The following is a 133,775-nucleotide window of genomic DNA, read 5'->3' as shown; positions in this document are numbered from 1 at the left end:
CACACACCCCTCCCACCCTCCCACACACACACACACACACACACCCTACCCACCCCCCCACACACACACACCCTACCCCCCCCACACACACACACACACACACACACACCCCCACTCCCACACATGCACACATACAGACACACACCACACACACCCCATCCCCCCCGCACCCCTCACTGTCAGATACAGAGAGAGAGAGACACTACAGAGAGAGACACTGTCAGAGACATCTTCCCTTCACATAAAGGTAGGACTTCTATTTTTTATTGATTGATTACTTATTACTTTCGCCTTGGTGCTTTAGGTGCAGGGTTCCTTCTATTTTTTATTACTTAATTGCTTATTACTTTTTGTGCTTCGTTTAGTGCTTGGTGCTTTAAATGTACTTTGCTTCTTTAATGTTGTTGTGAAGGTGTTTATGGAAAATCCTCTAACTTCCCTTACCCCCCGCTGTTGTGATGTTGATGTGTCCTTTGTGTTTAATGCTTCCCACCCCCCGTCTCTGGCTGTGCCTTAACTCTAGGTAAGGTTTTTCAGAACTTACAAAAGTGGACACTTACTCCATCCTAAGTTAGTTTGTAGTAAGTTTTCACTGCCGAAACTTGCAAAACAGGCCTGAGTGGCTGGACACACCCCCTTTTGAAAAAAAAGTACCTTACCTAAAGCCAACCTCAACTAACTCACTAGAACTGGAGCAAACTAATATCCGAGAATTGCAATTTCTAACATACTCCAAACTAAACTAGTTGCTCCAAAAAACTAGGAGCAACTCCACCCAAAATTTGGGCCCTTAGTTTCAGAATAAGGGACCACCCATTTAAAACTGAGATGAGGAGAAATTTCTTCTCTCAGAGGGTTGTAAATCTGTGGAATTCTCTGCCCCAGAGAGCTGTGGAGGCTGGGTCATTGAATATATTTAAGACGGTGATAGATAGATTTTTGAGCGATAAGGGAGTAAAGGGTTACGGGGAGCGGGCGGGGAAGTGGAGCTGAGTCCATGATCAGATCAGCCATGATCTTATTAAATGGCGGAGCAGGCTCGAGGGGCTAATTTTTTTTTTTTTTTTTTTGAAATTCGTAGCCAATCGTTCCAATTCTTTGTCAAATCACAAACGCCAGAGGTCACCTTGCACATGCCCAAGGATCACTCTGCGCCAATGCTCTTAGCCAAAAGGCCTAGAGCCACTGCACCGTTCCTGGAAGTACTGCAATACCAGGTTCGTGCCATGGAGGTGGATGGGTCAGGTCCCCCACACACCTCCATGGAGGTGGATGGGTCAAGCCACCCCACCCACCTCCTGTTTCCAAAAAAGCATAGGAGAACCACCTTCCTGATCCAGGGAGAACCACCCGGAGGTCATGGTGGCTACTCCCCTGTCAGGTCAGTTACATCTTAGCCAAAAGGCCGAGAGGCTAAATGGCCTACTCCTGCTCCTATTTCTTATGTTCTTAATTTGCATTTGAATCAATCAACTAAATTGTACACTTTTAAAGGGCTGCAAGAACACAGAGACCCAGACAAGTTGAGATGGCTGTTAAAAATTATGGGATACTTGGCTTTATTAACAGAGGAACAGAGTACAAAAACAAGGTTATGCTAAACCTTTATAAATGGCTGGTCCGGCCTTAGCTGGAATATTTTGTCCAATTCTGGGCACCACACTTTAGGAAGGATATCAAGGCCTTGGAGAGGTGCAGAGGAGATTTACCAGAATGGTTCCAGCGATGAGGAATTTCAGTTATACGGAAAGACTGGAGTAGCTGGGGTTGTTCTCCTAAGAGCAGAGATTTAAAGTAGTTGGTAGGAGGATTAGAGGGGAGATGAGGAAAATATTTTTCACCCAGAGGGTGGTGGGGGATCTGGAACTCTCTGCCTGAAAGGGTGGTAGAGGCAGAAACCCTCTTCACATTTAAAAAGGACTTGGATGTGCATTTAAAGAGCCGTAACCTACAGGGCTACGGACTTAGTGCCTGCGGAAGATGAGATTAGACTGGACCCACACCAACACGATGGGCCGAATGGCCTCCTTCTGTGTCATCATTTTCTATGATTCTAAGGTTAAGGGGAGATTTGATAGGGGCGTTCAAAATCACGAAGGGTGTTGATAGAGTAAATAAGGAGGAATTGTTTCCAGTGGCAGAAGGGTCGGTAACCAGAGGATGCAGATTTAAAGTAATTGGCAAAGGAACCAAAGGTTATGATGATCTGGAATGCGCTGCTTGAAAGGGCGGTGGAAGCAGATTCAATAAGTAACTTTCAAAAGGGAATTGGATAAATACTTGAGAAGGAAAAATTGTCAGTGCTCTGGGGAAAGAGCAGAGGGGAGACGGACTAATGGGATAGCTCTGTCAAAGAGCTGGTACAGGGACGATGGGTCAAATGGCCTCCTTCTTTGCTGTAAGCTTCTGTGGGGCCGAAATTGATGGTCCTACCGACGGCTACCGCCAAGTTTTCTCGCCGGTTTCCCCGTTTTTTCGGCACTCTCCCCTCCATGGTAGATTGGTGAGGTCCTCACGCCAGCGGTTTGGAAGGACCGCTGGGGAGCATCCGCTGGCGTGCAACGCTGAAAAAGTCCTCACGCCCGTTCCTGCCCGAGCTACATCTGCGTGGTTCTCCGCTCCTGCCGGAGAAAAGTCCGTTGAGTGGGAGCAGGTCTTACCTGGACGGTAGGTGTGAAGATCTGCAAGAAAGGGTAAGTGAGATTTTCTTTTTAAACTTCTTTTGCAGCAATTTTGTGTTAAAGGGTTCTCTGAAGGTTTTGTGATTTTTTGTTTTTTATGCTTTGAACATTTTTTTAATTTTGCGTTCCCCCCCTCCCCTCCCCGGGCCCGACTCCAGCCTCGATGTAACTTTCTCCAGGATTGCATTTGCCACCAAGAATCGCTCCTACCTCCCGCTACCGCCCAGAATCCCTCCTACCGCCCAGAATCCCCCCTACCGCCCAGAATCCCCCCCTACCGCCCAGAATCCCCCCCTACCGCCCAGAATCCCCCCTGCCGCCCAGAATCCCCCCTACCGCCCAGAATCCCCCCGACCGCCCAGAATCCCCCACTACCGCCCAGAATCCCCCCTACTGCCCAGAATCCCCCCTACCACCCAATATCCGCCCCCTGCCGCCCAATATCCCCCCTACCGCCCAGAATCCTCCCTGCCGCCCAGAATCCCCCGACCGCCCAGAATCCTCCCTGCCGCCCAGAATCCCCCCTGCCGCCCAGAATCCCCCCTACCGCCCAATATCCCCCCCTGCCACCCAGAATCCCCCCTACCGCCCAGAATCCCCCCCTACCGCCCAATATCCCCCCCTGCCACCCAGAATCCCCCCCTACCGTCCAGAATCCTCCCTACCGCCCAGAATCCCCCCTACCGCCCAGAATCCCCCCCTACCGCCCAGAATCCCCCCCTACCGCCCAGAATCCCCCCTGCCGCCCAGAATCCTCCCTGCCGCCCAGAATCCCCACTGCCGCCCAGAATCCCCCCCTACCGCCCAGAATCCTCCCTGCCGCCCAGAATCCCCCCTACTGCCCAGAATCCCCCCACCGCCCAATATCCCCCCCTGCCGCCCAGAATCCCCCCTGCCGCCCAGAATCCCCCCTGCCGCCCAGAATCCACCCTGCCGCCCAGAATCCTCCCTGCCGCCCAGAATCCCCCCTGCCGCCCAGAATCCCCCCTGCCGCCCAGAATCCCCCCTACCGCCCAGAATCCCCCCTACGCCCAGAATCCTCCCTGCCGCCCAGAATCCCCCCTACCGCCCAGAATCCCCCCTACCGCCCAGAATCCCCCCTGCCGCCCAGAATCCCCCCTACCGCCCAGAATCCCCCCCTACCGCCCAGAATCCCCCCTGCCGCCCAGAATCCCCCCTGCCACCCAATATCCCCCCCTGCCGCCCAGAATCCCCCTGCCGCCCAGAATCCCCCCCTACCACCCAGAATCCTCCCTGCCGCCCAGAATCCCCCCCTACCGCCCAGAATCCTCCCTGCCGCCCAGAATCCTCCCTGCCGCCCAGAATCCCCCCCTACCGCCCAGAATCCCGCCTACCGCCCAATATCCCCCCCTACCGCCCAGAATCCCGCCTACCGCCCAATATCCCCCCCTACCGCCCAGAATCCCCCCTACCGCCCAATATCCCCCCTACCGCCCAGAATCCCGCCTACCGCCCAATATCCCCCCTACTGCCCAGAATCCCCCCTACCGCCCAGAATCCCCCCACCGCCCAATATCCCCCCCTGCCGCCCAGAATCCCCCCTGCCGCCCAGAATCCCCCCTGCCGCCCAGAATCCACCCTGCCGCCCAGAATCCTCCCTGCCGCCCAGAATCCCCCCTGCCGCCCAGAATCCCCCCTGCCGCCCAGAATCCCCCCTACCGCCCAGAATACCCCCTACCGCCCAGAATCCCCCCTGCCGCCCAGAATCCCCCCTACCGCCCAGAATCCCCCCCTACCGCCCAGAATCCCCCCTGCCACCCAATATCCCCCCCTGCCGCCCAGAATCCCCCTGCCGCCCAGAATCCCCCCCTACCACCCAGAATCCTCCCTGCCGCCCAGAATCCCCCCCTACCGCCCAGAATCCTCCCTGCCGCCCAGAATCCTCCCTGCCGCCCAGAATCCCCCCCTACCGCCCAGAATCCCGCCTACCGCCCAATATCCCCCCCTACCGCCCAGAATCCCGCCTACCGCCCAATATCCCCCCCTACCGCCCAGAATCCCCCCTACCGCCCAATATCCCCCCTACCGCCCAGAATCCCGCCTACCGCCCAATATCCCCCCTACCGCCCAGAATCCCCCCTACCGCCCAGAATCCCCCCTACCGCCCAATATCCCCCCTACCGCCCAATATACCCCCCCTGCCGCCCAGAATCCCCCCTACCGCCCAGAATCCCCCCTGCCGCCCAGAATCCCCCCTGCCGCCCAGAATCCCCCCTACCGCCCAGAATCCCCCCTACCGCCCAGAATCCCCCCTACCTCCCAGAATCCCCCCCTACCGCCCAGAATCCCCCCTACTGCCCAGAATCCTCCCTACCGCCCAATATCCGCCCCCTGCCGCCCAATATCCCCCCCCTGCCGCCCAGAATCCCCCGACCGCCCAGAATCCTCCCTGCCGCCCAGAATCCCCCCTGCCGCCCAGAATCCCCCCCACCGCCCAGAATCCCCCCTGCCGCCCAGAATCCTCCCCTACCGCCCAATATCCCCCCCTGCCACCCAGAATCCCCCCCTACCGCCCAGAATCCCCCCTGCCGCCCAGAATCCCCCCCTAACGCCCAATATCCCCCCCTGCCACCCAGAATCCCCCCTACCGCCCAGAATCCCCCCTACCGCCCAGAATCCCCCCCTACCGCCCAGAATCCCCCCTGCCGCCCAGAATCCTCCCTGCCGCCCAGAATCCCCCCCTACCGCCCAGAATCCCCCCTGCCGCCCAGAATGCTCCCTGCCGCCCAGAATCCCCACTGCCGCCCAGCATCCCCCCCTACCGCCCAGAATCCTCCCTGCCGCCCAGAATCCCCCCTGCCGCCCAGAATCCCCCCCTGCCGCCCAGAATCCTCCCTGCCGCCCAGAATCCCCCCTACTGCCCAGAATCCCCCCACCGCCCAATATCCCCCCCTGCCACCCAGAATCCCCCCTGCCGCCCAGAATCCCCCCTGCCGCCCAGAATCCACCCTGCCGCCCAGAATCCTCCCTGCCGCCCAGAATCCCCCCTGCCGCCCAGAATCCCCCCTGCCGCCCAGAATCCCCCCTACCGCCCAGAATCCCCCCTACGCCCAGAATCCCCCCTACCACCCAGAATCCCCCCTGCCGCCCAGAATCCCCCCTACCACCCAGAATCCCCCCCTACCGCCCAGAATCCCCCCTGCCGCCCAGAATCCCCCCTACCACCCAATATCCCCCCCTGCCGCCCAGAATACCCCTGCCGCCCAGAATCCCCCCCTACCACCCAGAATCCTCCCTGCCGCCCAGAATCCCCCCCTACCGCCCAGAATCCTCCCTGCCGCCCAGAATCCTCCCTGCCGCCCAGAATCCCCCCTGCCGCCCAGAATCCCCCCTGCCGCCCAGAATCCCCCCTGCCGCCCAGAATCCCCCCTGCCGCCCAGAATCCTCCCTGCCGCCCAGAATCCCCCCCTACCACCCAGAATCCTCCCTGCCGCCCAGAATCCCCCCCCTACCGCCCAGAATCCCCCCTGCCGCCCAGAATCCCCCCCACCGCCCAGAATCCCCCCCTACCGCCCAGAATCCCCCCTACCACCCAATATCCCCCCTGCCGCCCAGAATCCCCCCTGCCGCCTAGAATCCCCCCTACCGCCCAGAATCCCCCCTGCCGCCCAGAATCCCCCCTGCCGTCCAGAATCCCCCCCTACCGCCCAGAATCCTCCCTGCCGCCCAGAATCCCCCCTACCGCCCAGAATCCCCCCCTGCCGCCCAGAATCCCCCCTGCCGCCCAGAATCCCCCCTACCGCCCAGAATCCTCCCTGCCGTCCAGAATCCACCCTGCCGCCTAGAATCCCCCCTGCCGCCCAGAATCCCCCCTACCGCCCAGAATCCTCCCTGCCGCCCAGAATCCCCCCCTGCCGCCCAGAATCCCCCCTACCGCCCAGAATCCCCCCCTGCCGTCCAGAATCCCCCCTACCGCCCAGAATCCCCCCCTACCGCCCAGAATCCCCCCCTACCGCCCAGAATCCCCCCCTGCCGCCCAGAATCCCCTCCTGCCGCCCAGAATCCCCCCTACCGCCCAGAATCCTCCCTGCCGCCCAGAATCCCCCCTGCCGCCTAGAATCCCCCCCCTGCCGCCCAGAATCCCCCCTACCGCCCAGAATCCTCCCTGCCGCCCAGAATCCCCCCTGCCGCCTAGAATCCCCCCCTGCCGCCCAGAATCCCCCCTACCGCCCAGAATCCTCCCTGCCGCCCAGAATACCCCCTGCCGCCCAGAATCCCCCCTACCGCCCAGAATCCTCCCTGCCGCCCAGAATCCCCCCCTGCCGCCCAGAATCCCCCCTACCGCCCAGAATCCCCCCTGCCGTCCAGAATCCCCCCTGCCGCCCAGAATCCCCCCTACCGCCCAGAATCCTCCCTGCCGCCCAGAATCCCCCCTGCCGCCTAGAATCCCCCCCTGCCGCCCAGAATCCCCCCTACCGCCCAGAATCCTCCCTGCCGCCCAGAATACCCCCTGCCGCCCAGAATCCCCCCTACCGCCCAGAATCCTCCCTGCCGCCCAGAATCCCCCCTTGCCGCCCAGAATCCCCCCTACCGCCCAGAATCCCCCCTGCCGTCCAGAATCCCCCCTGCCGCCCAGAATCCCCCCTACCGCCCAGAATCCCCCCTACTGCCCAGAATCCTCCCTACCGCCCAATATCCCCCCCCTGCCGCCCAATATCCCCCCCCTGCCGCCCAGAATCCCCCGACCGCCCAGAATCCTCCCTGCCGCCCAGAATCCCCCCTGCCACCCAGAATCCCCCCCAGAATCCCCCCTGCCGCCCAGAATCCCCCCCTGCCGCCCAGAATCCCCCCTACCGCCCAGAATCCCCCCTGCCACCCAGAATCCCCCCCAGAATCCCCCCTGCCGCCCAGAATCCCCCCCTGCCGCCCAGAATCCCCCCTACCGCCCAGAATCCTCCCTGCCGCCCAGAATCCCCCCTGCCGCCTAGAATCCCCCCTGCCGCCCAGAATCCCCCCTACCGCCCAGAATCCTCCCTGCCGCCCAGAATCCCCCCTACCGCCCAGAATCCCCCCCTACCGCCCAGAATCCCCCCTACCGCCCAGAATCCTCCCCTACCGCCCAGAATCCCCCCTACCGCCCAGAATCCCCCCTACCGCCCAGAATCTCCCCCTACCGCCCAGAATCCCCCCGACTGCCCAGAATCCCCCCTACCGCCCAGAATCCCCCCCTACCGCCCAGAATCCTCCCCTACCGCCCAGAATCCCCCCCTACCGCCCAGAATCCCGCCTACCGCCCAATATACCCCCTACCGCCCAGAATCCCCCCTACCGCCCAATATCCCCCCTACCGCCCAGAATCCCCCCTACCGCCCAATATCCCCCCTACCGCCCAGAATCCCCCCTGCCGCCCAGAATCCCCCCTACCGCCCAGAATCCCCCCTGCCGCCCAGAATCCCCCCTACCGCCCAGAATCCCCCCCTACCGCCCAATATACCCCCCCTGCCGCCCAGAATCCCCCCTACCGCCCAGAATCCCCCCTACCGCCCAGAATCCCCCCTACCGCCCAGAATCCCCCCCTACCACCCAATATCCCCCCCCTGCTACCCAATATCCCCCCCCGCCGCCCAGAATCCCCCGACCGCCCAGAATCCCCCCTACCGCCCAGAATCCCCCCTACCGCCCAATATCCCCCCCCTGCCGCCCAGAATCCCCCCTACCGCCCAGAATCCCCCCTACCGCCCAGAATCCCCCCTACCGCCCAGAATCCCCCCCTACCACCCAATATCCCCCCCCTGCTGCCCAATATCCCCCCCCTGCCGCCCAGAATCCCCCCTGCCGCCCAGAATCCCCCCCTACCGCCCAGAATCCCCCCCTACCGCCCAATATCCCCCCCTGCCACCCAGAATCCCCCCTACCGCCCAGAATCCCCCCTGCCACCCAGAATCCCCCCCTACCGTCCAGAATCCCCCCTACCGCCCAATATCCCCCATGCCACCCAGAATCCTCCCTACCGCCCAATATCCCCCCCTGCCGCCCAGAATCCCCACTGCCGCCCAGAATCCCCCCCTACCACCCAGAATCCTCCCTGCCGCCCAGAATCCCCCCTGCCGCCCAGAATCCCCCCCTTCCGCCCAGAATCCTCCCTGCCGCCCAGAATCCCCCCTACTGCCCAGAATCCCCCCACCGCCCAATATCCCCCCCCTGCCGCCCAGAATCCCCCCTGCCGCCCAGAATCCCCCCCTACCACCCAGAATCCTCCCTGCCGCCCAGAATCCACCCTGCCGCCCAGAATCCTCCCTGCCGCCCAGAATCCCCCCCTACCGCCCAGAATCCCCCCCTACCGCCCAGAATCCCCCCCTACCACCCAATATCCCCCCCTGCCGCCCAGAATTCCCCTGCCGCCCAGAATCCCCCCCTACTACCCAGAATCCTCCCTGCCGCCCAGAATCCCCCCCTACCGCCCAGAATCCCCCCTGCCGCCCAGAATCCCCCCCTACCGCCCAGAATCCCCCCCTACCGCCCAAAATCCCCCCTACCACCCAGAATCCCCCCCTACCACCCAGAATCCCCCCTGCCGCCCAGAATCCCCCCTGCCGCCCAGAATCCCCCCTGCCGCCCAGAATCCCCCCTACCGCCCAGAATCCCCCCTGCCGCCCAGAATCCCCCCTGCCGTCCAGAATCCCCCCCTACCGCCCAGAATCCTCCCTGCCGCCCAGAATCCCCCCCTACCGCCCAGAATCCCCCCCTGCTGCCCAGAATCCCCCCCTGCCGCCCAGAATCCCCCCTGCCGCCTAGAATCCCCCCTGCCGCCCAGAATCCCCCCTGCCGCCCAGAATCCCCCCTGCCGCCCAGAATCCCCCCTGCCGCCCAGAATCCCCCCTGCCGCCCAGAATCCCCCCTGCCGCCCAGAATCCCCCCTGCCGCCCAGAATCCCCCCTGCCGCCCAGAATCCCCCCTGCCGCCCAGAATCCCCCCTACCGCCCAGAATCCCCCCCTGCCGCCCAGAATCCCCCCTGCCACCCAGAATCCCCCCCTGCCGCCCAGAATCTCCCCCTGCCGCCCAGAATCCCCCCTACCGCCCAGAATCCCCCCCTGCCGCCCAGAATCCCCCCTGCCACCCAGAATCCCCCCCAGAATCCCCCCTGCTGCCCAGAATCCCCCCTGCCGCACAGAATCCCCCCCTACCGCCCAGAATCCCCCCTACCGCCCAGAATACCCCCCTACCGCCCAGAATCCTCCCCTACCGCCCAGAATCCCCCCTACCGCCCAGAATCCCCCCTACCGCCCAGAATCTCCCCCTACCGCCCAGAATCCCCCCGACTGCCCAGAATCCCCCCTACCGCCCAGAATCCCCCCCTACCGCCCAGAATCCTCCCCTACCGCCCAGAATCCCCCCCTACCGCCCAGAATCCCGCCTACCGCCCAATATACCCCCTACCGCCCAGAATCCCCCCTACCGCCCAATATCCCCCCTACCGCCCAGAATCCCCCCTACCGCCCAATATCCCCCCTACCGCCCAGAATCCCCCCTGCCGCCCAGAATCCCCCCTACCGCCCAGAATCCCCCCTGCCGCCCAGAATCCCCCCTACCGCCCAGAATCCCCCCCTACCGCCCAATATACCCCCCCTGCCGCCCAGAATCCCCCCTACCGCCCAGAATCCCCCCTACCGCCCAATATCCCCCCCCTGCCACCCAGAATCCCCCCTACCGCCCAGAATCCCCCCTACCGCCCAGAATCCCCCCTACCGCCCAGAATCCCCCCCTACCACCCAATATCCCCCCCCTGCTGCCCAATATCCCCCCCCGCCGCCCAGAATCCCCCGACCGCCCAGAATCCCCCCTACCACCCAGAATCCCCCCTACCGCCCAATATCCCCCCCCTGCCGCCCAGAATCCCCCCTACCGCCCAGAATCCCCCCTACCGCCCAGAATCCCCCCTACCGCCCAGAATCCCCCCCTACCACCCAATATCCCCCCCCTGCTGCCCAATATCCCCCCCCTGCCGCCCAGAATCCCCCCTGCCGCCCAGAATCCCCCCCTACCGCCCAGAATCCCCCCCTACCGCCCAATATCCCCCCCTGCCACCCAGAATCCCCCCTACCGCCCAGAATCCCCCCTGCCACCCAGAATCCCCCCCTACCGTCCAGAATCCCCCCTACCGCCCAATATCCCCCCTGCCACCCAGAATCCTCCCTACCGCCCAATATCCCCCCCTGCCGCCCAGAATCCCCACTGCCGCCCAGAATCCCCCCCTACCACCCAGAATCCTCCCTGCCGCCCAGAATCCCCCCTGCCGCCCAGAATCCCCCCCTTCCGCCCAGAATCCTCCCTGCCGCCCAGAATCCCCCCTACTGCCCAGAATCCCCCCACCGCCCAATATCCCCCCCTGCCGCCCAGAATCCCCCCTGCCGCCCAGAATCCCCCCTGCCGCCCAGAATCCACCCTGCCGCCCAGAATCCTCCCTGCCGCCCAGAATCCCCCCTGCCGCCCAGAATCCCCCCTGCCGCCCAGAATCCACCCTGCCGCCCAGAATCCTCCCTGCCGCCCAGAATCCCCCCCTACCGCCCAGAATCCCCCCCTACCACCCAATATCCCCCCCTGCCGCCCAGAATTCCCCTGCCGCCCAGAATCCCCCCCTACCACCCAGAATCCTCCCTGCCGCCCAGAATCCCCCCCTACCGCCCAGAATCCCCCCTGCCGCCCAGAATCCCCCCCTACCGCCCAGAATCCCCCCCTACCGCCCAAAATTCCCCCTACCACCCAGAATCCCCCCCCTACCACCCAGAATCCCCCCTGCCGCCCAGAATCCCCCCTGCCGCCCAGAATCCCCCCTACCGCCCAGAATCCCCCCTGCCACCCAGAATCCCCCCTGCCGTCCAGAATCCCCCCCTACCGCCCAGAATCCTCCCTGCCGCCCAGAATCCCCCCCTACCACCCAGAATCCCCCCCTGCTGCCCAGAATCCCCCCCTGCCGCCCAGAATCCCCCCTGCCGCCCAGAATCCCCCCTACCGCCCAATATCCCCCCTACCGCCCAGAATCCCCCCTGCCGCCCAGAATCCCCCCTACCGCCCAGAATCCCCCCTGCCGCCCAGAATCCCCCCTACCGCCCAGAATCCCCCCCTACCGCCCAATATACCCCCCCTGCCGCCCAGAATCCCCCCTACCGCCCAGAATCCCCCCTACCGCCCAATATCCCCCCCCTGCCGCCCAGAATCCCCCCTACCGCCCAGAATCCCCCCTACCGCCCAGAATCCCCCCTACCGCCCAGAATCCCCCCCTACCACCCAATATCCCCCCCCTGCTGCCCAATATCCCCCCCCGCCGCCCAGAATCCCCCGACCGCCCAGAATCCCCCCTACCACCCAGAATCCCCCCTACCGCCCAATATCCCCCCCCTGCCGCCCAGAATCCCCCCTACCGCCCAGAATCCCCCCTACCGCCCAGAATCCCCCCTACCGCCCAGAATCCCCCCCTACCACCCAATATCCCCCCCCTGCTGCCCAATATCCCCCCCCTGCCGCCCAGAATCCCCCCTGCCGCCCAGAATCCCCCCCTACCGCCCAGAATCCCCCCCTACCGCCCAATATCCCCCCCTGCCACCCAGAATCCCCCCTACCGCCCAGAATCCCCCCTGCCACCCAGAATCCCCCCCTACCGTCCAGAATCCCCCCTACCGCCCAATATCCCCCCTGCCACCCAGAATCCTCCCTACCGCCCAATATCCCCCCCTGCCGCCCAGAATCCCCACTGCCGCCCAGAATCCCCCCCTACCACCCAGAATCCTCCCTGCCGCCCAGAATCCCCCCTGCCGCCCAGAATCCCCCCCTTCCGCCCAGAATCCTCCCTGCCGCCCAGAATCCCCCCTACTGCCCAGAATCCCCCCACCGCCCAATATCCCCCCCTGCCGCCCAGAATCCCCCCTGCCGCCCAGAATCCCCCCTGCCGCCCAGAATCCACCCTGCCGCCCAGAATCCTCCCTGCCGCCCAGAATCCCCCCTGCCGCCCAGAATCCCCCCTGCCGCCCAGAATCCACCCTGCCGCCCAGAATCCTCCCTGCCGCCCAGAATCCCCCCCTACCGCCCAGAATCCCCCCCTACCACCCAATATCCCCCCCTGCCGCCCAGAATTCCCCTGCCGCCCAGAATCCCCCCCTACCACCCAGAATCCTCCCTGCCGCCCAGAATCCCCCCCTACCGCCCAGAATCCCCCATGCCGCCCAGAATCCCCCCCTACCGCCCAGAATCCCCCCCTACCGCCCAAAATTCCCCCTACCACCCAGAATCCCCCCCTACCACCCAGAATCCCCCCTGCCGCCCAGAATCCCCCCTGCCGCCCAGAATCCCCCCTACCGCCCAGAATCCCCCCTGCCACCCAGAATCCCCCCTGCCGTCCAGAATCCCCCCCTACCGCCCAGAATCCTCCCTGCCGCCCAGAATCCCCCCCTACCACCCAGAATCCCCCCCTGCTGCCCAGAATCCCCCCCTGCCGCCCAGAATCCCCCCTGCCGCCTAGAATCCCCCCTGCCGCCCAGAATCCCCCCTGCCGCCCAGAATCCCCCCTGCCGCCCAGAATCCCCCCTGCCGCCCAGAATCCCCCCTGCCGCCCAGAATCCCCCCTGCCGCCCAGAATCCCCCCTGCCGCCCAGAATCCCCCCCTGCCGCCCAGAATCCCCCCTGCCGCCCAGAATCCCCCCTACCGCCCAGAATCCCCCCCTGCCGCCCAGAATCCCCCTGCCACCCAGAATCCCCCCGACTGCCCAGAATCCCCCCTACCGCCCAGAATCCCCCCCTACCGCCCAGAATCCTCCCCTACCGCCCAGAATCCCCCCCTACCGCCCAGAATCCCGCCTACCGCCCAATATACCCCCTACCGCCCAGAATCCCCCCTACCGCCCAATATCCCCCCTACCGCCCAGAATCCCCCCTACCGCCCAATATCCCCCCTACCGCCCAGAATCCCCCCTGCCGCCCAGAATCCCCCCTACCGCCCAGAATCCCCCTGCCGCCCAGAATCCCCCCTACCGCCCAGAATCCCCCCCTACCGCCCAATATACCCCCCCTGCCGCCCAGAATCCCCCCTACCGCCCAGAATCCCCCCTACCGCCCAGAATCCCCCCTACCGCCCAGAATCCCCCCCTACCACCCAATATCCCCCCCCTGCTACCCAATATCCCCCCCCGCCGCCCAGAATCCCCCGACCGCCCAGAATCCCCCCTACCGCCCAGAATCCCCCCTACCGCCCAATATCCCCCCCCTGCCGCCCAGAATCCCCCCTACCGCCCAGAATCCCCCCTACCGCCCAGAATCCCCCCTACCGCCCAGAATCCCCCCCTACCACCCAATATCCCCCCCCTGCTGCCCAATATCCCCCCCCTGCCGCCCAGAATCCCCCCTGCCGCCCAGAATCCCCCCCTACCGCCCAATATACCCCCCTGCCGCCCAGAATCCCCCCTACCGCCCAGAATCCCCCCTACCGCCCAATATCCCCCCCCTGCCGCCCAGAATCCCCCCTACCGCCCAGAATCCCCCCTACCGCCCAGAATCCCCCCTACCGCCCAGAATCCCCCCCTACCACCCAATATCCCCCCCCTGCTGCCCAATATCCCCCCCCGCCGCCCAGAATCCCCCGACCGCCCAGAATCCCCCCTACCACCCAGAATCCCCCCTACCGCCCAATATCCCCCCCCTGCCGCCCAGAATCCCCCCTACCGCCCAGAATCCCCCCTACCGCCCAGAATCCCCCCTACCGCCCAGAATCCCCCCCTACCACCCAATATCCCCCCCCTGCTGCCCAATATCCCCCCCCTGCCGCCCAGAATCCCCCCTGCCGCCCAGAATCCCCCCCTACCGCCCAGAATCCCCCCCTACCGCCCAATATACCCCCCCTGCCGCCCAGAATCCCCCCTACCGCCCAGAATCCCCCCTACCGCCCAGAATCCCCCCTACCGCCCAGAATCCCCCCCTACCACCCAATATCCCCCCCTGCTACCCAATATCCCCCCCCGCCGCCCAGAATCCCCCCCTACCACCCAGAATCCTCCCTGCCGCCCAGAATCCCCCCTGCCGCCCAGAATCCCCCCCTTCCGCCCAGAATCCTCCCTGCCGCCCAGAATCCCCCCTACTGCCCAGAATCCCCCCACCGCCCAATATCCCCCCCTGCCGCCCAGAATCCCCCCTGCCGCCCAGAATCCCCCCTGCCGCCCAGAATCCACCCTGCCGCCCAGAATCCTCCCTGCCGCCCAGAATCCCCCCTGCCGCCCAGAATCCCCCCTGCCGCCCAGAATCCACCCTGCCGCCCAGAATCCTCCCTGCCGCCCAGAATCCCCCCCTACCGCCCAGAATCCCCCCCTACCGCCCAGAATCCCCCCCTACCACCCAATATCCCCCCCTGCCGCCCAGAATTCCCCTGCCGCCCAGAATCCCCCCCTACTACCCAGAATCCTCCCTGCCGCCCAGAATCCCCCCCTACCGCCCAGAATCCCCCCTGCCGCCCAGAATCCCCCCCTACCGCCCAGAATCCCCCCCTACCGCCCAAAATCCCCCCTACCACCCAGAATCCCCCCCTACCACCCAGAATCCCCCCTGCCGCCCAGAATCCCCCCTGCCGCCCAGAATCCCCCCTACCGCCCAGAATCCCCCCCTGCCGCCCAGAATCCCCCCTGCCACCCAGAATCCCCCCGACTGCCCAGAATCCCCCCTACCGCCCAGAATTCCCCTGCCGCCCAGAATCCCCCCCTACTACCCAGAATCCTCCCTGCCGCCCAGAATCCCCCCCTACCGCCCAGAATCCCCCCTGCCGCCCAGAATCCCCCCCTACCGCCCAGAATCCCCCCCTACCGCCCAAAATCCCCCCTACCACCCAGAATCCCCCCCTACCACCCAGAATCCCCCCTGCCGCCCAGAATCCCCCCTGCCGCCCAGAATCCCCCCTACCGCCCAGAATCCCCCCCTGCCGCCCAGAATCCCCCCTGCCACCCAGAATCCCCCCGACTGCCCAGAATCCCCCCTACCGCCCAGAATCCCCCCCTACCGCCCAGAATCCTCCCCTACCGCCCAGAATCCCCCCCTACCGCCCAGAATCCCGCCTACCGCCCAATATACCCCCTACCGCCCAGAATCCCCCCTACCGCCCAATATCCCCCCTACCGCCCAGAATCCCCCCTACCGCCCAATATCCCCCCTACCGCCCAGAATCCCCCCTGCCGCCCAGAATCCCCCCTACCGCCCAGAATCCCCCCTGCCGCCCAGAATCCCCCCTACCGCCCAGAATCCCCCCCTACCGCCCAATATACCCCCCCTGCCGCCCAGAATCCCCCCTACCGCCCAGAATCCCCCCTACCGCCCAGAATCCCCCCTACCGCCCAGAATCCCCCCCTACCACCCAATATCCCCCCCCTGCTACCCAATATCCCCCCCCGCCGCCCAGAATCCCCCGACCGCCCAGAATCCCCCCTACCGCCCAGAATCCCCCCTACCGCCCAATATCCCCCCCCTGCCGCCCAGAATCCCCCCTACCGCCCAGAATCCCCCCTACCGCCCAGAATCCCCCCTACCGCCCAGAATCCCCCCCTACCACCCAATATCCCCCCCCTGCTGCCCAATATCCCCCCCCTGCCGCCCAGAATCCCCCCTGCCGCCCAGAATCCCCCCCTACCGCCCAGAATCCCCCCCTACCGCCCAATATCCCCCCCTGCCACCCAGAATCCCCCCTACCGCCCAGAATCCCCCCTGCCACCCAGAATCCCCCCCTACCGTCCAGAATCCCCCCTACCGCCCAATATCCCCCCTGCCACCCAGAATCCTCCCTACCGCCCAATATCCCCCCCTGCCGCCCAGAATCCCCACTGCCGCCCAGAATCCCCCCCTACCACCCAGAATCCTCCCTGCCGCCCAGAATCCCCCCTGCCGCCCAGAATCCCCCCCTTCCGCCCAGAATCCTCCCTGCCGCCCAGAATCCCCCCTACTGCCCAGAATCCCCCCACCGCCCAATATCCCCCCCTGCCGCCCAGAATCCCCCCTGCCGCCCAGAATCCCCCCTGCCGCCCAGAATCCACCCTGCCGCCCAGAATCCTCCCTGCCGCCCAGAATCCCCCCTGCCGCCCAGAATCCCCCCTGCCGCCCAGAATCCACCCTGCCGCCCAGAATCCTCCCTGCCGCCCAGAATCCCCCCCTACCGCCCAGAATCCCCCCCTACCGCCCAGAATCCCCCCCTACCACCCAATATCCCCCCCTGCCGCCCAGAATTCCCCTGCCGCCCAGAATCCCCCCCTACTACCCAGAATCCTCCCTGCCGCCCAGAATCCCCCCCTACCGCCCAGAATCCCCCCTGCCGCCCAGAATCCCCCCCTACCGCCCAGAATCCCCCCCTACCGCCCAAAATCCCCCCTACCACCCAGAATCCCCCCCTACCACCCAGAATCCCCCCTGCCGCCCAGAATCCCCCCTGCCGCCCAGAATCCCCCTGCCGCCCAGAATCCCCCCTACCGCCCAGAATCCCCCCTGCCGCCCAGAATCCCCCCTGCCGTCCAGAATCCCCCCCTACCGCCCAGAATCCTCCCTGCCGCCCAGAATCCCCCCCTACCGCCCAGAATCCCCCCCTGCTGCCCAGAATCCCCCCCTGCCGCCCAGAATCCCCCCTGCCGCCCAGAATCCCCCCTGCCGCCCAGAATCCCCCCTGCCGCCCAGAATCCCCCCTGCCGCCCAGAATCCCCCCTGCCGCCCAGAATCCCCCCTGCCGCCCAGAATCCCCCCTGCCGCCCAGAATCCCCCCCTGCCGCCCAGAATCCCCCCTGCCGCCCAGAATCCCCCCTACCGCCCAGAATCCCCCCCTGCCGCCCAGAATCCCCCCTGCCACCCAGAATCCCCCCCTGCCGCCCAGAATCTCCCCCTGCCGCCCAGAATCCCCCCTACCGCCCAGAATCCCCCCCTGCCGCCCAGAATCCCCCCTGCCACCCAGAATCCCCCCCAGAATCCCCCCTGCTGCCCAGAATCCCCCCTGCCGCACAGAATCCCCCCCTACCGCCCAGAATCCTCCCTGCCACCCAGAATCCCCCCCGCCGCCCAGAATCCTCCCCGCCGCCCAGAATCCTCCCTACCGCCCAGAATCCCCCTTGCCGCCCAGAATCCCCCTTGCCACCCAGAATCCCCCCTGCCGCCCAGAATCCCCCCTACCGCCCAGAATCCCCTACTGCCGCCCAGAATCCCCCCTACCGCCCAGAATCCTCCCTGCTGCCCAGAATCCCCTCTACCACCCAGAATCGCTGTGTAACGCCCATTTTGCCGGTGGGTGCTTTATTCATCCTGTTTTTTTACCAATTTTCCGCCCAAAGTACCGTCAGGATCTTAGCGGTCTTTTCAACGGTAAATGGATGGAACTTGCCTTTGATCGATTTCAATAGATTGACCATCCGCTGACTGAAATATTGGGGGTAATGTTAGAATCATCGGAAGTTTACAGCACGGAAGGAGGCAATTTCGGCCAATTGTGTCCGCGCTGGCCAACAAGAGGCTGTCCGGCCTAATCCCACTTTCCAGCTCAGGGTCCGTAGCCCTGTAGGTTACAGCACTTCAGGTGCACGTCCAAGTACTTTTGAAATGTGGTGAGGGTTTCTGCCTCTACCGCCCTTTCAGGCAGTGGGTTCCAGACTCCCTAATCCTCTGCGTCAAGAAATTTCTCCTCAAATCCCCTCGAAACCTTCTACCAATTACTTTAAATTTATGCCCCCTGGTGGTTGACCCCTCTGCTAAGGGAAATAGGCCCTTCCTATCCACTATATCTAGGCCCCTCATAATTTTATACACCTCAATGAGGTCTCCCCTCAGCCTCCTCTGTTCAAAGAAAAAACAAACCCAGCCTATCCAATCTGTCCTCATAGCTTAGATTCTCCATTCCTGGCAACATACAGTTCAAGCATAACCCACCTGCTCTTATATTATATGCCTCTGCTAATAAAAGCAAGTATGCCTTCTTAACCACCTAATCTACCTGGCCAGCTACCTTCAGGGATCTGTGGACCTGCACTCCAAGGTCCCTTTGTTCCTCTACACTTATCAAAGTCTTACCATTTAATGTGTATTCCCTTTCCTTGTTAGCCCTCCCCAAGTGCATTACCTCACACTTCTCCGGATTAAATCCATTTGCCACTGTTCTGCCCACCTGTCCAGTTGATTGATATCTTCCTGCAGTCCGCAGCTTTTTTCTTCATTAACAACCACACAGTCTAATTGTTAACTTAATTCGCCGGGCGGGAAAGCCACGGGATCGAGTGGAACGGCGGGTTTATACACCGCCCAATGACTTTAATGGAGAGTGAAGTGGGGCTGGGTGTAAAACCGCATCACACCCGATACTGTCAGACGTAGAGTAGGGCAAAGTAGCCCCCCAGAGTGTCAGAGCAGCCTCAGAGTGAGGCCAAGGGGCACTATGATCAATGGTGTGAAGACTGCTCAGCACATTCGCGATGCTGGAGTCGTGCCTGCAGCCCGAACGCAATAGTTTCGTACAATAAAATAATGAGCCTTTTACAACCTGTGTTGTAAAAGAAATACGACTGTGTTTTACAGATGATAAAAGCCCCATGGAATGTGTGTGCTACATTGCAGAACAGTGGCACTGCGTTAACGCATCGTTACAGTGTCGAACACCTCCCAGCACCCGCAGTGCGTGCGGAGTTGGAGGCAGGCACCATTTCACCAAGGGAAACACTGTTTGTTTCGCATCTTTACACACATCTGGAATCGGCGGGCTGGAGAAGACCAGCTGCTCCATCAAACCTGCCCCCAACACCATGGTGGTCGGAGCACCGTGACTAAACACTTTCACTCCCCACCTCCGCACCATTGTAATCTCCTGGGAGAGGCAAAATACAGAGAAATAACCCGAGACCAACAAGATAAAACAAATACTTGGGAAAATTCCTCTCCCACCCCCACAGGCGATGGAAACCGGTCTAGAAGATCACACGGACTGAGTGTTACCGATAAAGCCACTTACCTAAGATGCAATCTCTGCCCCCAGTCAGGAACCAATCCAGCCCCTTCCACACCAGCCGGCAACACATTCCAGGGACGCACTGCTCTCTGGAAAAAGAGGATCAATATCCCGCCTATTCCTACTCTTCAATACAGTAGGCGGTGAAGAAGGCAAATGGTATGTTGGTCTTCATAGCGAGGGGATTTGAGTACAGGAGCAGGGAGGTCTTACTGTAGTTATACAGAGCCTTGGTGAGGCCACACCTGGAATATTGTGTTCAGTTTTGGTCTCCTAATCTGAGGAAGGACATTCTTGCTATTGAGGGAGTGCAGCGAAGGTTCACCAGACTGATTCCCGGGATGGCAGGACTGACATATGAGGAGAGACTGGATCAACTGAGCCTTTATTCACTGGAGTTTAGAAGGATGAGAGGGTATCTCACAGAAACATGTAAAATTCTGATGGGGCTGGACAGGTTAGATGCAGGAAGACTGTTCCCGATGTTGGGGAAGTCCAGAACCAGGGAACACAATGTAAGGATAAGGGGTAAGCCATTTAGGACCGAGATGAGGAGAAACTTCTTCACTCAGAGAGTTGTTAACCTGTGGAATTCCCTGCCGCAGAGAGTTATTGATGCCAATTCGTTGGATATATTCAAGAGGGAGTTAGATATGGCCCTTATGGCTAAAGGGATCAAGGGGTATGGAGAGAAAGCAGGAAAGGGGTACTGAGGGAATGATCAGTCATGATCTTATTGAATGGTGGTGCAGGCTCCAAGGGCGGAATGGCCTACTCCTGCACCTATTTTCTATGTTTCTATGTTTAAACTTGCTTCCTGCGGTGGCTCAGTGGGTCACATGCCCAGCTCTGAATCTAGATGGTCGTGGGTTCAAGCCTTGCTCCAGGACCTCAGCACATATTACAGGTGTTGAGGGAGCACTGCACTGTTAGGGGTGCTGTGTATCAGTGAGACATTAAACCGAGGCCCGCCTGCTCTCTCAGATCGACAAAGGATTCTGCAGCACTATTTCGAAGAAGAGCAGGGGAGCTCTCCCCGGTGTCCTGGGCAATATTTATCCCTCAACCAACACCACTTACAAAAATTATCTGGTCATGATCAAATTGCTGTTTGTGGGAGCTTGCTGAGCACAAATTACAACAGTGACTACGCTTCAAAAGCTGTAAAGCGCTTTGGGATGTCCTGAGACACTACAGAAATTCAAGAATTTTTTTTTTAGTACTGTGTGGATAGACTATTCAGTGACCAGGAGCCAGAATGCATAAATAGGCCAAATTATTCTTTCCTTATCCATGCTCACAGAAAGCGATGTTTTCTCACCAACAGTGTGCAATTAATCTCGCCCTGAGTCACGTGTTCTAATTTTCCCACACTTGATGTGTACTTGCGGGGGAGTCGTTCAGTCCCCGGCTTTCTCATCCTCGGGAAAGTCCCTCCTTCTCATCATTTCCTTCGGGAGAAACTTGTTTGGCAACGAGTGAGATTACAAAGATCTGTGACCATCACAACATCAGAAAGGACAGCGGTACTATCCGGCCTAAACCATTGGAATGTGCAGGGAGATGTGGTGGACACCCTCCTGTTACTGATCACGGAGGTGAGGTGCGGCAAATGAGGGTGCGGGACCCAGAAGAGTCGAGGGCCCAGGGGCAGCACGGGCCAGCCCACACTGCGATATGTGTGTGCACTAGGTCCGTGAAGCAGAGCAGGTCTCCAGTCGTCCTGGTTAATTCTTGCCACTGTCAAGCCCGTGTGGTGGCTGATGTGTAACGGTCACCACATGTTAAGAAAATCCATGCACAGGCATCTTCCACCCCCTCAATTGGAGTTCAGGCCTGGAATATCGGGTCCTTCATTGAAACATTGAAACATCTGCGAACCCATGTGGAAGCAAGTCATCCTCGTTTGAGGGACCGCCTATGGTATGATGATGATACCGGTCACGAGCAACTAATGCAGACAAAGATCGGAAGACTTGCACAATACACAGTACCAACAGTTCATCATCATAGGTGTTATGCTCATAATAAAGGATGAAACTGAGTACTGTGTACAATGAGCAAGTGTGACCTTAGCTCATTTAATAAGACTCCAGAGTGCAGGTACCTCGTGGGTGACCTTATTATATACCGTGCTCCCAAGGGATGCTGGGATTCCTTGGGACTCCAGCAGGTAGTGTAATACAGGTTACAAGGGGTTAAATACATAACATCACTCCCCCGTGACGTGAACAGTACACTTATTTACAAGGTGAGATGATCTGGGGCTTTTTGCTCCCTTGTCGATCGTCTCGGTACAAATGTGGGTGTGGGTGAGTTGGTTAGTTCTTCACTGGCTGTTGGGCAGCCGGCCTTGCTGGGGATGGTGAGTTCAGCTTCATGGTGAAACATGATGTCAGTTGCCACTTGTGTGTGTTGGAGGGTCAAAGTTGGTGGTGTCTTCTTCGGGTTGTTCGTAGCTGTTGGTGAACCGCAATTTGATTTGGTCCAAATGTTTTATGTACGTTTGTCCATTGGCCAATTTGACCTGAAACAACCTACTCCCCTCTTTGGCTGTGACTGTGCCACTGAGCCATTTGGGACCATGTCCATAATTGAGCACAAACACAGGATTATTGATCTCAATATCACGTGACAAATTTGCGCGGTCATGGTACACACTTTGTTGATGCCGCTTGCTCTCCACGTGATCATGTAGATCAGGTGGACAAGAGAGAGCCTTGTTTTTAGTACCCTTTTCATGAGCATCTCGGCTGGGGGAACTCCGGTGAGTGAGGTCTGGTATGGTAGCTGAGCAGCACTCGGGACAGCCGGGTCGCCAGGGAGCCTTCCGACATGCGTTTCAAGCTTTGCTTGATGGTCTGAACTGCCAGTTCTGTCTGGCTGTTGGATGCGGGCATGAACGGGACAGATGTGACGTGTTTGATCCCATTGCGGGTCATGAATTCTTTGAATTCAGCACTGGTGAAGCACGGCCCATTGTCACTGACTAGGACACTGACAGGCAAGCTGTGCATGGCAAACATGCTTGTAGGCTTTCAATAGTGGCTGTGGACATGCTTACAGACATTATCGCATATTCAATCCACTTTGAGTAAGCGTCCATGACAACCAAAAACATTTTGCCTAGAAATGGGCCCACATAATACACGTGGATCCTTGACCACAGTTTGGAAGGTCATGACCAAAAACTTAGCCTCTTTGGGTGCATTGCTCAACTGAGAGCAAGTGTTGCACTGGCGCATGTATGACTCTCAATCTAAGTCGATGCCGGGCCACCACACATGGGATCTGGCTATTGCTTTCATCATTACAGTGAGTGCTGTGCAGTTCACAAATGAACGTATCTCTGCCTTTCTTGGGCAAGACCACGGCATTGCCCCACAACAGACAGTCCGCCTGCAGGGACATTTCGTCTTTGCGCCTGTGGAACGGCTTAATCGCCTCCTGCATCTCCGCTGGGACACTGGACCAGCTCCCATGGAGGACACAGTTTTTTTTACCAAGGACAGTAAGGGATCCTGGCTGGTCCAGGTCCTGATCTGGCGGGCCGTAATGGGGTACTTTTCGTTCTCGAATGCCTCCATGACCATGAGCAAGTCCGCTGGCTGTGCCATTTCCACCCCGGTGGTGGGCAATGGCAGCCTACTGAGAGCATCTGCGCAGTTCACTGTGCCCAGTCAGTGGTGGATTACATAGTTGTATGCCGACAGCGTGTGCGCCCATCTTTGGATGCGGGCAGAGGTATTGGCGTTAATCTCTTTGCTCTCAGAGAACAACGATACGAGCGGCTTGTGGTCAGTTTCAAGCTCAAACTTGAGGCCAAATAAGTACTGGTGCATATTTTTTACCCCATAAACGCATGCCAGAGCCTCTTTTTCAATCATGCTGTAGGCCATTTCGGCCTTGGACAAACTCCTGGACGCATAAGCGACCGGTTGCAAAATCCCCGATTCATTAGCCTGTTGTAACACACACCCGACTCCGTATGACGACACATCACAAGCCAGCACTAATCGTTTACAAGGGTTATACAGGACAAGCAGTTTGTTTGAACACAACAGATTTCTGACTTTCTTAAAGGCAGCCTCTTGTGAATTCCCCCATACCCAGTCATCTCCCTTGCGCAGTAGCGCATGTAGGGGTTCTAGCAGGGTGCTTAACCCAGGTAGGACATTACCGAAATAGTTAAGGAGTCCCAGGAACGACCGCAGCTCCGTCACGTTCTGTGGTCTCGGCGCGTTCTTGACGGCCTCCATCTTGGCGTCGGTGGGTCTGATGCTGTCTGCTGCGATTCTTCTTCCCAAGAACTCGACCCCCTGCACCAGGAAAACACACTATAAGCGTTTCAACCTGAGCCCCAAGCGATCCAACCGACTAAGAACCTCTTTCAGATTGATCTAGTGCTCAATGGTGTCCCGACCTGTAACCAGTATGTCGTCCTGGAAAACCATGGTGTGAGGAACCGACTTTAGCAGGCTCTCCATGTTCCGTTGGATAATTGCCACGGCCGACCGAATCCCGAACGGGCACCGGTTATAGATGAACAGACCTTTGTGTGTGTTGATGCAGGTGAGGCCTTTCGAAGACTCCTCCAGCTCCTGCGTCATGTAGGCCGAGGTCAGGTCCAGCTTGGTGAACATCTTCCCTTCAGCCAGGGTCGCAAATAGGTTGTCTGCCTTGGGTAGCGGTTACTGGTCCTGCAGCGAAAAGCGGTTAATCGTTACTTTATAGTCCCCACAAATTCTAACCGTGCCGTCCTCTTTAAGTGCCGGGACAATCGGACTGGCCCAGTTGTTGAATTCCATCGGCGCGATGATGCCTTCTCGCTGCAGTCTGTCCAACTCAATTTATACTTTCTCACACATCATATATGGTACCGCCCGTGCCTTGTGGTGGATGGGTCGCGTACCAGGAAGCAAATTGATCTGCACTTTCATCCCCGAGAAGCTTCCAATGCCTGGCTTGAACAACGATGGGAACTTGCTCAGAACCTGGGCACATGAGGCATCATTGTCGGACGAAAGCGCTTGGATGTCGTCCCAGTTCCGACGGATTTTTCCCAGCCAGTTTCTGCCAAACAATGTGGGGCCATCCCCTGGCACAATCCACAGCGGGAGTTTGTGTACTGCTCTGTCATAGGAGAATTTGACTTTTGCACTGCCAATTACAGGGATCAGTTCCTTGGTGTAAGTCCTTAGTTTGTTGTGAATGGGGCTGAGCTTGGGCCTGTGTGCCTTTTTTGCCCCACAGCCTGTCGAAGGCCTTTTTACTCATTATGGACTGACTTGCCTCCGTGTCCAGCTCCATAGATACTGGAACACTGTTCAGTTCAACTTTCAACATTATTGGTGGACATTTCGTAGTGAATGTGTGTACCCACGTACACCTCTGTCTCCTCGGTACGAGTCTCCAATTCAGCGTGATCCAGCGTGGACCGATTTTCCTCTGCAACGTAGTGGTTTGCAGGGTTTGCAGCTCGCCTGCACATTCGCTGGAGGTGTCCCATTGTTTTGCAACAGTTGCACGCATAGTGCTTGAAGCGGCATTGATGGGGCCGATGATCACCTCCACAACACCAACAAGGTGTCAACTGCCTCACATTAACGATTGATGGCGGACTCTGGGTCATCTGAGGTCGGGCAGCAGCAGACGGCATGTACATTCTGCCATGTATAGTTTTGCTCGAAACCGACGTTACTCTATGCACGGTACTGGCTGAAACTTCTTTACTCTGCGAAATCTGTTTGGTGTTGTCGCTGGTGGACATAAATGCCTGGGCTATCGTAAAGGCTTTACTTAGATTCAGAGTTTCTACAGTCAACAGTTTATGAACAGGATTGTCTCATGGCCAATGCCCAGTACAAAAAAGTCTCTGAGCATTTGTTCTAGGACTCCCTCAAATTCACAATGTCCTGCTAGGCTCCTTAGATCGGCGATATAGCTCGTCACTTCCTGGTCCTCCGATCGTTGACACGTGTGGAACTGATATCTCCCCATCAAAATGCGTTCCTTAGGATTTAGGTGCTCCCGGACCAGCGTACAAGATTCTTCATAGGATTTCTCTGTTGGTTTTGCCAGAGCCAGTAGATTCTTCATGAGTCCATAGGTTGTTGCCCCACAGACAGTTAGGAGGATCGCCCTTCGTTTGGCAGTGTTCTCGTCCCCTTCCAGCTCATTGGCCACAAAGTATTGGTCGAGTCTCTTCACAAAGGCCTCCCAATCGTCCCCTTCTGAGAACTTCTCAAGGATACCAACTGTTCTTTGCATTTTCACGCGGTTGTTCGATACCTCGTCGCCAATTGTTATGCTCATAATAAAGGATGAAACTGAGTACTGTGTACAATGAGCAAGTGTGACCTTAGCTCCTTTAATAAGACTCCAGAGTGCAGGTACCTCGTGGGTGACTTGCTTATATACCGTGCTCCCAAGGGATGCTGAGATCCCTTGGGACTCCAACAGGTAGGCCCTCTGATGGTAGTATAATACAGGTTACAAGGGGTTAAATACATAACAATAGGCAGTCCCTCGGAATCGAGGAAGACTTGCTTCCACTCTTAAAACAAGTCCTTAGGTGGCTGAACAGTCCAATATGAAAACTAAAGTCCCTGTCACAGGAGGAACAGATAGAAGTTGATGGAAGGGGTTGGTGGGACTGGTTTGCCACATGCTCTTTCCGCTGCCTGCGCTTGATTTCTGCATGCTCTCAGCGATGAGACTCGAGGTACTCAGCGCCCTCCCGGATGCACTTCCTCCACTTAGGGCGGTCTTTGGCCAGGGACTCCCAGATGTCAGTGGGGATGTTGCACTTTATCAGGGAGGCTTTGAGGGTGTCCATGTAACGTTGCCTCTGCCCACCTTTGGCTCGTTTGCCATGAAGAAGTTCCGAGTAGAGCGCTTACTTTGGGAGTCTCGTGTCTGGCATGCAAACAATGTGTCCTGCCTAGTGGAGCTGATCGAGTGTGGTCAATGCTTCAATGCTGGGTATGTTGGCCTGGTCGAGGATGCTAATGTTGGTGCATCTATCCTCCCGGGGGATTTGTAGGATCTTGCGGAGACATCATTGGTGGTATTTCTCCAGCAACTCGAGGTGTCTACTGTACATGGTCCATGATCATACAGGAAGGCGGGTATTACGAAAGCCCTGCAGACCATGTGCTTGATGGCAGATTTGAGGGGCTGGTCCTCAAACACACTTTTCCTCAGGTGGCCAAAGGCTGCACTGGCGCATTGGAGGCGGTGTTGAATCTCGTCGTCAATGTCTGCTCTTGTTGATAAGAGGCTCCCGAGGTATGGGAAATGGCTCACATTGTCCAGGGCCATGCCGTGGATCTTAATGACTGCGGGGCCGTGCTGTGCGGTGAGGACAGGCTGGTGGAGGATCTTTGTCTTACGGATGTTTAACGTAAGGCTCATGCTTTCGTACGCCTCAGTAAATAGACTGACTATGTCCTGGAGTTCAGCCTCTGTATGTGCGGAAGACTTGCAAAATACACAATATCAACAGTTAGCACCACACTAACCTTCGATAATTACACCCAGTAATGCTAAACCTATCTCGGATCACATGTTTCAACAACTGCCTGCATTTAGATAGCGCCTTTAGCAATGGAAAATATCCCAAGGCACTTTCGAGAAGTGTTATGAGACAGGAATTGACACAGAGCTAAAGAAGAAAATATCAAGAGGTAATTATTAAATGTTGTACCTCTCTGCCCCAGAGGACTGTGGATGCTGAAACATTTAGTACATTCAAGGCTGAGGTAGATAGATTTTTAGACTCTATAAAAATCAAGGCATGTGGAGATAGGGACGGGGGTGGGGGGGGGGGGGGGAAGTGGACTTGAGGCTAAGTTCATAGCCATGATCTTACTGAATGACGGAGCAGGCTCGAGGAGCCGTATGGCCCACTCCTGCTCCTAATTCTCATGCTCTTATGTTATGTTTGGTCAAAGAGGTAGGTTTTAAGGAGAGCTTTAAAGGAGGAGTGTGGTAGCGAGGCGGAAAGGTTTAGGGAGGGAATTACAGCAAGGAGTCAGTGCCCATGGAGGTGTATCTCAGCAAGGAGTCAGTACCAAATGAATCCTGTTGTTCAACACTTTCGCTGGAGTACTTGCACATAATGGAAGACAGGTAATGTTGAAACATCACGTCAGTGCTGAGGTAGAGACCATTACATTGTAGGTATACAGGAGATAAAAATTTGAACAAGAGGGGAGGGAGGCAGGATTAGTTTGGGATTGCTCCAGCAAAGAACTGGCACAGACACGCGGGCTCAATGCACGTCCAAGAGAGCCTTCAAATGTTTGCTTCAGTCAGAAGACAAGGCAAACAGATTTTATTGATGAATAGAGACTCATTAAAAAAAATGAACAAGTTTCAGGTGGTTTTTACTGGCAGGTATGTCAGGTGAGGGGAGGTGATGTACCTGGTCAGCTGCTGAACGAGAGCCTGAAGGTGAACTGGAACACTCCAGCTCTCAGTCAGCCCAGGAAACCGAATGAACTCGACGCAAAGTTCAGAGCGCAGAACCCGGGCCCAAAATACAGAGGGCCCAAGTTTCGAGCCGCGCCTAGAATGGCGCAGAGCCGACCTGGACGCCCGTTTTTCACGCCACAAAGTGCGCCTAAAAAACACTTCCAGATTCTCCGGCTCCCTGCAGGTCGTTTGCCGCTCGGCGCAGCGCAGCAGGAGCTGTAGGGGGCGGAGCCAGGTCCCTGCGCTGAAAACAGTGCCGGGACCTCTGCACATGCGCGCTACAGTGGGCACACGTGTTCAGTAGCTCCAGGCGCCCAAAACTGGGTGGGAGGGGCTGAAGCACGCAGCCCCTAGCCCTGGCCCAATGGCCTCACTGGGGCTGCGTGGATAAGGCTCCTCCCACGGCCAGCTCCTGCTTCCTCCCGACCCGACTCGACTCCCGCTTCCTGCCTCCGGACCGGACCCGACACCGACCCGACTCCCGCTCCCGCCACCCCCCACCCCCACCTCTGGACCGGACCCGACACTGACCCGACTCCCGCTCCCACCACCCCTGGACCGGACCCGACACTGACGCCCTGGACTGGACCCGACACGACTCCCGCTTCCCCCCCTCCCCCCGCCTCCGGACCGGACCCGACCCCGACTCCCACTTCCCACCCCCCCGACTGGACCCAACCTGACCTCCCTCCCCCCGACCTGACCTCCCTCTCCCTCCCTTCCCCCGACCCGAACCAAACCGACCTCCCTTCCACCACCCACCCCACCGACCCGCGCTCCCCCCGACCCGACCCAACGCCACCTACCTGTAAATCTGGTGCTGGGGACGGGCCCTGCCCGAAGTCTCGGGCCCAGCCCGTTCAGCCTCCCTCCCCCTTCTCCTTTCCCCACCCCATCTCCTTTTCCCCCTCCCATCTCCTTCTTACCCCCCCCATCTCCTTCCTCCCCCATCTCTTTCCCTCCCCCCCATCTCTTTTCCCCCCTCCCCTTCCCTCCTCCCCCTTCCTCTCTTCTCCCCCCTCCCCCTCCCCCTCCCTCCACTCGCTGTCAGAAACACAGACACTGACAGACAGAGAATGAGAGACACACACACAGACAGACAGAGACACACTGGGGGGGGGGGGGGGGGGCATCCCAGCACACTGTTGGAGGGCTCCCGGTGCTGCAGTCGGTAAGTAGAAAATGTTTTATTTATTGATTTAAAAAAAAAATTATTTCTTATTAATTTTTTTGATTGATTTATTGGTTGATTTATTGATGTTTTTATCATTTATTATTGAAGATGGCTCTTTATTTGTAAAACTGAAGTGTTTAATGTTTGTAAACTTCCCTTTAAACCCCCCCCCCCCCCCCACCATTCCCTACGCCTGATTTTCTAAAGTGTAGACAAGGTTTTTTCGAGCGTACAAAAATCTTCATTTACTCCATTCTAAGTTAGTTTGGAGTAAGTTTTCACTGACGAAACTTTGAAAACAGGCGTAAGTGGCCGGACACGCCCCCTTTTGAAAAAAAAAATTTGTTCCAAAGTGAAACTGTTCTAACTGACTAGAACTGGAGCAAACTAAATGGCGAGAATTCCGATTTCTAAGATATTCCGTTCTACACCAGTTGCTCCTAAAAATCAGGAGCAAATCATTTGGAAACTTGGGGCCAGAATGTGGGTCTGACAACAACAATAATAACTTATATTTACATAGTGCTTTTAACCCAGTAAAATGTCCCAAGGCGTTTCACAGGAGCTTTATCAGATAACATTTGACCCCGAGCCGCATAAGGTGATATGGCAGGCAACCAAAAGTTTGGTCAAAGAGGTAGGTTTTATGGAGCGTCTTAAAGGAGGAAAAAGAGGTAGAGAGGCGGAGAGGTTTAGGGAGAGAATTCCAGAGCTCGGCAGCTGAAGGCACGGCCACCTATGGTGGAGCAATTAAAATTGGGATGCGCCAGAGGCCAGAATTGGAGGAGCGCAGAGATCTCGGAGGATTGTAGGGCTGGACGAGGTGACAAAGATAGTGAGGGGCGAGGCTATGGATGGAAACAAGAATGAGAATTTTAAAATCACGGCGTTGCCGGACTGGGAGCCAATGTAGGTCAACCAGCACAGGGATTGTAAAGTCCTTACTGTAACAACACTGTATTACTGTATACACTCAACCTAGATGCACACCTTGACCACAAGGGGTGAACTTGTGGGAGACACTCCTTACCTGATCACTCAGGTAAGGAGTGTCTCCCATAAGTTCACCCCTTGTGGTCAAGGTGTGCTTCTAGGTTGAGTGTATACAGTAATACAGTGGTGTTACATTGTGGTTACATACATGACAGGGATGATGGGTGAACAGGACTTGGTGCGAGTTAGGGCATGGGCAGCAGAGTTTTGGATGAGCTCAATTTTATAGAGGGTGCAAGGTGGGAAGCCGGCCAGGAGAGCATTTAAATGGTTGAGTCTAAAGGTAACAAAGGCACGACATCACCAAAGTCCACTAAACTAAAGTCCACTTGTGATCACTTCTGCCATTTTGAAATATTGAGGTAAGATTTTCAATTTGCCGTCCGGGCACGAAGCTGGTGTTGCCGACCAGCCGATCGTTATCAAAACCACCCCGGGAAAATTAATTTCAACATAGATATGTATGAGGTGGTAGTAAGATCAAGGAGGCCATATACTGCTTTGAAAATAATGGAGGGAGGGGGGGATTGGGTTACGCTGCGTTTGGTGGTAACCGAGGTGAGGCGGGACTTCAGCCTCACGGAAACCCCGGTAGCCCCCCCCCACCACCCCCCCAACCTCCGCTCCATAACAACATAAGACATAGGAGCAGGAGTAGGCCATCTGGCCCCTCGAGCCTTTTCCACCATTCAATAAGATCGTGGCTGATCTGATCCTGACCTCAACTCCACTTCTCCGGCCGTTCCCCATAACCCTTGACTCCCTTATCACTCAAAAATCTGCCTATCTCCACCTTAAATACATTCAATGACCCAGCCTCCACAGCTCTCGGAGGTCGAAAATTCCAAAGATTCACGATCCTCTGAGAGAAGAAATTCCTCCTCATCATAGTTTTAAATGGGTGACAACCTTATTCTGAAACTATGTCCCCCAGTTCTAGATTCCCCCATGAGGGGAAACATTCTCTCCTCATCTACCCTCTCAAGCCCCCTCAGAATCTTATATGTTTCAATTCTTCTAAACTCCAATGAGTATAGGCCCAACCTGCTCAATCTTTCTTCATATGACAACCCCCTCTTCTCAGGAATCAACCTAGTGAACCTTCTCTGAACTGCCTCCAATGCAAGTATATCCTTCCTTAAATATGAAGACCAAAATGCAGTACTCCAGGTGTGGTCTTATCAACGCCCTGTACAGTTGTAGCAGGACTTCCCTACTTTTATACTCCATCCCCTTGCAATAAAGGCCAGCATTCCATTTACCTTCCTGATTGCTTGCTGTACCTGCATACTAACTTTTTGCATTTCATGCACAAGCACCTCCAGATCCCTCTGTACTACAGTATTTTGTAATCGCTCCCCATTTAAATAATAATTTGCTTTTTTATTCCAACCTGGGCGAAATGTGTCTTGCGCCCCATTAGCACCCCCCAGAGGTACTAACGGGCCTCTGAAAAAGAGGCAATTTCACCCCCTAAGTGACCGAAATGTGGAGAGGAACAAAGGGATCTCCGGGTTGTGACCAGATTGCTGATTGTGCCCAAAGCGGAAACTCCATTCCTCTGGTCTCCATGTTACAAAAAGGATACTGAGGCACTAGAGAAGGTGCAAAAAAGATTTACAAAGATGATACCAGAACTGACAGGCTATACCAAAAAGGAAAAACGGAACAGATTGGACCTTTTTCTCTCGAAAAGAGAAGGCCGAGGGATGACCTGATGGAGGTCTTCGCGATTATGGAAGGATTTGGTTGGTAGAGGTCGATGTTTCTGTTATGTCTCAACTAAAGTTATGTAACTGAGTACTGTAGACGTAAATGTGACCTTAGTCTCTTTATTCTAACTCCAGAGTGCTGGTACAGCATGGGAGGCCTATTTATATACAGCGCTCCCAAGGGATGCTGGGATCCCTTGGGACTCCAACAGGTACGCCCTCTGGTGGCAGTATGATACTGGTTACTTAGGGTTGCATACATAATATCTTCCACTTGTGGGCGAGTCAAAAACTAGGGCCCATAAATATTAGATAGTCACAGTGGCTGGGTATCCAATCGGGAATTCAGGAGAAACTTCTTTACCCAGGGAGTGGTTAGAATGTGGAATGTGGCACCTTTCACAACCATCGGACGTCTCAAAGTGCTTTGCAGCCAATGAAGTACTTTTGGAGCATAGTCACTGTTGTAATGTGGGAAACGCGGCAGCAAATTTGCTCACAGCAAGCTCCCATAAACAGAAATGTGATAATGACCAGTTAATCTGTTTTTGTTATGTTTGAGGGCTAAATATTATCCAGGACACCAGGGATAGCTCCCCTGCTCTTCGTCGAAATAGTGCCATGGGATCTTTTACAGCCACCTGAGAGAGCAGAAGGGACCTCAATTTAAACATCTCATCCAACAGTACAGAACTCCCTCGGCACTGTACTAGATTTATGTGCTCAAGTTCCTGGAGTGGTTGGAGCGACTAGTATCGATGCCTTTCAGGGGAAGCTGGATAAACACACAAGAGAGAAAGGAATAGAAGTAAATGGTGATGGGATGAGATGGAGTCGGGTGGCAGGAGGCTTGTGTGGAACATAAACACCGCATGGACCAGTTGGGCAGAATGCCCTGTTTCTGTGCTGTAAATACAATGTGAGATTAATTTCCATTGGTTTCAAATCGAAGATCGGGCGGTTTGTGTAAGAGGGGTGGGTGATCAGTAAAAGCCAGGTTTACACCCTGGCAGCAAGTCCAAAGTCTGCCCCGGTGTATCCCATCAACTTTTTAAACTTCACCTCTTTCAGGCCCTGCCGGCAAAAGTGGCTTAAAAATAAAACCCCAGGAATGAAATGTTGTGTATCCTGTTGACTGGTCGGCCCGGCAGCAAAAGGGTTCAGGGGGCTGGCTGTGGGCGGAGTTTTAACCTTGGCTGCAGGGCTGGGAAGGAAGGGCTTCGGGCTCAGTGTTAGGACCGCCAGCAGTGGGACTGAGGGACTGACGGAGGACCATGCTGGCCGCATTGCTCGGGACCATCGCCCAGGTTATCTGCGCTGGAGGTGCGTATCTCACAACGTGAAGCAGCAACTAATCTTCCTTGCTGTTTAAGTGTTGCGGTACACGGGGCCGGAGATTGTCACTCTCGCTCCGGAGAAAGTGTCAGCGTGTTAAGTTAGGTGTGTGCCAGTGCCCACGGCGCAGCGCTCTCTCACCTCGGCACTCCTCAGGTTAAATACATCCCTGCCGAAGGTAACGGACTTGCTAAGTATCTCGCCACCCTGATCAATTCTTTACCATAACTTGAGAGAAAGTAAGGGTTCAGCGTTGAGTTTCGGAAGCTGTCTGTCCTTCGATCTTCCGACCGCAGCACTTTGGTTTAATAACAAACCAGAGAAAAATATGCCGTGGGTCAGTTATTAGAAACATAGGTGCAGGAGCAGGCCATTCGGCCCTTTGAGCCTGCACCACCATTCAATAAGATCAATTCCCTCAGTACCCCTTTCCTGCTTTCTCTCCATACCCCTTGATCCCTTTAGCCGTAAGGGCCGTATCTAACTCCCTTTTGAATATATCTAACGAACTGGCCTCAACAACTCTCTGTGGTAGAGAATTCCACAGGTTCACAACTCTCAGAGTGAAGAAGTTTCTCCTCATCTCGGTCCTAAATGGCTTACCCCTTACCCTTGACCCCTGGTTCTGGACTTCCCCAACATCGGGAACATTCTTCCTGCATCTAACCTGTCCAGTCCCGTCAGAATGTTATATGTTTCTATGAGATCCCCTCTCACCCTTATTGACAGTACGCGACCAGCAGCTCACTGAGCTTGACCAGTGACTGGCTGAGCCGGACAGTCTCGAGTCCGATCCCTGATCTTACATTAAAGGTACAGCGCCAAGGTGGGTGTACAACATCGGTGTTTATGCCCCGCACCAGCCTCCACGCACCCCTCTTCATCTCACCCAGTCAGCACTGACTTCTATTCCTTTCTTCCCCATGTACTTATCTAGCCTCCCCTTAAATGCATCTATACATACTACTTACCTCAACCACTCCCTGTGATAGTGAGCTCCACATTCTCACCACTCTGTGAGTAAAGATGTTAGCTGATATCTGATGGTAAGAACTGTTGTGTAGGCATGCCTGTTCACTGTGTGATGTCTGTAACACTGTCATGCAACTTTGAATGTACCCTTGTACTGTACACACCTTACCGGTACACTAGAGGGTGCTGTTGCTGGAGACCCAGGGGTTGCCTGCACACGGTAGGTAACCCAGAATAAAAAGGAACACACAGCTTGTTGTCGGCACTCAGGAGCTGCTAATAAAGGACTGCAGGTCTGCATAGTTTAAGTACCATACCCTGCCTCGTGGAATCATTACTAAAGGTGCCTACATACACTACAAGAACAGGACAGCTGTCCTCTTTGGCAACACCTCCCAAACCCACGATCTCTACCACCTCGAAGGACAAGGGCACCAGGCGCATGGGAACACCACCACCTCTATGATCCCCTCCAATTCATGCACCAGCCTGACTTGGAAATATATCGCCGTTCCTTCATCGTCGCTGGGTCAATCTCTCGGAACTCCCTCCCTAACAGCACTGTGGGAGTACCTTCACCACACGGACTGCAGCAGTTCAAGAAGGCGGCTCACCACCACCTTCTCAAGGGCAATTAGGGATGGGCAATGCGACGCCCAGATCCCGAGAATGAATGAATAAAATTTAAGGTGCTCTCTGATCTGTGGAGGAGAGTGCTGATTACTATTCAGGGATACTTGCTGGAAATGAGTAAGTGTGGACAATGGATGAGAGCAGGACAATCTGGTGTAACTGGCCTCCATCGCAGAAAAGCTCACTCTCAATGACCATGGCCAATAATGACCACCCATGCAAGGAGCTGCCAGCACCGGCAAAATTGTACCACAGATAGGAGACACTGCCCTTGGATGAAATGAGAAGAGGAGGGGGAGGGGGGAGTGAAAGATATAGGAGGGGAAGGGAGAGAATGGAGAGGAGAGGGGAGGGGAAAAGAAAGGAGGGAAGGGGCAGTGAGTAAAGGGAAGAAGAAAGGAGGGGAGGAGAGGGGAAGGGAGGAAAGTGGAAGGTATGGGAGGGATCCCAATGAGCTTTACAGTCAATAAAGTGTAATCACTGTTGTAATGTGGGAAACGCGGCATCCAATTTGTGCACAGCAAGCTCCCACAAACATCAATGAGATAATGACCAGTTAATATGCTTTAGTGATGATTGATGGCTAAATATTGGCCCCAGGACATCGGTAATAATTCCCCTGCTCTTCTTCAAAATAGTGCCATTTTACGTCCACCTGAGAGCAGACGGAGCCTCGGTTTAACATCTCATCCGAAAGGTGGCATCTTCATCAATGCAGCACTCCCTCAGCACTGCACTGAGTGTCGGCCTAGGTTACGTGCACAAATCCCTGATACCCACAACATTCTGACTCAGAGGTGAGAGTGCTACGCACTGAGCCATGTCTGACACTTAATTAACGCTAAATCAAGTGAGGGAAGGGTTAAGGATTGCACTGTTGGGTACAGTAGTCTAGTGGTTATGTTACTGGACTAATAATCTCGAGACCTGGACTAATGATCTGGGGCTGAGAGTTCAAATCCCACCACGGCAGCTGGGGAATTTAAGTTCAGTTAATTAAAATAGAAGAATCTGGAATTTAATGCTAGTATCAGTAATGTTGACCATGACACTATCAGATTGTTGTAAAAACCCATCTGGTTCACCAAGGTGCTTTAGGGAAGAAAATCTGCTGTCCTTACCTGGTCTGACCTCTATGTGACTCCAGACTCAAGCAAAGTGGTTGACTCTTAACTGCCCTCTGAAATAGCCTAGCAAGCTACTCAATTGTATATGATGGCTCACCACCACCTTCTCAAGGGTAATTACGGATGGGCAATAAATGCTGGCCTTGCCAGCGATGCCCACATCCAATGAATACATTTTCAAAAACTGTAACAGCATTTGGAATGCTAGCTGTGAAGGTGACATTGGATTGAATTGTTTAATTGCGAGGGAGCAGTCTTAACTCACACATCAAAGGGAAAGAGGCCAGATCTGACGACACAGAGTCATAAAATGCTGAACGAAATAGAATGGTCCAATTTCCCCTGTTAAAATTGGGGGGAGGGGAGGGGCAGTGTTGACACTCGATTATTGTAATTATAGGTTGTCAAGAGAAGTAGCAAACAATCTTAAAGATAAAATTGATAAGAAACCATCCTGGATTCATTCTGATTTTTGGATTTCACGCTAAGCCAAATAAGGCAAAACCGCTTATTTTTGCGATTTAAAAATGATTGTGATGTGGGCGTCACTGGCAAGGCCGGCATTTATTGCCCATCCCTAATTGCCCACGAGAAGGTGGTGGTGAGCTGCTTTTTGCACCGCTGCAGTCCGTGTGGTGAAGGTGCTCCCACAGTGCTGTTAGGGAGGGAGTTCCGGGATTTTGACCCAGCAACGATGAAGGAAGGGTGATATTTGTCCAAGTCGAGATGGGGCATGTGACTTGGAGGGGAAGTTGTAGACGGTGCTGGTGCTCTCATGTACCTGCTATCCTTGTGCTTCTTGGTGGTAGAGAGGGTGTAAGGGGTGGGAGGAGATGTCAAAGAAGCCTTGGCGAGTTGCTGCAGTGCATCCTGAAGATAGTACACACTGCAGCCAGAGCGTTGGAGCTTAGAGAGACTTGAGACAGGGGGTTTATTTTTTTTGTTATATTCCTGTACTGACTACCTCTCAATTGAGGATCACGAACTGGGAGACAGGACAAACTGTAAGGGATCGTACTGTACAGAGTAATGGAGGAGTGCTACACATCATCCATTAGTAATGCTAGTGATATTCATCATCATCATAGGCAGTTCCTCGAAGCGAGGATGACTTGCTTCCACGCCAAAAAAGGATAAGTTCACAGGTGTTCCAATGAAGGACCTAATATTCCAGGTCCTGAACTACATCCTGAAGGGTGCAAGATACCTGTGTATTGATTTTTTTAATGTGTAGTGGCCACCACATGGACTTGGCAGAGCTAGGTCTTGGTCCAGTGACAAGGATTACCCAAGACGACTGGAGACCTGCTCTGCCGCATGGACCTAGTGCGCACACACACGTCCGCAGAGTGGGCTGGCCGTGATATTAGCAGGCAAACAACACCCTCGTATTCCATTCTTCTGTCCGCTGTCTTAGGGGAGCTGTTAACCCATTTAAAATAACAGCTCGATTCCTGTGCTAAAACAGCAGACTTACAAATGTTCACAGATTCTTACAGCACAGAAGGAAACAATTCGGCCCATCGTGCTTGTGCGGGCTCTTTCAAAGAGCGATCCAATTAGTCCCACTCCCCTTTGCTCTTTCTCCATAGCCTTGCATATTTTCCTTTTCAAGTATTTATCCAATTTTCTTTTGAAAGTTACTATAGAATCTGCATCCACCACCCTTTCAGGCGCCTCCTGTTCTAGGACCACTGCTTTTCCTGATATATATTGATGACTTGGACGTGGGTGTACAGGGCACAATTTCAAAATCTGCAGATGACACAAAACTTGGAAGTATAGTGAACAGTGGGGAGGAGAGTGTTAGATTTCAGGAAGATATAGACAGGGTGGTGAAATGGGCAGACACGTGGCAGATTAAATTTAAATGCAAAAAAATGCAAAGTGATACATTTTGGTAGAACTAAATGGTCCAATCCTAAAGTGGGTGCATGAACAGAGAGACCCGGGGGTATGTGTGCACAAATCGTTGAAGGTGGCAGGGCAGGTTGAGAAAGCGGTTAAAAAGGCTTACGGGATTCCGGGCTTCATAAACAGAGGTAAATAAAAAAAAGTGTGGAAATGATGATGAACCTTTAGAAAACATTGGTTCGGCCTTAACTGGAGTATTGTGTCCAATTCTGGCCACTACACTTTAGGAAGGATGTGAAGGCCTTAGAGAGGGTGCAGAAAAGATTTATGAGAATGATTCCAGGAATGAGGGACTTCAGCTATGTGGATAGACTGGAGAAGCTGAAGTTGCTCTCAGAGCAGAGACAATTGAGAAGAGATTTGATAGAGGTGTTCAAAAGCATGAGGGGGAAGAGTAGATAGAGAGAAACTGTTCCCATTGGCAGAGGACACAGATTTAAGGTGATTAACAAAAGAACCAAAGGCGACGCAAGAAAAAACATTTTTACGCAGCGAGTGGTTGAGATCTGGAATGCACGGCCTGAAAGGGTGGTGCAGGCAGACTCAATTTTATCTTTCAAAAAGGGAGCTGGGTAAGTATCTGAAGGAAAAGAATTTGCAGGGCTATGGGGAACGGGCAGGGGAGTGGGACTAGCTGAGAGTCGGCATGGTCTCAGCATGGTCTCGACAGGCCGAATGGCCTTCTGTGGTGCTGTAACAATTCTATAATTCTATGTTTTTTTTAAAAACAGCCTTCACAACTTGTTCTGCCACGTTCAAGGATTTGCTTACACATACCCCCAGGTCTCTGTTCCTGCACCCCCTTTAAAATTATACAATTTAGTTTATATTGTGTCTTCTCATTCTTTCTACCAAAATGAATCACTTCTAAAACTGAGACCCATTTGGCTGGCCTGGGTTGGGTTGGGGAGGGGGCAGGTCTGGGTGCTTTGGATGGGCATAGTATCCAACTGTGAGGGGTGGTACAGTGGCAGGGGCTCTGGGTGACGCTACCCCCTGCCTGATGCCATGCATTGCCCACCCCACTCCCTGAAGCAAAGCTGCCCTTGTTTAACCTTGCCTATTCACTAGCAGCAGAGGTGCCAGTGAAGGCACACCAGGGCGACGAGTTGCAGGATGAGCTTCACCACCAAGCAGGGTCCTGGAAGTTCTGTCACATGTCCTCCAACAGCCTCCTCCCCACCCCCCCCCTCTACATTGGTCGCCCTACACCCCATCCCATAAACTGCTGAAACTCTGATGGTCATTGGAGAAAGGATCGAGAGAGGCAGCGATGGAGACACAGAGGGGCACTGACACGGTCAATATAAACAGGCCAGTGAACGTGGACTGGGAGAATGGAACAAACAGGGGAAGCCGTATAATTCAACAAGACTCAGGGCAGAAATGATTTCCCAGAGTAATGGACATGGGCAATGGGCACACAAGAAAAATAACACAAGCTGGCCCATTCATTCCTCCAAAAAGAAAAGAACTGGGTCAGTAGCTGATGAGGAATGGGACTGAAGGTTACAGGGTCATGCAATGCTCCAGAAAGTTAAAGCATTGTAGATTCAACCCGAGGAGCGTGGGATGGTTGTAAAATTAGAAGCAGCTCGATTTGCATCTGAATGGGTTTTGTGATCGACTGTAATGAATACAAACTCGAAGGTTTTCGCAAGATCACGAGAGAAGCTCAGATAAAGGAGGTACTTTGTTCTGTCCAATCCCACGCTACCAGAGTACCAGCCGTGCCAATCGAGGCATTCCATTGGACAAAACCCGAATTACCTTTGTTACAGGGACCAACCCCAGCGTCACATTTACAACCGCCCTGTAAATCTGTAGAAATGCAGCTGGTCTCGCTCGTCCCTTATTCTTTGTCCTTTGGCTTTCTTCCCTGTTCCCATTCTTCTCTCTTGTTTTCTCCATCTCTCTCTGTCTCATCTCTTTCTCTCCCCTTTTGTCTGTCTGTCTCTCTCTCACATTAACGACTTGGAGGAAGGGACCGAGTGTACCGTAGCCAAATTTGCTGACGATACCAAGATGGGAGGAAAAGCAATGTGTGAGGAGGACACATAAAATCTGCAAAAGGACATAGATAGGTTAAGTGAGTGGGCAAAAGTTTGGCAGATGGATTATAATGTTGGAAAGCGAGAGGTCATGCACTTTGGCAGAAAATATCAAAGAGCAAGGTATTATTTAAATGGAGAAAGATTGCAAAGTGCTGCATAACAGCAGGACCTGGGGGTACTTGCGCATGAAACACAAAAGGTTATTGTTGTGTATGGAGAAAGAGTCAGACTGAACACTGTGAGCTCAAAGTAAAGTGTGACCTTGGTCTTTTATTACAGGTCGCCAGAGTGCCTCTCCAACCTGTGAAGCCTGCTTAAATACCTGTGCTCCCGAGGGATTATGGGATCCCTTAGGACTCCAGGGGATGAGCTCTCTGGTGGCTGTACAGAGTAAATTCAAGTATGCATATATAACAGTTAGTATGCAGGTACAGCAAGTGATCAGGAAGGCAATGGAATCCTTGCTTTTATTGTAAAGGGGATGGAGTATAAAAGCACGGAAGTCTTGCTACAGTTGTACAGGGTATTGGTGAGGCCCGGAATACTGCGTGCAGTTTTGGTTTCCATATTTACGAAAGGATATACTTGCTTTGGAGGCAGTTCAGAGAAGGTTCCCTAGGTTGATTCCGGAGATGAGGGGATTGACTTATGAGGAAAGGTTGAGTAGGTTGGGTCTCTACTCATTGGAATTCAGAAGAATGAGAGGTGATCTTATCGAAACGTATAAGATTATGAGGGGTCTTGACAAGGTGGATGCAGAGAGGATGTTTCCACCGATAGGGGAGACTAGAACTAGAGGGCATGATCTTAGAATAAGGGGCCACCCATTTAAAACAGAGATGAGGAGAAATTTCTTCTCTAAGAAGGTTGTAAATCTGTGGAATTCGCAGCCTCAGAGAGCTGTGGAAGCTGGGACATTGAATAAATTTAAGACAGAAATAGACAATTTCTTAAATGATAAGGGAATAAGGGGTTATGGGGAGCGGGCGGGGAAGTGGAGCCGAGTCCATGATCAGATCAGCCATGATCGTATTAAATGGCGGAGCAGGCTCGAGGGGCCGTATGGTCTACTCCTGCTCCTATTTCTTATGTTCTAATCTCTCCTTCTGTCTAGCTCTCCCTCTCTTTCTACGCCTCTGTTTCTCTCTCTCTCTCTCTCTCTATCTCTCGTTCTCTGGGGGAGAAAATCGGTCGCGCCTCTGTTGCAGTGCTAATCCAGGCGGAATAGTACTTCTAGCGCCTTGAAAAAGTTTGTGCCTCCCGCCCCAAAATTCATTAGAATCGGTCGAAGAGCTGACAGGGCGATAAATCAGCCATTGCACACCAGAGGGGTGGGGGGCGGGGGAGGGGGGGGGGGGGGGCGATAACGGAAGTTAGGTCGGTACATTTTGCAGACCAATTGCGCAAGCGGGGAACTCCGAATCCAAACCCAGGCAAAGCCGAGTCTTAAAGGCACGGCATTGTAATGCACCCATTAAAGTTTTCGAAATCACTTGTTTTCGACCGGTACTGTTATGTCTGTCAGTTGCTGGAAACTCGGAGACTCCCGCACCGTGCTGTGTGTAAACGTTGCACTGACTGTGACCTCCGAGGGAAGCGCTTCCTCATCCTTTTAAGTAGCCACCAGTTAACGACTCTACAAGCCTGCACCCACTGTTTTTCCAGACATTGTTATTGGCGGGCGCATGCACCAAATTTACCGACCGGTGTGCAAGCAAGAGCATTGCACCAGGAATACGTCATGATCGGAGTGATCATCAGCATCCAGGCCCGCGAATGGTTTTCGGCCCGGTGAGCCTCTAATCTCTAACGCTCCCATTAACACCCCCTCTGGCCGCTAACTGAGGCTATAGACAACCGAAAATCCAGCCCTGTCTGTCTGTCTCTCTATCTGTCTGCTTCTCTCTATCTGTCTGTCTCTCACTATCACTTTCTTTTTCTTTCTTGCTCATTCTCAATCTCTCTTTGCTCCAGTCCCTTTCTCGCTCATCTCCTTTCTTTTTCATTCTCCTTTTTCTCTCTTTTCCCTCCTTGCCTCTCTCTCACTCCTTTACTCATCTTCTCCCCTGCCTTCCGTTTTCTCTCCTCCCCCTCTGTCTTCCCTTGCTCTCCTTTAGTTTTCCCTTGTTTCTCGCTCTCCCTCTCCCTCTCCTTTTACTTTACCTTTTCTCTCTACCCTCAGCCGAGTCCATGATCAGATCAGCCATGATCGTATTAAATGGCGGAGCAGGCTCGAGGGGCCGTATGGTCTACTCCTGCTCCTATTTCTTATGTTCTAATCTCTCCCTCTCTTTCTACGGGTCTCGGTCTCGGTCTCCCCAGTTTTCTTTCATTCTGACTACACAGACAGATAAAATGAGTAAACCTATACTGTAAGGACGTATTGTTACGAGTAGTGTTTGGGCATAAGATGGTGTAACTTCGGGACATGGGGCCGATTTTCAGCAACCCACCACCCGCTGCCACCGACAGCCGACATTCCTCCTGCAGATCCGCCCAGGGTCACTTTGGGGATGGCCTGGAGCGGAGAACAGCCGTGAACCGCCCGCTGATGTCAGCGGACGGCCGAGTGGCATAGCCGAGCTCCCATATTTCTGTGGGCGGGAGTCGGCAGGACTCAGCGGCAGAACAGGGGTGAACCGTTAGCTGCCGGCTGGTCTGTCCCCGACGGCAAGTGTGAAGAGCCTGAAAAAAGATAAGCGAACATTTAAAAAAAATAAATAAATAAATTTCAACACCGACTTACCAGGCTGGGGTCCCTGAAGGTCTTTGGATAGTTTTTGTATTTTTTTTATTTTTATATTTATGATTTTTATTTTCAGGTCTTCGACCCTCCGTGGGCCCGACTCCAGCCTCGGCGGCAAGCACCTCTGCCGCCGAGAATGCCTGCCGCCCAGTTTGGGGGCGTATGTCTTCCATTTGCCGCCCGCTGACCTTCGAGGGACCTTCATGAATATCCCGCCCAAAGTACCATCCAGTACCTCGACAGCCATCGGCGGGACTTTGGGCGGCAATTGGGCGGGTGGAGGCCTTGCTGAAAATCAGCCCCATAGTAACACGAGGAGGCCATTCAGCCCTTCGAGCCTGTCCTCCCATTAAAGGATAGTATGCAGGTACAGCGAGTGATCAGGAAGGCCAATGGAATCTTGGTCTTTATTGCGAAGGGGATGGAGTATAAAAGCAGGGAAGTCTTGCTACAGCTATACAGGATATTGGTGAGGCCACACCTGGAATATTGCGTGCAGTTTTGGCTTCCATATTTATGAAAGAATATACTTGCTTTGGAGGCAGTTCAGAGAAGGTTCACTAGGTTGATTCCGGAGATGAGGGGGTTGACTTATGAGGAAAGGTTGAGGAGGTTGGGCCTCTACTCATTGGAATTCAGAAAAATGAGAGGTGATCTTATCGAAACATATAAGATTATGAGGGGGCTTGGCAGGGTGGATGCAGAGAGGATGTTTTCATTGACGGTCCCGAGATGGGAACATGCTCCGAGCCAGAAGCAAGATCTTCCTCTTGGCTCTCATTTGTCATTGGCAATGGGGTTGCGGCATCTTGGGGTCCAGTGCTGCGTTTCAGGACCACTGGGAGGCCTCTGCCACCAGCGTGTTCCTGGCTATCACCTCCAGGGCCTCCGCCATCCACGGCACGTACTCAGTCATGGTGGCAGACATGCTGGCCATCTGTTGGGATATGCTCCCCAATGTCTGTAGGATCTGCTGACCTATGTCAACCCTCCTCCTGGACAAGTGTACCATGTCCCTGCTCAGATCTGCCGCTCGTGGAGCAGACCTGCTGTGTCGAACCAACCTCCGCGTGGTCGGAGCCATCTTGGAGACACCTCAGGTGCCCTGCGACTAGGTGCTTGGGCCCGGTACCGCCACGGTGAAGGAGGGAATGGCCGCAGGAGCACTGCATTATGGAGCTTGGCGATGCAGGCTCCTCGAAGTCCGCACTCCCATCCATGGAGAAGGCACCCAGCAGCTCCACGGGCGAGAATCGGGGCTCCTTAGCACCAGATGCACGAGCGTCCGGCGACTCCAGCCCCGCACCCAGAGCTTCTGGGCTCGGTGGTGTTGCATGGGGCCATGCTGCGTCTGAGCTACAAAACATAAATGAGGTTATTAGAGGAGAAGTGGGTGCTAGGGTCACAAGGTGATTCCAACGCTGCACACAGCACGTCAAAAGCACCACTGCTGTCAAAATCATCAGACATCACATTTCATGACCGTGACCAAATTCTGCATTGCAATGATTCTCATGAGGCCTTCATTATTTAGAGAACACTTTTATCAATCATCTATCATATTATTGGTCAGATATGAATGGGTGTGGCATCTATTGACTTTACATTACTCAATGGGTACACTTTACTCACGTGGCATCACATCAGGTTCTGCTGCTGCTTGCGTGGCCGATCAGGGGTGGCTCCCCACTTGTGCCAGCATCCGATCCTTGATGTTGGTAAGCTCAATGATGACTGGTGACCCGTCACCCGTTCACTTCTGCTTGGCCCTATTCTTTGAAAGCTTCTTCTGTATAAGGTAACACCAGCACGACATGGCATGAGATCATTGCTAGGCACTGCCACAGAGACTGATCCAACACATAACCGACAGATGTAATCATGATTATTATGATAATTATCATTTACACCATAACGTACACCATAAACGCAGGCTGTGAGTAAAACATTCCGGTATAAGTGCAAGACATCACATCTGATTTTAATTAATCATTACAGTTACAAATCACATCATATAAATATATAAGCAAATGTAATACTTACTCTGGCGGATCCGACAAGGTCGTTCCAGCACTTGCGGCACTGGTTGCCCTCACGCACCTCGTTGGTCTCCGCGAGACCACCTCAGCTATGTTGGCCCATATCCTCTGGTAGACCTTTGGGGTGGGCTTCCCACGCCCACCCTGGGTCAATTGACCCCAGTGTTACTCCACCTCCTGCAGGAGGGAAGCATTTGCCTCGTCGGAGAATCTCCTTGCTTATTTGCGTCCTCCCACCTCACTGCTTTCGCCAGCATCCTCAGTCTTCACAGCGTGCTGGGTCACCACCTCCATCCCTTCTATTTTCAAATTTATTTTTGCGACAAAAACTCTGGGAACAACGTTCTTTGTGCTCAGCAGTCTTTTTGCTGCTGCTAAATTTCCCCCCTACCTCCCAAAATCACCAAACAAGCACACACCACACCTACACATGCTTTCAGTTCCTCTCTGCTCCCTCTCTCTCTCTTCTGCACATTTATTGATGACCCCTGACCTTCTGAAACATGGGAACGACTGTTGCCATGTCGTTGCTATGGATGCCGACACTTAACAGCAGAAGGTCAAAAAATTTAACGCTAATGCCCATTTTATAAAATGAAAAGTTGGGGTTTTGAAAATGGGCGATAATCCGCCGATCTCAAAACCCATATTTATCGCCAACACTGGAAATAATGCCCATTTTTGGGCGAGCTGTATAAAAGTGGAAATTCTAGCCCCATAACCCTTAACACCCTTCCAATCAAAAATCAATCAATCTCAGTTCAGAAATTTTCAATTGAGCCCCGGCCTCGACAGCTTTTGGGGAAAGAGAGTTCCAGATTCCCACTGCCCTTCGTGTGAAGAAATTCTTCCTGACACCACCACTGAACGACCCAACACTAATTTTAAGGTTATCCCCCGTGTTCTGGCCTCTCCCACCTGAGGAAATAGATTCTCTCTATCTGCCCTATCAACTCCGTAAACACCTCAATCGGGTCACCCCTTGATCTTCTATACTCGTTGGAACACAAGCCTAGTATATGCAACTGGTTCTCGTAATTTAATCCCTTTAGTCCCGGAATCATTCTGGTGAATCTGGCCAATATGTCCTTCCAATATGAGGTGCGATGCCCAGAACTGAATGCGGTGCTCCAGATGGGATATAACGCAATATTACAGTTGACATTCGTGAGAGCGGCGCTTTGTGGCTGCAGGCTAAAGTTCTTGTGCTGTGCCGTGTTACCTGGATTTCTGCGGCAATAAATCTTTCCTCTCATCAGAACCACACCCAGTGCTTTCGATGATAATAATGAGCACACGGCCCAACAGTGTCTCAGGAGACCAAGGGCCGTGTAAAGGTATGTACAGCACACAACTTTTTGACCATCGGTGGCTCCCAACCAGCAGCCGGAAATCGGAAAATTGACCCTACACTGTCTGCCATATTGGCCCAGAAATTCCGGCCTCCCGGGTCAGTATGGGGCCCGGCCCAGAAATCGGCGCGGTCCCAGCCTGCAAGACCATCAGCAGGCCAGGGCCATTACAGGGAGCAGCGTGCGGCGGCATACCACTGCAGGGAGCAGCGCGTGCTGCCCGACTGCAGTGCGGGCAGGTACAGCAGGAGCAGCGGGGGCGAAGGTGCAGCGAGAGTTCATGTGATCGGGGCACAGGAGAGGTGCGAGTTTGGGGGCCAGAAGAGCCGAGGGCCCAGGGACAGCACCGGCCGGCCCACACTGCGATATGTGTGCGCACTAGGTCCATGCAGCAGAGCTGGTCTCCAGTCGTCCTGGTTAATCCTTGCCACTGGACCAAGACCTAGCTCTGTCAAGCCCGTGTGGTGCCTGGTGTGCAACGGCCACCACACGTTAAAAAAAATCCACGCACAGGCATCTTCCACCCGTCAACATGTAGTTCGGTACCTGCAATATTAGGTCCTTCATTGAAACACCTGCGAACTCATCCCTTTTCGGTGTGGAAGCAAGTCATCCTCGTTTCGAGGGACTGTCTGTGATGATGATGTACGGCCCCGGGAAGGCATCGCAAAAGACGGTTTTCAGCACACAATGCCCATGTGCTGAAGACCGGTGTTTCTGATCTGTCAGGTTGGTGCTGCATCTCCACATCCAGGACATTTACATGGGCAAGATTGCGGTATTTACCCATATCTTGCCCAAGAAATGTCCTGAAAACTCTTGTGCCTAATAAAAGCAGGCACATAGCTTTCTTTTAAGAGTTTTAAAATACATAAAAACATTTTAAAATAAAATTATAAAAACACGTTCTCGTTTCAAAACCCTCCCCACTATGGAAATTTATTTTAAACCATAATTTTAAAAACCTCAAAAAAAAAAGCAGAATATATATTTAATACATAAATAACTAATTTAAATTAATAAAAATTTGTAGTGTAGTTTTTTAATTTTTTTAGAGTTGTGTGTGTTTGGGGACGGTTTCTCATTCATAATAATGGGAACTCCAACTTACGGAGTTCCCATTATTATGAATGAGAACATACTTTACTGATTGGCTGCCCAGAGCCATGTGACTGCCGCTCCAGTCCTGTGCACGCCCTGACGTGCACGCACTGCAACACGCAGTCAGTGGAGGCCTCGGGACTGGGAACTCGCGTGGGCGCAGAGGAACAGGTAAGTGCGCTTCTTTGTAAGTTTTTTTACCTGATCGCCCCCAGGAAACAGCCGACTGGGATTTAGAAACATAGAAACATAGAAACATAGAAAATAGGTGCAGGAGCCATTGTCATCTGAAATGTGTTGAATGACTAAATGGATCTCCCACATAGTAAATGATTCTCATCCACTGTTGTAATGGATCATTTCCCGGCATATTCATCTTACACTGGAATTCCCAAACTGGCGTTTTCATTCCTCAAAGTAACTTTACCACCTGGGCTGCTTGTAGGGGAGAGATGGAACAAATACTGGCGGATCAATGTAGTTGGTCAGCCTTGTCTCAGTGGGCAGCACGCCCACCTTTGAGCCAGAACATTATGGGTTCAAGCCCCCACTCGAGTCTGGAGCACATAATCGATTACAGACCAGGGAGCTGACTTACAAAACATGGGATAGAGTCCTTTGGAAGGAAAGAGTTTTTTTTAAATTAATTTTTGCGATGTGGGTGTCGCTGGCAAGGCCGGCATTTATTGCCCATCCCTAATTGCCCTTGAGAAGGTGGTGGTGAGCCGCCTTCTTGAACCGCTGCAGTCCGTGTGGTGAAGGTGCTCCCACAGTGCTGTTAGGGAAGGTGTTTGACCCAGCGACAGTGAAGGAACGGCGATATATTTCCAAGTTAGTATTATGCTCATAATAAAAGGATGAAACTGAGTACTGTATGCAATGAGTAAGTGTGACCTTAGCTTCTTTAATTGAACTCCAGAGTGCTGGTACAGCATGGGAGACCTGCTTATATACCATGCTCCTAAGGGATGCTGGGATGTCTTGGGACTCCAACAGGTAGGCCCTCTGGTGGTGGTGTAGAAACATAGAAAATAGGTTCAGGAGTAGGCCATTCGGCCCTTCTAGCCTGCTCCGCCATTCAATAAGATCATGGCTGATCATTCCCTCAGTACCCCTTTCCTGCTTTCTCTCAGTACCCCTTTCCTGCTTTCTCTCCATACCCCTTGATCCCCTTAGCCGTAAGGGCCATATCTAATTTCTTCTTGAATATATCCAATGAACTGGCATCAACAACTCTCTGCGGCAGGGAATTCCACAGGTTAACAACTCTCAGTGAAGAAGTTTCTCCTCATCTCAGTCCTATCCCTTATCCTAAGACTATGTCCCCTGGTTCTGGACTTCCCCAACATCGGGAACATTCTTCCTGCATCTAACCTGTTCAGTCCCATCAGAATCTTATACGTTCAGCCATGAACTCATTGACTGGCGGTGCAGGCTAGAAGGCCTGCTCTGACACCTGTTTTCTGTGTTTCTATGTTTCTGAGATCCCCCCTCATCCTTCTAAACTCCAGGCCCAGTTGATCCAGACTCTCCTCATATGACAGTCTAGTCATCCCTGGAATTAGTCTGGTGAACCTTCGCTGCACTCCCTCAATAGCAAGAATGTCCTTCCTTAGATCAGGAGACCACAACTGAACACAATATTCCAGGTGAGGATTCACCAAGGCCCTGTACAACTGCAGTAAGACCTCCCTGCTCCTATACTCAAATCCCCTCGCTATGAAGGCCAACATACCATTTGCCTTCTTCACCGCCTGTTGTACCTGCATGCCAACTTTCAATGACTGATGTACTATGACACCCAGGTCTCGTTGCACCTCCCCTTTTCCTAATCTGCCGCCATTCAGATAATATTTTGCCTTCACGTTTTTGCCCCCAAAATGTATAACCTCACATTTATCCACATTATACTGCATCTGCCATGCATTTCCCCACTCACCTAACCTGTCCAAGTCACCCTGCAGCCTCTTTGCATCCCCCTCACAGCTCACACTGTCACCCAGTTTAGTGTCATCTGCAAACTTGGAGATATTACACTCAATTCCTTCATCCAAATCATTAATGTATATTGTAAATAGCTGGGGTCCCAGCACTGAGCCCTGCGGCACTCCACTAGTCACTGCCTGCCATTCTGAAAAGGACCCGTTCCTATGGAGTGGAGGGTAGCCAATGTAACCCCACTTTTTAAAAAAAGGAGGGAGAGAGAAAACAGGGAATTACAGACCGGTCAGCCTGACATCGGTAGTGGGTAAAATGATGGAATCAATTATTAAGGATGTCATAGCAGTGCATTTGGAAAGAGGTAATATGATAGGTCCAAGTCAGCATGGATTTGTGAAAGGGAAATCATACTTGACAAATCTTCTGGAATTTTTTGAGGATGTTTCCAGTAGAGTGGACAAGGGAGAACCAGTTGATGTGGTATATTTGGACTTTCAGAAGGCTTTCGACAAGGTCCCACACAAGAGATTAATGTGCAAAGTTAAAGCACATGGGATTGGGGGTAGTGTGCTGACATGGATTGAGAACTGGTTGTCAGACAGGAAGCAAAGAGTAGGAGTAAATGGGGACTTTTCAGAATGGCAGGCAGTGACGAGTGGGGTACCGCAAGGTTCTGTGCTGGGGCCCCAGCGGTTTACACTGTACATTAATGATTTAGACGAGGGGATTAAATGTAGTATCTCCAAATTTGCGGATGACACTAAGTTGGGTGGCAGTGTGAGCTGCAAGGAGGATTCTATGAGGCTGCAGAGCGACTTGGATAGGTTAGGTGAGTGGGCAAATGCATGGCAGATGAAGTATAATGTGGATAAATGTGAGGTTATCCACTTTGGTGGTAAAAACAGAGAGACAGACTATTATCTGAATGGTGACAGATTAGGAAAAGGGGAGGTGCAAAGAGACCTGGGTGTCATGGTACATCAGTCATTGAAGGTTGGCATGCAGGTACAGCAGGCGGTTAAGAAAGCAAATGGCATGTTGGCCTTCATAGCGAGGGGATTTGAGTACAAGGGCAGGGAGGTGTTGCTACAATTGTACAGGGCCTTGGTGAGGCCACACCTGGAGTATTGTGTACAGTTTTGGTCTCCTAACCTGAGGAAGGACATTCTTGCTATTGAGGGAGTGCAGCGAAGGTTCACCAGACTGATTCCCGGGATGGCGGGACTGACCCATCAAGAAAGACTGGATCAACTGGACTTGTATTCACTGGAGTTCAGAAGAATGAGAGGGGACCTCATAGAAACGTTTAAAATTCTGACAGGGTTAGACAGGTTAGATGCAGGAAGAATGTTCCCAATGTTGGGGAAGTCCAGAACCAGGGGACACAGTCTAAGGATAAGGGGGAAGCCATTTAGGACCAAGATGAGGAGGAATTTCTTCACCCAGAGAGTGGTGAACCTGTGGAATTCTCTACCACAGAAAGTTGTTGAGGCCAATTCACTAAATATATTCAAAAAGGAGTTAGATGAAGTCCTTACTACTAGGGGAATCAAGGGGTATGGTGAGAAAGCAGGAATGGGGTACTGAAGTTGCATGTTCAGCCATGAACTCATTGAATGGCGGTGCAGGCTAGAAGGGCCGAATGGCCTACTCCTGCACCTATTTTCTATGTTTCTATGTATTTGTTCAATTGGTCTGCCATTTCTTTGTTCCCCATTATAAATTCACCTGAATCCGACTGCAAGGGACCTACATTTCTCTTCACTAATCTTTTTCTCTTCAAATATTTATAGAAGCTTTTTGTAATGTCTGTAGCTCCACTCTGTGGATGTGGACGTATTGTTGACTGCAATTGTACAGTTAATAATTAAACAGAACCAGGCAGATTTCTGAGGCTTCCGAGAGAGCTGCCTGCCATGTAGGGAGCTGTGTGTGCTGTGCGCTGTGAAGATATCACACTTTTGTAGTCAGTTTTTATGTTCCCTGCAAGCTTCCTCTCACTCTATTTTACCCTTCTTAATTAAACCCTTATTCCTCCCCTGTTGAATTCTAAATTTCTCCCAGTCCTCAGGTTTGTTACTTTTTCTAGCCAATTTATATGCCTCTTCCTTGGTTAGCCACAGAAATCCTCAATTTCTCATTAGCCACGGTTGAGCCACCTTCCCCATTTTATTTTTATTCCAGACAGGGATGTACAATTGCTGAAGTTCATCCATGTGATCTTTAAATGTTCGCCATTGTTTATCCACCATCAACCCTTTAAGTATCCTTTGCCAGTCTATTCTAGCCAATTCATGTCTCATACTGTCGAAGTTATCTTTCCTTAAGTTCAGGACCCTAGTTTCTGAATTAACTGTGGCATTCTCCATCTTAATAAATAATTCTACCATATTATGGTCACTCTTCCCCAAGGGGCCTCGCACAACAAGATTGCGAATTAGTTCCTTCTCATTGCACATCACCCAGTCTAGGATGGCCAGCTCTCTAGTTGGTTCCTCGACATATTGGTCGAGAAAACCATCCCTAGTACACTCCAGGAAATCCTCCTCCACCGCATTACTACCAGTTTGGTTAGCCCAATCAATATGTAGATTAAAGTCACCCATGATAACTGCTGTACCTTTATTGCACGCATCCCTATTTCTTGTTTGATGCTGTCCCCAACCTCACTACTACTGTTTGGTGATCTGTACACAACTCCCACTAGCATTTTCTGCCCTTTGGTATTCCGCAGCTCCACCCATACCGATTCCACATCATCCAGGCTACTGTCCCTCCTTACTATTGCATTAATTTCCTCTTTAACCAGCAACGCCACCCCGCCTCCTTTTCCTCTCTGCCTATCCTTCCTAAATGTTGAATACCCCTGGATATCGAGTTCCTAGCCTTGGTCACCCTGGAGCCATTTCTCCGTGATGCCAATTACATCATATCCGTTAACTGCTGTCTGCGCAGTTAATTTGTCCACCTTATTCCGAATACTCCTCGCATTGAGGCACAGAGCCTACAGGCTTGTCTTTTTAACACACTTTGCCCCTTTAGAATTTTGCTGTAATGTGGCCCTTTTTGTTTTTTTGCCTTGGGTTTCTCTGCCCTCCACTTTTACTATTCTCCTTTCTATCATTTGCTTCTGCCTCCATTTTATTTCCCTCTGTCTCCCTGCATAGGTTCCCATCCCCCTGCCATGTTAGTTTAACTCCTCCCCAACAGCACTAGCAAATACTCCCCCTAGGACATTGGTTCCGGTCCTGCCCAGGTGCAGACTGTCCGGTTTGTACTGATCCCACCTCCCCCAGAACCGTTTCCAATGTCCCAGGAATTTGAATCCCTCTCTTTTGCACCACTCCTCAAGCCAGGTATTCATCCGAGCTATCCTGCGATTCCTATTCTGACTAGCCCCGTGGCACTGGTAGCAATCCTGAGATTACTACTTTTGAGGTCCTACTTTTTAAATTTAACTCCTGGCTCCCTAACTTCGTCTCGTAGGACCTCATCCTGTTTTTTTACCTATATCGTTGGTACCTATGTGCAGCACGACAACTGGCTGTTCACCCTCCCTTTTTAGAATATCCTGCACCTGCTCCGAGACATCCTTGACCCTTGCACCAGGGAGGCAACATATCATCCTGGAGTCTCGGTTGCAGCCACAGAAACGCCTATCTATTCCCCTTACAATCGAATCCCCTATCACTATCGCTCTCCCACTCTTTTTCCTGCCCTCCTGTGCAGCAGAACCACCCATGGTGCCATGAACTTGGCTGCTGCTGCTCTCCCCCGATGAGTCGTCCCCCTTAATAGTACTCAAAACGGTGTATCTGTTTTGCAGGGGGATGAACGCAGGGGACTACCTTCCTTGCACTGCTCTTCCTGTTGGTCACCTATTTACTATCTGGCTGTGTACCCTTTGCCTGCGGTGAGACCAACTCACTAAACGTGCTATTCACGACATCCTCAGCATCGTGCATGCTCCAGAGTGAATCCACCCGCAGCTCCAGTGCTGCAATACGGTCCGTCAGGAGCTGGAGTCGGATACACTTCCCACACACGTAGTCGTCAGGGACAGTGGGAGCGTCCCCGAGTTCCCACATCGTACAGGAGGAGCATAACACGTGTCCGAGCTCTCCTGCCATGTCTTAACCCCTAGATTAACTTAAATTGGCAACAACAATGCTAAAGGTTACTTACTGATATAAGAAAAGAAAAAAGAAAAACTACTCACCAATCACCAGCCAATCATTTACCCCCTTGGCTGCGATGTCACCTTTCGATTTCTTTCTACGTCTTTTTTGCCTCCCTGATGCAGCTGCACCGGCTGGCCTCAGACACTGCTGGTGGTGGGCCTCTTGTAGGCCGCTCGCCTGGCACTCTGCCTCCGACTCGCCGCTCGCCTCTCCGACACTGCTGGTGGGCCTCTTGTAGGCCGCTCCGCCTCCCGGCAGGTTGATACAGGTTGCCAAGGGTTAATCCACAAGAGTTAGGATGGGGTGTAACTTGGAGAGGAGCTTGGAGGTGATGGTGTTCCCATGCGCCTGCTGCCTTTGTCCTTCTAGGTGGTAGAGGTCGCGGGGTTGGGATGTGTTACCCAAGAAGCCTCGGTGAGTTGCTGCAGTGTCTCCTGTTACAAGCGCACACCACATGAAGCTTGATGAGAGAGTTGGAAGGTCTTTTACTAATTCTGTGCTTTTTACGATTCGCTCTTATGCCTCACAGGCTTCAGTGCCAATAGCTGGAGCATGGAGACTCCGGATAGGGTGACGGCGAGCGAAGGGAAGGCTACTGTTCTGTTCTGCAAGTTCACTCACCCTCACCCTGGATATAAAGGCAACATCACCGTCACGTGGAAGAAAAAGTGGACCAATGTGGCACTTTTCAGTTGCACAAATTATCCGTCGCTAAACCCGCAGAGCAGTGGGTTTGAGAATCTGATCCACCAGAATATAGGCGAGCGCTATCGCGTGATGGGGAACCCGAGAGAGAACGACGCTTCCATAATCATCAAACAGCTGACTCTACGCGATAACTATCAGCAATATATTTGTCTTGTGGATCTCCAGGAATATTCGAATGAAACATCCCAGAGCTTGTTTCAAACAATTTTTGTGGTAGCAGGTAAGGAACTGTTTAAAGATGCAACATCAGAATTGTGGATTATTGGGTCATAGAATTCTGCAACACAGGAGGACATCGGCCCATCCTGCCTTTGCTGCTCTTCGAAAGAGCGATCCCACTACCCCTGCTCTTTCCCCACAGTCCTGGTCATGTTTATTTACCCCTGAACTCTGCCCACCCAAAACCCTCCCCTCCCGCCAAACCCCTTCCCTCTCCTCCCGTCAAACCCCTCTCCCTCCGTTCAAACCCCTCTCCCTCCCCGAAACCACTTTACGCCCCCGAACCCCCTCCCCGAACACCTATCCGCCCCCGAACCCCTCCCTGCCCCCTAATCCCCTCCCCACCCCGAACCCCTTCTCTCCCCCAAACCCCTCCCCGCCCCCTAATCCCACTCAAACCCCTACGTCCCCCCGAGCCCCCTCCCTGCCCCCCAATCCCCTTCCTACCTCCTAAACCCCTTCCCTCCCCCCAAACTCCTCCCCGAGCTCCGTCCCTCACCCCGAATCCCGTCCCCGCACCCAGTCTTTCCCCCGAACTACTTCCTCCCCCGAAGCCCTTCCCCCACTGAACCCCGTCCCTTCCCCCAAACACCTCGCCTACCCCGGTCCCTCCCCCAGAACCCCTTCTCTCCCCCTGAACCCTATCACCCCTGCCCTCCCTCACCCCGAACCCCTTCCTGTCCCCTCTCCCTCACCCCCGAACCCCTTCCCTCACCCCCGAACTCCTTCCCGTCCACCCTACCTCACACCCGCACCCCTTCCTGCCCCCTGAACTCCTTCCCTCACCCCGAATTCCTTTCTGCCCCCAAACCCCATCCCTTCCCTGAACCCCAAACCGTTCCGCCGAACCCATTCCCTCACCCTCGAATCCCTTCCCACCCACTCCGATCCCTTCTCTCCCCCCAAACCCCTTCCCATCCTCCTGAATCCCTTCCCTCGCCCCGAACCCAGTCCTTTGAACCTCCTCCCTGCCCCACAAACCCCTCCCTCCCCCCTGAACCCCTTTCCACCCCCCGAACCCCATTATGTGAATCGCATTCTTTGACCAAGATTACCTGTCAGAATATTTCCTTATTCGGATAAGACGTAAAGCCGAGGTTCCTTAGTCCCCTCAGGTGGACGTACAAAATCCCATGGTCACTATTCGAAAAGATTCAGTAGAACGGGTCTATATTCTCTGGCGTTTAGAAGAATGAGAGGTGATCTCATTGAAACATATAAAATTCTTAGAGGGCTTGACAGGGTAGATGCAGGGAGGATGTTTCCCCCGGCTGGAGAGTATAGAACTAGGGATAAGACGTCGGCCAGTCAGGGCAGAGATGAGGAGAAATGTCTTCATTCAGAGGGCTGTGACTCTTTGGAATTCTCTGCCCCAGAGGGCTGTGGATGCTCTTGAGTATATTCAAGGCTGAGATCGATAAAATCTTGGGCACTAAGGGAATCAAGGGATATGGGGATTAGGCGGGAAAGTGGAGTTGGTGTAAAAATTTGCCATGGTCTTATTGAATGGTGAAGCAGGCTCGAGGGGCCATACGGCCTACTCCTCCTCCTATTTCTTATATTATGTTCTATCAAAACGCTTTATAATTTAATAAAAACCTCCATCGAATCTTCTCAGCCTTCTCTATGCCAGCCATGGCTCTGCACTCGTGCCACTGAGTCGCAAGATTGTGGGTTCAAGTCCCACTTCAGAGAGCCCATAATCCAGGGTCACACTCCCAGTGCAGTACTGAGGGAGTGCAGCACTGTTGGAGGTACCCTCTTTCAGATGAGACCTTAAACTGAGGCTGCATCTGGCCTCTGAAGTGGATGTATTTCAAAGAAGAGCAGGGGAGTTATCCCCGGTGTTCTGGCCAATTTTTAATCCCTCAATCAACTAAAAAACAGATGATCTGGTCATTATTACATTGCTACTTGTGAGGGCTTGCTGTGTGCAAATTGGCTGTCGCGTTTGCTACATTACAACAGTGACTAAAATTGAAAAGTGCTTCATTGGCTGTACCACTTTGAGATGTCCCGAGGCCATGAAAGGTGCTATAGAAAGTCTTTCTATTTATTGGAGGGGAAGCAGTCCTTTTCATTTGTTGTAAAGATGCCTCACTTTCTGTTTCAGTGAATATCGCCGCACACACAGAGTGTAAACTCTCTCCGTACATTGTGCTGCTATATAATATACATTTTTTAAAACCCTTCTCTATCTCAGCTGATGAGAACAATACCCGGCCAGTGACTGGGAAGAAGGGAGATTCTGCCACACTGCCCTGCACATTCAGTACTCCTGGCCGGTATCCGAGCTCCATCACTGTCCTCTGGATGAAGGAGATTCCATGCGAAGAGTCTGCTGTTTTTACACTCACACGTTCCCTCGCCGCTGGTTCTCACTATACTGACTCACTTACTGTAAATCAAGGAGATCGTTATGAGCTGATCGGAAACCTAACCCAAGGAGACGCCTCCATAAGGATGAGGGACCTGGGGCTGAACGACACCAGCGACTACTTCTGTCACGTACACGTCAAAAATGGGAAAAGGGAAAATGTGAATCAGGATGTGATGAGACTACAGGTTGTCGGTAAGGAAACACCCATGTCAATTATAACAGGAAAACATGACTTTTGGCCATTTATATATTTTCTCATCCGGTCATTGAATGTTTTTAATGCCGATTTTCAAAATTCATTCTCGGAATGTGGGCATCATTGGCAAGGCTGGAAATTATAGCCAATCCCTAATTTCCCTCGAGAAGGTGGAGGTGAGCCACCGCCTTGAAACGCTGCAGTCCATGCGGTAAAGTTACTCCCACGGTGCAGTTAGGGAGGGAGCTCTGGGATTTTGACCCAGTGACGATGAAGGAACGGCAATTATATCTGTCCAAGTTGGTATGGTAGAAATATAGAAACATAGAAATTTACAGCGCAGGAGGCCGCCATTTCGGCCCATTGTGTCTACACCGGCCGACAAAGAGCCGCACGGCCCTCGGTCAGCAGCCCTAAAGGTTACAATTAAACCTATGAACAATGGCGGAAAGGCAAAGAGCACCCAGCCCAACCAGTCCGCCTCACACAACTGCAACACCCCTTATACTGAAACATTCTACACTCCACCCCAACCCGAGCCATGTGATCACATGGGAGAGGCAAAAACTAGATAAAAAGCCAGGCCAATTTAGGGATAAAAAAATCTGGGAAAATTCCTCTCCGACCCATCCAGGTGATCGAAACCAGTCCAGGAGATCACCCTGGCCGTATTCTATTCCCTGCAGTACTTACCATTATATCTGCACCGACCAACAAAAGGTCATCTAGTCTAATCCCAATTACCAGCTCTAGGTCCATAACCCTGCAGGTTACTGCACTTTAAGTGCCCATCCAACCATCTGTTAAAAGTGGTGAGGGTGTCTGCATCCACCACTCTTCCAGACAGCGAGTTCCAGATCCCCACAACCCTCTGCGTAAAGAAGCCCCCCACAAATCCCCTCTAAACCTTCCAACCACCTTAAAACTATGCCCCCTCATAATAGCCCCCTTCACCAATGGAAATAGACCCTTACTATCCACTATGTCCAGGCCCCTCAATATTTTGTACACCTCGATGAGGTCTCCTCTCAACCTTCTCTGTTCCAATGAGAACAAACCCAGCCTATCCAATCTGTCCTCATAACTAAGATTCTCTATTCCAGGCAGAATCCTAGTAAGTCTCCTCAGCACCCTCTCTAGTGCAATCACGTCCTTCCTATTATATGGCGACCAGAACTGCACGCAGTTCTCTAGCTGTGGCCTAACCAAAGTATTTTATCATTTAACCTCCCTGCTCTTATATTCTATGCCTTGGCCAATAAAGGCAAGCATTCCATATGCCTTCTTAACCATCTTATCCACCTGGCCTGCTATGGACTTATGGACAAACACTCCAAGGTCCCTTTGTTCATCTACACTATTAAATGGCCTACCGCTTAATGTGTATACCCTTTCCTTATTAGCCCTCCCAAAGTGAATCACACTTCTCTGAATTAAATTCCATTTGCCACTGCTCTGCCCACCTGACCAGTAGATTGATATCCTCCTGCAGCCCATGACTTTCCTCTTCATTATCAACCACACAGACAATTTTAGTGTCGTTTGCAAACTTCTTAATCATACTCCCTATATTCAAATCTAAATCGTTGATATATACACACCACAAAAAGCTAGGGACCCAGCACTGAGCCCTGCAGAACCCCACTGGATACAGCCTTCCAGTCACAAAAACAACCATCAACCATTACCCTTTGCTTCCTGCCTCTGAGCCAATTTTGGATCCAACTTGCCACTTTGCCCTGGATCCCATGGACTTTTATTTTTGCGACCAGTCTGCCATGTGGGACCTCATCAAAAGCTTTGCTAAAATCCATATACACTGCCCTCATCGACCCTCCTGGATACCTTCTCAAAAAATTCAATCAAGTTAGTCAGACACGACCTTCCCTTAACAAATCCCTGCTGACTGTCAGAGTATAAAAGCAGGGAAGTCTTGCTGCAGCTATACAGGGTATTGGTGAGGCCACCCCTGGAATACTGCGTGCCGTTTTGGTTTCCATATTTACAAAAGGATATACTTGTTTTGGAGGCAGTTCAGAGAAGGTTCACTAGGTTGATTCCAGGGATGAGGGGGTTGACTTTTGAGGAAAGGTTGAGTAGGTTGGGCCTCTACTCATTGGAATTCAGAAGAATGAGGGATGATCTTATTGAAATGTGTAAGATTATGAGGGTGTTTGACAAGGTGGATGCAGAGAGGATGTTTCCACTGATAGGGGAGACTGGAACTAGAGGGCATGATCTTAGAATAAGGGACCGCCCATTTAAAACTGAGATGAGGAGAAATTGCTTCTCTGAAGGTTGTAAATCTGTGGAATTTGCTGCCTCAGAGAACTGTGGAAGCTGGGACATTGAATAAATTTAAGACAGAAATAGACAGTTTCTTAAACGATAAGGGGACAAGGGGTTATGGGGAGCGGGCAGGGAAGTGGAGCTGAGTCCATGATAGGATCACCCATGATCGTATTAAATGGCGGAGCAAGCTCGAGGGGCCGTATGGCCTACTCCTGCTCCTATTTCTTATGTTCTTATTAGTCCACGTCTTTCCAAATTAAAATTTATCCTGTCCCTCAGGATTTTTCCCAATAATTTTCCCACCACTGAGGTTAGACTGACTGGCCTGTAATTACTCGCTCTATCCCTTTCTAAACAAAGCTACAACATTAGCAGTCCTCCAGTTCTCTGGCACCACGCCTGCAGCCAGAGAGAACTGGAACATGATGGTCAGAGCCTCTGCTATTTCCTCTTTTGCTTCTCTTAACAGCCTGGGATACATTACATCCGGGCCTGAGGGTTTATCCCCTTTCAAAGCTGCTAAACCCTTAATACTACTTCTTTCACTATGTTTATCTCATCTAATATTTCACATTCCTCCTCCTTCATTGCAAAGTCTGCATTGCCCCTCTCTTGTGAGAACAACTGCAAAGTTTTCATTAAGACTCATACACACATCTGCCTCCACACACAGATTTCCTTTATGGTCTCAAATAGGCCCTACTCTCTCTAGTTATCCTCTTGCTCTTAATGTATTTGTAAATTATTTTTCTTGCCAGTATTCTTTCATGCTCTCTCTTTGCTTTCCTGATATCTTTTATTAATTGCACCCCTGCACTTCTTATACTCCTCCAGAGTCTCTGCAGTGTTGAGCTCTCGGTATCTGTCATAAGCTTCCCTTTTTTTCTTTATCTTTCCCTGTATGTCCCTCGACATCCACGGGCCTCTAGATGTGTTAGCCCCACCCTTTTTTTAAAAAAAAGGGAACATACTTGCTCTGTACCCTCAGGATCTCCTCCTTGAATGCCTCCCACTGCTCTGACACTGATTTACCATCAAGTAGCCATTTCCAGTCCACTTTGGCCAAATCCCATCTCAGCTCAGCAAAATTGGCTTTACCCCAATTGAGAACTTTTTTTCCTGGTCCACCTTTGTCCTTTTTCATAACTACCCTAAATCTTACTGAATTATGATCACTAGCACCAAAATGCTCTCCCACTGATATCCCTTCGACCTACCCCTCTTCATTCCCCAAAACCAAGTCCAGAACCGCCCCTCCCTTGTTGGGCTTGTTACATACTGGCTAAAGTAGTTCTCCTGAATGCATTTTATGAATTCTGCACCCTCTGTACTATTCACACTACTTTTTCTCCAGTTAATATTAGGGTAGCTGAAATCCCCCACTATTACAGCTTTATAGTTTTTGCACTTCACAGCAATTTGCCCACAATTGCCCCTTTTTTGTTCTTCAGTTGAACCCATATGGTCTTGTTTGATGACCCTCTAACATATCATCCCTTCTCACATCTGTAAATGTTTCTTTAATTAATACTGCGATCCCCCCTCCATTTTTACCCCCCTCTCTATCCCGTCTGAAAATCCTGTAACCAGGAGTGTTGAGCTGCCAGACCTGCCCTTCCTTCAGCCATGTCTCAGTGATAGCTATAATGCCATACTCCCAAGTGTCAATCTGTGCTCTCACCTCATCTGCCTTATTTCCCATACTCCTTGCATTGAAGTATATACCATTTAGTGGTGCCAAACTCCTTTGCTGTTTATTTTCCAGCCCTTGTTTCCTGTCTTCCAAATTCATTTTCTACTTTTCTGCTGCCCAATTCCAGCTTTGCTTCTCTCCCCACTGAATCTATTCTCCTGTTCCCATCCCCCTGCCAAGCTAGTTTCAACCCTCCCCAACAGCACTAGCAAAACCTCCCGTGAGGATACTGGTCCCGGCTCTGTTGAGCTGCAACCCGTCCGGCTTGTACAGGTCCCACTTCCCCCAGAAACAATCCCAATGCCTCAGGAATCTAAAGCCCTCCCTCCTACACCATCTCTCCAGCCACACATTCATCTGCTCTAGCCTCCTATTTCTGTACTCTCTAGCACGTGGCACCGGCAGTAACCTGGAGATTACTACCTTTGAGGTCCTGCTTTTTAATCTCTCTCCTAGCTCCCTAAACTCTGCCTGCAGGACCTCATCCCCCTTTCTACCAATGTAATTGGTACCGATATGGGCCACAGCCTCTGGCTGTTCACCCTCTCCCCCCAGAATGCCCTGCAGCCACTCAGTGACATCCTTGACCCTGGTACCAGGGAGGTAACATCCCATCCTGGCGTTACATCTGCGGTGCAGAAACACCTGTCTGCTCCCCTGACTATTGAAACCCCTACCACTATTGGCCTGCCATTGTTCTTCCTCACCTCTGTGCTGTTGGGTCACCCGTGGTGCCTTGGATTTGGCTCTGGCCGCACGCCCCAGAGGCACCATCGCCCTCACCAGTACTCAGAACAGAATACTGGTCGGAGAGCGAGAAGCGCTCAAGGGACTCCTGCCCCACCTGCCTGGTCCTCCTCTTCTGTCTGGTGGTCACCCACTCCCTCTCTGCCTGCACCCTCTTTAGCTGCGGGGTGACTGCCTCTAGAAGCGTGCTATCCACGTAGCTCCCAGCCTCGTGGATGCACCGCAGTGACCCCAAACGCTGCTCAAGCTCCGAAACACGGAGCTCAATTTGCTGTAGCTGGAGACACCGCTGCACAAGTGATCGTCCAGACTGCGCGAAGCATCCAAGACTTCCCCTATGCCGCAGGATGTGCACTCCATGGGATTGGGCTGCCCTGCCACGCCACTAGTTAATAGACTATAAACTAAACTGTGAAATAAACTTTAACATTCGAAGACAAAATAAAAACTCACCGGCTACTCACCAATCAGCTCCTTCCCTTGTGCTGACGTTACCCTTGGTTTCCAGCATCACTCCTGTGTTGAGTTGCTCCCGGCTCTCGGCCCACTCCCTGCTGCTGTTCCAGACTGCGCTATGTCTGGGCTTCCTACTCAATTTATACTCCGCCTGCTCACTGCCGCCGCTGCTCCGGTCTGCCCCTCTTCTCCAAATTCCCAAATAAACCACTCTGTTTAAGTCCACTCCCTTTAAGACTGCTCTGTACAGACCACATTAAACGTGTTTCTTACATTACAACAGCTCAAAAATGTAGAGCGCTTTGGGAATTCCTGAACTGGTGAAAGACATAATATAAATGCAAGTCTTTCTTTCTTATGGCCTATTCTGAATCCAGGTCTTATGTCCCTTACATTTTAACAAGTTACAAAGGACTTGCCTGCGTCTTTACTTCCTCCCCCAGCCCCGGCCACCATCCTGGAGCTGTCGGTTGTGTCCGATAATATAACTGGAGACACCATCGTGTGCAAGGTTGAATGGGAGCCACCTGCAAACATCACGTGGATCGGCCCTGAAAACAGAGCACTGCCCGTGGACAGCAGTAGCACGACAGTCACACGAGAGCTGGACAAACATCACACTGTGGGAGAGATTAACCCAACGCTGAGAGGGGACTACAGCTGTGTGGCTGTAAATGAACACGGGACAGACATCCGTCAGATCCACTTACCCGCTGATGACATGAATTACTCGAATTTCATTATCGGGATGCTATGCCTGATCCCACTCGCTAAATTTCTCCTCCTTCTGATAACGGGGATCATTCTCTTCATTAAAATAAAAGGTACGTCAATCTTTGGCTGTTTTGTAAATTAAACCAGGCGCGAGGAAATAATCAGAGAGGTAATTACCGCTCATAATTGGTAAAAGTGGACCCCAAATGTCACCAAAAACTATAAACCTGCTTCTTCAGATCTTGATTGATACTCTGAACTTTTAAAGTGCGACAACAACTCATATCTGATATCAAAATAAATATTTTAATAAGTAACTATCAGATCTCAGATAGACAGATCGTTGAAGGATAAGGGAATCAAGGGATATGGGGAGTGGGCAGGGAAGTGGACCTGATTCCATGATCGGATCAGCCATGATCGTATTAAATGGCAGAGCAGGCTCGAGGAGTCAAGTGGCCTACTCCTGCTCCTATTTCTTATATTCTTATCGCCTGTTGCATTGCTCCTAGTAAATCAGAGAATATGTTAAAGTCTGACATCTGAAGTGTGATAGGAAGTAATTGTGACAGATAATTTTAATTCATAAGAGTTTTATTATTTCAGATATATTCGTAGCTCTCTTGTCAGAGGTTTTATAAGATTGGGAGAGTTAGGCAAAGTAGGGACATTGATTTATGCTGCGGTGGTGGCCCTGGAGTCTGTGCGGTTTTAGGGTCATTTCATTCCACTTGAGGAAGGCTTCATTTCCCTTTTACCAATAGCCCCATTGATAAATATGTTGGAACTAAAACCATATCTTCCCAGAATATAGATTCAGGACTGTATGTATTGTTGTAGTGCCACCTAGTGGGCCACTAAGAACATAAGAACGTAAGAAATAGGATCAGGAGTAAGCCATACGGCCCCTTGAGCCTGCTCCGGCATTTAATGGATCATGGCTGATCCGATCATTGACTCAGCTCTACTTCCCTGCCTGCTCCCCATAACTCCTTATTCCCTTATCGGTTAAGAAACTGTCTATCTCTGTTTTTAATTTATTCAATGACCCAGCAGCCACAGCTCTCTGAGGCAGCGAATTCCACAGATTTACAACCCTCAGAGAATAAATTCCTCCTCTTCTCAGTTTTAAATCGGCGGCTCCTTATTCTAAGATTATGCCCCCTAGTTCTAGTCTCCCCTATCAGTGGAAACATCCTGTCTGCATCCACCTTGTCAAGCCCCCTCATAATCTTATACGTTTCGATAAGATCACCTCTCATTCTTCTGAATTCCAATGAGTAGAGGCCCAACCTACTCAACCTTTCCTCATAAGTCAACCCCATTATCTCCGGAATCAACCTAGTGAACCTTCTCTGAACTGCCTCCAAAGCAAGTATATCCTTTCTTAAATATGGAAACCAAAACTGCACGCAGTATTCCAGGTGTGGCCTCACCAATACCCTGTATAACTGTAGCAAGACTTCCCTGCTTTTATACTCCATCCTGTTTGCAATAAAGGCCAAGATTCCATTCCTGATCACTTGCTGTACCTGCATACTAACCTTTTGTGTTTTATGCACAAGTACCCCCAGGTCCCGCTGTACTGCGGCACTTTGCAATTTTTCTCCATTTAAATAATAACTTGTTCTTTGATTTTTTTTCTGCCAAAGTGCATAACCTCACACTTTCCAACATTATATTCCATCTGCCAAATTTTTGCCCACTCACTTAGCCTGTCGATGTCTTTGTGCAGCTTTTTGTGTCCTCACACATTGCTTTCCCTCCCATCTTTGTTCCATCAGCAAACTTGGCTATATTACACTCAGTCCCTTCATCCAAGTCGTTAATATAGATTGTAAATAGTTGGGGTCCCAGCACTGATCCCTGCGGCACCTCACGAGTTACTGGTTGCTAACTAGAGAATGAACCATTATCCCGATTCTCTGTTTTCTATTAGCCAATCCTCTGTCCAAGCTAATATATTACCCCCAACCCCATGAACTTTTATCTTGTGCAGTAACCTTTTATGTGGCACCTTGTCAAATGCCTTCTGGAAGTCCAAATACACCACATCCACTTTATCCACTGGTTCCCCTTTATCCACCCTGTTCGTTACATCCTCAAAGAATTCCAGGAGATTTGTCAAACATGACTTCCCCTTCATAAATCCATGCTGACTCTGCCTGACTGAATTATGCTTTTCCAAATGTCCTGCTACTGCTTTTTAATAATTTTCCCAACCACAAATGTTAGACTAACTGGTCTATAGTTTCTTGCTTTTTGTCTGCCTCTTTTTTTAAATAGGGGCGTTACATTTGCAGTTTTCCAATCTGCTGGGATCTCCCCAGAATCCAGGGAATTTTGGTAAATTACAACCAATGCATCCACTATCCCTGCCGCTATTTCTCTTAAGACCCTAGGATGCAAGCCATCAGGGGATTTATCCGCCTTTAGTCCCGTGATCTTACTGAGTACCACCTCCTCAGTGATTGTGACAATGTTAAGTTCCCTCCCCCCTATAGCCCCTCGACTATCCACTGTTGGGATATTTTTAGTGTCCTCTACCGTAAAGACTGATACAAAATATTTGTTCAGAGTTTCTTCCATCTCCCACTGATGTAATAACAATAAAGTCATGTGCTGAGCACAGTTCTAGTCGAGGGCCATGTTTGTGAAGATGTGTGTATTTACTGTGTCTTAAGATATCACATGTGTGAATAACAGTTCTCAACTGAAGCCTCTCCAACCTTCAATGTCCTTACAAATCTTTGGTACATTCCTCAACATTGAGCTTGGATATCTGGCTTTGCAATTCATAGTTTAATTCCAATTTCTATTATCTTACATATTAGTGACTCTTGTGTATGGTAAGTTTAAAATACTGAATGTCTATTGGACTAAGTACAGTCAAATATTTACTCTTCTATTTTCCCCCACAGATTAAGTGACCCTACAGCCTGAGGGTAAGCAAACAGCTGTGACCCTTACCTGACCCTCTATGGTTATGGTCTCCTGTCTCTCCTGCAATAGGCTAAATCCTGAATGCGATTCACAAAAGGGCATTCACAGTATTAGTTTGTCTTCCTCTTTTTTTCTGTTTTTACCTCTTCCCTCTCGAGTGACATTCCCAGTGCAGTGCTGAGGGAGTGCTACAGTGTTGGAGGTGCTGTCTTTCAGATGAAATGTTAACTGAAGCCCGATCTGCCCTCTCCGTTGTAAAAGATCCCATGGCACTGAAGAAGAGCAGGGGAGTTCTCCCTGGTGTTCTGACCAATATTTAGCCCTCAACTAACAATTGTCTGGACATTATCACATTGCTATTTGTGGGAGCTTGCTGTGCGTAAATTGGCTGCCACGTTTCCTACATTGCAACAGTGACTACACTCTCTCAAAATAATTTATTGGCTGTAAAGCGCTTTGGGACATTCTGAGGTCGTGAAAGACACTATATAAATGCAAGTCTTTATATGACAATTATTTATAGGCTATCAAACTCAGCCGTAATCCCAAGCCTCAATAAAACTCTTAAAACACAAAGCTTTAATATACCACCAGTGGCAACAAGAATACAGTTTGGCATCATTTTTTTAAAAAGATTCCATCTCCACAATGGAGTTAAGGAGCCCAGTAATCTACAATGGTAACACTCTGTACATTATAAACTGACTGAAAGAAATAAGGTTTTGTCCATATGTTTGTATTTATTTTGGCTCCCGATCCAACATCTCAATCTTAAAATTCTCATCCTCGTCTACAGCTCCCTCCATGGCCTCGTCCCTCTCAATCTCTGTAGCCACCTCTAGCCCTACAATCCTCCGATCTCCGAGTTCCTCCAATTCTGGCCTCTTTCGCATCCCCTACTTCCTTCGCCCCACCATTGCCAACTGTGCCTAGAGCTGTCTAGGCTCAATGCTCTGGAATTCCCTCCCCAGACCCCTCCACCTCTCTCCCTCTTGCTTCTCCTTTAAGACCCTCCTTAAAACCTACATCTTCCTGTCCTAATATTTCCTCCTTTGGCGCAAAGTCAGTTTCTTTTCTGATTGCGCTCCTGTGAAGCGCCTTGGGGCGTTTTTCTACTCTAAAGGCGCTATATGGTAGCACAGTGGTAATGTTGCAGGACCAGTAATCCAGAGGCCTGGACTAATGATCCGGAGACGTGAGTTCAAATCCCAGCACGTCAGCTGGGGAATTTTAATTCAGTTAATTAAATAAATCTGGAATGAAAAAGCTCGTGTCAGTAATGATGACCTTGAAACTACTGGATTGTCATAAAAACCCACCTGGTTCACTAATGTCCTTTGGGGAAGGAAATCTGCCGTCCTTGCCCAGTCTGGCCTATATGTGACTCCAGACCCACAGCCATGTGGTTGACTCTTAACTGCTCTCAGAAATGGCCTCACGAGTCACTCAGTTGTACCAAACCGCTACAACAAAGTCAGCACTGTGGAAGCACCTTCACCACCACAGCCATTCAAGAAGGTGGCTCCCTACCACTTTCTTAAAGGCAATTCGGGATGGGCCATAAATGCCGGCCTTGCCAGCGATGTCCACATCCCGTGAACGAATAAATTAAAAAAAAATTATATGAAAGCAAGTTGTTGTTGTAGCCTGTAAAATGTTTCTTCTATGAGGCCTGCCCAATCCTATCATCACGAGTCATTTGATGGTGGAAGAACTATTTACTGTAAAAACAGCCGTGTGGTTTGTGGAGGTTAATGTTTCTTGGCAATGTCGGCGGCAGAACCAATGCTGGGGATTGGCAGTTTTAGCTGTTGGACAAGACTAGGTCACACAGCTTCTCCTCCACGCCATGTTGCCCCATGACCAGGTACATTATATGACAGGTGCTCCTTCCGAACACTCCTCACAGCCCTGCAACAAGCAACCTACACCATGACATTTTGCTTCTAGTTTTGTTTGTTACGGAGAAGCTATCTCCTCTGACACGAGGGAATCTTGACCAAGGGGGGCACAACCCTAAAATTAAAGCCAGGTTGTTTAGGGGTGATGTCAGGAAGCACTTCTTCACAGGAAGGGCAGTGGAAATCTGGAACTCTCTTCTCCCACTGCCCCCCCCCACCAAAAGGTTGTGGTAACTGGGAGTCAATTGGAGCTTTCAAGACTGAGATCGATATATTTTTGCTGGGCAAGAGTATCAAAGGTTAAGGAACCAAGGTGGGTAAATGGAACTGAGGTCGCAGATCAGCCAAGATCTGATTGAATGGTGGAGCAGTCCCAAGGACTGAATGGCCTCCTCCAGCTCCTAATGTTCCTATGTTAGTGTTGAAAGTTATTTTTATGTCTTATTGTAGATGACTCAGCTTGTATTTAGTTTAATGACTGGCCCTCGCTCTCCTCGTTCTTGTTTTCTTGTCAGGCAGCTGAAGGATTCCTCCATTTACAACAAAGCCCCTGTTCTCTGTCAGCCTGCAGTCTCGGGGAGCTCACCTCTGATTTCATTTCTGAATATTGACGGGATGGTCCTGTTTATCGAGAGGACTTTAGTTAGGCTCAGTCCCTGGAAGACCGAGAAAGATAACACCGCGTTGGTTGCCATGTCAATTCCGCACTGTGGAAGACACAGTATCGACGACAACACAAACTATTCCAAGGCAACTTAATTCCATTTCTACCATTTTGTTTTGGGTCACATCTGACACCGACATCTTTAGAGAAGACTGCTGAGAGCACAATGTTATCCACTGACCACCTCATCGTACTCTATGCTTAAACTTGGTAAAGTGTCTTGCCTGTCTGGGAGGACATCTATCTGTCATTATTTATCTGTCTTTATGTGGCTGGACACAGATGTAGAGAAAGAGAGAGGAAGCTTACAGGAAGCCTTGACATAAAATGATCGCTCAAATTCAAGAGTATTGCTCAAATTATTCATAGCGCAGCTTGTTCTGAACGTCCTCGAGGGTTACAATATGGGGCTGCACTTTTGAATATGTTTGCCTGTAAATGATTGCGCTAATTATGGGTGAAACCTCATTTAGTGGAGTGGGGCACCGTATTTTCAATAAAGACCGTGGATGGGTTGATGCAAGTAGCAGAGACAATGGTGGTTAAGGCTCTACTACTGAGAGACTCCATAGACGTAGAGAATTTGTATCCACTTGTGGGCAAGTCCAAACTTAGATGTTAAAAATATAAAAGAGAGTCACTAATAAATCCAATAGGGAATTCAGGGGAAACATCTTTACCCAGAGAGTGGTGAGAATGTGGAACTCGCTGCCACAGGAAGTGGTTGAGGCGTTTAGCACAGGTGCATGTAAGGGGAAGCTAGATAAACATGTGAGGGAGAAAGGAATCGAAGGATAGGCTGATGGGGTGAGATGAAGAAGAATGGGAGGGGGCTCATGTGGAGCATAAACGGTTGGGCCGAGGGGCCAGTTTCTGTGTTGTAGACTCTGTCTAACATCACAGAGCTCAACTTGTTTTCATTCAAGAAAAGATGAAAAGAGCGTCAGATACATGACTCTAGAATGCTGAATAAACGCTCCCTGTGTTTCCCAGCACGGATGTGTCTAATCTTCAACTTCCAGCTCCATTTTATGCCGGGGGAGTGTCTGAGCTCCTGGTGCAGACCTGGTGCAGCTGATGGTGTGAGGTGGGGATTTACTTGCTGCCGAGGCCGAGAGGCGATGGGGGAGGCGGTTAGTCTTATATGGGACTGGCAATCATCTGCTTGGTTTTTGAAATCAATTACACTCTGTCATTTATATCGATATACATACATATTCATTAAAGATATTTTATAACTTTCTGTGTGCATTTTTTATGGCTAGTTTTAGGTGATTGTATTTTTTTCTGCAGATCTTGAAAGAAAGAAAGACTTGCATTTCTATAGCGCCTTTCACAACCTCGGGACGTCTCAAAGTGCTTTCCAGCCAATGAAGTACTCTTTGAGGTGTAGTCGCTGTTGTAATGTAGGAAACGCAGCAGCCAATTTGCGCACAGCAAGCTCCCACAAACAGCAATGAGATAATGATCAGATAATCTGTTTTTAGTGATGTTGGTGAAGAGGAGCAGCAAACGGGGCTCAAGTTCCCCTTTATGGTACTGAGGCCAAGTGTAATGCATCAATGCACGTCGCACCCCCCGCACACCGCCCCCCGCATACCGCACACCGCCCCCCGCCACCCCTGGCACACCGCCCCCCGGCACACTGCACACCACCCCCTGCCCGGCACACCGCCCCCGCACACCGCCTCCCGCCCCCCACACACCGCCCCCGCCCCCCACACACCGCCCGGATCCAGGTCTGAACTCTGATCCTCTCTCTGAACTCTGATCCTCTCCCTGAACTCTGTCCCTCTCCCTGAACTCTGATCCTCTCTCTGAACTCTGTCCCTCTCCCTGAACTCTGACCCTCTCCCTGAACTCTGACCCTCTCCCTGAACTCTGACCCTCTCCCTGAACTCTGTCCCTCTCCCTGAACTCTGATCCTCTCCCTGAACTCTGACCCTCTCCCTGAACTCTGACCCTCTCCCTGAACTCTGTCCCTCTCCCTGAACTCTGATCCTCTCTCTGAACTCTGATTCTCTCCCTGAACTCTGTCCCTCTCCCTGAACTCTGTCCCTCTCCCTGAACTCTGTCCCTCTCCCTGAACTCTGTCCCTCTCCCTGAACTCTGATCCTCTCTCTGAACTCTGATTCTCTCTCTGAACTCTGACCCTCTCCCTGAACTCTGTTCTCCCGATTCGGTGGCATCTTTCGGAGTCCCTTCGGCCAATTCAGCACTGGCCCCGGAGTCCCTTCGACCGATACAACACCGACACCGGATTCCCTTCGGCCAGCTGAGAGCCGGCTCGGCGGCGACCCCGGAGTCCCTTCGGCCGGTGGCCCAACCTGCGGAGGAGCAGCAGCTGAGCCACGGTCGGGCAATGATGGCGGTCACTCTGACTTCTCTCACAACCCTTCGAGAAGCTGAAATGGAGCAGGGCCTCTGCGTCTTTCATCCCCACCCCTCGTATCTCCCACCACCTCTACTGAAGGCGCTGCCCAGTGCCGAGCTTACAGCTCACACCCCACCATCTATGAATAATCCCTTCATTAACATGCCAGTCCTTTGAGTGTTAGAATATTTGAGTGTTAGACCACTCTAAGTGGAAGAAGAGCACCTCGAGCCTCGTTGCCGAGAGAATGTAGAAAGCAAGTGCAGGCAGAGGAAGGAGCGTGCGGCAAACCAGACTCCCCACCCATCTTTTCCTTCAACCACTTGTGACAGAGACTGTAATTCCCGTATTGGACTGTAGAGTCACCAGATAACTCACTTTTAGAGTGGAAGCAAGTCTTTCTCGATTTCGATGGACTGCCCATGATGATGAGAATACTTACACTATTTATCAGTCACGTTTCTCAGAATGCGAGGTAAAGTATCCTGAGATTATACAGGGAGATCTCACCAATAATAGTTCAAATATTCTAACCCCAGTCACCCATTCACCAGTGGTATATAACGCCTTTAATGTAGAAAACACCTCAAGGTGCTACACGGAACTGTAATCAGACAAAGATGGTCATCGAGCCAATGTAGGAAATGTTCGGAGGGATGAGAGGTACGTTTTAAGGAGCGTCTTAAAAGGAAATGAGGCTAGAAAAATTGTATTGCTACAGTGCCTTTCACAACACATCCCAAAGCACTTTACAGCCAACCAATGAAGTACTTTTTGAAGTGTAGTCACTGTTGTAATGTAGAAACTGCGGCAGTCAATTTGCGCACAGCTAGCTCCCACAAAATGTGAAAATGACCAGTTAACCTGTTTTAGTGATGTTGATTGAGGGATAAATATTGGCCAGGACACCGGGGAGAACTCCCCTGCTCTTCTTCGAAATAGTGCCACGGGATCTTTTACATCTCATCTGAAAGACGGCAGCTCTGACAGTGCAGCCCTCCCTCAGTACTGCACTGGAGTGTCAGCATAGGTTTTTGTGCTCAGGTCTCTGAAGCAGTACTTGAATCCACAAGCTTCTGACCCGGAGGTAAGGGTGCTACCAACTGAGCCACGGCTGACACAGAGAGACAGTGAGTTTTAGGGAGGGAGTTCCAGAGATTTGGGCCTAGGCAGCTAAAGGCATGGCCACCAATGGTGGAGAGAAGGGTGGTGGGGGGTTTAGGCACAAGAGGCCAGAGTCAGTGGAGCAGAGAGTTCTGGAGGGAGGGTTGGAGGACTCGAGGAAGTACTAGAGAAAGAGAGGGCCGAGGTCGTGAGGGCATTTCAACAGGAGGACGATTAGAATTTTAAATTGGAGGAGTTGGGGAACTGGGAAGGGTTTCAGCAGCAGATGGGCTGACATCGGGCGTTGGTGCTGTTAGAGATTGAATGAGGCGGTCTTGAGACATTGCCACAAATGCCGTGATTTGTTTTTACACTTGCTGCTGGAGGGTGTGATTCGCTTACCAGGAATGGCAGCTCTGCAAATATCGTGGAGAGAATGGAAGTGCTGATAGCTGAGCCACAGCAAATCCCTTGTCCTACAAATAGTCATCCTATAGTATAGAATCATAGAATGATACAGCCCAGAAGGAGGCCCATCGTGCCTGTGCCAGCTCTTTGGTAGAGCTATTTAACTAGTTCCACTCCCTGGTTCTTTCCCCATAGCCCTGTAAAATAAAATGGCCTTCAACTACTTATCCAATTCCCTTGTGAAAGTTACCATTGAAAACGGCTCCCACCACCCTTGCAGACAGCGCGTTTCAGATCACAACAACTCACTGTGTTAAAAAAAATGTTTCATCACATTGCCAAAGGCAATCACCTTCAATCTGTGTCTGCTCGTTACTGACCCTTCTGCCACTGGAAGCTGTTTCTCCTTATTTCCACGCATATTTGGTTCTGTAAATTCTGTACTTGGTGCTGAGTCACATAAAACAATTGAATAGAATTCATTCATTTGGGACACAGTTCATGAGTAATTTAAGACCTGACATGTGGTGAGTGTAATATGCCTGGGGAGGAATAGGTGAATTTGGACCTATGGTTCTCAAAGCTCTCCACACTGGGGGTTTTCTCGCCTCGTGACTGGGTCTGTTGTAGAGTAATTAAAAAAAATTATTTATAGGATGTGAGCGTCGTTGGCAAGACCCGTATTTATTCCCACAGTGCTGTTAGGGAGGGAGTTCCAGGATTTTGACCCAGCGATGGTGAAGGAACGGTGATATATTTCCAAGTCAGGGTGCTGTGTAATTTGGAGGGGAACTTGGAGGTGGTGGTGTTCCCATACGCCTGCTACCCTTTCGTTTCTAGGTAAGTAGAGGTCGTGGGTTTGGGAGGTGCTGCCGAAGAAGCCTTGGTGAGTTGCTGCAGTGCATCTTGTAGATGGTACACACCGCAGCCACAGTGCACCGGTGGTGGAAAGAGTGAATTTTTAAGGTGATAGATGGGGCGCCAATCAAGCGGGCTGCTTTGTCCTGGATGGTGTCGAGCTTCTTGAGTGTTGTTGGAGCTGCAATTCATTTAGGCAAGTGGAGAGTATTCCATCACACTCCTGAGTTGTAGATGGTGGAAAGGCCTTGGGGAGTCAGGAGGTGGGACACTCGTTGATAGAGATTAATTGCCATGTTTAATCAACAATGCCATTATCATGTGACTATCAGCATGGTAATCATGTCCGTTGTGCCCCGTAGGGGACGAAATCCGCACTGTGACACCGGGAGGAGCTCCTCGGCCACAGGGAGAAGACTCTAGCGATGACTTTCCCAGTGGCTGCTAACAGGGAGATTCCTCTGTAGTTGCCGCAGTTGGACTTGTCCTCTTGTTTAAAGATGGTCACTGCATCTCTGAGATCTCCCGGCATGCTCTCCTCCCTCCACATCGCCTCCAGTGCGCCAGTGCAGCCTTTGGCTGCCTGAGGAAAAAAGTGTTTGAAGACCAGGCCCTCAAAACTGCCACCAAGCTCATGGTCTACAGGGCTGTAGTGATACCCGCCCTCCTGTATGGCTCAGAGACATGGACCATGTACAGTAGACACCTCAAGTCGCTGGAGAAATACCACCAATGATGTCTCCGCAAGATCCTGCAAATCCCCCGGGAGGACAGACGCACCAACGTTAGCGTCCTCGAGCAGGCCAACATCCTCAGCATTGAAGCACTGACCAGAGACTGTAATTCCCGTATTGGACTGTACAGCCACCTAAGAACTCATGTTAAGAGTGGAAGCAAGTCTTCCTCGATTCCGAGGGACTGCCTATGATGATGGATGATGATGATGATGACCAGCATGGTAGAAGGTGAACGCAATGGACCCTGGCCTTTTTCTGTGTTCCTAAAACAGGATAATAGGTTTCAATTAAAAATTAAACAAATACCTGGGCATGTCTCCCGGTAGGGGAGTGGAAGAAAAATGATTGAAGTCAGTCATGAGGCAGTTAGTTGTAGTGATGTGGGTTTTGAGCAAAGAGTGAGGTCACTCACCGGGCAGTTATTGATGAGTAAGACCAATCGGCCCACCTCTTGTCCATCCCCTCAGAAAAACCCTCACGTTGTAGCATCTGAGTAATTATTCCTCGCCCGGACTGATCTTCCTGTACTCAAATTGTGAAACTAAATCCAATGGGAGAAAAAAAAGGACAAGCTACATTCAGGATTTTTGATTTATTCATTGATGTGGGTGTCGCTGGCAAAGCCGGCATTTATTACCCATCCCTATTTACCCTTGATGGGCCGTCTTCTTCAATACACCTGAGTGGCTCGCTGGGCCATTTCAGAGGGCAGTTGAGAGTCAACCACGTCGCTGTGGGTCTGGAGTCACATATAGGCCATTAGTGAACCAGACGGGTTTTTATGACAATCATGGTCACCATTACTGACACTAAGGTTCCCACCACCCGAAACGAGTCGCACCTACTATTCTTGAGGTGTTCCAGCCGCCCCACCGGAGAAATTCAGCACCTCGTGCTTTTTTTGGGGGGAGCGGGGCGGAAGTGGCCTCATCGTCGGGGCGGAAGTGAGGTTGGAGTAGCCGTCACGAGTGGGGCAGAAGTGGGCGCGGGGTTGTCGTGGCCGACACCACAAGTCATCAGCGCCGCGCCGATGATGTCATCGCGCTGGCGCATCGCCACAGCCCGCCCCTTCAGTTAAAGGGGAGGGCCGCTGCGAACTCTGCAGCCGCTTTAGTGGCAAACGCTACTATGGCCACCATGGAGGGTTTTCGGCCGGGCCAATGGCCCGGTACCCAAGAGGGAGGGGAGGGGTGCCGCGCCGCGCCGCGCTGCCTGTTGGCGGCTTGGCCGAACCAGTGGCCATAATTGTCGGGCTGACCTGGCAGTCGGCCGGCAAAAGAAAAAAAATAAGATGGGAGTTGCCGGCAGCGCGACCTCCCCTTTAAGCTGCCTGGGGGCAATTTCCCGCGGGGGGGGGGGGCAATTGCGGGAAGGGGTCGGCGCGTGCACGCCGCGGCGGGAAAACGGGCAGAGTGGTTCCCTACACCGCTCCGACCCTGAGGAAGGGCTATTTCTAAAATGGGGGGGGGGGGGTCCCCCTTGCGCGAAGACTCGGCAGCCTGTCCGCACAAACCCACGTGGCCGCTGCTTTCAGGCAATTTCAGCCCCTAGATTTTTTATTGCAGATTTATTTACTGTCTGCGGTGCGATCTGAACTCGCGTCTACCCGTTTACTAGCTCTGTAACATTACCACTATGCTACCGTACCTGTGGGGAAAAAAAAACTGTGTCTTATCAGACAGCAGTTCTTGGGTTGTGAAGGAGTTCCGGCTCAGTTGCTTCCAGCTCAGGGGGGGGGCATTCCCCTGGGAATTTCCCCATTGACGCGTGCTATGATATCACCGGAGTACGTGACTGAATTTGGGCTTTCCAACCCCCATACCTTCCCTCGAGATTAAAACTGACACAGAGAAACTCCGAGCAGTGCCAGAGTTAACAAACCCCTGATCCCCGATACTCAAGGGGTGTGCTTGCATTCAGATCTGAAGTCCTGGGCGTGCTTGAAGTGATCATTCGTGAGGGATTCCCCCCCCTCCCCCCGCTCTGTCGTTACCTTTCCCTGCAAGGTTTGGGAAATTTCCCGAGGGATTTCCCCGCTTCAGTTAGCTTTCCCTGCGAAGGGTTGGGCGGATTCCTTTAATAAAAAGGGTCCCTCCTCTCAATGTCCTCGATCTGACCCCCTTGCTGAGCCCATTTGTTGAAACAAAAAAAATGCTGCCATTCTCCTTGACGAGTTAAGCGGGGAGTCTCACTGCCGCACAGAAAGATCCCAGAGGAACTCTCCCGTCACAGACAGGCACAGGACTTAAGTTCTTACAGCAAAACTAAAAAAAAAAATAGATGACATTTATTTGACATAATAGATGACATTGATAAACCTCGCGACTTGCTGGCAACACTCAGTGGGTCAGATTGAGCCGTCTGGTGTTTTAGTTCTGCACAGATGCTGCATTCCTCCAGCATTTGGAGTACTGTGTACAGTTTTGGTCTCCTTAACTAAGGAAGGATATACTTGCTATAGAGAGAGTGCAACAAAGGTTCACCAGACTGATTCCTGGGATGGGGGAATTGTCCTATGAGGAGAGATTGAACAGACTCAGCCTATATTCTCTAGAGTTTAGAAGAATGAGAGGTGATCTCATTGAAACGTACAAAGTTCTTACAGGGCTTGACAGAGTAGATGCAGGGAGGATGTTTCCTCTGGCTGAGGAGTCTAGAAGCAGGGGTCACAATCTCAGAATAAAGGATCGGTTATTTTGGACTGATATGAGAAGAAACTTCTTCACTCAGAGGGTGGTAAATTTTTGGAAGTCTCTACCCTAGAGGACTGTGGAGGCTCAGTCGTTGAGCATATTCAAGACTGAGATCGAAAGATTTTTGGATATTAAGGGAATCGAGGGATATTGGAATAGTGCAGGAAAGTGGAGTTGAGGTGGAAGATCAACCATGATCTCATTGAATGGCAGAGCAGGCTCGAGGGGCCGAATGGCCAACTCCTGCTCCTAATTCCTATGTTCTTATGTTCTTATTTTATATTTGAGTTCCAGTCGACTGAAAGAAACTGAGCGGTTCCGTTTTATTTTGAGGAACTGCTGGGGGTTTCTGTCTTGTACGTGTGGACCTGCACCTTCCCCTTTGCCCGACTCCAGACCAGACTGTCAGCAACAGCGGGGGCGATCATTTCACTGCTTGCCCCTTGAAACGTTTCCTCTGCCCACCTGGGGCTCGGCTTGCCGTGTCTCCACCTTGCCATTCTGCTGTCCGGACACGCCATGGCGCACCATCTTGCCGTCTGGAGGAGGCGGGGGTCCCCAGTGGAGTGCGCTCTACGTGGGAGACCTCCCTCTATCTATTGGGGACTTGGCCTGGAGGGTGGTGCACGGAGCAGTCCCCTGCAATAAGTTTTTAAGTCGGTTCACGGGCTCCCAGGCCGCCTGCAATTTCTACGGTCTGGAGGAGTCCGTGTTCCATGTTTTTATCGAATGTACGAGGTGCTGCTCATCAAATTCTGGTTGTACTTCTTTCCCATACTCCTGATCTTTGGGCACCCTGTGCGGAGGGGAGCGGGCAGGTCGGAAGGCCCCCTCGTAGGACTGCTCCTGGGCACGGCCAAGGGGGCCATCAGCCGGTCCAGGCAGCGGGCGGTCGAGGGGGTCGTTCAGCCCGACTGCCTGCCTCTCTTCCGTGGTTACATCCGAGCCAGGGTGTCCCTGGAGATGGAACACACGGTGTCCACCGGTACGCTCGCGGCCTTCCGCGAGAGGTGGGCACCGGAGGGACTGGAGTGCATCATCACCCCCGACAACCAAATTTTAATTTGATTTTAAATGTCGAAAGTTTAATTTGTTAATTGTGCCGGCTTTAGTGCCCCCCCCCCCCCCAACTTTAGCCAAGGGGCATTTGTATAATTTGTGTTTCAGTGCCCTCAACAAACCCCCCCCCCAAAAAAAACCAAAAAACAAGGGGGCACTTGTTTGAAAGTCCTTGGTGTCCCCCCCCTCGCACTTTAATCAGGGGACACTTGATTTAATTGTTTCCTACAAAATAGTTGCACCTCAAAGCCTCCTTGATTAAGTGCAGTATCCCCACCGACACCTGGGAGTCCCTGGCCAAAGACCGCCTTAAGCGGAGGAAGTGCATCCGGGAGGGCGCTGAGCACCTCGAGTCTCGTCGCCGAGGGCGTGCAGAAATCAAGCGCAGGCAGCGGAAGGAGCGTGCGGCAAACCTGCCCCACCCTCCCTTTCCTTCAACCACTGTCTGCCCCACCTGTGACAGAGACTGTAATTCCCGTATTGGACTGTACAGTCACCTCAGAACTCACTTTTGGAGTGGAAGCAAGTCTTCCTCGATTTTGAGGGGCTGCTTGTGATGATGATGCTTGCTGAAGGAACTTCACTCACATGAGATAAGTAGGGGCTTTCTGTGGTGATGAGGCACTGCTCAGCAGCTTTGCTTTCGGTTTGCCAGGAAGGCATTTTTTTAAAATATAAGCATGCAAAGGAGGAAGTCACCTGATTTCCTGGTTATACAGAGAGAGAGAGAGAGAGAAAGACTTTGAGACAGCGTCTGTCCCGAGCTCCGTGTGGAAGATGGATATTGTTTCCCTGCTGCTCCCACTCCTGCTATCTGTGTCAAACTCCGGTATGTACTTGTCACTGTCTGTCTGTAACTAGCTCGGCTGATACAGCTCGGAGGGCAAGCTGAGCAAGGGAAGAGGGAGGGAGCTTTTCTGTTGGATTAGCTCAACAACCTGCTTAGATCAAGAAAGTAAAAATACCGAGGAAGATTGCTGGAGAGTCTAGACCTCGGCAGCACAGTCTCAGGATAAGGGGGTGGGCCACTTAGGACTGAGATGAGAAGACATTTCTTAACTCAGAGGGTCGTGAATCTTTGGAATTCTCTACCCCGGAGGCTGTAGATGCTGAGTCATTGAATATATTCAAGGCAGAGATAGATAGATTTTTGGACTCTCGGGGAATGGAGAGACATGCAGATTGGGCAGGGAAGTGGAGTTGAGGTCGAAGATCAGCCATGATCTTAGTGAATGGCAGAGCAGGCTCGAGAGGTCGTATCGCCGACTCCTGCTCCTAATTCTTATGTTCGCACCTCTTCCCCTTTTCTCTAATGCTGGCCCCTTTTAAATACTGTCCATTATATTCAGTTCTGGGGACTTCTGAGGGTTAATTTGTGAGGACAGGTCACAAACACTTGGCTTGTATTCCCTTGAGTTTAGGACACTGAGGGCTGATCTGATTGAGGTATTCAAAATGTTAAAAGGAATCGATATGATAGATGCAGAGAAACTACTTCCTCTGGTGGGGGAACATGCTTAAAATTAGTGCCAGGTTGTTCAGGGATGAAATTAACATGCAGTTTTTCATACAAGAGGTCGTGGAAATCTGGAATTCTCTCCCCAAAAAGCTGTTGTGGCTAGGAGGCCAATTGAAAATGTGAAAATTGAGATTAATAGATTTTTGTTGGGTAAGAATATGAAGGGATAGGGAGCCAAGGCGGGTAAATCAGATTTGAGGTACAGATCAGTCATGATCCAGAACCAGGGGACACAGTCTAAGGGTAAGGGGTAAGCCATTTAGGACCAAGATGAGGAGAAACTTCTTCACTCAGAGAGTTGTTAACCTGTGGAATTCCCTACCGCAGAGAGTTGTTGATGCCAGTTCATTGGATATATTCAAGAGGGAGTTAGATATGGCCCTTACGGCTAAAGGGGTCAAGGGGTATGGAGAGAAAGCAGGAAAGGGGTACAGAGGTGAATGATCAGCCATGATCTTATTGAATGGTGGTGCAGGCTCGTAGGGCCGAATGGCCTACTTCTGCACCTGTTTTCTATGTTTCTATGATCTGATTGAATGTTTGAGCAAGCTCGAGGGGCTAAACGGCCTCCTCCTATGTCCCTAAGAGTTTATACCTGAAAAGTGGCCAGACTTGTATTAGCTGGTGGGATGCTGTCTGACCTGCTGAGGGTTAGCGGTTTTTGTTCCAGGTTGTGAGTATTGAGGATTGTAGGCTGAAATGAATTGTCCAGGTAGAAGCTCCAATTGTGAGGAGCGAAGAGGTGGATATGGTTCAGAACAGTAATGAGCCTGGATGTGAGGCTACCCAACCGGTTTGGTTCCAATGTATGCGGGGAGGGGGGGGGGGGTTGGGTGTGGGGAAGGGAGGGGGTCGATCCAGAGCCCTCAGTTCCTTCCTCCAGCAAAATTGAAGTGGCCTCTGGCAGACTCATCATTGGGATGTGTAGGGTGGGCTGGGGCAAGTCCCTAAAATGTTGAGTATTGGGGTTTGTTGAAATCCCCTGATTTTAACCCATTCCAAGCTGCTCGGAGCCTCAAACCCCTGGAAGAGTCCGTGTTCCATGTTTTTAATCGAATGTGCGAGGTTGCAGCCCCCGTTCCATTATTTGAAGGGGCTGCTCCTCAAATTCTGGCTGCACTTCAGTCCCACACTCCTGATCTTTGAGCACCCTGTGCGGAGGGGAGCGGGCAGGATCAGAAGGCCCCCTTGTCGGACTGCACCCTGGGCACGGCCAAATGGGCCATCAGCCGGTCCAGGCAACGGGCGGTCGAGGGGGTCGTTCTGCCTGACTGCCTGCCTCTCTTCCGCGGTTACATCTGAGCCAGGGTGTCCCTGGAGATGGAGCACGCGGTGTCCACCGGTACGCTCGTGGCCTTCTGCGAGAGGTGGGCGCCGGAGGGACTGGAGTGCATCATCGTCCCCGCCAACCACATTTTAATTTGATTTTATGTCTAAAGTTTAATTTGCCGGTTTTAGTGTCCGGCACCCCCCCCCTCTTTTAGCCAGGGGGCACTTGTATAATTTCTCTTTTAGTGCCCTAAACCCCCTCCCCCCACACAAAAAAAAGGGCACTGGAATAAGAATGTATTTTGGAGTGTGACCCCCCTTGCAGGAGGCATTTGTTTAAAGTGCACAACTAAAATAGTTGAGCCTCAAATCCCCCCACCCACCCCCGTCCCCCATCATCTGTCTATCTCCAGGACTGCCTCCACGACTGACCTCACCCCTATCTACCCCCCCATCCACTCCCCCAAACACATCACAGACCTTCAACTATGCTTTAGGTTTAAGATTCAAGAGAACAGATTTGAGGTAATTGACAAAAAGTCCAGGGGATTGGTGGGGAGATGAAATAGTTGGATATATACTTAAAAAGGAAACATTTGCCGTGCTATAGAGAAAGAAAAGAAAGACTTGCATTTATATAGCATCTTTTGCGGCCACCGGACCTCCCAAAGCACTTTACTGCCATTGAAGTACATTTATTTTTGAAGTGTAGTCTCTGTTGTAATGTAGGAAAGAATGGGGGAGTGGGACCTGTTCTTTCAGAAATCTGGCACAGGCCTGTATTACAACAGTGACTACACTTCAAACAAAAGTACTCAACTGGGCTGCAATGCACTTTGGGACATCTGGTGATTGTGAAAGGCGCTATATAAATGCAAGTCTTTCTTTTCTTTCCCTACAGCCCTGCAAATGTCTCCTTTTTAAGTACATACCAAATACTTAATCTCCCCCCCTGGACTTTTTGCCAATTATCTTAAATTGGTGCTGGAAGTTGGCAGAGTCGGGGAGGGGCAAGGCCACGGAGGATTTTGAGTTTGGTGTGTTGGGGGGAACACGCAAGCCGATTATTACTTTTAAAATGTAAGGAAACGGATGATGGTTGAACGGGACGCAGTGTGGGACAGGAGGCAGATCATAGAATTCTTCTGCATAGAACGAAACCATTCGACTCTACACCAATCTGCACCCTTGGATTTCCACTGACCCTGCATCGACCCCCTAAGAACTCACCCACCCTCCCTTTGTTCCACTATCGGGGGTGGGAAGGTGCTGAAGCCTTCAGCTGTCTCGACCCTAATGAATCACTTCCAAACCTGCTTCTCTCTCTATGTTCAAGAGCCTTCCCCAACCTACCTTTTGGATCCTTCATGTAGTCATCTCCCCAAACCCTTCAAAGGCCGCTCTGTTGTGAAGCACTTTAGGTTCTCCAGTTATTAACGGCGCTGTATTACGGCAAGATGTTGACTTCCTTATCCAGCCACGTAATTACCACGGGAGTGTACTTAAACCGCGGAGTTTATTTCTTCCCCCAGAACATTCCCTCCCCCCCCCCCGCATTCAAAGGAATGACATCAGTTGTGCGTGTGTATATAAATAAGGCGAGCAGTGGGGAAACCCCACTGTATTCCATGACTCCTGAAAAAAAGGGGACATTGTTTTACAGTGACTGAATTATGTACATTTCATGAGATTCCAGAATTCTTATCAGAGTTTTGGGGTTTTCATTCTGCAATTTCAACCTCTTGATCATCACAAACCAGAGGCCTGGTCACATACCACGCTTGATGATGGGTGAAATGTGTTGCGTAGGTGGTGTATGTGTCACGCGGCCACAACTAGCTGGTTCCCATTGTGCGCTCATTCTCACAGATCGCTACACTTATGAGGGATACAGGAAGAAGCTGTGGCTTAACCACAGTGAAGGAAGTCCTCAGGATTAAGCTTCTGTATTCACTTCAATAAACGTTAAACTTTAAAGCTAAATTTATTCTTGCTTCATTTATTCTGGCTTCTCGTCAAAGTTAGAATCGCACAGCTCAAAAGGAGGCCATGTGCACATGTGCCGGCTTTTTGATAGAGCTACAATTAGCCCCCCTCTCCCTGCTCTTTCCCCATAGCCCTGCATTTTTCACGCTTTTATCCAAATCACTTTTCAGTTACCATTGAATCTGCTTCCACCGCCCTTTCAGGCAGCGCGTTCCAGATCATAACCAATTGCTGAGTCAAATGCATTTTTCTCAACTCCCCTCCGGTTCTTTTGTCAATGATCTTAAATCTGTTTCCTCTGGAAACAGTTTCTCCTTATTGAAACCCCATATCATTTTGAACACCTCTATTAATTCTCGCATTTAACCTTCTCTACTCGAAGGAGAACAACCCAGCTTCTCCAGCCTCTCCACCTAACTGAAGGCCTTCATCCCTGGTTCTGAGGCTCAGGGGTGCGCGGATCTGATATTTCACTGCTCACTTCGCTTCTCATCTTGCATAGGAAATAGGAGCAGGAGTAGGTCATAGGGGCTGTAGCGTATGGAGAAAGAGTCAGACTGAACACTATGAGCTCAAAGTAAAGTGTGACCTTAGTCTTTTATTGCAGCTCTCCAGAGTGCCTCTCCAACCTGTGAAGCCTCCTTAAATACCTGTGCTCCTACGAGATTATAGGATCCCTTGGGACTCCAGGGGATGAGCCCTCTGGTGGCTGTACAGAGTAAATACAAGTTTACATATATAACAGGGCCCCTTCCTGAAAGGCATTAGTAAACCAGGTGAGTTATCACCAATAGGGCTATCTCAATGACTATCACATGCATTACATTTCTCTGGTGCCAGGTGACAAATGAATCAATGTCTCAACTTGCTATGGGTGGCATTTGAACTTACAACCTCTGGGTGGCTAGCCCAGTACCAGAACCACTGCACGACTGTGCCATATCTTCAGTCATACCTCCAGCTCTCCTCCTTACTCCTGCATAGTATCTGACACCCCTCCCGGGTGGCCCTAGAGAAGGAGCATGCGGTGTCCGCCGATACGCTTGAGGCTCTCTGCGACTGCTGGGCACCGCAGGGACTGCAGCGTATTGTGGATGGTGTAAATAATATCATGATTTATTTTGATAAGATTCTTTTGTTTTCTGTATGATTTGGCTTTCTATTGGTTGTGCCTCTCTTGAAAAGGGGCAATTTTGTTCAATTTTGTTTGGCTCGATAAGAAAAGGCAAACCACAGTGATGTCATTTGGGAGACTCCATTGAGGGCCATTGCACTAGCAGTTCAGTGACTCCCTGACTCTTGTGTTCCTGCAGGAAGTAATGAAGTGCCTTTGTCTGTGGAAGTGCCGAGGAGAGTGAGCGGGATGGTTGGAAGCTCTGTCGTTTTGCCCTGCAAGTTCAACTCCCCCTATTCTCAATACACTACCGTTGAGATTACCGTCATCTGGAAGATGAAGGTGTTTTATAAAGGGCCGGTTCTGTTCAACTCGACCAACCGGGTCAAGGCCTTTACCGGGGACTTCGAAAATGTAGTTCACACAAACATCAATGACCGATACGGACTGGCTGGGAACCCCAGGCAAATGAATGCTTCGTTAGAGCTGAAAAACGCCATGTTAGATGACAACAGTCAGTACTTCTGTCGTGTGGAAGTCAAACGTCAGGGTCTTCCTGCTTTCATGGATGAAACCAACCCGGGAACCATCTTGGAAGTAACAGGTAAATTCAACAGTAACCTAAATTGCTGCATAGGGTTAGACCAGCCGTGAGTCTGACTGATGGGTGAAAGTGTCTCCCTCTCGCGATTAACTCTGGGATCCTCTGTAACATGCAACAGTGGGGTGGCCTTTCTGAAAGCACCTTGGGATGTTTTACTATGTTAATGACGCTCCATAAATGCAAGTTGTTGTAGTAGCCCCCTCTCCTCCTCCTCCTCCTCCTCCAGTCTGCAACCTTTGTCATGGTCAATCATACCATCCTCCTCCAACTCCTCTCCTCCATTGTCCAGCTCATTGGGATTGCCCTCACCTGGTTCCACTCTTACCTGTGCAAGTGCAGCCAGAACAATGCCTTCTCTGCCTGTCTCTGCATTGCCATCTTGGCTGTACTCCAAGGTTCCATGCTAGGCCCCTTCTTCTTCATCTACATGCAGTCCTTTGGTGACATTGCCAGCTTTCACATGTACGCTGAAGACACCCAGTTCTACCTCATCACCAGCTCTCTCGACCCCTCCGTTGCCTCTGTGTTTTCAGATGGATTGTCTGACATCCAGTCTTGGGTGAGACACAATTTCCTCCAGCTAAATATTGGGAAGACCAAAGCCATTGTCTTTGGCCACCAACATAACCTCCGTACCTTTGCAACCAACTACACCCCATTCCTGGCCACTGTCTCAAGCTGAACCATAGATTAGAATCATAGGATCATAGAATAGTTACAGCACAGAAGGAGGCTATCAGGCCATTAAGCCCATGCCGGCTCTCTGCAAGAGCACTTCAGCTAGTCCCACCCCCCACCCTTTCCCCGTAACCCTGCCAATTGTTTCCTTCAGCTACTTATCCAATTCCCTTTTGAAAGCTAAGATTGAGTCTGCCTCCACCAGCCTCTCAGGCAGTGCATTCTGGAACCTAACCACTCGCTGCGTAAAAATCTAACCACTTCTGGAACCTAACCACTCGTGTCGCCTTTGGTTCTTTTGCCAATCACCTTAAATCTGTGTCCTCTGGTTCTCGGTCATTCCGACAATGGGAACAGTTTCACTTTAACTTCCAGATCCCTCATGATTTTCAACACCTCTATCAAATCTCCTCTCAACCTTCCCTGCTCTGAGGAGAACAACCCCAGCTTCTCCAGTCTATCCGTGCAACTGAAGTCCCTCATCCCTGGAATCATTCTCGTTAATCTTTTCTGCACCCTCTCTAAGGCCTTCACATCCTTCTTAAAGTGCAGTGCCCGGAAGTGGACACAATACTCCAGTTGAGGCTGAACCAGTGTTTTATACAGGTTCATCAGAAATTCCTTTATTTTGTACTCTATGGGGGCCAAAATTGTCCCTTTTTATAGCCCTGTTAGCGCCTCGGGGTTGTGCTAATGGGGCGCAATGGGGTTTTCGCCCAGGAGAAGGGGGCCTGGAAACTGCCCTGGAGGTTTGGGAGGGCGCTGTCCTGGCAGCGCTGTGCCCCGCGATTAGCTCCGTCGGCCGGCCCGCAACCAGCGTGGGGGAAATTGCCCCATGGGCCACGAGGTTGGCGTGGGCGGATGTCAATGTCAGCTTCGCGGGTCATCCACCATCGGCACGCCCCTTAGAGGGGAGGCCTGCAGCGGCAGTTTTAATTTGTCGGACGACTCTTTTATCGGCCCGACAATGGGCGTCCCGCGCGTCAACCGTGCAGCGCAGCGCTCCGTTTTGGGTGCCGGGACGCTGGTGTGGATCCCTGATAGCCCAGTGGTGGCCACCAAAGAGCCTGCAGCGTGCACAGCGGCCCCCCCCCCCCATTAATTGAAGGGGAGGTGCGCTGTAGCGCACGAGCGCTATGCGGATGCGCCACGTAGCGTTGGCCTCCTCAGCGGGGCCTGTACAACCAAGTCTAAGTCAGTAACAATTATCAAGAAAAGCAGTGAACTTAGTACCAACTCTTGGGGAACACCACTGTATACCTTCCTCCAGTCTGAAAAACTACCATTCACCACTACTCTCTGTTTCCTGCCAGTTAGCCAATTATGTATCCATGCTGCCACTGTCCCTTTTATTCCATGGGCTTCAAATTTGCTGGAAAGCCTATTATGTGGCACTTTGTTGAACATCTTTTGGAAATACATGTACACCATGTCAATCACATTGCCCTCATCAACCCTCTGTTACATAGAAACATAGAAAATAGGTGCAGGAGTAGGCCATTCGGCCCTTCGAGCCTGCACCACCATTCAATAAGATCATGGCTGATCATTCACCTCAGTACCCCTTTCCTGCTTTCTCTCCATACCCCTTGATCCCTTTAGCCGTAAGGGCCATATCTAACTCCCTCTTGAATATATCCAATGAACTGGCATCAACAACTCTCTGCGGCAGGGAATTCCACAGGTTAACAACTCTCTGAATGAAGAGGTTTCTCCTCATCTCGGTCCTAAATGGCTTACCCCTTATCCTTAGACTGTGACCCCTGGTTCTGGACTTCCCCAACATTGGGAACATTCTTCCTGCATCTAACCTGTCTAAACCCGTCAGAATTTTAAATGTTTCTATGAGGTCCCCTCTCATTCTTCTGAACTGCAGTGAATACAAGCCCAGTTGATCCAATCTTTCTTGATAGGTCAGTCCCGCCATCCCGGGAATCAGTCTGGTGAACCTTCACTGCACTCCCTCAATAGCAAGAATGTCCTTCCTCAAGTTAGGAGACCAAAACTGTACACAATACTCCAGGTGTGGCCTCACCAAGGCCTTGTACAACTGTAGCAACACCTCCCTGCCCCTGTACTCAAATCCCCTCGCTATGAAGGCCAACATGCCATTTGCTTTCTTAACCGCCTGTTGTACCTGCATGCCAACCTTCAATGACTGATGTACCATGACACCCAGGTCTTGTTGCACCTCCCCTTTTCCTAATCTGTCACCATTCAGATAGTAGTCTGTCTTTCTGTTTTTACCACCAAAGTGGATAACCTCACATTTATCCACATTATACTTCATCTGCCATGCATTTGCCCACTCACCTAACCTATCCAAGTCATCCTGCAGCCTCATAGCATCCTCCTCGCAGCTCACACTGCCACCCAACTTAGTGTCATCCGCAAATTTGGAGATACTACATTTAATCCCCTCGTCTAAATCATTAATGTACAGTGTAAACAGCTGAGGCCCCAGCACAGAACCTTGCGGTATCCCACTAGTCACTGCATGCCATTCTGAAAAGTACCCATTTACTCCTACTCTTTGCTTCCTGTCTGACAACCAGTTCTCAATCCATGTCAGCACACTATCCCCAATCCCATGTGCTTTATCTTTGCACATTAATCTCTTGTGTGGGACCTTGTCGAAAGCCTTCTGAAAGTCCAAATATACCACATCAACTGGTTCTCCCTTGTCCACTCTACTGGAAACATCCTCAAAAAATTTCAGAAGATTTGTCAAGCATGATTTCCCTTTCACAAATCCATGCTGACTTGGACCTATCATGTCACCTCTTTCCAAATGCGCTGCTATGACATCCTTAATAATTGATTCCATAATTTTACCCACTACTGAGGTCAGGCTGACCGGTCTATAATTCCCTGTTTTCTCTCTCCCTCCTTTTTTAAAAAGTGGGGTTACATTGGCTACCCTCCACTCGATAGGAACTGATCCAGAGTCAATGGAATGTTGGAAAATGACTGTCAATGCATCCGCTATTTCCAAGGCTACCTCCTTAAGTACTCTGGGATGCAGACCATCAGGCCCTGGGGATTTATTGGCCTTCAATCCCATCAATTTCCCCAACACAATTTCCCAACTAATAAGGATTTTCCTCAGTACCTCCTCCTTACTAGACCCTCTGACCCCTTTTATAAACAGAAGGTTGTTTGTGTCCTCTTTAGTGAATACCGAACCAAAGTACTTGTTCAATTGGTCTGCCATTTCTTTATTCCCAGTTATGACTTCCCCTGATTCTGACTGCAGGGGACCTACGTTTGTCTTTACTAATCTTTTTCTCTTTACATATATATAGAAACTTTTGCAATCCGTCTTAGTGTTCCCTGCAAGCTTCTTCTCGTACTCCATTTTCCCTGCCCTAATCAAACCCTTTGTCCTCCTCTGCTGAGTTCTAAATTTCTCCCAGTCCCCGGGTTCGCTGCTATTTCTGGCCAATTTGTATGCCACTTCCTTGGCTTTAATACTATCCCTGATTTCCCTTGATAGCCACGGTTGAGCCACCTTCCCTTTTTTATTTTTACGCCAGACATAAATGTACAATTGTTGTAGTTCATCCATGCGGTCTCTAAATGTCTGCCATTGCCCATCCACAGTCAACCCCTTCAGTATCATTCGCCAATTTATCCTAGCCAATTCACGCCTCATACCTTCAAAGTTACCCTTCTTTAAGTTCTGGACCATGGTCTCTGAATTAACTGTTTCATTCTCCATCCTAATGCAGAATTCCACCATATTATGGTCACTCTTCCCCAAGGGGCCTCGCACAACGAGATTGCTAATTAATCCTCTCTCATTACACAACACCCAGTCTAAGATGGCCTCCCCCCTAGTTGGTTCCTCGACATATTGGTCTAGAAAACCATCCCTTATGCACTCCAGGAAATCCTCCTCCACCACCTAACTTGTCCAAGTCACCCTGCAGCCTCTTAGCATCCTCCTCACAGCTCACACCGCCACACAGCTTAGTGTCATCTGAAAACTTGGAGATATTACACTCAATTCCCTCATCCAAATGTTTAATGTATATTGTAAATAGCTGGGGTCCCAGCACTGAGCCATGCGGCACCCCACTAGTCACTGCCTGCCATTCTGAAAAGGACCCGTTTATCCAGACTCTGCTTCCTGTCTGCCAACGTATTCTCTATCCACGTCAGTACATTGCCCCCAATACCATGTGCTTTATTTGCACACCAATCTCTTGTGCGGGACCTTGTCAAAAGCCTTTTGAAAGTCCAAATACACCACGTCCACTGGTTCTCCCTTGTCCACTCTGCTAGTTACATCCTCAAACAATTTTTGAAGATTAGTCAAGCATGATTTCCCTTTCATAAATCCATGCTGACTTGGACCGATCCTGTCACTGCTTTCCAAATGTGCTGCTATTTCATCTTTAATAATTGATTCCAACATTTTCCCCACTATTGATGTCAGGCTAACCAGTCTATAATTACCCATTTTCTCTCTCCTTCCTTTTTTAAAAAGTGATGTTACATTAGCTAGCCTCCAGTCCATCGGAACCGATACACAGATACATAGGAGTCGATACACTGTTGGAAAATGATCACCAATGCATCCACTATTTCTAGGGCTACTTCCTTAAGTACTCTGGGATACAGACTATCAGGCCCCAGGGATTTATCAGCCTTCAATCCCATCAATTTCCCTAACACAATTTCCCGCCTAATAAGGATTTCCTTCAGTTCCTTCTTCCCACTCGACCCTCGGTCCCCTAGTATTTCTGGAAGGTTATTTGTGTCTTCCTTCGTGAAGACAGAACCAAAGTATTTGTTTAATTGGTGCACCATTTCTTTGTTCCCCATTGTAAATTCACCTGAATCTGATTGCAAGGGATCTACATTTGTTTTCACTCATCTTTTTCTCTTCACATTTCTATCGAAGCTTTTGCAGTTACCTCATCAAAAAACTCGATTAAGTTAATAAAACACAATTTTCTTTTAACAAATCCATGCTGGCTTTCTTGAATTAATCCACACTTGTCCAAGTGACTGTTAACTTTGTCCCAGATTATCATTTCTAAGAGCTTTCCCACAAACGTTCATGTCCTCTGTATTCTATTTAATCCCAAGCTGAGCTTCCAACCCCATATTGTCTCCATCACAAAGATCGGCAACTTCCACCTCTGTAATATTGCCCATCTCTGCCCCACCTCAGCCCATCTGCCGCTGAAACTCCCATCCGTGGCTTTCTCACCTCCAGACTCGACAGAAAATTTGCACACAACAGGGTCCCATAACTGAGATAATGAGCAGATAATCTGTTTTAGTGATATTGGTTGAGGGATAAATATTGTCCTCAGGACACTGGGGAGAACTCCACTGCTCTTAGAAACATAGAAAATAGGTGCAGGAGTAAGCCATTCGGCCCTTCGAGCCTGCACCACCATTCAATGAGTTCATGGCTGAACATGCAACTTCAGTACCCCATTCCTGCCTTCTCGCCATACCCCTTGATCCCCCTAGTAGTAAGGACTACATCTAACTCCTCTTTGAATATATTTAGTGAATTGGGCTCAACAACTTTCAGTGGTAGAGAATTCCACAGGTTCACCACTCTATGGGTGAAGAAGTTTCTCCTCATCTCGGTCCTAAATGGCTTACCCCTTATCCTTAGACTGTGACCCCTGGTTCTGGACTTCCCCAACATTGGGAACATTCTTCCTGCATCTAACCTGTCTAAACCCGTCAAAATTTTAAACATTTCTATGAGATCCCCTCTCCTTCTTCTGAACTCCAGTGAATACCAAGCCCAGTTGATCCACCTTTTCTTGATATGTCAGTCCCGCCATTCCGGGAATCAGTCTGGTGAACCTTCGCTGCACTCCCTCAATAGCAAGAATGTCCTTCCTTAAGTTAGGAGACCAAAACTGTACACAATACTCCAGGTGTGGCCTCACCAAGGCCCTGTACAACTGTAGTAACACCTTCTTACCCCTGTACTCAAATCCCTCGCTATGAAGGCCAACATGCCATTTGCTTTCGTAACCGCCTGCTGTACCTGCATGCCAACCTTCAATGGCTGATGTACCATGACACCCAGGTCTCGTTGCACCTCCCCTTTTCCTAATCTGTCACCATTCAGATAATAGTCTGTCTCTCTGTTTTTACCACCGAAGTGGATAACCTCACATTTATCCACATTATAATTTATCCGCCGTGCATTTGCCCACTCACCTAACCTATCCAAGTCGCTCTGCAACCTCATAGCATCCTCCTATGAAGGGGAAATCATGGTTAACTAATTTACTGGAACTCTTTGAGGATATAACGAGCATGGTGGATAGAGATGTACCGATGGATGTGGTGTATTTGGATTTCCAAAAGGCATTCGATAAGGTGCCACACAAAAGGTTACTGCAGAAGATAAAGGTACGCGCAGTCAGAGGAAATGTATTAGCATGGATAGAGAATTGGCTGGCTAACAGAAAGCAGAGAGTCGGGAAAATGGGTCCTTTTCAGGTTGAAAATCGGTGGTTAGTGGTGTGCCACAGGGATCGGTGCTGGGACCACAACTGTTTACAATATACATAGATGACCTGGAAGAGGGGACAGAGTGTAGTGTAACAAAATTTGCAGATGACACAAAGATTAGTGGGAAAGCGGGTTGTGTAGAGAACACAGAGAGGCTGCAAAGAGATTTAGATAGGTTAAGCGAATGGGCAAAGGTTTGGCAGATGGAATACAATGTCGGAAAATGTGAGGTCATCCACCTTGGAAAAAAAAACAGTAAAAGGGAATATTATTTGATTGGGAGAAATTACAACATGCTGCGGTGCAGAGGGACCTGGGGGTCCTTGTGCATGAATTCCAAAAAGTTAGTTTGCAGGTGCAGCAGGTAATCAGGAAGGCAAATGGAATGTTGGCCTTCATTGTGAGAGGGATGGAGTACAAAAGCAGGGAGGTCATGCTGCAACTGTACAGGATATTGGTGAGGCCGCACCTGGAGTACTGCGTGCAGTTTTAGTTACCTCACTTAAGGAAGGATATACTAGCTTTGGAGGGGTACAGAGACGATTCACTAGGCTGATTCCGGAGATGAGGGGTTTACCTTATGATGATAGATTGAGTAGACTGGGTCTTTACTCGTTGGAGTTCAGAAGGATGAGGGGTGATCTTTTAGAAACATTTAAAGTAATGAAAGGGATAGACAAGATAGAGGCAGAGAGGTTGTTTCCACTGGTCGGGGAGACTAGAACTAGGGGGCACAGTCTCAAAATACGGGGGAGCCAATTTAAAACCGAGTTGAGAAGGAATTTCTTCTCCCATTGGGTTGTGAATCTATGGAATTCTCTGCCCAAGGAAGCAGTTGAGGCTGGCTCATTGAATGTATTCAAATCACAGATAGATAGATTTTTAACCAGTGGGAGTTAAGGGTTACGGGGAGCGGGCGGGTAAGTGGAGCTGAGTCCATGGCCAGATCAGCCATGATCTTGTTGAATGGCGGAGCAGTCTCGAGGGGCTAGATGGCCTCCTCCTGTTGCTAATTCTTATGTTCTTATGTTCTTATGTTCCTCGCAGCTCACACTGTCACCCAACTTAGTGTCATCCACAAATTTGGAGATACTACATTTAATCCCCTCGTCTAAATCATTAATGTACAATGTAAACAGCTGGGGCCCCAGCAGAGAACCTTGCGGTACCCCACTAGTCACTGCCTGCCATTCTGAAAAATACCCATTAACTCCTACTCTTTGCTTCCTATCTGCCAAAGTTCTCAATCCACGTCAGCACACTACCCCCAATCCCATGTGCTTTAACTTTGCACATTAATCTCTTGTGTGGGACCTTGTCGAAAGCCTTCTGAAAGTCCAAATATACCACATCAACTGGTTCCCCCTTGTCCACTCTACTGGAAACATCCTCAAAAAATTCCAGAAGATTTGTCAAGCATGATTTCCCTTTCACAAATCCATGTTGACTTGGACCTATCATGTCATCTCTTTCCAAATGCGCTGCTGTGACATCCTTAATAATTGATTCCATCATTTTACCCACTACTGATGTCAGGCTGACCGGTCTATAATTCCCTGTTTTCTCTCTCCCTCCTTCTTCGAAATAGTGCCGTGAGATCTTTTACATCCACCTGAGAGAGCAGACGGAGCCTCGGTTTAACGTCTCATCTGAAAAATGGCACCTCCGACAATGCGGCACTCCCTCAGTACTGCACTGGAGTGTCAGCCTGGATTTTGTGCTCAAGTCGCCGAAGTGGGACTGAAGTATCATTTTTGTATCTTCCTCTCTGCGGTCTCGCCAATGATTTTCCGTCACCTGCTTCTTCTTCTTGCCCAGCGAGCCATCCAGTCTGGGTTCTTGACTTCTTTAAATACACTGAATCGATGCATTAGTCATGAGATAGACCATTCCATGTGACTGTGTGGTTGACAGTGAGGAGGGAATTCTGGACTGCAGGAAGATAGCGATGAACTGGTCAGTTGGGCAGAAAAGTGGAAAATGGAATTCAATCCGGAAGAGGGGAGAGGCAACAAGGCAAGGGAATTCTCTTCTTCGGCAGTCTCCCGGAGTCGAGGATAACTTGCTTCCACATGAATATAGGTTTTAAGGTGACTGATGAGACCAATGCAGGATCTACAGTCTCTGTCACAGGTGGGGCAGATGGTGGTTGGAGGGACGGGTGGGTGGGGTGCTTGATTTGTCGCACGCTCCTTTCACTGTTTGTACTTGGCCTCCGCGTGCTCGCGACGAAGAGATTCGAAGTGTTCGGCGCCTTCTTGGATGCTTCTCTTCCACTTTGATCGGTCTTGCGCCAGGGCTTCTTAAGAGTCGGTGGGGATGTTACATTTTTTCAGAGAGTCTTTGAGGGTGTCCTTGGAGTGTTTTCTCTGCCCTCCTGGGACTCGCTTGCCGTGACAGAGCTCGAAGTAGAGTGCTTATTTTGGGAGTCCAGTGTCAGGCATGCGGACAATGTGGCCCATCCATTGGAGCTGATTGAGTGTGGTCAATGCCTCGATGCTGGCCTGGGAAAGAACGCTGACGTTGGTGCGCCTATCATGCCAATAAATTTGCAGGATATTGCAGAGGCAGCATTGGTGGTACTTCTCCAGTGCTTTGAGGCCCCTACTGTCTCTGAAGCATATAGGAGGGTGGATATCACTACTGCTCTGTAGACCATGAGCTTGGTGCCTGGTTTGAGATCTTTGAACACTCTCTTCCTCAGGCACACTGAAGGCGGTGTTGGACTTCATCATTGATGTCTGTCCTTGCTGATAGTATGCTTCCAAGGTATGGGAAATGGTCCACGTTGTCCAAGGCCTCGTCATGGATACACAATAAATGGGAGGATAGGAAGATGTGTGGAGAGACCTTGGAGTGTATGTCCACAGATCTTTAAAGTAGCAGGACAGGTCGATAAGGTAGTTAAACATGCATATGGAATGCTTTCCTTTATTAGCCGAGGCATAGAATATAAAGGTAGGGAGATTGCACGAGAACTGTATACAACACTAATTAGATCACAGCTTGAGTACTGCATGTAATTCTGGTCACATTACAGGAAAGATATGATTGCACTAGAGAGGGTCCAGAGGAGATTTACGAGGATGTTACCAGGGCTGGAAAATTTTAGCTCTGAGAAAAGAATGGATAGGGCTGGGGTTGTTTTCTTTGGAACAGAGGAGGCTGAGGGGAGATTTAATTGAGGTAGATAAAATTATGGGAGGTCTAGATAGAGCGGATAGGAAGGACCTGTTTTCCCATAGCAGAGGGGTCAATAACCAGTGGGCATAGATTTAAAATAGTTGGTAGAAGGATTAGAGGGGAGATGAGGAAACATTTTTTCACCCGGAGGGTAGTGGGGATCTGGAATTCACTGAAAGGGTGGTAGAGGCAGAAACCTTCACCACATTTAAGAAGTGCACTTAAAGAGCCGTAACCTAATGCTGGAAGGTGGGATTGGGCTGGATAGCTCTTTTTCGACCGACACGGACACGATGGGCCGAATGGCCTCCTTCTGTGTCGTAATTTTCTATGATTCTCTATGTCAATGCCTTACTTAAACCGCGCGTCTATCCTGTTTGTTCTCAGGCCCACCAGCCATCCTCAACCTGTCCATCCAAGTTGTTAATGTCACGCAGTTCACCTTAGTGTGCCTCACCGAAGGGGAACCCTCCCCGAACATCATGTGGATTGATCCCCAGAACAACAGATTCCCCGTGAATGGCAGCAACACACTGATAATGCAAGGGCCGGGGAAGTATCAGATCATTGGAGAACTACATGACCCGAAGCTTAGAGGGAACTACACCTGTGTGGCCACCAACAGCCAAGGCAGTGTCATCCACGCCATCCACTTCACCGGCATCGACGAGGAGTGGTCTCTGCTCAGATTTATTATCTGTGTTTTGGTTGGAAGTTTTCTGCTGATAATCCTGGTTGTTATTGGCTTAGTGATCTGGAGGAGAAAAAGAGGTAGGTTATTATAAGTCAAGGACTGACGATGTCGCTGTAATCATTTTACATTGTGTTAATTTAAAATATATATATATATTTTGGGGGTCACATAACGTTACTAAGGATGGGAAGGCCTAACCTCAAGGTACACCAGAAGCTACAAATCAAAAGGTGAGCGAACTGAAAGGAGACAGAAAATGACAGGGACTGATCGGGAGTAGACAGGAAATCAGAGGGAGTGGAATTAGGAAGAGCCTGGAAATCCGAGGTAGAAACTTTGGAGGGGATATCAGGGAGAGAGACCTTCGAGGTGACAGGAAATCGAGGGAAAGACCTGGGAGGAGACAGAAGATGAGAGGGAGAGGTCGTCGAAGAGACAGAAAATCATAGGGAGAGAGCAAGTCAGGCTGGCGTGGACTTGGAGGGGAATGTGGAGGTGATGGTGTTCCCTATGATTTCCTGTCTCTTCGACGATCTCTCCCTCTCATTTTCTGCCTCCCCTCAGGTCTCTCCCTCGATTTTCTGATGCTTCGAAGGTGGTAGAGGTCACGTGTTTTGCAGAAACCTTGGCGAGTTGCTGAAGTGTATCCTATCGATACTACACACTGCAGCCAGGGGGCGCCGGTGGTGGAGGGAGTGAGTGTTGAAGGTGGTGGATGGGGGGCCAATCAAGTGGGCTGCTTTGCCCTGGATGGTGTCGAGCTTCTTGAGTGTTGTTATCCAATGAAGAGTGCCCATAATATGATAGAATTTTATATTGAGTTTGAAAATGATTTTGTTAAATCTGAAACTAGGGTCTTAAATGAGAGGAGACTTGGCTAAGGTAGATTGGGAAACTACATTGAAAGGTATTAATACATTGTTTACAACAAATGTACATTCCTGTAAGGTTTCAGTTAAAGGGTAAGGGCCGCTGCGAATTGATTTTAATTCAGCCCACTGGGCCACCAGGCAGAGTTTCGGCCGGGCCAACAGCCTGGCACCCAAAAGGGGATGCCAGGCTGCCCGTTGGTGGCCCGGCCGAACGCAGGGGCATAATTGTCGGGACGACCTAGCAGTCGGCCGACAGAAAAGAAACAGGCAACCGCGGCAGTGCGCCCTCCCCTTTAAGGGCAGCCGGGCCGCCATTTCACACAGAGTACACCGACAGCAAAAGCTGTTGGGGGCACCGACCTGCAGCACCACTCCGGCGGGGCAATTCTGGGTAAGGGGCATTTTGCGAGGTCAATTTTGTGAGGGGGGTTCCCCGCCAGATGGTAAGGGGTCGGCCCGTGCACGCCATGGCGGGAAAACGGGAGGAGCGAGAAAGGGCAATTTCTAAAATGGCGGCTCCTCCACGGAGAGTCAGCGGCCATTTCACGCTGGCCTGTGGCCGCCACTTTCCGCCGTTCAGAGGCCTTATCGAAAGTGGGAATTTCGGCCCCCTGAAATATCTTACTGCAATTGTATCGGGCCCTGGTGAGACCACACCTGGAGTATTGTGTACAGTTTTGGTTTCCTTACCTAAGCAAGGATTATACTTGCCATAGAAGGAGTGCAACAAAGGTTCACCAGACTGTTTTCCTGGAATGGGGGGATTGTCCTATGAGGTGAGCAGAATTTCCCCTAGCTGGGGAGTCTAGAACCAGGGGTCAGTCTCAGAATAAGGGGTCGGCCATTTAGGACTGAGATGAGGAGAAATGTCTTCACTCAGAGGGTGGTGAATCTTTGGAATTCTCTACCTCAGAGGGCTGTGGAGGTTCAATTGTTAAGTATATTCAAGACAGAGATCGATAGATTTTTTGATAGTATGGGAATCAGGGGATATGGGGAAAGTGAAGGCGTGCTGTTGAGATAGAAGATCAGCCATGATCTTATTAAATGGCGGAGCAGGCTCAAGGGGCCAAATGGCCTACACCTGCTCCTATTTCTTATGTTCTTATGTTGGAGCTGCGCTCATCCAGGCAAGTGGAGAATATTCCATCACACTCCTTGTAGATGGTGGAAAGGCTTTGGGGAGTCAGGAGGTGAGTCAGAATACGCAGCCTCTGACCTGTGGCTGCTCCATCTATAAACATTCGAATGAGACAGTGCACCAAATGAACTATTAACTCCTCACAGTGAGTGCATGGGAACTGAAATGTGAAGTGTATGGGAACTGAAATCAGCAATGAGACAGTGCTTAAAATCATTTGTCTTTCTTTTTCCATTCAGGAACGTTTACTCCACAGACAGCAAGGTACGATTCCACCTTTTCTCTATTAAACGTGTTGATATATTTTCATTTATATCATTACGACAATCTATGTCAAATTAGTATTTAATTAGGATGGCATTTCTTCACTGTAGCCGTATTTCAGTTTGTATTTCAGTACCTGTGTTCAGAAAGGCAGCTGACATCAACCTGAACATCTGTAATTATGGGGCCCGGAGGATGGGTTGGGTGGAGAATTGGGATTAAAGTAATACGGGGTTGTCGTGTTCAGAATGTGCTGGAGCAGGATCGATGGGCCGAGCAGCCTAATGGTCTACAGTTTGATCAGACTGCCAGGGAACTGAATCCCTCAGGCATAGCACAATTCCAGGATCTAGAACACACACAAACCATTCGGCTGCTGGGGAGTTGGCCCACCAAGCCCATCAGATCCCCATGGGAATGGGCCTTAAATACCCATCATATCCCCATGGGAATCGGCCTTAAATACCCAACATATCCCCATGGGAATGGGCCTCAAATACCCACCAGATTCCCATGGGAATGGGCCTTAAATACCCATCAAATCCCCAATGGGAATCGGCCTTAAAAACCATCAGATCCCCATGGGAATCGGCCTTAAATACCCATCATATCCCCATGGGAATCGGCCTTAAATACCCATCATATCCCCATGGGAATGGGCCTTAAATACCCATCATATCCCCATGGGAATCGGCCTTAAATACCCAACATATCCCCATGGGAATGGGCCTCAAATACCCACCAGATTCCCATGGGAATCGGCCTTAAATACCCATCATATCCCCATGGGAATGGGCCTCAAATACCCACCAGATTCCCATGAGAATGGGCCTTAAATAACCATCAGATTCCCATGAGAAAAGGCCTTAAATACCCATCAAATCCCCAATCGGAATGGGCCTTAAATACCATCATATCCCCATGGAAATCGACCTTAAATACCCATCATATCCCCATTGGAATGGGCCTTAAATACCCATCATATCCCCATGGGAATGGGCCTTAAATACCCATCATATCCCCATGGAAATTGACCTTAAATACCCATCATATCCCCATGGGAATCGGCCTTAAATACCCATCAAATCCCCATGGGAATCGGCCTTAAATACCCATCATATCCCCATGGGAATCGGCCTTAAATACCCATCATATCCCCATGGGAATGAGCCTTAAATATCCATCATATCCCCATGGGAATGGGCCTTAAATACCCATCATATCCCCATGGAAATTGACCTTAAATACCCATCATATCCCCATGGGAATCGGCCTTAAATACCCATCAAATACCCATGGGAATCGGCCTTAAATACCCATCATATCCCCATGGGAATCGGCCTTAAATAACCATCATATCCCCATGGGAATGGGCCTTAAATACCCATCATATCCCCATGGAAATTGACCTTAAATAACCATCAGATTCCCATGAGAAAAGGCCTTAAATACCCATCAAATCCCCAATGGGAATCGGCCTTAAATACCCATCATATCCCCATGGGAATGGGCCTTAAATACCCATCATATCCGCATGGAAATCGACCTTAAATACCCATCATATCCCCATGGGAATGGGCCTTAAATACCCATCAAATCCCCAATGGGAATCGGCCTTAAATACCCATCATATCCCCATGGGAATGGGCCTTAAATACCCATCAAATCCCCAATGGGAATCAGCCTTAAATACCCATCATATCCCCATGGGAATGGGCCTTAAATACCCATCAAATCCCCAATGGGAATCAGCCTTAAATACCCATCATATCCCCATGGGAATGGGCCTTAAATACCCATCATATCCCCATGGAAATCGACCTTAAATACCCATCATATCCCCATGGGAATCGACCTTAAATACCCATCAGATTCCCATAAAAATGGGCTTTAAATACCCACCAGATTCCCATCGGAATGGGTCTTAAATACCCATCAAATCCCCAATGGGAATCGGCCTTAAATACCATCCCCAGTGGGAATGGGCCTTAAATACCATCAGATTCCCAATGGGAATCAGCCTTAAATACCATCAGATCCCCAGTGGGAATGGGCCTTAAATACCATCAGATTCCCAAGAACCCTTGAGCCCATCAGATTGCTGGGAACTGGGACACATACAGGAACGCGCTGCCTGAAGGGGCAGATTCAATAATGACTTTCAAAAGGGAACTGGATAAATACTTGCAAAGGAAAATGGGGAAAGAGCCTGGTGGGGGTTGGGGCGGTGGGGTATTGAGTTGGACAGTTGAATAGCTTTCAAAGACTGGGCACAGGCAAGGCATGATGGGCCAAATGGCCTCCCTCTGTGCTGTAATAGTCTTTGATTCTAAACAAATCAAAAACTGTCCCTGCTTATAATCATAAGCCAGCGACCCCCCGATTGGATGTCGAGATTGGATGAGTCACAGCAGCGATTCCCTCCATGGTAGAAGAGTCTGTTGACAATCGCTGTCTTTGCTCACATGTGAGTAATGGGCAGTTGGGGTTGCTATTGGGGCTGTCAGTGCCTGTGGATCTCATTACCCCAACTAGAGAGCAGTCCTTCAGGAGAAAAGAGGACATTTGAAAAACTAATGAGATAGATAGATTTCTAGAAACAAAAGGCATCAAGGGGTATGGGGAGAAAGCGGGAATATGGTGTTGAGATAGAGGATTGACCATGACCATTTTGAATGGCGGTGCAGACTGGAAGGGCCGAATGGCCTACTACTCCTATTTTCTATGTTTCTAATTGTACCGCCTCTCTTCAAAATGAAGTTTTTTTTTCTGGGCACTGCTAACCTCAGGGAGGTGCAATTGGAACCTAATTTGCCCACCGGGAAACTGATGTGATCAGGCACAGTGTGACCTTACGCTCTATTGGAGTCACTAAAGAGTAATATCGAGTGGGTGTAAAACCGGCGTTCCACCTCATCCCGCGGGGTTCCCACCAGCTGAAATAGGTTAAAAGAGCCCTCCAGTTTCACTGACGCAGTCACAGAGTCTGTGTATCCTCTGCCTCACAGCGACTGGTCGCTTCCACCTCTAGAATATCACCTTCCTCGGTCCATCTGCTGCTCAGACCTTCATCTAAGCCTTTGTTACCTCCAGCCTCGGCTACTCCAACACTCTCCTGGTCGGCCTCCAGTCTCTGCAAGCCTCAGCTCAGCCAAGGATCCGTTGCCCATGTCCTGTCCCACACCAAGTCCTCCTCACCCATCGCTCCTGTCCTCACTAAGCTACATTGGGTCCGGATTCCCAGATGCCTCAAAGTTTAAAACTATCATCCTCATCTTTAAATCCTTTGCAGTCTCCCGTTCCCCATCTCTATAACCCCCTCCAGCCGTGCAACCTCCTGACAACCTTCCATTCCTCTAACTCTGGCGTTTAGCTCACCCCTCCCGCCCCGACATTGTCCCACTATTGGTGGCCATGCCTTCAGCTGCCTGGACCCCAGGCTCTGCAAATCCCTCCCCAAACCTCTCCGCTTCCCACTCCTCCTTTTAAGACGCTTCTTAAAACCGACCTACTTGACCAGGCTTTCCTCACCAATCCCAATATCTCTGTTTCAGGCTCAACATCCATTTGTTTTCATTATGCCTTTGTGAAACGCCCTGCGGTGCTTTTCTGCATTAACAGCATTTCTTTAAATGCAAGCTTTGTGTTGTCCCCACTGACACAGTTGGACAGCTGTGTGTCTGAGGGTCAGTGAGGGCCAGTCCTGAAAATGACATGGGTTCAGTGGAACTTCCTGTGAATATTGTGTCCGTCTGTCATAACAATTATAGTTTAATTCTATTTCTTCCTTATCTCTTAGAAACCAGCTCGATTCATCCAAGTATTGTAAAGTTAGCCTGCATCAGCTGCAGTCACTACCAGGTAACTGTGACAGGGACTTACAACAATTAAATAACTATTCAATTATTTAACTAGCGAAGCTGGGATTGTTCTCCTTTCGACAAGGTTCCAAACAAGAGATTAATGTGCAAAGTTAAAGCACATGGGATTGAGGGTAGTGTGCTGACGTGGATTGAGAACTGGTTGTCAGACAGGAAGCAAAGAGTCGGAGTAAATGGGTACTTTTCAGAATGGCAGGCAGTGACTAGTGGGGTACCGCAAGGTTCTGTGCTGGGGCCCCAGCTGTTTACATTGTACATTAATGATTTAGACGAGGGGATTAAATGTAGTATCTCCAAATTTGCGGATGACACTAAGTTGGGTGGCAGTGTGAGCTGCGAGGAGGATGCTATGAGGCTGCAGAGTGACTTGGATAGGTTAGGTGAGTGGGCAAATGCATGGCAGATGAAATATAATGTGGATAAATGTGAGGTTATCCACTTTGGTGGTAAAAACAGAGAGACAGACTATTATCTGAATGGTGACAGATTAGGAAAAGGGGAGGTGCAACGAGACCTGGGTGTCATGGTACATCAGTCATTGAAGGTTGGCATGCAGGTACAGCAGGCGGTTAAGAAAGCAAATGGCATGTTGGCCTTCATAGCGAGGGGATTTGAGTACAGGGGCAGGGAGGTGTTGCTACAGTTGTACAGGGCCTTGATGAGGCCACACCTGGAGTATTGTGTACAGTTTTGGTCTCCTAACTTGAGGAAGGACATTCTTGCTATTGAGGGAGCGCAGCGAAGGGTCACCAGACTGATTCCCGGGATGGCAGGACTGACATATCAAGAAAGACTGGATCAACTGGGCTTGGTATTCACTGGAGTTCAGAAGAATGAGAGGGGACCTCATAGAAACGTTTAAAATTCTGATGGGTTCAGACAGGTTAGATGCAGGAAGAATGTTCCCAATGTTGGGAAAGTCCAGAACCAGGGGGTCACAGTCTAAGGATAAGGGGTAAGCCATTTAGGACCGAGATGAGGAGAAACTTCTTCACCCATAGAGTGGTGAACCTGTGGAATTCTCTACCACAGAAAGTTGTTGAGGCCAATTCACTAAATATATTCAAAAAGGAGTTCGATGAAGTCCTTACTACTAGGGGGATCAAGGGGTATGGCGAGAAAGCAGGAATGAGGTACTGAAGTTGCATGTTCAGCCATGAACTCATTGAACGGCGGTGCAGGCTTGAAGGGCCGAATGGCCTACTCCTGCACCTATTTTCTATGTTTCTATGTAGAGCAGAGACGATTAAGAGGAGATTTCATCGAGTTGTTCAAAATGATGAGTGGTTTTGATAGAGTAAATAAGGAGACACTGTTTCCAGTGGCAGGAGGGTCAGTAACCAGAGGGCGCGGATTGAAGGGCATTGTCAAAATAAACAGTCTGAGGATTTGTTTTTACACGGCGAGTTGTTATGATCTGGAATGCACTGCCTGAAAGGACGGCGGAAGCAGAATATTCTAGAAAGAATCTCCGGGCAGAATGTACTAGCAAGAATCTCTGAGTAGAATGTGCGGGAGAGAATCTCCGAGTAGAATATTCTATAAAGTATCTCTAAGTAGAATGTGCTAGAGAGAATTAAGTGCGTGAAGTTGTGTTAACTTGACAGGGTTAGAGCACTGTGACTTTGTTACACAGCGGGATTATCTCCAATACTGAAATAAATTCCTTCCTTTTTTAGAGGTGACTTGTACTGCTGAAAAATCGATGGCGGTGAACACTCAATAAGTGAGGTGTTTTATTGTGTACGACATTTGACTGCAGTCACAACCTGGGGGACTATAAATCGCAGAAGGGAGGTTAATACAACAACTCGAGACATGTTTCACCAGAAAGGAGTCACATTCTGCGTCGAATGCTCATCATAGCCCGACAGCCCATTCTGTGCCTCGACACAATTGGATGAATTGCGACTTTTACGGATGTTGTTTTGAATCAGCTGGTTCTCCAGACACAGTCAAAGCAATCTACCGACTCATCCCGCAGGCAGAAGATCCCAGTTACCGTTGTGAATCTACGCGCTGGTTGGTAAGAGCCAAAGCTTCGGAATGCCGAGTGTGCGTGGAGGTTCTGCTGGAAGCTTCATTTTCGGGATGTGGGCGTTGCGGGCAAGGCCAGCATTTATTACCCATCCCTGGAGAAGATGGCGGTGGACTGCCTTTCTTGAACCGTTGCAGTTCTTTGCAGAAGTTCGATATAACTGAGTGGTTCGCAAGGCCATTATAGAAGGCAGCGAGGATTCAACACGTTGTTGTAGGACTAGAGTTAGGATCACAGGTTTCTTTCCCTAAAGGACATTCCTGAGCCAGTTGGGTTTTTCTGACAATCCGACAGCTTCATGGTCACTTTTACTGATGCCAGCTTTTTATTTCCAGATTGAACTGAATTCAAATACTGGGATTTGAACTCACGCTCTCTTCATTATTGGCCCAGTCACATAACCACTGCACCACTGTACCCAAACCTCTGAGTTTACCAGCGTAGAGTATTGGGAAGCAGCCCACCATTTGATCAGCTGGGACCAGCCAACATGTTGGGGCGAGAGTTAGCAACTTAACCCAGAGCCGAGTGGGATAAATCCCAGCTCCCGCTGCCAAGTCCTAACTCGGCTGACTGGTTAAACATCATCGGAGAGCTGTGAACCTACTGGATTAAGGAATTTGCTGCAGTGTTGACTCGGCTGCATTCTCTCGTCACCAGAAAGGTCATCTGGGAGCCAAAGCAGCTCTAAATAAAACCTGATTAGTTCCCTCGAAAGAAAATAGCTAACAATGTAAGGTACACAATTACACTAATGGGGCGGTGTCTATTCTTGTTGGGTAAGTGTATCGCGGGATATGGAATAAAGGTGGGGAAATAGAGTTGAGGTAATGTAAACCATGATTTGATTGAATGGCGGAGCAGGCTCGGGGGCTGAATGGCCTCCTCCTGTCCCTTTGTTTCCACTGCTGCCAAGTTCATACCCGCTGAGGTTACGTCGGTGAAATGTAAAGACCTCACACCGCTGGTGAATGGTTCTGCTCCCCAGCTTCCCCTTTGATAAGGTACTTTGGAATGCATGTCACACCAGGGATGTGCATTCTAGGAACAGGAGTAGGCCGTCCAGCCCCTTGAGTCTGTTCCATCATTCAATCAGATCGTGGTTGGTCCATACTTCAACTCTCTGTGTTCTTTCCAAGTTGGGAGTGGGGTGTGTAGCATTGCACACCCTCCTCCATCACAGTATCCAGTGTGCTCCCAAATAAAGGACGCTCATATAATCAGTCTCCCCTCGCGGCCAGCGTACTGATGGACAATATATTTCCAATATCCCTAATTTGTATTTGATGTTTCAGCTGAAAGAAGCTTCAGGCTATTTATTTATTTTCTTGAAGGTCTTCATCGGGGAAAATTAATCACAATTTTAGGGTTTATTCAACGATTGAAGGTCTTACCTCACCAACCAGCGCACAAAGCTGAGCTTCTCTTCACAAGCCAACACCTTAGTGTGGAATCAGTGTTTCTATATTATTCACACGATATTGTATTGTGCACATAACGGTTTAATAAACTGTTATAATTTAAACCTTTTGTAAGCAGTATCTGACCCTTTGTCTCACACCAACCACTGGATCTCCAGTAAAATATTGCAGCCATCGTGATGGCTTACTGTGTCGATGCTTGACACAAGTCAATGAATCAGATGTTAACACAAAGAAAGACCAGAATCAGTTCCTGCCCTTGTAGCACACTCTCAGCACATTGTTCATTCCCCAGGTAAAATAACTCACAACAATACAACGCAAGGATGGTGTTTGGAGTGATCCCCTTCTGACTACACGGCGGGCGGACCAGTTACAATCGGCTGTGCTGTTTAGAAACATAGAAACATAGAAAATAGGTGCAGGAGTAGGCCATTCGGCCCTTCGAGCCTGCACCGCCATTCAATGAGTTCATGGCTGAACATGCAACTTCAGTACCCCATTCCTGCTTTCTCACCCTAGTAGTAAGGACTACATCTAACTCCTTTTTGAATACATTTAGTGAATTGGCCTCAACAACTTTCTGTGGTAGAGAATTCCACAGGTTCACCACTCTCTGGGTGAAGAAGTTTCTCCTCATCTCGGTCCTAAATGGCTTACCCCTTATCCTTAGACTTTGACCCCCTGGTTCTGGACTTCCCCAACGTTGGGAACATTCTTCCTGCATCTCACCTGTCTAAACCCGTCAGAATTTTAAACGTTTCTATGAGGTCCCCTCTCATTCTTCTGAACTCCAGTGAATACAAGCCCAGTTGATCCAGTCTTTCTTGATATGTCAGTCCTGCCATCCCGGGAATCAGTCTGGTGAACCTTCGCTGCACTCCCTCAATAGCAAGAATGTCCTTCCTCAAGTTAGGAGACCAGAACTGCACACAATACTCCACTTCAATCGTTAGTTAACAATTCATAAATAAACAATCCGCGGATTACACTTCTTTACCACCTGGCGATGTCCTCAGATAATGCATTGAACTCTTGAGCTGGCCTCTCTGATTAGATTCACGATACACCAACCTAGAAAAAGACTGTTACTCATTGGTCATCCTATAAATCTTTAGGGGTTTTTATGTTTGAGAACAGAAATGTAAATACATTTTGAACTCCATCTTAATGTTGGAATCGGTCTGAACAGTTACAGTAAAGATCACATGCAACTTATAGTGTCCTTAATGTTGACCAAAGATTGTGGGCCGGATTTTCGGCTTTTAGAGATTTCGGGGCGTTAATGACGACGCGGCGGTCCTGTTACCGTGTGCAAACAGCTTGCGCACCTTGTCAGCAAAATTCAGCAAAAAATTCAGCTCCATGATTGGGAGGGAAAAATCAGGCATTATACAAGGAAGCTTTTGCGTCCCAGCCGAAAATCGCGGCTTTGAAAAAGATCGACATTTCGCGCACGTGCAGGAGCGTTTCAATATTGCCGGGTACAGGCAGTTCTTTAGGGCGTGGCAATTTCCTTCGCGCAGGCGCAGATGACCCGGCCCACTTCCAGCACAGCGGGAGAGATGGTGCAGCAGGAGGGTAGACATAGTGCGTGCATGCTGCTTCTCACCAGCAGCTGCTGAGGCGTTCGTGCAAGCCATAGAGAGGAGGCGGCCTGCACTCCATCTGGTGGATGGAAGGAGGCCCGTACCCAGTGTCTTCACAAGGATATGGAGCGAGATTGCCCCGGACGTGTCTGCGGCAGACACGGTGGCCAGAGCTGGCACACAATGCCTCAAGGAGTTCAACGACCTCACGAGGGTCGTCAGGGTGAGTACCCTTCACATTTATAGATGCAGCATCAATGTTATGTCTTTGATGAAGTTTCCCCTTCTCTATATGGTCCAGGCCAAGGTGTTCAAGCCGCCTGAAAGCTGGAGGCTCAGTTGTCCAGCCATGCCCTCTGCATTCAGGATGCACGAACCCTCTTCTCCCTTAATAATTGTCAACCCTCCTCGCACTGCACTCCCACTGTTGATATGCGTTGTTCAAACCTTACCCTGAGCTGCTGTGCTACCTGGCTCTCCCCACCTCCCAGTCTCTGACAGAGCTCAGTCAACAGCCACACATTTGCACTTCCACACAGTGGCAGCTGTGGAAGGCACATGTGGTACAAGAGGAGGTGGACCCTTACTGAATTATTCTTCTTGCACTTATTGCAGGCCAAGCTTTCCCATAATAGGAGGGAACAACATCACACCGGAGGCGGACAGCCTGAACTGCTGGAGCTGACAGAGGTCCAGAAGAGAGTGTCATAGAAACATAGAAAATAGGTGCAGGAGTAGGCCATTCGGCCCTTCGAGCCTGCACCACCATTCAATCAGATCATGGCTGATCATTCCCTCAGTACCTCTTTCCTGCTTTCTCTCCATACCCCTTGATCCCCTTAGCCGTAAGGGCCATATCTAACTCCCTCTTGAATATATCCAATGAACTGGCATCAGCAACTCTCTGCGGCAGGGAATTCCACAGGTTCACCACTCTCTGAGTGAAGAAGTTTCTCCTCATTTCAGTCCTAAATGGCCTACCCCTTATCCTAAGACTGTGTCCCCTGGTTCTGGACTTCCCCAACATCTGGAACATTCTACCCGCATCTAACCTGTCCCGTCCCGTCAGAATCTTATATGTTTCTAAAATATCCCATCTCATCCTTCTAAACTCCAATGTATAAAGGCCCAGTTGATCCAGTCTCTCCTCATGTGTCAGTCCTGCCATCCCGGGAATCAGTCTGGTGAACCTTCGCTGCACTCACTCAATAGCAAGAACCTCCTTCCTCAGATTAGGAGACCAAAACTGAACATAATATTCCAGGTGAGGCCTCACCAAGGCCCTGCACAGCTGCAGTAAGACCTCCCTGCTACTATACTCAAATCCCCTAGCTATGAAGGCCAACATACCATTTGCCTTCTTCACCGCCTGCTGTCGGCCCTCATGGGCACCTCAGTTTGTGCGGTGGCTAGCAGCGAGGCCGAGCCCCCTTCCGGCCGTCCCCTGGAGTCGAGGATGACTTGCTTCCACACTACAATGAGTTCTAAAGTGGCTGATGAGACTAATGCGGGATCTACAGTCTCTGTCACAGTTGGGGCATGGTGACGGTTGAAGGGACGGGTAGGTGAGGCGCTTGGTTTGTCATACGCTCCTTCCGCTGTTTGTACTCGACTATCGCGTACTCCCGACAAAGAGACTCAGTGTTCGACGTCTTCCTGAATGCTTCTTCTCCACTTTGAGCGGTCATGGGCCAGGGATTCTCAAGAGTTGGCTGGGATGTTACATTTTTTCAGGGAAGCTTTGAGGGTGTACTTGAAGCGTTTTCTCTGCCCTCCTGGGGCTCGCTTGCCGTGTCGGAGCTCGAAGTAGAATGCCTGTTTCGGGAGTCATGTATCAGGCATGCGGACTACGTGGCCCAACCACCGGGGTTGATTGAACGTGGTCAATGCTTCAATGCTGGGGATGTTGGCCTGAGAGAGAACACTGACGTTGGCACACCTATCCTGCCAATGGATTTGCAGAATTTTGTTGAGGCAACGTTGGTGGTATTTCCCCAGTGTTTTGAGGTGCCTACTGAAATTTGTCCATGTCTCTGAAGCATAAGGGAGGACAGGAATCACTACTGCTCTGTAGATGATGAGCTTGGTTCCGGGTTTGAGAGCTTGGTCTTTAAACACTCTTTTCCTCGGGCGACCGAAGGCTGCACTGGCACACTAAAGGCGGTGTTGGACTTTGTCATCAATGTCTGCCCTCGCTGACAGGAGGCTCTCAAGGTATGGAAAGTCCAAGGTCTTGTGCATCTTGATGATCGGGGTGCAGTACTGTGAGGCGGGGGCAGGTTGGTGGATGTTTAACGTAAGGCCCAGACTTTCTCACACTTCAGTGAAGATGTCAACGATGGTTTGGAGTTCGGCCTCTGAGTGTGCGCAATCGCAAGCGTCATCTGCGTACTGTAATTCAATGATCGAGGATGGGACAGCCTTGGTGCTTGACTGGAGGCGATGGTGATTGAACAATTTCCCGTTCGTCCTGTAGATTAGATACACTCCAGTGGAGAGCTTGTTGGAGGCTAGATAAGCATTGCAGCAAGAAACATTGAGAAGAGCGTTGGTGCAATGACACAGTCTACACTTGAATTGGGTCTATGTGGATCCGTTGGTAAGGATCACGGCCTGCATGTCATTGTGAAGCAGGCAGAGGATAGTGACAAATTTTTGAGGACAGTCGAACTTGAGGAGGATACTCCATAATCTCTCTCGGTTGACAGTTTCGAAGGCCTTTGTGAGGTCAAAGAAGGCCATGTACAGAAGTTGGTGCTGCTCCCTACATTTTTCTTGGATTTGTCGTGTGGTGAAGATTATGTCCGTTGTGCCTCAAAGTGGGCAGAATCCATATTGCGACTCTGGGAGGAGCTCTGCAGCCACTGGGAAGAGACAATTGAGGCGGATTCTTGCGATAATTTTCCTTATGGCAGACAGCAGAGAAACTCCTCTGTAATTACTGCAATCGGACTTGTCACCGTTCTTGAAAATGATCACGGTTACGGCATCTCTGTGATCCCCCGGCATGCTCTCCTCCTTCCAGATAAGAGAGATGAGGTCATGGATTTGCTCCAAGTGTGTTTCTCCGCCATGCTTGAGTACTTCAGCGGGGATTCCTTCTGCTCCTGAGGCCTTGTTGTTCTTCCGTTGTCGGATGGCCTTTTTTTTACCTCATATCGGGCTGGGGCTGTGCTGAGATAGTGGCGGGTAGCATGCTATGGGATAGAGCCGAGGACGCTCACGTCAAAGACAGAGTCTTGGTGAAGGAAATCTTCGAAGTGCTCCTTTCAGCGGGTACTGACTGTGCCTCTCTGTCCTTGATGAGTACCTCTCCGTTCTTAGCCCGCAGTTGGGTAGGGCCTTGGGTGCTTGAGCCATAGGTGGTCTTGACTGTGCTAAAGAATCCACGCACGTCGTGGTTGTCGGCTAGTTGCTGGATCTCCTGGAGTCGGGGATGACTTGCTTCCACACTAAAATGAGTTCTGAGGTTAATGATGAGACCAATGCGGGCCAGTTCCAGAACTTCATTTTGAAGGGTGGAAGATGCCTGTGCATGAATTCTTTAACGTGGGGTGGCCGTTGCAGACCAGCTACCACACGAACTTGACAGACCACGACTTGGTCCAATGGCAAGGGGACCCAAGATGAGAGACCAGGATCTGCTGCATGGTTCTAGCACACACACACACATACACACACACACACACACACACAATCCCACTGACCCCCGCCCTCTCTCCCTCAGGTCCTCTCTCCCTGGTTTTCAGAGATCATGGTGTAGGTGAGAGCATTAATCTTGGAGCAGCTTGTGGGTTTGTCCATAATATACTGCCGCTATACACTGGGCCCCCTGGCTTCAGCTCGCTGCTCTCCATTCTCAGGCTCCGCTGCACTTTTCCCGTTCTCTCTCCAGCCCCTCTCGCTTTGGCCGCTGGGTCCTTGCTAATGGCCGCGTCTATTCTGGCCTTGCATCCCGACCTCTCTGCTGGTCCCGTGTCCCGACCTCTCTGCGGGTCCCGTGTCCTGACATCTCTGCTGGTCCCGCATTCCGACCTCTCTGCTGGTCCCGTGTCCCGACCTCTCTGCGGGTCCCGTGTCCCGACATCTCTGCTGGTCCCACATTCCGACCTCTCTGCTGGTCCCATGTCCCGACCTCTCTGCGGGTCCCGTGTCCCGACCTCTCTGCTGGTCCCGCATTCCGACCTCTCTGCGGGTCCCATGTCCCGATCTCTCTGCTGGTCCAGTGTCCCGACCTCTCTGCTGGTCCCACGTCCCAACCTCTCTGCTGGTCCCGCATCCCGACCTCTCTGCTGGTTCTGTGTCCCGACCTCTCTGCTGGTCCCGCATCCCGACCTCTCTGCTGGTTCTGTGTCCCGACCTCGCTGCTGGTTCTGTGTCTCGATCTCTCTGCTGGCTCTGTGTCCCGACCTCTCTGCTGCCTCTGTGTCCCAACCTCTCTGCTGGTTCTGTGTCCCGACCTCTCTGCTGGTTCTGTGTCCCGACCTCTCTGCTGGCTCTGTGTCCCGACCTCTCTGCTGGTCCCACATCCCAACCTCTCTGCTGGCTCTGTGTCCCGACCTCTCTGCTGGTTCTGTGTCCCCACCTCTCTGCTGGTCCAGTGTCCCGACCTCTCTGCTGGTCCCATGTCCTGACCCCTCTGCTGGTCCCGTGTCCTGACCCCTCTGCTGGTCCCACATCCCGACCTCTCTGCTGGTCCCGTGTCCCGACCTCTCTGCTGGTCCCACATCCCGACCTCTCTGCTGGCTCTGTGTCCCGACCTCTCTGCTGGTCCCGTGTCCCGACTTCTCTGCTGGTCCCACATCCCGACCTCTCTGCTGGTCCTGTGTCCCGACCTCTCTGCTGATCCCGTATCCTGACCCCTCTGTTGGTCCCGTGTCCTGACCCCTCTGCTGCTCCCACATCTCGACCTCTCTGCTGGTCCTGTGTCCCGACCTCTCTGCTGGTCCCGTATCCTGACCCCTCTGCTGGTCCCACATCCCAACCTCTCTGCTGGCCCCGTGTCCTGACCTCTCTGTTGGTCCAGTGTCCTGACCTCTCTGCTGGCTCTGTGTCCTGACCCCTCTGCTGGTCCAGTGTCCCGACCTCTCTGCTGGTCCCACATCCCAACCTCTCTGCTGGTTTTGCATCCCGACCTCTCTGCTCGTCCCGTGTCCTGACCCCTCTGCTGGTCCAGTGTCCCGACCTCTCTGCTTGTCCAGTGTCCCAACATCTCTGCTGGTCCCGTGTCCTGACCCCTCTGCTGGTCCAGTGTCCCGACCTCTCTGCTCTTTCCGTGTCCTGACCCCTCTGCTGGTCCAGTGTCCCTACCTCTCTGCTCGTCCAGTATCCTGACCCCTCTGCTGGTCCAGTGTCCCGACCTCTCTGCTCGTCCCATGTCCTGACCCCTCTGCTGGTCCAGTGTCCTGACCCCTCTGCTGGTCCAGTGTCTTGACCTCTCTGCTCGTCCCGTGTCCTGACCTCTCTGCTTGTCCCATGTCCTGACCTCTCTGCTGGTCCCATGTCCTGACCCCTCTGCTGGTCCAGTGTCCCGACCTCTCTGCTGGTCCCACATCCCAACCTCTCTGCTGGCTTTGTGTCCCGACCTCTCTGCTGGCCCCTGGGAAGTTTATATTTGGTAATCCGGTTGACTGCACAAGACCTGTGCATCGGAAGGCGATGGCAGAGGAGTAATTTAAATGCTGCCAGTTCTTCCTGCCCACCGATTTTCGCCAGTCCTCCTGACGAACATTTATCACTCAACCAACGTCACTAAAACAGATTATCTGGTCCTTATCACATGGCTGTTCGTGAGATCTTGCAGTGTGTAGATTGGCTGCCATGTTTCCACATTACAACATTGATTACACTGCAAAATTACTTCAATGCCTGTAAAGCGCTTTGAGCTGTCCTGAGATTGTGAAAGGCGCTATATAAATGCAAGTCTTTATTTCTTTAGAAGAACATGGCTTCCTTTCTTCTGCAGAAGTTCCTTGGCGGGGTTGCCGAGATTGGTAACTCACAAATTCTCCGGCACGCCGCTTCCTTTGAGGGCGCTCCCAGAGCGGTAGTGCGGCGCTGATATCCCGCGCGGTGCTGATGCGCTACAAAGCCCCCTCTCTTCCATTAAAGGGGAGGGCCACTGCACACACTGCCTGGCCCTTCGGGGCTGCCACTGGAGCTCCAGGGAAGCGTAAGACTGGGCCAGTGGTCCGGCACCCAAAACGGAGTGCCGGTCTGCACGATGGTAGTTTGGGCCACCATGGTCGGGCCGACCCAAGAGTCGGCCGACCAATAAAGATGGCGGTCCGGGGCGCTACAGGTCTTCCCTTTGAACGGCGCCCCGGGAGAGGATGTCTGCCGGCTGTGCGACCCGCGAAGCTGGCGTTTGACATCTACCTGCGCCAGCCTTGTGGCCCGCAGGGCAATTTACCCCACGGGGCGCTAAGGGGGCGGTAAGGGGGTCAGCGTGCACGTCGATGACATCATCGCCGGTTGCGTGCTGGCCCAGGGCACTAATCACGGGGCACAGCACATCCGGGACAACACCTCCCAAACGTCCAGGGCAATTCCCCGGGAGGTGGTAGTGTCCCCCCTTCCCCCAGGCAAAAAGGGTTAGTGCCCTCCTGAGGCACTAACGTGGCTATAAAAAGGGGCAATTTTGCTTCCAGGGAGCCTTGCACACGCAGAGTGTTAATATTCACTCACGTCTTGCTGCTGTTCAGTAGAATTGATGACAGGCGCATAAATTACAGCTGAAAAGAAACAATTCTGATTTAGGATTTTTATGCATTCTGTTTTCTGAGATTGTTACAGAACTGGAGGTGAAAGCTTCAGAATCTTATGGACTAATGAACATGTATAGTCAGATCTGCTTGGCTACGGCTCTTGGTTGTAACTGTAAGTGAGGTCAGATGTCGCCCAACCATTGTAATCACATTGTTCTTCAATTAATCCATTGCTGAAAGTAAGCTGGCATTCAAATTAAAACATGTATTCGATAATTCTTTGATCCTTGGCCCCGTTAAGTTATTGCTAGACAAGGTCATTGATGCTACGTATGTTATATATGCAGACTATAGATCTACTCTCTGTGTAGTCACTGTATAGTTGCATAAGATGGAGACTTGTCTACCTGATGTACTGTCAATAAGGTTTACACTGTGTATATACTATGCTGGCACCACTAGAGGGTACAACTGGTGGAGACCGGGGTTTCCTGTTCCTGTGGCAGAGGCTGTCCACCAGAGGGCACTGCGGTGGGAGACCTGAGGGTCACCTGCAGAGGTGTGCAGGACCCAGTATAAAAGGCTGCCCATCATGCTTGTGCCTCACTCAGGAGTTAGGAATAAAGGACCAAGGTTCACTACAGTTGGAGGCGTGGAGCGTGAGTCGAAGAAGCTGACCACCATCACGACACACAAGGGGTTGTTTGAGTACAACAGATGTCCGTTCGGGATTCGCTCGGCCGCCGCGATCTTCCAACGAAATATGGAAAGCCTCCTCAAGTCGATTCCAGGGACGGTGGTTTTTCAGGACGACATCCTCATCGTTACGATACTGAAGAACACCTCCACAACCTGGAGGAGGTGCTACGCAGACTGGACCGGGTAGGGCTGCGACTGAAAAAGGCGAAGTGCGTCTTCCTAGTTCCAGAGGTAGAATTCCTGGAGATGAGGGTAGCAGCAGACGGGATCAGCCCTACTGCGTCCAAGACGGAAGCGATCCAGAGAGCACCCAGACCCCGTAACACGACGGAGCTGCGTTCGTTCCTGGGGCTCCTGAACTATTTTGGTAACTTTCTTGCCAAATTGAGCACGCTGCTAGAGCCGCTACACGTGCTCCTACGCAAAGGTCGCGAATGGGTCTGGGGGGATAGCCAGGAAAGGGCTTTTAATAGAGCACGCAATTTGTTATGTTCCAACAATCTGTTAACGCTATATGACCCATGTAAGAAACTTGTGTTAACGTGCGATGTGTCGTCCTATGGTGTCGGGTGTGTGCTCCCCCGCTTCCCCCCCCCCACCCATCCCCGACCCCTCAAGGAAGCCGTCGGCCTCCCCGCCTGAGATCGAGGGCATCCTCTATAAAGTCCTTACTCTATAGCATGAAACCACGTGAGGCATATTCTGGGAACAAGGTCACTCTGTGACCTTAACTCTTTATTCACAGGACTCCAAGTCATGACCCTGCGTGGGACCTCCCTATTTGTACCTGTTTGATCAGGTAAGGAGTGTCTCCCACAAGTTCACCCCTTGTGGTCAAGGTGTGCATCTAGGTTGAGTGTATACAGTAATTCAGTGGTGTTACATTGTAGTTACATACCTTCCCCCCGAAAGTCTTGTTGGGATCATAGGTTTAGTCTTTCAGGTGGTCTACGCTCCCTCGTGGAGCGCCGTAGTTGGGGCTCTGGTTGTTGGACACTGATGTGAGTGTCTGTCACCTGTGGTGATTCCGGCCTGTCCGGGCTGACCGCAGGGACTGTGCATTCCTCTGATTGCTCTTGTTGCTCGTTCACTGGCGGTGTTGTGAGCTCCATCTCATGGTCTTCTTCAGGTTCCTCCGTGTCCATGCTGAACCTTTTTTTTACTTGGTCCAGATGCTTACGGCATATCTGACCATTGTTGAGTTTTACCACAAGGACCCTATTCCCCTCTTTGTCAATTACAGTGCCCTCAAGCCATTTGGGCCCCATGGCGTGATTGAGGACAAATACAGGATCATTTATTTCTATACATCTCCCCCTCGCATTACGGTCATGGTACTCGTTTTGTGACTTGCGCTTGCGCTCAACTATGTCAGTCAGGACTGGGTGAATGAGGGACAACCGAGTTTTAAGTGTCCGTTTCATTAGCAGCTCTGCGAGCGGGACCACCGTGAGCGAGTGCGGGAGGGATCTACAGGCCAGCAGGAGGCGCGATAGGCGGCATTGTAGGGAGGGTCCTTGAATCCTGAGAATACCTTGCTTAATGATTTGGACTGCCCGTTCTGCCTGGCCATTGGAGGCCGGTTGATGCCATTACCCGACATAAACTCTCGGAATTCGTAGCTTGTGAAACATGGGCCATTATCACTAACCAGGATGTCCGGCAAGCCATGGGTTGCAAAGATCGTACGTAGGCTTTCCACGGTGGTGGATGACGTGCATGAATTTAGAATGATGCACTCAATCCATTTCGAGTATGCATCTACCACAATAAGGAACATCTTACCCATGAACGGGCCTGCGTAGTCAACATGAATGTGTGACCATGGCCTGGTGGGCCAGGGCCACGGGCTGAGCGGGGCCTCCCTGGGACCATTGCTCAGCTGGGCACATGTCGTGCACCTGCGAACACAGTGTTCTAGGTCTGAATCAATTTCAGGCCACCAAACGTGTGACCGGGCAATGGCCTTCATCAGCACAATGCCTGGGTGCTCGCTGTGGAGTTCCTGGATGAATGCCTCCCTGCCCTTGGGGGCATAACTACCCGGCTGCCCCATGGTAGGCAGTCGGCTTGGATGGAGAGTTCATCCATCCGTCTGTGGAACGGTCTGACCTCCTCGGGGCATGCTCCGTGTGCGGGTGCCCAATCTCCAGTCAGGACACACTTCTTAATCAGGTATAGGAGGGGATCTCTGTTTGTCCAGATTTTGATCTGGCGGGCTGTGATGGGGGAGCCTGCGCATCAAAGGCATCGACAGCCATGACCATCTCGGCGCTTTGCTCCGCTGGCTCTCAGTGGTGGCCAGTGGAAGCCTGCTGAGCGCGTCAGCGCAATTTTCAGTGCCGGGCCGGTGCCGGATGGAGTAGTCATAAGCAGCCAGCGTGAGGGCCCATCGCTGTATGTGAGCTGATGCATTGGCATTGATCGCCTTGCTGTCAGATAACAGGGATGTTAATGGCTTGTGGTCCGTCTCTAACTCAAACTTCCTACCAAAGTGGTACTGATGCATTTTTTTACACCATAGACACATGCAAGCGCTTCCTTCTCGACCATCCCATATCCCCGTTCCGCTTGAGAGAGCGACCTGGAGGCATAAGCTACAGGTTGTAGTTGACCCTCAGCATTGCCCTGCTGCAACACGCACCCAACCCCATAGGACAATGCATCACATGTCAGAACCAATTTTTTTACAAGGGTCTTACAGGGTCAACAACTTATTTTGAAGAAAGTAGGTTTCGCGCCCGATCAAAAGCCCGTTCCTGACAGACCCCCAAAACCAATCGCAACCCTTACGCAGGAGCATGTGTAGCGCCTCCAACAACGTGTTCAAGTTCGGCAAAAAGTTCCTGAAATAGTTCAGCAGTCCCAGGAATGAACGCAACTCCGATGTGTTGCAGGGCCTGGGTGCTCGTCGAATCGCCTCTGTTTTGGATTCGGTGGGCCGAATCCCATCTGCAGCAACCCTCCTGCCCAGAAACTCAACCTCCGGGGCTAAAAACACACATTTAGACTTCTTGAGTCGCAGGCCTACCCGGTCCAGTCGGTGTAGCACCTCCTCCAGGTTGTGGAGGTGTTCCTCGGTGTCTCAACCCGTGATGAGGATGTCGTCCTGGAATACGATCATTCCAGGAATGGATTTAAGCAGGTTTTCCATGTTTCGTTGAAAAATCACGGCCGCTGATCGAATGCCAAATGGGCACCTGTTATAAACAACCAGTCCCTTGTGCGTGGTGATGGTGGTCAGTAGTTTAGATTTGGAGGCCAGTTCCTGGGTTATATAGGCTGAAGTGAGGTCCAGCTTGGTGAACAGCTTGCCGCCTGCCAGCGTGCCGAAAAGGTCCTCCGCTCTCGGGTGCGGGTATTGATCTTGTAGGGACACCCGATTGATGGTGGCCTTGTAGTCGCCACAGATCCTGGCAGAACCATTCGCTTTTAGGACGGGAACTATGGGGCTCGCCCAGTCGCTGAATTCAACAGGCGAGATGATGCCCTCTCTCAACAGCCGGTCCAATTTGCTCTCGATCTTTTCCCACATCACATATGGCACCACTCTAGCTTTGTGGTGCACTGGCCTGGCATCCGGAGTGATGTGTATCACTACTTTAGTGCCTTTGGAAGTCCCGACGCCAGGTTGGAATAGTGAATCGAGTTGTTGCAGAACTTGTGAGCACGAACTTCGCTCCACAGATGACATTGCGTGAACATCCCCCCATTTCCAGTTCATCTCGGCTAACCAGCTCCTCCCCAACAGTGCGGGATCATTGCCCGGAACAATCCAGAGCGGCAGCCGATTCACTAACCCATTGTGTGTGGCAGCCAACATTGCACTGCCTAGCACCGGAATGATTTATTTTGTGTAAGTCTGTAATTGTGTCTCAACATGTGCTAGTTTTGGTCTACTGGCTTTAAATGGCCATAGCTTCTCAAATTGCTGAACGCCCATGAGTGACTGGCTGGCCCCAGTGTCCAGCTCCATGCGTACAGGGATACCATTTAACAAAACTTTCATCATCATGAGTGGCGTTTTGGTGCATGAACTGTGAATATTCGCCACGTGGACCCGCTGAACTTCGGTGTCCATCGATTCGTCCCAAAAGTCATCCTGCCTCAGAGAACCCTCTTCTGGTCCATCCGCCTCATATATTAGTCTGGTTGCAGGCTTCCTGCACATTCGAGCTAAATGTCCACTGAGATTTCCGGCAGACAAACTGTTGAAATCTGCAAGATCTGGCTGAGTGTTTTCCCCCACACCTCCAGCATGAGTTAAAGTTTCCATTGTTGGGAACAAAGAGACTATGGCCAGGCATTCCGTGCTGACTGTCCTTTGGACTGCTCTTAAGTACCCTATTAGTGGGTGTCAATGGCCCCATCCCGGGCCACATTGTCCAGTGTGATGGCGTGAATGTCCGTTCAGCCTGCCATTGTCTTTGTTGAAGTCCTACTCTGGGATCTATTGCTGCCTGGGGAGTGTCGAACTGCCCCTGCCTGCCTGCGGGGCATCTGATGATGTTGACTCCCTGATCCCTCGCCGCGTTAGGGGCAGAATTGCACATGTATATTATTTTCGTCTCTTCCTCCCCCGCTATGAAAGTTTGAGTTAGCAACGCCGTCGCTTCCAAGGTCAAATTCTTGGTCTCAATTAATTTGCGGAAAATCCCTGCATGACCGATACCCTCGATAAAGAAGTCCCTTAGCATCTCACCCCCTGCAGGCGTCTGTGAACTTACAGAGGCTGTCCAAACGCCAGAAGTCCGGTATGCTCTGTCCTTCCTGACGTCGGTGGGTGTAGAACCTGTGTCGGGCCATATGTATGCTACTCGCTGGTCTGAGGTGCTCCCCGATCAATTTGCTAAGTTCTACAAAGGTTTTGTCCGCCGGCTTTTCGGGTGCTAGTAAGTCCTTCATGAGCGCGTAAGTCTTTGGTCCACAGCTGGTCAAAAGATGAGTCCTTCGCTTGTCGGCCGCTGCATCCCCCAGCCAGTCTTTCATAACGAAGCTTTGCTGAGGCCTCTCGTCAAAATCGTCCCAGTCTTCCCCAACACAGTACCGTTCCTCTGTGCTACCGGTGGCCATTCTCGTGGGTCGTGAATTCCCGTTTCTCGTCGCCAATGTAAAGTCCTTACTCTATAGCATGAAAGGGAACAAGGTCACTCTGTGACCTTAACTCTTTATTCACAGGACTCCAAGTCATGACCCTGCGTGGGACCTCCCTTTTTATACCTGTGTGATCAGGTAAGGAGTGTCTCCCACAAGTTCACCCCTTGTGGTCAAGGTGTGCATCTAGATTGAGTGTATACAGTAATACAGTGGTGTTACATTGTAGTTATATACATGACAGCCTCTACTCCCTACCGACCTCTCTCCCCTCCCAATCCCCAGACCTGATGGCCCCTCCCCCCCTCTCCCTTTCTGATACCCTCTCTCTCCACCTTCCCAATACTCTCTCTCCCCCTGCACGATACCCTCTCTCTCTTTCCCTCTACCCAATACACTCTTTCTCCCCCAGCTCCGGTACCCTCTCTCTCTCCCCCAGCTCCGGTACCCTCTCTCTCTCCCCCAGCCCCGATATCTCTCTCTCTCTCCCCCAGCCCCGATACACTCTCTCTCTCTCCCCCAGCCCCAATACACTCTCTCTCTCTCTCTCCCCCAGCCCCAATACACTCTCTCTCTCTCCCCCAGCCCCGATACACACACACTCTCTCTCTCTCTCCCCCAGCCCCAATACACTCTCTCTCTCTCTCCCCCAGCCCCGATACACACTCTCTCTCTCTCTCTCTCTCTCTCTCTCTCTCCCCCAGCTCCGGTACCCTCTCTCTCTCCCCCAGCCCCGATATGCGCTCTCTCTCTCCCCCAGCCCCGATACCTTCTCTCTCTCTCCCCCAGCCCCGATACTCTCTCTCTCTCCCCCAGTTCCGATACATTCTCTCTCTCTCTCTCTCTCTCTCTCCCCCAGCCCCGATACCTTCTCTCTCTCTCCCCCAGCCCCGATACCCTCTCTCTCTCTCTCTCTCTCTCTCCTCCAGCCCCGATACCTTCTCTCTCTCTCCCCCAGCCCCGATACATTCTCTCTCTCTCTCTCTCTCTCTCTCTCTCTCTCTCCCCCAGCCCCGATACCCTCTCTCTCTCTCCCCCCCAACCCCTCTGTCTTTCCCCCGATACCCAATCTCTCGCTCGGCTTCTGGGTGGGAAACAGAACTAAACGGATAATGAGGACTTACTGTTAAATTCATCAGGACCTCTGTCCTCGGCCTTGCCGAGTTCTTCAGGCATGTTCAGCCTACCCCGTACCCTCCCCTTGCTCCCCGTAAATATCGAGGTCATTGTTTCTGCAGATTAGTTTTGAATTTATCCCCATGCAAGCTCAGGCCGTATCCTCTGGGTCTACTGTTCTGGACAAGGTGAAACAGCTGGTCACGGTCGACATTATCTGCTCCCTTTTTAGAATGCTAACATCAGCAATCCTATCGCCTCTCAACCTTCTCTCTCCCAGTGAGAACTTGCTCAATTTACATAATCGCAGCTCACAATCCAACCCCTCCAGCCCCTCATTCATTACTGGGCTGTAACTGAGCAACACTGAGTAATGGCTGATGCATGTTGTAATGACATTCAAGGGCCATTCTTGTCTGTCTTGTCTGTTCTGCTTGAGGTGGTCTGTCAGTCTGGTTAGTGGTCAGGGACAGGAGGGTGTGACTTCAGCTCAGGCAGGTAAGGGGGACCGCAGGTGCAGTGCTGGAGGAACCTCGACCTTTGTCCGTATCCAACAGGTGTGAGGTTTTTGCTGCCCGTGTGGATGAGGGAAAAGACTGCAGGATGGATGAGCAGGCTGACCATGACAGCATTTTGCAGGACACCATTCAAGTGGGGGGAGTGAAAGATGTAGTGTCCTTGGATGCTCCAGCAATGACTCCACGAGGCAATGTGTTGTACCTGAACTGTAGTGACCTTAGTCCTTTACTTGTTAACTCCAGAGTGTGGATCACACCTGGTAGCCTGCCTTTTATACTAGGCCAGGCACACCTGTACAGGTAACCTACAAGTCTCCCACTGCTGTGCCCTCTGGTGACACTTTGTAATAGTACCAACAGTAGACATGTAGGACACATAACATCACTCTCCCCTGAGCCTTTCGTGCAAATCGCCTCTGCATTGACTGTGCTCTGGGCTGAGCTCTATGTGGGCTCTGTCTGGTTGACCCTTGGCAGGTCATTTCAATCTTGGGTGAGTGGTTGGTGCAGTAGGGTGCTGGTGGTTGCTGTTTGTGTGTGTGTGCCCCTGACCACTCCATTCTCTCACCCACCCCCCCGCATTGATTATGGCGGGGGTTCCTACCATTCATGTACACTCAAGTTCAGGAAAGTGGGTTTTGCATCATATTTGTGGTTCAGTGGTGCGACAGGTAAATTAGATGCCTTATCGATGCAGTGACCGGTACGTGAGGACAAGCTAGTTCTGGAGCTGCTGGGTTGTGTCCCTGCAGTCTGGTGGCAGCTCAATGCCCGGTGCTGGCAGTGGGAACCCGGTTGGCTCGCGTAGCCTGCTCTCAGGGCTGTTGCCGTGGTCCCTAGCGTCGGGCCGGTTCACAGATGCCTGTGACCTCCCTGTCCTTTCTTTGCGCCCCGGGTGGCTGCTGCTTCCTGAGGAGCTGTCGTCTAGCAGTGCACAGGGAACTGCTGACTCGCTGGCCTGGGCGTTGTTTGGTTTGGGATCCTGGCTGGTGCCTGTTTCCTTTGGGGGAACTGTGACGGGTGACCCTACATCTACGGGTATGGCCTTGGTGGTGATGGGGTCTGGGGACTACGCCTTAGTACAGTCAGCTCCTTCAGGCTCGTGGCAGTTGGTACCATTGGGTGCCTGAGAGGTGAAGCCGATCAGGGGCATGGTATTGATACCGGTGCCGTTGCCCTGCTGAGGTCGTTTGCTCTTCAGCTCGTGTGTGTCGGCTGCTTGTGGCCATACTCCATGGTGCATGACTCTGGTCCCCGGGACACCGGCTACAGCATTGGGTAGCTCGCTGGAGCTGTGTGCTCCCGATGGGTGTCTGCCCGCTGCATTGGCTGCGTGCAGTTGAAACCCTGCACCACACGACTTTTTCTTACTTATGCTGGACACACTGTGGGTCCGATTGCGATCGAGTGACTTTTTCTCGCTGGTTGTATGTGTACTGTTCAGATCATCAATCACACATTTTACATAATCGCGCAAATTTTCCTCGCTGGATGTATGTACACAATTCAGATTATCAGTTGCACATTTTACACGATCAATTACGTTTTTTTCCTCTGACTTACAATTACTATTACATTGCTTAAGTGTGTGGAACTGTCTCTTTAATAGTGCTGGGTTGCCGGCCTCCTTTAAGAGAGCCTTGCTTGCTTTACCCCAATCCGCTTCTCCGTTTGATGCTCCATCAGCGCTGCACCTTGTGGTCTGGCCGTGGCCATCTTTGTCTTCAGCACCTCACCTCGTGGTTTGGGAGCCATCTTTCCTCCAGCCACGATGTCGACTGCGGTGATCCTCTTCTCCCCGGGTTCTGCCTCCGAAGCTGGGAAGTCGCCTTTGGATCTGATTTTCTTCCTCCGGAGTCCTGCCACTGGAGCCTGGAAGGTGTGTTCAGGTCATCTCAGCTGGATCATCTCCACGCAGTCGTGCTGAGCGGTCTGTGTTTCGGGTGCCGTGCTGGTCTGTTCTCTGGTGCCGGGTCCACCCTCAGGTGAGGGCTTGCTTTGCCTCTGAGCGCAGAGGGCTTTGATCGCTGGAGGTGAAGTCTTCCCACTTCCAATGGATCTTCTCCATCCACCTTCTGCCGAGCAGCATTGGTCCATCACCTGCAACAATCCACAGATGTAACTTGTAAGATGTAAGATGTAAGATGTAACTGTGCCATCATGGAGTACCTTTACATTCGTGCTCCCAATGACTGGGATGATTTCATCGGTGTAGGTGCGCAGTTTTGCCTGAAACATAGACATAGAAACATAGAAAATAGGTGCAGGAGTAGGCCATTTGGCCCTTCTAGCCTGCACCGCCATTCAATAAGTTCATGGCTGAACATGCAATTTCAGTACCCCATTCCTGCTTTCTCACCAATAGAAACATAGAAACCGGGACCAACTCAGGTCGTTCAGCTTGATTGTCCCATAGCTTCTCAAAGGCTTCTTGATTCATCACTGACTGGCTCGCCCTCGTGTCCACTTCCATGAAGACTGGAACGCCCTCTATCTCGACTTCCATCTTCAGCGGGGAACACTCGGTGGTGCAGGTAAACATGCTATGTACCTCCCCGTGGGACTGGGCTGCCTCTCTGCCTATCGATTCATAATCCGTGCTGGATTTCTGGCCATCTGCAGACTCTTCATTGACACAATGAGTCATATTTCTCTTACACATTCACCGGAGGTGGCCTTTTGTGCTGCAGTCTTTGCATGCATAGTCTTTAAAGCAACACTGGTGAGCCCTGTGATTCCCTCCACAACGCCAGCATGGGGCCACTCGGTTAGCCCTCCTTGGCGGACTCTGAGTTAAGGGACTCGGGGGCCTGTTCTCCCTCCCGTGAGAGGGTTTGCGTTCTACAGTCCAGCCTTTAAAAGGCGCCACTCTGTGTACAGTACCTGCCGGGTTTGAGTCCTGAGGGTGAGTCATCTACCTAGAGCCACAGGTCGAGGTCATGAATGCCTGACCTTCTGCAGTGTGGCTGTGGTATATGCTGACAGTAGCTTGTGAAGAAAGCCCCCATGGCCAATTCCAATGACAAAAATGTCCCGCAGCGCTTCGTTGAGGTGGATGCTGAACTCGCATGATGCCGCCAGCCTCCTGAGGTCTGCAGTGTACTTCGAGACTTCTTGGCCTTCGGGCCGTCGGTGGGTGTAGAACCGGTGTCTGGCTGTGAGGATGCTCTCCTTGGGCTTGAGTTGCTCATGGATCAGGGTTACGAGCTCCTGGTACATCTTGGTCGTTGTCTTCGCTGGTGCCAGCAAGTCCCTGACGAGGCCATAGACAGTGGGCCCACAAATGACCTTGTCAAAACCTTTTGAAAGTCCAAATACACCACATCCACTGGTTCTCCCTTGTCCACTCTACTAGTTAAATCCTCAAAAAATTCTAGGAGATTTGTCAAGCATGATTTCCCTTTCATAAATCCATGTTGGCTTGGACCGATCCTGTCACTGCTTTCCAAATGAGTTGCTATTACATCTTTAATAATTGATTCCAACATTTTCCGCACTACCGATGTCAGGCTAACCGGTCTCTAATTCCCCATTTTCTCTCCCTCCTTTTTAAAAAAGTGGGGTTACATTAGCTACCCTCCAATCCATAGGAACTGATCCAGAGTCTATGGGATGTGGAAAATGACCATCAATGCATCCCCTATTTCTAGGGCCACTTCCTTAAGTACTCTGGGATGCAGACTATCAGGCCCTGTGGATTTATCGACCTTCACTCCAATCAATATCCCTAACACAATTTCCTGACTAATAAGTATTTCCTTCAGTTCCTCTTTCTCGTTAGACCCTCAGTTCCCTATTATTTTCGGGCGGTTATTTGTGTCTTCCTTAAAGAAGACAGAACCAAAGTATTTGTTCAATTGGTCTGCAATTTCCTTGTTCCCCATTATGAATTCACCTGAATCTGACTGCAGGACCTACATTAGTCTTCACAAAGCTTTTTCTCTTCACATATCTATAGAAGCTTTTGCAGTCAGTTTTTATGTTCCCAGCAAGCTTCCTCTCAAACTCTATTTTTCCCCTCCTAATTAAACCCTTAGTCCTCCTCTGCTGGATTCAAATTTCTCCCAGTCCTCAGGTTGCTGCTTTTTCTGGCCAATTTATATGCCTCTTCCTTAGATTTAACACTATCCTTAATTTCACTTGTTAGCCACGGTTGAGCCACCTTCCCCTTTTTACTTTTATGCCAGACAGGGATGTACAATTGTTGTAGTTCATCCACGTGATCTTTAAATGTCTGCCATTGCCTATCCACCATCAACCCTTTAAGTATCAGTCGCCAGTCAATTCTAGCCAATTCACATCTCATACCTTTGAAGTTACTTTTCTTTAAGTTCAGGACCCTAGTCTCTGAATTAACTGTGTCACTCTCCAGCTTAATGAAGAATTCTGCCAAATTATGGTCACTCTTCCCTAAGGGGCCTCGCACGACCAGATTGCTAATTAATCCTCTCTCATTACACAAAACCCAGTCTAGTTGGTTCCTCGACATATTGGTCTAGAAAACCATCCCTTATACACTGCAGGAAATCCTCCTCCACAGTACTGCTACCAGTTTGGTTAGCTCAATCTATTTGTAGCTTAAAGTCACCCATGATAACTGCTGTACCCTTATTGCACGCATCCCTAATTTCCTGTTTGATGCCATTCCCAACCTCCCTACTACTGTTTGGTGGTCTGGACACAACTCCCACTAACCTTTTCTGCCCTTTGGTGTTTTGCAGTTCTACCCATATAGATTCCACATCATCCAAGCTAATATCCTTCCTTCCTATTGCGTTAATCTCCTCTTTAACCAGTAACACTACCCCACCTCCTTTTCCTTCCTGTCTGTCGTTCCTGAATATTGAATACGTTTGCAAGGTCACTGCTGATTTCTCCGATTATGATATACTTCAAAAATATAAGCTTGGCTTGTATTCCCTTGAGTTCAGATGATTGAGGAGCCATCTGATCAAGGTGTTTAAAATGTTACAGGGATTCGATAAGGTTGATGCAGAGTAACAATTTCCTCTGAGGAACGCAATCTTAACATTCGGGCCAGGCCATTTGGGGTGAAATCGAGAAGTACTTCTTCACACACAGGTTCGTGGAAAACTGGAATTCCCTGCCCCAAAAGGCTGTGGGTGCTTGGGGTCAATGGGAACTTTCAAGACTGAGATCCACTGGATACAAGTGGGCGACGGTAAACACTGCAGTGGTTCTGGAAACAGTGTGAATCTGTGTGTGTATAATATATATAATGTGCACACACGAGGCCAATTCTACAACTACAGTTATAACAGCAATCTATAGACTGCCTCCTTCCCCACCCAGAGGGACTGAGAAACTCTCTCTCTCTCTCTCTCTCCACAGATGCTGCCTGACCTCAGTGTTTCCAGTATTTTCTCTCTCTCTTTCAGATTTCCCGCATCCGCAGTATTTGGCTTTTGTTGAGAATGTGTTGCGAGTTTTTATTCACATTGGGTTTAACGCATTTGCTGGGTCAGTTGTGTAACCCAGGATTCACGAGGGAGCAGGCTTTAATCGACAGCCGTGTTCAGTATTTTGTTTTGGTTTATACTCTTTAATTTCTTGCCCCCCTCCCCCTCTCCCTCTCTCTCGCCCTAACTAGCTCAGTGGGTTGATGCACCATCTGCCGTGTTATTGCCGCACAGACTAGAGACCGCCTGGCCTGCATTGCATTAGATAATCACAGCCAGAATGGCTACCATTGGTTTCAGTCTCCCTGGGGGCTAAGGACAGGATTCCTGCTGCCGGTGGGATCAAATGTAAAGTATGTGAAGGGGGAAGGGACCGAGAGATGTCTGCGGCACCTTCGCAGCCAAATAACCTTTGCTCACACTTGAAGGAACCTTGGTGAAGGTATCAGAGAGCTACAGGGAACATTTTGGAGCGAACCCCTCAGAGGAGGGTGAAGAAAATGAGCAGTAATGAAAATAATCTTAAAACTGGAAGCTCCAGAACTCCCCGGACTCCTGATTGCCATCAAACACCCTTGTTGGAAGTGCATGTGTTGGACATGTTTTCTGGAGGTGTCATCACATGACCTCGGGCCCCATTTCCACTCACCCGCCATTGGTCGTCCAACATGTCCATCCTCGCCCTGCACCGCCTTCGCGCAGCCAATCGGGAAGTGAATAGACTCTTCATTAGCCAATTGGATGATTCGTGATTGTCAGTTAGACATTTTTTCCAATATTTTTATAACCAATAAATGAAAGTGTTTGAAGAATATTAATAAAACACTTTTTTTCAAATGCTCCTTTGATGTATCTCTTGGGTTTACTTGCAGAGATTAAACTTTAATTCATGGAGACTCCAGGGCAATCCTGGAGGGTTGGCAACCCGAGAGGTATCAGGCTCTCCATGCTCAAATAAGGAAGAAATTGCGTTTATATAGCACCTCTCATCTTCTGGACATCCAAAAAGCGCTTCGCACCCAAGGAGTTCGTTTTTCTCGAAGTGTACTCGTTTGTAATGTGCGCACAGAAAGATCCACAAACAGCACTGAGACGAATGACCAATTTTTTAGTTTTTGTTGGTGGTGTAGGTTAATAACGTGTCAACAGTGGGCCTGGGTCCAGCCAATTGGACTGGCCCTTTGGGGTCCCAGATAGCCCGCAGCGGTCCATCCTGTCAAACCCAGGCCCCAGCCAGTAGTTAAAGCCTTCAGGGGTCAGAGGTCAGGAGGAAGATAAATGAGCACACAACTTTTTAAACTCGAAGTCAGGACCCATCTCCTTTTGCACAAGTGTCCTTGGGATATTGGCAGGCAGTTTGTTATCCATTGCCCACTGATATCAGAGCTCGTTAGTGGGAACCTTTCTATCACCAATGGCCGATTGTCAAAGAATTATGTCTAACATTTTAGTCCAAGGCTACGATAATTGTATAATCTGATGATAATTTCCTCAACATTGTGATATTTAATGTGTAATGGAATCTTCAGTGTAAACTATTGGTCTGGTCCCAATGAGTGTACTGACAAGAAATCTTTTCTTTGTATTTTGAATATTGATTCAGTGAATATGCCTTAATATAAAATGAGATTGCTGCCATTGGTCTGCACCAAGGAGAAATTAAAAGACTATCTTTGGGGAATTTGCCGACTTTCTCGATCCTGTCACTGCTGCTGAGACTTTGTTAACCCTTGCAGTATCAACATGACTCCTGTACCTCCCATACACACACAGTTGGGGCGGTGTGGGGGGGGGGGTGATTGTTGAGAGATGGGTGTGTTAACCCTTACAGTTACGGCCTCTCCGGGGAGTTCTGTACATCCCATAGACCTGGGGAGAGGTGTTAACCCTTACAGCGCCAGCAATTCCAGGGAACCTGTCACCGCCCCTACACAAAGGCTGGGGGAGGGAGAGAGAGGAGTTGTGTAAACACAGACTGTGTGGAGGGGGAAGTGAAAGGGAAGGAGTTATGTTAACCCTTGCAATGCTAGCCTCTCCAGGGAACCCCATGCCTCCCTTAATGAGATGATCGGGTGTATTGTACAGAGGTTGTCCAATACACCTCTTTAATACATGGGACAACCTCTGCAATGCTCCCGACCAGCTTTACAATGCATTGGATGCCACCTGTAATGTAGCAGATTCCTGATGCAATGAAGCTGTTCATGTCCATAATGTACCAGATCTCCTGCACAATGCGTTGGAAAACTTCGAATAGGCCTGATCACTTCTGTAATGTGTCTCGTCACCTCTATAATGCTCCTGGTGACCTCTCTCATTGGTGCATTGAAAGAAAAAGTGAAGCATACGGGAGGTCTATTCAGCCCAATCTAGTGATTATGGTACTAGACTAGCAAACCACCAGGGCAAGTGTGAAATTGAATTCAATAAAAGTGGCAGAGTGTGCAACAGAAATAGTGACCATGAAACCCAACATTGTAGATAGAGACAAACTATTTCCTCTGGTGGGGGAATCAAGAACGAGGGGCCATAATCTTAATTAGAGCTTGGCCTTTCAGGGATGCTGTCAGGAAGCACTTTTCACACAAAGGGGAGTGGGAATCTGGAATTCTCTCCCCCAAAAAGGCTGTGGATGCTGGGGGTTAATTGAAGCTTCCAAGACTGAGATCGATAGATTTTTGTTAGGTAAGATTAACGGGGGATATGGAGCTAAAGCAGATAAATGGAGTTGAGATACGGATCACCCATGATCAAATTAAATGGGGAACGGGCTTGAGGGGCTGATTAACCTCCTCCTGTTGCTAACTGGTTCACCAATGTCCTTCAGGGAAGGGAACCTGTCACCCCTACACGGTCTGGCCTTCACATGACTCCTGTCCTACACTATGTGGTTAACTTAATGGCCTTATGAAAAATAAAAAGAATCGATGGAGCTGCTGCCCAGGACCCCCCACCCACCACGATCGCGACACCCCCTTCCTGCTGGCGGCCGTCCAGGCCTGATCTTGAGGCCTCAATCCAGCCAGCTGTCTCGGGATACCTGTTTGGCACCCAGCAGCTCACCAAATGCCAAGTAAGGCCGGGGCCTCAAAATAGCTGGGGACTCTTCACCAGTGGAACGGGCGCCCCTGTACAATGTTGAAATAGGTAGTGTGTAGAATGACATAGAATTTACAGCACAGAAACAGGCAATTCGGCCCAACAGGTCCATACTGTGTTTATGCTCCGCACGACCCTCCTCCCAGCCCTCCATCAAACCCTATCTAGCTTCCCCTTAAATGCATCTAAGTTTGGGGGTGCAATGCTGTGCGGCGAGGACAGGCTGGTGGAGGACCTTTGTCTTACTGATGTTTAGCGTAAGGCCCATGCTTTCATACGCCTCGGTAAATACGTCGACTATGTCCTGGAGTTCAGCCTCTGTGTGTGCACAGACGCAGGCGTCGTACGCGTACTGTAGCTCGACGATAGAGGTTGGAGTGGTCTTGGACCTGGCCTGGAGACAGCGAAGGTTGAACAGCTTCCCACTGGTTGTGTAGTTTAGCTCCACTCCAGCGGGGAGCTTGTTGATTGTGAGGTGGAGCATGGCAGCGAGGAAGATTGAGAAGAGGGTTGGGGCGATGACGCAGCCCTATTTGACCCCGGTGTACTCGGAACTCATCCACGACAAACGAGCCAAAGGCGGGCAGAGGAAACGTAACAAGGATACTCTCAAAGCCTCCCTGATAAAGTGCGACATCCCCACTGACACCTGGGAGTCCCTGGCCATAGACCGCCCTAAGTGGAGGAAGTGCATTCGGGAGGGCGCTGAGCTCCTTGAGTATCATCGCCGAGAGCATGCAGAAATCAAGCGCAGGCAGCGGAAGGAGCGTGCGGCAAACCAGTCCCACCCTCCCCTTCCCTCAACGACTATCTGTCCGACCTGTGACAGAGACTGTGGTTCTCGTATTGGACTGTACAGCCACCTAAGAATTCATGCTCAGAGTGGAAGCAAGTCTTCCTCGATTCCGAGGGACTGCCTGTGATGAAATGCATCGATACTATTCGCCTCAACCACTCCCTGTGGTAGCGAGTTCCACATTCTAACCACGCTGAAAAAGTTTTTTCTGAATTGTTTCTGCTGGTGATGGAAGCACAGAGTTTCTGAGAGGAACATAGAGGAAGCGTTAAGCTGTGACAAAACCACAAGAAAGGGATGCCAACTGAAATCGAACAGGGCAGTGACCTGTCCGAGAGACAACATGGCAAGTTCAGCTTTTGACTGCTATTGCCTCTAATCTTCATGGCCGGCCTACTCGATAATGGACAGAGACAGACACCAAAGGCCCTCAGAAATGAGCAACCACCAGTACAAAAAACATTGGCTGCAATCAGCATTGCTGAAAACCACTGGCATCGTCTGCAGGCCACCAATCTACACGTCTACAGCACCTTCCCTCACCAACAGGCCTTGAGAAATCACAAACAAGAACGTGGATTTAAACACCAAACTCCAGCCAACTGCAAACTCTGCTGTGTGGATTTCACCAGATTACCATTTAACCTTTGTCATTTTTAACTCAATTAAAAACCGAAAACTTTTGGACTATGAAACGGGTTATTCTTTATATTACAAATCTCATTCTAATTTGTCACATTAACAGACACAAATGATGCCGTTTCATACTTCAATAAATTAGTTAGAAGGAAGATGAGAATGTTTATTTAACGCAGCGAGTTGTGATCTGGAATGCACTGCCTGAAAGCAGATTCAATCGTAACTTTCAACAGAGAATTGGAGAAACATTTGAAAGTGAAAATGTTGCGGGGCAATGTAGAAAGAGCAGAGGGAGTGGGACTAATTGGATAGCGCTTTCAAAGGTGCAGCACAGGCACGATGGGCCGAATGGCCTCCTGTGCTGTAAGATTCGATGAAATGCAAGTCAATGCTAAGGAGGAGCCCATGTTCATACACAACCAATTGTTTATTTAGAGCACTCTTCACAATCATTGCAGCTCCATCATTTAACTTTGATACACTGACAGTAAAAGCACAGATTCACTCTGAGGTCAGCTATTGAAAGCTGGCTGACCTCCAGCAGAATCTCCCGGCACAGCCGAGGAGTTGGAAACAGCAGCCAGTTCCCTGAGCAAATCACATGCAATAATTGCCGTTTCCCACCTATCGTACTCACAGTCACCTCTGCCCCATGACCTCTCCCACTATTCAGATCATAGATAAAGCCTGGGCGTTTATACAGACTTATATTGGGAATGATCCTCCGAGGATTCCATTCAAAATGACAGGGTGATGCAGGGCTGTGCCGAATAGCTGATTAACAGGAAGAATTTTGCAGCCAGGATCAGGATCATTCAGCAACTGATCAATGAAGCAAGTTCAGCTTGAATTGCTGAGTGAGAGTCAGTGCGGGGAGAGCAGAAAAGATTTATACTGCGGTTTGTACATTTGGTTTCTCAGCCTCCTGGGGTGTATCAGTCCTGCTCCTTTCTGTGGATAAAACAAGACCAATTAAAATGAGCTGTGTGAACTATAAAATAAGAGCACTTTCATCACCTCCATATACAACCAGCGGCTGTTTAAATATAGATTTGCCAGCCATTCCCAACTGGAGCTCACCAATTGGTCTCAACATCATCATAGGCAGTCCCTCAAAACGAGAATGACTTGTTTCCACGCCAAAAAAGGACGAGTTCACAGGTGTTTCAATGAAGGACCCGAACTACGTCCTCAAGGGTAGAAGATGCCTGTGCGTGGATTTTTTTAATGTGTGGTGGCCGTTGCACACCAGCCACCACAGGGGCTAGGTCTTGGTCCTGTGGCAAGGATTACCCAAGATGACTGGAGATTTGGTCTAAGTGCCACTGGAATAGGGAGAGGAAACATTGCGCAGAGTTCCTGCTCCTGCTGGTATCCAGTGATCCCGGCTGGACATGTACTGTGTGGTCATTGGCTCGACTAGGATCGCTCAAGTGTTTGACTCTCCTGCCAACCAACACACACTGACCAAGGCTCACCCAGGAATCGGGCTTCAGCCATTTAAAGGTAAGAGTCTCCCAGCAATGTTACATACCTGGTTTTGTCTCTGTATAAAGTGATACAGATCACGAAAAGGGCAAGGAGTTTCACTCCGAGTGGAATGCACAATATCGCAACGGGGAAAGCCTCTGCAACTGAACAGAAAGTGAGAGAGATCAAATCGCAGACAAGCAAAGGTGAGATACCAACAATAGAGACAATGAATCAAAGCCTGTAGACAAGTGTGAAACTCGAATGTAAGGCAGAACTATTGTGGTGATGGAGCTCAGCTACATAAGAACATAAGAAATTGGAGCAGGAGTAGGCCATTCGGCCCCTCGAGCCTGCTCCGCCATCCAATAAGTTCATGGCTGATCTTCGACCTCAACTCCACTTTCCTGCACTATCCCCATATCCCCTGATTCCCTTAATATTCAAAAATCTATCGATAGCTGTCTTGAATATACTCAACGTGTGAGCATCCACAATCCTGGTTCCCCTGTGACTCCTGGTTCTTGACTCCCCAGCCAGGGGAAACATCCTCTCTGTATCCTCCCTGTCAAACCCTGTAAGAATCTTGAATCTTTGAATAAGATCGCCTCTCATACTTCTAAACTCCAGAGAATATAGGCCAAGTCTACTCAATCTCATCTCATAGGCCAATCCCCCCCATCCCAGGAATCAGTCTGGTGAACCTTCATTGCACTCTACGGCAAGTATATCCTTCCTTAGGTAAGGAGACAAAAACTACACAATACTCCAGGTGTGGTCTCACCAGGGCCCTATATAAGTGCAGTAAGATATCTTTACTCTTATACTCAAATCTTCTTGTAATAAAGGCCAACATACCATTTGCTTTCCTAATTGCTTGCTGTACCAGCATGTTAACTTTCAGTGATTCATGAACAAGGACACCCAGGTCCCTCTGAACACCAACATTTCCCAATCTCCCATCATTTAAAAAATACTCTGCTTTTCTATTTTTCCAACCAAAGTGGCTAACTTCACATTCTCCACATTATATTCTATTTCCTATGTCCTTCCCCACTCACTGAGCCTGTCTATATTACCTTGAAGCTTCTTTGCATCATCCTCACCGAGCTTTGTATCATCAGCAAACTTGGATTTATTACATTTGGTCCCCTCACCCAAATCATTGATATAGATTGTGAATATCAGAGACCCAAGCACCGGTCCTTGCGGCACCCCACTCGTTACAGCCTGCCAAACAAATTTGTCAAACATGATTTCCCTTTCATAAATCCCTGTTGACTCTGCCCAATCCTATTCTTATTTTCTAAGTGCCCTGTTACCACGTCCTTAATAATAGATTCCAGCATTTTCCCCGCAAGTGATGTCAGGCTAACTGGTCTGTATTTCCCCGTTTTCTCTCTCCCTCCTTTCTTATATAGGCCCCAAGTTTCCACATGATTTGCTCCTGATTTTTAGGAGCAACTGGTGTAGAACGGAGTATCTTAGAAATCGGAATTCTCGCCATTTAGTTTGCTCCAGTTCTAGTCAGTTAGAACAGTTTCACTTTGAACAGAATTTTTTTTTCAAAAGGGGGCGTGTCCGGCCACTTACGCCTGTTTTCAAAGTTTCGTCAGTGAAAACTTACTCCAAACTAACTTAGAATGGAGTAAGTGAAGATTTTTGTACGCTCGAAAAAACCTTGTCTACACTTTAGAAAATCAGGCGTAGGTTACAAATCAGGCGTAGGGAATGGGGGCGGGGGGGTTTAAAGGGAAGTTTACAAACATTAAACACTTCAGTTTTACAAATAAAGAGCCATCATCAATAATAAATGATAAAAACATCAATAAATCAACCAATAAATCAATCAAAAAAATTAATAAGAAATATATATTTTTTTAAATCAATAAATAAAACATTTTCTACTTACCGACTGCAGCACCGGGAGCCCTC

The 133,775-nt window shown here is 50.7% G+C and overlaps 2 protein-coding genes, 1 long non-coding RNA gene and 1 pseudogene across 3 annotated transcripts; 2 read left to right on the top strand and 2 right to left on the bottom strand.

Moving 5' to 3' along the window:
• Positions 1-1,180: 1,180 nt before the first annotated feature.
• Positions 1,181-1,417, bottom strand: LOC139279813 (U2 spliceosomal RNA; annotated as a pseudogene).
• Positions 1,418-56,686: 55,269 nt separating this feature from the next.
• LOC139276001 (kalirin-like) lies at positions 56,687-69,485 on the top strand. Its single transcript, XM_070893367.1, has 4 exons — positions 56,687-56,884; positions 62,520-62,900; positions 65,712-65,735; positions 68,150-69,485. Exons 1-3 carry the CDS (start codon positions 56,776-56,778, stop codon positions 65,714-65,716), a joined length of 495 nt encoding a protein of 164 aa, XP_070749468.1. The 5' UTR covers positions 56,687-56,775; the 3' UTR covers positions 65,717-65,735; positions 68,150-69,485.
• An 8,789-nt stretch (positions 69,486-78,274) lies between these two features.
• LOC139275950 (sialic acid-binding Ig-like lectin 15) lies at positions 78,275-104,759 on the top strand. Its single transcript, XM_070893232.1, has 6 exons — positions 78,275-78,360; positions 83,619-84,023; positions 94,770-95,153; positions 97,329-97,353; positions 101,153-101,214; positions 102,914-104,759. The coding sequence occupies exons 1-6, from the start codon at positions 78,309-78,311 to the stop codon at positions 102,958-102,960; spliced, it is 975 nt and encodes a 324-aa protein (XP_070749333.1). The 5' UTR covers positions 78,275-78,308; the 3' UTR covers positions 102,961-104,759.
• Positions 104,760-130,778: 26,019 nt separating this feature from the next.
• LOC139275899 (uncharacterized) lies at positions 130,779-132,000 on the bottom strand. Its single transcript, XR_011595796.1, has 2 exons — positions 131,905-132,000; positions 130,779-131,321 (listed from the first exon to the last, which is right to left on the bottom strand). It is a non-coding gene; the product is annotated as an uncharacterized lncRNA (long non-coding RNA).
• Between the last annotated feature and the right edge of the window lie 1,775 nt (positions 132,001-133,775).

The sequence above is a fragment of the Pristiophorus japonicus genome, chromosome 1 (genome assembly GCF_044704955.1).
Source record: "Pristiophorus japonicus isolate sPriJap1 chromosome 1, sPriJap1.hap1, whole genome shotgun sequence".
NCBI classification, from domain to species: Eukaryota; Metazoa; Chordata; class Chondrichthyes; family Pristiophoridae; genus Pristiophorus; species Pristiophorus japonicus.
Note: the sequence above shows the minus strand (reverse complement) of the source record. Positions and strands in the feature narration are given on the sequence as shown.

Excerpts from the sequence above, each read along its gene's own strand:
- LOC139276001 (XM_070893367.1), top strand. The coding sequence starts at position 56,776 with ATGAGGGACCTGGGGCTGAACGACACCAGCGACTACTTCTGTCACGTA. Across the intron at positions 56,885-62,519 it reads GATGAGACTACAGGTTGTCG|CCCCGGCCACCATCCTGGAG; the intron begins GTAAGGAAACAC and ends TTCCTCCCCCAG.
- LOC139275950 (XM_070893232.1), top strand. The coding sequence starts at position 78,309 with ATGGATATTGTTTCCCTGCTGCTCCCACTCCTGCTATCTGTGTCAAAC. Across the intron at positions 78,361-83,618 it reads GCTATCTGTGTCAAACTCCG|GAAGTAATGAAGTGCCTTTG; the intron begins GTATGTACTTGT and ends GTGTTCCTGCAG. Across the intron at positions 97,354-101,152 it reads TTTACTCCACAGACAGCAAG|AAACCAGCTCGATTCATCCA; the intron begins GTACGATTCCAC and ends CTTATCTCTTAG.